Source organism: Acomys russatus, chromosome 27 (assembly GCF_903995435.1).
Source record: "Acomys russatus chromosome 27, mAcoRus1.1, whole genome shotgun sequence".
Classification (NCBI taxonomy): domain Eukaryota; kingdom Metazoa; phylum Chordata; class Mammalia; order Rodentia; family Muridae; genus Acomys; species Acomys russatus.
In genome coordinates, this window is record NC_067163.1 from 29016259 (window position 1) to 29160437 (window position 144179).

The 144179-nt window shown below is 37.3% G+C and overlaps 1 protein-coding gene across 1 annotated transcript; it reads right to left on the bottom strand.

Annotated features, from left to right (window-relative positions):
• Positions 1-9667: 9667 nt before the first annotated feature.
• On the bottom strand, positions 9668-69104 carry Msr1 (macrophage scavenger receptor 1). Its single transcript, XM_051169530.1, has 10 exons — positions 69032-69104; positions 61912-62017; positions 60170-60283; positions 50916-51325; positions 47006-47192; positions 44011-44091; positions 39448-39537; positions 34742-34795; positions 18180-18368; positions 9668-9905 (listed from the first exon to the last, which is right to left on the bottom strand). Exons 1-10 carry the CDS (start codon positions 69041-69043, stop codon positions 9772-9774), a joined length of 1377 nt encoding a protein of 458 aa, XP_051025487.1. The 5' UTR covers positions 69044-69104; the 3' UTR covers positions 9668-9771.
• Positions 69105-144179: the final 75075 nt, after the last annotated feature.

The window sequence follows — 144179 nt, forward strand, 5'->3', positions numbered from 1 at the left end:
AGTCAACTACCCCAGGCTATTATTAAAGCCTTGGATCTTGATGAAAAACCCACAATTGTCGCCCTACTAATAGTATCATCCATAATTACAATCTAAATATCTTCCTTATATCCCCAAACAAGTGTAGTTCTCATTTCTAATCAAGAAAATGTCTCTTGGTGGATGAAATGGAGAGCTTTACAGCAAATCATAACCAGTTAAAATGCATTGCCCAGGGAGTAAGTAAAATAGCCCTGCCCAGGGAAGAGTATAGCAATTGGCAATGCAATACCCCAAAATCAGGCCTGAAAAGATATACATGCATATAACATTATACAGACTGAGCAGGTTGTGTTTATTTATGCATTTAAGGATATGCACACACACACACACACACACACACATACACACACACACACACACACACACACACACACAGATACACAGTGTATGAGTTATAGAGCCTAGTTCCAGCTGATACATCTACAACTCAACTCTTGAGCCAAAGGCTTGTGGACCATTGCAGAATAAGGGTAGAAAGACTCTAAGAGCTACAGTAAGAGGGAGTTTGCTGTGAAGTTTTGTCTTCTGGGGATGTATAAAGCTATATTCACAAAGTCTCATCAACATAACCTAATCTGAACAATGATGACATCAATAGACATGCTAAAGTAGATGGAAGGAAGCTCATGAGGCCTTAACCCTACACTAAAGAATGATGAGAATGAGAGAAATGGTCTTAAAGAGGAAAGCACACACAAAGTGATTATGCCAATACTAAATGGTCAGGACTGAAAACATACATACAAGTCAGGATATACAGACTGAGCAAGGTGTATTCATGCATTTTGGGATATATACACAAAACTGTATTTTAAAAATGAGGTAGAAGCTACAATTTCAAAGCAAGAAAATAAATGTGGATATATAAAAGTCTTTCCATTCTCCTTATTCCCAAAGCATTTAACACAATTCTCAGCCTGTGTCCTTTCCTATTGAAAATTTCCTCTCTCTGTATAACTTCATATAGAGAGCACCACTATTCAAAATCAAGCCATCTTGCTTTTTTCCTCTATTTTCTTTTATGCCTGCACATATGACTGTGCACAGAGACAAGAAAAGAGTGACATATCCCCTGGGACTTGAGTTATAGATGGTTGTGGGGTGACATGATGGTGGTAGATATTAAACTTGCATTCTTGAAAAAGCAGACAGTGCTCTTACCCATTGAGCCATTCTCCTCAGCCTTGCATTATTCTTACTGATTTTTAAAAAACTGTTTGTGTGTGTGTGTGTGTGTGTGTGTGTGTGTGTGTGTGTGTGTATACAGGTGCCACAATTGAGTCTAAAACCAGCCTAGATGATAATGTTAAACCCTGTTTTATAAGAACAAACAAAAATTAAAACTATATTTTGTAGAAGAATTTTCATTCAGAACATGCTGCTCTGGCAAGAGATCACATCCAAAGACATTCTATGTCTGTGTGATCTGCCTGGAATACAAACACACCTTCAATCCAGCAGACAGAGGCAAGCAGATCTGAGTTCAAGGCCAGCCTGGTATAGGGCAAGTTTCAGGTAAAGAAAAGGTTAGGTCCAAATGCAATGGTACGTCCTGTTAATCCCAAACAAGGAGGGTAAAGACAGTGTGTAGAAGGAAACACCCAAGTTTGAAAGTGATGTCTAATTGAGTGGCAGAAAAAGTGACAATTCAGAGAAGTTTTGACAGAATAGGATATGCCTAACTCTCAGAAGAGAGAGGAAAAGGAAGCAACTTACGGGGCAACACAGGAGGAGAGACAAGGCTGTTTTAATGGGAGAATGAGAACAAGACGGACATAGGTGAAGACAGAACAAGCCACAGAACTAGGAGGAGCCAGGAGATTAGATCAGATTGCTTGAGTTAGTATGAAGCCAAGCAGAACAATTCAGAGGCTGAGAGAAAAGCCAAATTGAGTAAGTCAGCTGGGAGGGAGTTTGAGTCAGATCAACTGAGTAGAACCAGCCAGCCCAGAGCTCAGTAAAACCAAGAAAGGGTTACCTTACTAAGCAGTAAGTGGTGGTGCACGCCTTTAATCCCAGCACTGGGGAGGCAGAGGAAGGTGTATCTCTGTGAGTCTGATGCCAGCCTAGTCTACAATGCTAGTCCAGGACAGCCAGAGCTACCGAGAGAAACTCTGTCTCCAAAATCCAACCCAAACCAAACCAACCCAATAACAAACCTCCAAACACAAACAAACAAAAGCAGTAAGTCTCAGAGGCTGAAAAACCTTCTAGGCCTAGTTTAGATTGTATGGAGGCTAGATGCTTCCAGGACTAATCCTGGGTTACCAGAAGGAGGTAGTAAACCTCCAAGACAACAAGAGAAACAGGTGAATAAAAGTTCCCTTACCAATATTTCTTGGAAAGAATATTCAACTTCACAAGCTCATATGAAGGCCGGGCATGTATGATATGTAGAATTTAGAGAACAACTTTCAGGACTAGGTTTCCACTTCTCATTGTGGTTTCTTGTGATCGAATACAGGCTATGAGGCATGGCCAGAAAGTGATAAAATGTTAATTTTACGACCACTGTGTATGCTTGAGAAAATAACGCTTGTGAATTGATGGTTATACAGTTGAAACTAGGGTGCGGTGGGACTATCATGTACCTGAAGTCTGGCTATGGCACTGAAAATGTAGGCCTTTGACAAAATAACTCCCCTAATATTTTCCACACAACCCTGTGCTTTTTATGTGCCAATTAGGCCCTCGCTTATGCTCTTTAAGGAAACAGAAATTAAAGCAGTTTCTGCTACTAACATTGCTGATACCCAGCAATGCCATACATGAATTATAAAACAAAGGGAGATAATTACACCCAAATGACTAATCAGAATTACATAGAAACTCGTTATCAAATATTAAAAATCCACCATGTGCACCTATAATTCTGAGTAAAGAATTAGGCCAAGCTGGATTTACTAAAAAGTAAAACAGTTTCTCTTTGCCTTTCCCTTTATCTTTCTACACAGCAATAATAAAAATAATGAAGCTAATTTAAATATTATGAGACTGTAAGGCGTATACATTTTCACAACACAATCTATTTTCCTGGTATGATATTTTTGAAGTTGCAATGCAGTTACACAGTTTGCCTTTACCCTTCTTTCTTCTTCCAAACCCTCCCATATACCTTTTGTGATCTTCCAATTCATGGTGTCTTTTTTTCCCTTCATGAACTGTGGTTGCAAATTGTACCACCAATGTGATACTGTGTGAGAGAAAACCAAGATATGGCACTAGAAAGGAAGCATCATTGGTTTCTCCCCTTGTCGTGGGTCTGGTTGAGCTTCCATTCCACAGCCACTTCAGTTCTAGTGGCTGTGGAGCATCACTTCAGTTAAAAACAAGCTCAAGTGGGGATGTGCTCCCCAACGCGCCCAACTCCCTGAAGCCAACAGGTAGGCAGCTTCTCTTGCACTTGTAGGGCACCATCCCATAGTTTTTCCCTTCCTGCAGAGTTGCCATGATTTCAAGTTGTCCTTTGACAATTAAAAACTCCTAGGCTCCAGTTTCCACCCATGTACCCATGGCTTTGTTTGTCACCAGTACTCTCTCAGTGCTTTATCTTGTAATACACTGCTTAGAAAAAAATCTTGATGCTGTTGGGCACAGTGACAAGTGTATGTAAGCCCAGGACTCAGGGAGGCAGTTCAAGGCCAGCCTGGCCTACCAAGCAAGTCCAGGACAGCCAAGACCATACAGAGAAACCCTGTCTTGAAAAAACAAAAACCCAAACCAACCAACCAATCAAGCAAACAAAAATCTTGGTGCCAACCATAGCTGTCTCTTTTAGAGAAGTCCAACTTGCATTCTACTTTCTTTCTGTTGCCTACTTCTCTATGGCTTTCCGTCCCTCGCCTGGGACCTTGCATGCCACAGCTTCCTCAGGGCATGCTTTGAGAAAAACCCCTGGCAAGCACTTTATAGGTCCAGAATATTCCTATGATAGTGTTTAAATGAAAAAACTGGATTTTGTGTGGAGAGAAGGGTATATAAGGAAACAGTGAAGACAGAAAAGAAACCAAGGGAAGAGAAAAAGTCAAAGGCATGGCTGCTCTGGAAAACCCAAGAAAAGAGGTTTTCCAGGCTGTTTCTATTGCACACACCACCTTCTTCCTCTACTACCCCTGAGTTTTGTGGTATGAAGGCTCATGATAGCTCCACTTAGGATCAGTCTTTGGAAAAATTTCCTTTCCCCTATTTTATCCTTTTCTTCTCCTGCTTAGGCTAGAGCCAGATCTCTCAGACACTGTCCTTGCCCAGGATCTGATGGCTTGGACATATCTTCCTTGTAGGTTTTTATCTTCCTTAGATTGGAAAATGCTTCTTTCACTGAATTGCAGTGATCTGAGTCCCACATCATTTCCCCTCCCTGAAGATCTGGGTAATTTAAAAGTACCCCCCATCCCCCGACACACAAACACACACAATCAATTTTCTATTTTAATTTATAGAGCACTATCACATTTTTTTTACCTTAATGAAGAAATGACACATAGTAGTCTAATGTTGTGTTAAAATAAGACAGGGTTGAGATTCAGATGGGAGGGGACATGGGAGGACCTGAGAGGATTTGGGAGAGGGAAAACTGTATCAGAATATATTGCATCAAAATAATCTATTTTCAATAAAAATAGATAAAAATAAGAGAACACAGTTTGGAAAACAAAAGCAAGTGGAAAGTAACTTCTTTCTGTTTGCTTTTATTGTCCTTTTATTATAATTTATTTACATTACATCTCAATTGTAATCCTCTTGCTCTTGTCTTCCTGTTCCCACCTTCCATCCCTCTTCCATCCTATTTCCCTCCCCTATGTCTCTGACAGGTGTGGTCCACCTTCCTCACCACAGGTCTCATCTGGGTAGCCTGCATCCCTTTCCTCTGTGTTTCCACAGGGCCTCACCGCCAAATGCAGTGATCAAATCATGGACACCAAAGTTCATATCACAGGCAGTCCCCTGCTTTCCCCTCCTCTTCTCCATGTAAAGATTGAGCTGTCCATTGGCTACATCTGAACAGGGGTCTAGGTTCTCTGCTTGCAAAGTCCTCGGTTGGTGCATCGGTTTGTGTAGCCGCCTGGGTCCAGATTCACTGGCCTTAATGGTCTCCTTGTGGAGCTCCTGACAACACATTCCATCCTTTACTGTAATTTCATGACCATCAAAGGAGGGAAGGATAGGGACAATTAGAAGTGCTTGAAAGCAAGTAGCTTTGGCACTGTCCATAATTCATGTGCACCTTGGCTACTTAATAATCTCATCCTGAATTAAGTAGGTCATATAGAATTGTCTTGTTTTCTATGTTTTAAGGATAAGCAGTATATGCTAAATGTCTGCCATACAACTTGCGGACAGCACCAATATATCCTCATCTGTACATTTTGAGAACCAACCTGGAACCACCTATGCCATGAAATTATCTCTAGGTACCACACATACATGGCACATAATTTTATGAGGAGAGGGAGTAAAGGAGACACCCAACTGTTGACTTCTGGCCTCCATACACATGCATGCACACACACACACACACACACACACACATTTCCCACATTCCACTTTGGAGGATCCCTAGGGCTTGCTGTCTAGATAGTCTAGCTGAGTCATTGAGAGGTCTTAGAAAACACTAAGGTGGCTGGTGAGTGAAGAGGACACTATGAACCTTTGGTTTCCCAACATATACACATACACAAACTCGTTCATATGGACACACGAACATACATACACATGCATGCACACATATGCACGTATTCATACACAAATGTGCAAACACGTACATGCACTGTAGGCTTCGACCTTTTCCAAACCCACTTTATTGGAGGATCTTTGATGCTTGTACCTCCCTTCCAGTCCACGTACCCTAGATAAGAGAGAACAGAGGTTAATGGGAACAGGAGAAGTAGACCTTTTTGGACTCAGTTCCTGGGAGCATTTCCCCTTGTCACAGTCGGCAGGATTTTAGCAGACCAGCAATTCAACCAAAGTTGCTGCTGGAACATGGAACAGCAACCAGACCAGGAGCCCTGAAGCATTTTCTGGAGCAGTTCTCTCTAGGAGAGTCCCAAAGTGGAGCAATGAACAGCCAAACAATACCAAGACCGAGAAAGTACCTCCCTCCGTATATATACTCTAAGATTATATACTAAAATGTGTTTCAGCTGGCAAAAACCAAGCCCCCACACAAGGTGGTTCTGCCTTCTACTAGATAAACATCACCTGTTCTCTCACAAGTCTGTTCCCCATCCCACACTAGGGATCAAAACAAAAACATGTTTACATTCACTACAATGCACATACACAGAAATGCACACACACACACACATATATATACATACATATACTTGCACATACACATAGATGCACTTACACATAAAAATAGAATTGCCTAGAGGGACTTCTCATTCAGCTAAATTATTTCCTCATCCTCCTGCCTATCATATGCTCCTTCAAGGTATCATAAACTGACTTAATTACCTTATAATGCCAAATGTTTAACATGTAACGGAGATGACTAACAAACCCATTATTTCTTGAAGTTCCCTCTATATACTCCCCTCTTTCTCTACTGTTCTTCATTATATTAACTTCTTTATTATTCTATCTTTGATTCTTAACTTTCCCAGATTGCCACTTCTCCCAGCTGAGCACTCCACATATATCATGCCACTTCTCAGAGAAATACTAGACATTTCAAATTGTTCTTTATTCCGAGTAGTAGATGTGCGCTCGCTTCGTTCTGCCATTATATTTTCAGAGTATGATGGTTGTTTTGTTATTTAAGGACAGAAACAAACGATGTTATTTATTTTAGCAGTCTTTTTAGGGAAATGAAGCGTCAAAGACAGTTTGTGAATAATAAAAGAAATATACTCCACAAAGTTTGGTTGAAGTTGTGTGCTCCTAGAAGAGGTTGTTTATGGAAGGTTAACACTGTCTTTCAGTCTCTTGCTTTATTCCCTGAAATTATTCCAGTATTTATTTCTCACATTTTTTTAATTCAGGGAGCCCCATTGAACTCTAAGAGTCATATTCCCTTCTACAGTTTTAAAATGAACACAATAATGTTCCTTGTAATTTTTGGTTTTGACACTTTTGTAGAAAAAGAAACTATATAGCAATAGTTTTATGCCTTATAATACTCATTTGAAATCTGAGAATATATGATTCAATCTCAGCATAGTATTGCCCTCATAAAGAAAAGTTTAGCAGTGAAGTCTTAAACATCATCTTACTTTAAAGGGCAACTTGAAGAGAACCCAACCCAGCACATACATACAGTTCTGCACCAGCCGTTATTCTCATATCATTTGTGCCTAAATTTCAAAATATAGAAAACTTTTCCTGTGTTCCCACTGTACAAGTACTGTGTTCTCCTTCTCTCTGCTCTCTTGTCAGTTTTAGAAGCTTCAATCTTAAAAGTACTCAGCTCAGTGCCTCACTACGTTTTCCCTAAATTTCAATTAAAAGCCCAGAGAAAGTGTGCTTCTTACTACTGTTGTGCAAATCACTGAATTAAAAACAACTTATCACAGGATGGGTTCCCTTTGTCTCATGCTTCAAAACATAGTCCATCACTGCGGGGAAGGCAAAATGGCAGGAGCAGGAGGCAACTGTTCACATCAGGCAACAGAAAGAAATGAACATCTGATCTCCACCTACTTTTCCGTTTATCCAGTGCTGGGTTCCCCAAACAATAAGATGGAGCCACCAAATTCAGATCTTGTGTTCTCAGTTAAATCTCTTTGTAAATGCTCTCAAAGGGATGGCTAAACATCTATCACCTGGCTTATTCTACATCCCCATAATGTCAACCATCACATATCCAGTGTTGTCAAGTTCACATCCAAATACGTCACTTTTAAATTATAACATTTCACCCCTGGCCCCTAAAGTCTCCTATTAATCTCATGATGCAATACACATTTAGTTTGTCTTCAAAGAGTGCCCCCAAAGTCTCAAGAGTTTCAAAAACAGAAGTTCAGATTCCCTTCAGAGCATTATGTAAGCGCTTAACTGTGAGTGCGTAATTTTAAAAAGCACAAGTTACATACTTCCAGTATATAGTCCTATAGAGTGAACTTTTCCAATCCAAAAGGCACAAACTGGAGCACAGTATACTGATATTTCACAGGGTGAAATCAACTCACATAATTCATTGTTGGGCACACAGTTTCTTGCAGAAATTTCCTGATCTCCTACCCGGCGACTCTTTTTCTGCCTACTCAGCATACTTCAGCTTTCTCTTGGACAAGTTCCATGCGATCCATGAGATTTTTCTCAGCGGCTGTCTCTTGGTTCTTGCAACCCCTGATACACACTTCATTGCCTCAGTACTCTCTGGTATCTTAGTGTAAACCTTTGTGAATCCCTCACTCTTTTATTTTATACCATGTGGATGAGGCTCCTAAGTTCTGCTGTTCTCTTGATTATATTTATTATCTGGTTCCTGTCTAGCACAGTTACTAGGGTCTCTGTGTACACTGGCGACTGATTCCTTGACAAAATTCCTCTAGGCAATTGTTTTCTAGCACAGAATCCCTTGAACAGAATCTTCAGTTCAACTTTTGTCTTTTCAAATAAATTTTCATTTTTTTATAAGTTGGAGCCCTACAGTGGTTTTGTCATCAAGGCAACTTATTTTTTTTTCTGCTGCAAAATGTGGAGTTTCTCATTTCTAATCTCTTTAACAATCACATTTTTTTTCCTCTTTAACTTCTTTGTCAGCAACTTTAGACCAGTTTATGCTCCTCGCTTGCTAAAACTGCACACTTTCCATATCTTCCTGCTCTGTTTGTTGATATTTTTCACTGCAGATATGGGTAAGAGCAGAGACTTGTAACAATGCCACAGCATGAAGCTATCACGTCTTGAAGTTCTATCCATTAAAAATACTACTCTGTTGGTTTTTACTTAGTGTTACTTCAAGTCCCTGAATACAAATAGAATAAAGTCAGAGTAGCTGCCAGCATGTAATATGAATGTCCCTTTTCAGCTCTTGATAAAATCCTTATTTCTTTCTGAAAGCTCTGGAAACTGGCCTTCAGTGTTTTCATATTTCCAAATTCCTACCAGAGTAGCCCATTAAGCTCTCTTTGTGGCATTCTAGATCAACTGTAGCCCATGGCCCCAAACTTTTCTCCATTCTTCCAGCAAATTAATTTCACAATTTGACAAACTGTAGGTTAGGTTTATGATTGTTACAACTCCACTTCTGGTTTTAAAAAAAATTTTTTTTTCTATTAGCTTTTTCCCTCATTGCCATAAATGAAGTGTGAGGAAGAATGACTTATTTTGATCCATGGCTTCAGGTCATCCATTCAAGTAGACAGAAACATGATGTAGATCGTCACTTTGTGGTCACGGTCAGGTAGCAGAGACAAATAGATGATGGCACTCCCATCGCTTTCTCCTTTTACACCTGTCTGCATCCCATGGAATAGTGCTGCCAACAGTTCTATGCCAGCCAAACACCTCTGGGTATGTCCTCATATAAATAACCATAGTTTTTGTCTCCCTGGGTATTTGTTAATTATGTCAAGCTGACAATTTAAAGTTAACCATTACAAGAAGTTAGGATGCTTTACATATAGACACAGAGTAAGTCTGATGTGTTTAAGAAGTTCTTCCACTCAGTTCTTTTCTTTTACCAATATTGTGAACCCATTAAAATTATTCTAGTGGAGTAGGGCAACAAAAGTAATTTGACAACATCAGTTTCATAAATGTGAGTAAAAATATGATACACTATTTGGTACAAGTGACTCCAGCATCTTCTGTGTGTGAACAGACGGACACGCCCCATTGCCTGATTTTACAGTTTTCAATAGATGATTCTCTCCCAAAACACATCACTTCATTCAGCCATATTGGACCAGTACCTGCAATAATCAGATACATCTGCATTAGTAAGTGTGGCTATGTGTTAATGATTGCATGAGACAAAGCAATTAAGTCATTCACTAATTAAATTCATAGTATTAATTACTCTTTATGTACAATTACTGAGAATATTAAATTGGCTTTTCTGCCTCAAAAAGCGGTATGTTTTGTAAGCTTGTAAACAATTGCACTGCAGATAATAATAGTTACAAACATCCCTGCAAAGTTCTATGAAAACCCATGTTAAAGGGTAATTGATTGTTTTTCTAGGGGTGCATTGGCTTTCATTGATAATCTAAAAATAAGGAACTCTTGGTAATGGTGGATCTGTGTAATGACATGATGATTGAAGTGTTTCTGGATGTTAGACTTTTGATGCACACCTAGAAATAAAAATATTGACAGGGAAAGAACTGTACAGCAGCAGCTTCATTTTTTTCCCCTATGCTTTTAGCTATTACTGTATTTCACTGAGCATTGTCTAACTTACCAAATATCCTATCTTTTAAAAATAAAACTACCATTATTGATTTATCAAAGAACTTGTAAAAGTAACCTATAAGGAAACTCTGGATTGAAAATAGTGTTGATTTTAGGCACAAGTAAATAAGAAAATGCCCAGGCTAAAACACATTTACTTCCTCTGAAGTCATTCACAGTTCATTATAATGAAGAACACTCAGTCACTGGTGGACTAAATACTAAATATTATTCTAATTAATAAACAGACTAATTAACAGACTAATTGAAGGTGAATTAAATAGACTAGTTAAAGAGTGTATTTTATCAATAAGAAAACAATTGCTTTTGAAAAGGAAGTTGGATTATAAAAATATAACTTAAAAAATAAGTGCTTGGAAATATTTTTCTGATATTTTCTGAAGAATTTTTATGACTGTGAATATTCTCCTTGCTTTTACCATTAATATATTTGAGAAAAGAAGCTTTAGGAAACTTTTAAAGTTGTGCTTACATCATTTTTGGTTGTCTATTGCAAACCTTCAGAAGAATTTTAAAGGTAGATGGTGAATCACTAGGAATGTGGCGTACAGAGTCAAGACGCTACTGGTAATGTTAAAATGAATACTGTGGATAACACTTGCTCTAAAACATAGATAAAGAATTCCTATTATAAACAAAAATACTTATTCCATTTGGCAAAGATAGCCTGGAAATCCTTGATATTTTAGAATCATCTCTGGGCATCTAAAATATAATCAATGTTAATGGCTGTAGGAAGACATACTTAGCAGGTTAAGTTGATTGTTGGACTGTGTTATCAAAACTCTTCAATTATACATCGTAAGCCACTGAAATACACACAACATCAGATCTATATTTTAGGGTTATATGTGAGAGTGGAAATTTAATGGAAAAATTTATAAGGGAGAAAGAAACTCCTTAAGATTTATTAATAGAAATTTTCTTTGAGTATTCATTTTTTATTTGTTCCTAGATGAGAACAGAATTTTTCATATATAACATAAATTGGTGTAGTCATTTAAGATTAAATAATTTTTGTCCCTACTAAAAAATATTGAAGCATTAGACACAATTTGGGTTTGCATTTTCAAGCTAATTATATTGTACTTTTTATGTACCCATAATTAAATTCTCAGAATCCAAAGATTTCCTTTTGCTTTTATTTGTTTGTTTTCTCCTTTTGTTTGATTTGAGGGCCTTGGGGATGTTAAATGCAAGTGACCTACTCTGGAGAAACACCTCTAGTTTTCAATGTTCCTATTACAAAAGAGCAAAGGACTTGGGGAAACACTCAAATATAAAAATAGTAATGATAAGTTGGGTTATTAAAACCTTTGTGAAATGTCTTCAACAGTATTGAGTTTTTGTGACTTAAATATTAAGGCATAAAGAAGTAATGTAAGGATATATAATATCATAGGCAGAAACCTTGACTAATACTTTTTAGTTCTCGAATTATTTATTATTTTGCTATTTCTAAATGTTTGTTTATGTACATTTTCTTTTCAGTACTTCAAATCTTAGAGAAAGTTCTGGAAAGCCCCAAAAGGGACTCAAGAAAAAATGCAGGCAAATAATAGCAATGTTTGTTCATTCTCATGCTATCATGGAATGAAGACAAGCAGAAGAATATTGACCAATCATATGCATTGTATGTAAATATAATTAAGCAGAGGTGAAACTGTAGAGAGGCCACAATCTTGTCATCCTTGTGGAAACAGTAGGATGGAAGGGCTCCTGGCCTCTGTTCCCAGGCTACTGCGATAGGTTTGTTCTGAATTATTTTGTAGCTCTGTCCATTTGGTCCCAATCTTATACTGTTTTTGTCATTCAGGGAAAAAGAATTGAGCATGAGAAGGACTCACTTGTTGTAGCTATTCCAGGAAAAAAAAAAAAAAGAAATTTCCTAGTCAACATGCTGGTATGTGAGCACAAATGGTTTAAGAAGCTGTGGCAGGGCAATTCATGGGAGCTAGCGTACAAGGCTGTTATGATGACAATGAAAACGTAAGCATATTCTTCAATGATTCTTATGTGACAGGACATACTAGTGGTTTGTTTGATTTGGTGCCTCATTGAATCATCCACTAATACTAAAAAATCATTAAATTTCATTTTGGTTCTATTCTTTTACTAACAGAACAGAAAACCATGCAGAAGTGGGAACTTTGCCCAAGTACACATAGAATCCCTATGTTATGTCTGCCTAGGGCTAATCAGTGTTTACTGCTTTCCTCTGTATTCTTAGATTTAATCATACCATGAATTTGTTTTGAGTGAAAAGAATCTAAATCCATACTCTCTTGGAATGACTTGCACCTAGGGGCTAATGTTCTAGGTAGATAAATTATTTGATGCCACCAATGTATTTGCAGAGTATATAGTTGCATCCATAACTTCTGGTTATTGTTCTAGGCCTTATACTGAGCACAGATACAGGTAATATAACTTAAGGCACTTTCAATGACTATATCTTTTGTAAATTGGAAAGGATTCAGTAACTGTGGGAACATTTTGAGTACTTGAAGATGATGTCTAAGGTATTTTCTCTATGGAATTCTACCAGCTCTCAACCTGTGGCTCACATACCGCTTGGGACTTTTGAAGGACCCCTTCACAGAGGTCATTAAAGATCATCTGAAAACAGATACATTTACATTAGGATTCACAACAGTAGCAAAATTACAGTTATGAAGTATCAACAAAAATAATTGTATGGTTCGAAATCACCACAACATGAGGAACTATATTAAAAGGTTGGCAGCATTAGGAAGGCCGAGAACCAGTCCTCTAGCCTTTAAAATACAGGCAATACCTCCATTTCAGAGGTGAATATACCCAGATTCAGAGAACACATTGCTACCTCAAAATAGCAGAGAGCAAAGCCAAACCAGAGCTTAAAAACACCAAAACCCAGTGATATTTACTTGCTACACAGAAGCTAAATAGAGGTAGGAAAATAATTTATAAATATTTGTTTTATTTTTGTATTAACATATTCAGAACTATTGCACCTAAGGGGAAATTTTATTTAATACATATCTTTCAGTTTATTTCAAATTGCTTTCTGCCTTTTAAAAAATTAATGCAAAGGTAGCATAGGATTCATAAAATTTTATCTTTATGCAAACCGAAAAGAATTAAGACGTAAATTTGTTTTTGTTTCTTTAGATAACAAAGTTGTTCAAGGAATTCTGCTGTTGCTGTGGTCACTGCTGGGTTCCTGTCTCTGATCCACTTTGTGTACTCATCAGAAACATATATAAATTTTTTTTGTGGAATTAAGTGCATATGCATTCTGACCAAATTATTACTCAGCTGGCGTAGCTATACTTATCTACCGATTGTCTGTCTATAGATCTGTCACCTACCTACTTCGTTGTCTATTTGTTATCTTCTTACCACACGTAGCTATGTATACATCTATACATTTGTTCCCCTTGTAATTTGAAAGCTTTTAGTGAAAATAAATAGCAGGGTTGTGAGTTTCTAAAAGCAAGTAAGAATGAATGTGTTATCTATGGTTTTTGTAGTTTTATGGTCCTAGCTTATATTGCAGGGGAGCTATATTTCCTCTTAACCTTGAAAGAAGAATGATATTAGGATTTCTTTGAGTGGCTTGGCTACCTTTAATCCTCAGATTAATCCCATTTTTAGAGGGAGGATGGTCGTCAGATTTCATATATTAATTGATGCATCATCTTTCAGCTGCTGAGTAGACGGGCTAGTTAGCCAAAAGATCACTGTTTTCCATGAGTATCTGAATGCATTTTAATTATATCTAGTTGTCCATGGGTAATATAAATCCGTATTACTTTTATACTTGTAGCTTTGAAGTGCATTGTGTAAGGATTTTGCTTTGAGAGAAAACAATGCTGTATTTTACCGAAACTGAACCACTTTTGGTATCAAAACAAAACATAAGATGTTGACCTGTGATTCAGAGTCTTGTTTTATGGTTCTGAAAGGCTACATATTTCCCATAATTTTTTTGTCATATATTGAATCAAAGGGCAGGGCTAACATGATTCTGAGATTCATTTTGGTTTTGGTATTCTATGACATTAAAGTTCTTAATTAAAATGTTATTTAGGGGGAAATTCTCATTAACAAAAACTTTAGAAGGATTCTGCCTCGTAGAAAAAGTCAACTATGGATCCCGGATTAAAACATGGACTTGGCGAAAAATCCTCACCTAGGCATCCTTACACTATGAGAAACTGCTTTTGTCTCTTGTATATATTTTCCAAGGCACCTACCTGTAATCATCCAAGGCAATCATATTGTAAACTAAATGATGGCAAAGTACATGTAGTTCTCTGCTTCTATAACTAAGAGAACAGACAGGGTAGACACCATGACCTCGTTCCTAATCCCCAACTTTAAACATTTATATTTGAAAACTTTTAAAAAATATACTTGTATTTGGGGGATAGTAAGTAGGTTTTTGCATCTTTTGGTGTAGGTATGCGTACATATGAGTGCTTGTGTATGTATATAAGTGTGATTGTATGTGGAGGCCTGAAGTCAACTCAGGTGTCATCCTTGATCATTCTTTATCTTATATTTTGAGACAGAGTCTCTCCTTGAACCTAGAGCTCATTGGTTTGGCAAAACTGAATCGCCAATGAACTCTAGAAATCTGCCGCCACTACTTGGATTCTCATGTAGGCACCGGAATATGAACTCAGGTTTCCATGGTTACTGGGTACGTGCTTACCAACAGCACCATATTGCCAGCCCCTACATTTACAGCTTTTGATGTAGAGGAACAACATTTTAGCGCTTGGGTTACGTTTCATTTATGTTGGGGATTATTTCTATAACTATTCATTAAAAGATAGTTCAAAGGCGCAGAGTTAATTTTTGGTTGCCACTTCTCTCCTTTTGCATTAAAAAAAAGAGTATCACTGGAAAATTAAATATGGAAAGTGGAAGCAGTTAATAATAATAATAAAAAAGACAAGATAGTTGTAGGGACCAAACAAAAGCCATTTTACACCAAGCCTCTGTCTTGCCCCCATAGTGAACTCCCTCCTTCCTCCATGTTCCCCAAGTTCTCGGAAAGCCCACAAAAGTATGCCTGGTAACATCTCCCTTACACCTGGATGCCAATTCATAAGGTGAAAAACCCACAATGTTACAGTAGATTAAAAAATTAAATAAGATTTCCCTTGCAGTTTGGCCCAAACCCCCTACCCTGTCATACCCTATCAGCGTTAAGGCCAACTTCTCTATAACCCCCTTACCCAATCAGGTAATACCAAGGTTCAGAAAGTCCCCCTTGCGGTTTTTGCCTTTGTAAACTCTGGACCCCAAGGAGATGGAGCCGCCACCTTCCTCCAGTTACTGGGGAACTGACTGTCCAAGCTCTGGAGCTTGTTCAATAAAAGACCCTGTGTATCTCGCATCTGACTGGTCTCTGGTGGTCTACAGCGGTCCCACGACTTGGGCATAACATAGTCCTCTGCAAATGATCAAGAGACAGTACTATGAGGAGAATTTTCTTTTTGTTCTAAAGTTTGGAGCTCAGCACCATTCACTTAGGAGAAAGTAAGCATCTATGTTTGTTTCAGCTCTTCCTTTCCTGAAAAGATTGCTGGAGATAACACCATTGTCCGATAAAGTCCATCCTTGTTTGTTACGGAGTGGACACTGAAACCAAGGTGGAAAAGCCTGAATAGGAAACAAGTTCTCTCTCCTACAATGACAAACACCAGAAGACTCTCAGCACTGCCTGAAATTAACTGGGTTTGTCTTCTCCGGGGTGGGAGTGGGGGTGGGGGTAGGGTAACGTGGGGGAGGGAGAACATTTCATTTTATACAAACAGCATTTGCAAATAAAAGAGCCTATTTAAAGGAGCATGAGTTAAGCTTTATTCCAATAAATCATTTTGCTTCCAGCTGCAAAACTAATTGTTCTTAAAGCTAACAAGGATTATCTCTGGTAAGCCAGGTTTGCTATTTTGAAACCAGAAAAAAGAGAATAAAAGATGAGAAAAAAAAAGTATGTGTGTTGGAGGAAACTGTATCCAGAAAACTACACTCTCTCTGAAATGGGGGAACTATACAAAGTGGATGAATTTTAACTTTTCTCTTTTCATTGTAGACAATATAAAATTAACTGGATTCTTGCCATTTTTCAAACAAGTAATAAATAAATAAAACTCACATGCATGTTTGTATTTTGCTCCCTACCTTTGATATATCTAGATTTTCTTTTTTGTTCTGCAGAGTTGTCTTTCCCCCATTGCCTGGGTGGAACTGTAAATTAAATGTGGAGAGGTGTTCTAACTGTACAATAGAACAACGAGTTCAAATATCTTACAAAAATAGTTGTTCGCTGTGACTAGTCCCAGAGCAGCTTACAAAGCAAGCCTGCCTCATATACTATTCCATGATATATAGACTATGACACTCAGATTTTAAAATGTTTCTCTTCAAAGCTAGTCATCTTTTTTATGAGCAATAGTAAGAAATAAGATCATGAGACAACAGATACAAGATATTAGATTATATGAGCTTATTAAGTGAGCATGGGGGAGAGAGAGAGAGAGAGATGAGTAAGGGGGTAAGAGAAGGAGGGGTGAGGTAGGTCTGTCCTTTTATATGCCGGGCAGGGCCATGCTCCTGTTGTAGGTAGGAAATGACGTCACAGGTAGACAATGACGTCACAGGTAGGCAGACTGAAGCAGAATCCTAACAATCTTGGTTCTCTTTGTCTCAGTACCCTAGCTCATCTTGCTTTACTATTTAAATTTTTTTTTCTCACTGTTCTTCAGTGGCTTGGTTGTGAGTTCTGGAGAACTGACGGAAGAATTGGGTGGGCACCAGGCAGTGTTGTCTGAGATCTCTTTCCACACATCTCATAATAAAAAATCACATTTACCTTTCTGACTCATGGTGACCAATGACATCACAGTGTGGTATAATGCCATTCTGACTCTACTCTACTGCCCAGTGAGTGGCAAATGTGCTCCTAGTTATCAAGTGTATACTGCTTATGTCACAGACCTCTGAATATGAGGCAGCACATCATCAGGTCTTTTAGTGGATGTTTTCCACATGCTAGTACTTTCAATGTCCACCCTCTGAAATTTGAAGCTCCTGGTTTTTCTAATTTGCTTCATAAAGCACTCACAAATGTGCAAGGAAAAGCAATGTGTGTGTGTTCATGATATGGATTTACTAGAAGAAGCTTTGAGAGAGTGTTCACAATTACCATACATCATACATGCAGAGTCTCTTCAAGTCAGACCTCTTAGAAAAAAACTCAGTTATGTCACAATAGGACACGCAAGAGATTTGCCATTAAGCAGCTGCATACATTTATCATTTCATTGATAACCCGCTCATCCTTATTGCTCTTTATCTTCCTAGTCAGTGGCACCACTTGCTTTGTCAACTCACCAAGTGAGCTTAAAGAAAATTTAAATTTAGGCTTTCAAGATGCATGCCAACTATTTATAATACTGTTTTTACATCTACTTTCTAGGATAGGTCAATTCAGAACTTTTATGCAGAACCTTTCTCCTTTGTTCTGCATGCTTCTGTACCTACATGATTTCCAAATGGTTATAAACTGCCTATTTTCAGGAATTTGGGGGACAGGTTGGAGGAGACGGAGGAAGGAGGGAGGAGAGACAGTGATGTTCATGCAGTCCTCATGGATGAAATTCATATATATATATATATATATATATATATATATATATATATATATATATATATATATATATATATAATCTCCTACTTTGATTTTTAAAGAAACAACCAGATTTTTAGATTACCTTGTCCAAAGTGAGCTCTCTTGTGCACAGCTAGAACATCTTTATATCCCAGGCTCCGGCAGACTACTTCTCCGGCACGTATATCCCAGTGATCATCACAGACTGTACCCCAGCGGCCTTGGCGGAAGACCTCCACTCTGCCCTCATGAGGTCCACTACCGCCAACCAGTCGAACCGTCTTAAGAGGAGCTGTAAAATAGGTAACCAAGAATGGTTATGTTCATATTGTTTATCATTATTATTATTATTGTTGTTGTTATTGTTATTGTTATTATTACTTGTCGGGGTTGTGGTCAAACCTGGCTACTTTTATTTGTTTTGTTATAAAGTGTTTTGATACATTTCTTCAATAAGTTAAGCTATTGGAATAAATATTAAACTTTTTTCGCCACCTATTGGCAAAGAGTTTAAGTGCAAGCATTTAGATTATCACTCACTGCAAAGATGAATTGACTTTATGCTTAAATATATTAGAACACTTCAAATAATTGTTCCAATGGTGATTTTATAGTTTTTTTTTTCACTTTATTTGGAAAATGTGCCACAGAGCATCATTGCTTTCCTGATTCACTAATGTGCAATTCAATGACAGTTTAGGACATCAAGAACAGATAGGTATCATACACTATAAACAAGACATTAGTTGTCAAATTGCTTATCCTAATCGAAGAATAGCAAGTAGTTATATTTAGAACTAGCAAGGACAGTATTTTCCCCCAAATGTTTACAATTTCTCATCCCTCTGCAGAAAAGGTGTCACTTTCTTCAATGGTGTAACTCTGATATATTGTCCATGTACCAATAAATAACCACCCTCCAACACATATATTTAGGCAACTAATTACAAATAGACTGGAAAGTAAGAGAGTGTCTGACTGGAAAAGTAGATGGTGAGACAAGGTAACAGGGGTGTGAAACACAACCACAACTCATTACATGTATAAACTGTCAAAGAATACAAAAGTTAAATTACTTAAACTAAACAATAACATCATCATCCCTTATAATCATAATAGCCAATGAAGAAGTATATTTAAATATATCCTTTCAATTAAAAGTTCCAGTAATACTAAATTATAAATCAAACCAAAGAGTTCTGGAGAGATGGCTCAGTGGTTAAGAGCACTTGTTTCTCTTCCAGGGGACCAGTGAATGATCCATTCTTAAGATCCACACAATGACTTATATCACGTATCAATGCAATTCCAAGTGATCTGCTGTCTTCGTCTGGCCTCCGTGGGAACAAGGAATACACATGTTGCACAGACATACATGCAGGCAAAACACACAAAATAAAAATAGCAGTTTTCTAGTGTCCAAATACAATTTTATGGTTTTGCTCTTTTGAATTTATTAAACTTAAAAGTATGCAGTGATATTTTCTCTTAGTTATGGTAAACGTGGTTGAAATGGTAATTCAACAACATATCAAGGAAGTTGAAACTTTTCTGTAACGTGACTAACTTAGTGGACTACACAGAGGCATAGCAGCTGGAGGTGGTGTGCCATGTAGATGGAGGTTATTACAATTATGCTCTTGGCTCTACAGAATTAATGGGGCCATGTGAAAACACAAATCTATTCCTCACTCGAGAAAAGATATAAATATTGTGTTCTGACAGGATCCAAACACTTATTTATTGAGAGAAATTCAGAAGTTACTCAATCATTTACAGCAAGCACCTAAGAAAATAAGAAACTATTCTAAGAACGATTGGTTGTGTAAAGTCTTCTGTATTAGAGCCTCATTGTGTTTAGTAGTGTTATGCCTCGGTATTTATTTTTACAAAGTTGAGTATATCCAAACACAATGTAATTTTATCATTCACTCTAGGAACAAATTGAAAATTCAAACATTTGATTATGCAAGATTCATTGCCCCCAACTTTGTGTACATAAGCATTCTCAAAGTCTTTCTACTCCACATATGTCCCTGATGAACCTTGCTTGCCCTGGAGCAGTGCCTCTCAATTTTTGATGAGCAGAAAATTTCCAAATGGTGGCCTTGCATTTAGTAGGGCTTGAGTGAAACCTGATGACCCCTGTGTACAACAGGTCCCAAGGTGTGTTGATGTTGCTGGACAAGCAACCATGTTTTGAGAAACGTGAAGTAGAAGATTATAGAGCATACTTAAGAAAGGATGCCTGTTGTAGTAGAAACAACCCTTCGTGGGACAATTGTATCATCCACTCCAGGTCCAGAGGACATCTCAGGAGACTAGGTGGCAGGGGTGTAAGAGGTGGAGGATGGGAAGGAGTACTGTCTTCTGGATATGATGCAGCCAAGGCAAGTATTAACACAGAATCTGTGACTACCTGCACTATACTGCTACACACACACACACACACACACACACACACACACACACACACAGTTGGAAACAAGAAAAGTTTAGTTAGAAGCAGAAAGGAGTGGTTAGAAATTGGAATGAGAGAAGAAAAGGTAGTGTTAGTATAAAGACTATATCTACACATTGCATACAATTAAGGCACTGTCAAAGATTTCAAGATTAAATTTAGAAGATAAGAAGCTCTCAATCCTTACATAATGTATTGGTTACAAGGAGAAAGATGGCATTGTACCAATGCATGACTATCATTTGGAGTATTTTTCAATTATATCTTATCAGATATAATTAATACCTGACTATCTCTCCTAACCCATCACTATCTTTGAGCTAATACGAGGCTCAGTAGGAACCTGGCATCTCATGTTCATTCAGCTACTCTGAGCCAGGTCCAGGACTACAGAGCTATGATCTCAGCTGCTTGTGAGGATGAAGTAAGAGGACTACAAACTCAACTTTGAGGCTCTGATGAAAAGGTCAAAGGCTGGCCCATCTGCATAGCCAATTGAGCTTGGTCTTCTACAACTGTACTCCCTTTCTCAGTGGGGTTCTCTCTTCATCTGATCTGTGGAACCCCAGATCTTGTAAGACCCATCATATAGCCCTCAGGGAAGATTACAGGCCTGAAGGTTTCCGAATGGAATCTGTTCAGCAAACACGTGCATATTCCTGGAACTACTCTCCCTTATACTAAAGAGATCCTAGCCTTTAGCTAATGACCTTTAATCATACATGGGCATTCTTCCCCCACCCATAGGATAATTAAGTACTGTGTTCTTCTTGTGATAGGACCTGTGCTACTGCATGTAAATGAGGTGCTGTATCACTGCATGCATAGCAAGTTTCCTGGCACTTCTAGCCCCAGTGAATCAGACACATTCCCCCTCAAACCCCTCCCCACTGTCCAAGGTTTATAAATCCCTGATTCATGAAAATAAAGTTTGATTGGCTTACTTGCTCTCTCATGCTCGTGCCGCTTCTCCACCATGACCATTTGAGAGTCCATTTATTCTGGGAAAGGATTGCCACTGGATGCCTGGAGCTTAACTGTGAGTCAAGGCAGTCAAGGCAGCAATGACAGAGATGCCTCGGCAGATGTGAGGTGCACTCCATCACCGCTAGCTCTGTGCTGATTGCAGGCCTACATCTCACCAGGCCTGCCTGCCTGCTGGTCTCACACATCCCCCTGGTTCCTCTACGGTGCTTAGCATAGATGCTTGGCAAAGTGCTGCAGCGTTTTTTGGTACTGTCACTGGCTTGTGGCATTCCTGAGTCTGCACGCCTTCTGATACCAGCAATCTCCTTCTAAAAGAGTTAACTATAACACTCAGTAGAAAACTCTTTCCACAACCTGGCCTGTTCCATGGGCCTTGTTCTTAGAGCTCTAAGCCACCCCTGAGTGAGAAATGTGACCTTTGATGTCGAGGTCCATTTGTTCTTGTCCAGAAGCAAGCAGCACCTGGACCTGCCCACTAGACATGGGACTCAGGCCACCTACGGAGCAATGAATGGCACTCAAGGCCTGCCTTTGCTGTAAGAGTGAGTTCAAGTCAGGTTGAGCAACTTGGTGAGATCCTGTCTTGAAATGAAAAGAACACAATAGAGGCTAAGGATATAGCTTAGTGTTGAGGAATTCATTCTCACACTGGGAACTCCTAGCTTTACTCCCTAGTTAAACTAGCTGCTCTTTTCATTACAGTCCAAAGTTCATAAGCCTCAGCCATGGCATTTCATACCCCCTCTTCTGTAATATTTGTCTGAAAGGCTGAAGAGTAGATTTTCTTCTGAATTTAGCTAATTTCTAGTTATATGAATGAGAACAGTGTGAATGTCCTTGCAGCATGTGCTAACATGTTTAGCAGGGCAGATTTTATCCCTTTGGACTTTTTTGCTACATATTATACATTTTCTCTCTGGATATTATATATATCTAGTGTTTTTTTCTTTAGTGGTAGTGGGTGGCATGCCATCTTGCACCCTCTAGATATGCAGAAGAGCAGAAACAAGAGACAGCACCCACCCCTTCAGTTGAGAGGGAAGAGAGTTCTATGAGGTTTGTGCTTATTCTTCCTCATTAGGAATAGATATTATCACATTCATTCTGTTGGGTGCCTAAGCAGAACGGATGCATACCCTCAAATGTAGAGAGATGTAATCTGATTATAGGGGTGAAGTGTAGGAGAAGGATGAATCCAAAGGTGCCTTTCCAAGGATTGTCATAACAAGTGACCGTGCCTAGGTAGCTTAAAATAGAAATTCACAGGTTGGGAGGCCATAAGACTGAAATCGAGGCACTGCTGGGGACATCTCTTTTTCAAAGCTCTGTGGATTCTGTGTTTTCTTTTTCCTAGCTTCTGGTGTCTCCTCCAATTTTTGGTGGTGTGGGCTGTAGCAATAGGATTTCAGATCTTCTCTGGCTGTGCTCCCATTTTCATGGATGAGCTCACCAAATTAGAGGCCATGTTAATTTACTATGAGCTAATTTTGCTTCAAATATATGTACAAATACTTTTTAAAATCAGGCCACTCTCTGAAATATCCAGTGGGTATGATTGCACTTTTGAAATACCATGAAACAAAGAGATGACCGAAATCTGAGTGAGAAGGGAAAACATTATTTTCAGTATTTTGATCAAAGTATTGTATGCTAGAGGCACTTCTAATTTTAAAATATGATGTTGGTGCTCAATTTTGTTTCAATATTAAAAATCAAATTGGTTAGTATTTGAAATTTAAACAACTGGATAGTAAATGTTTTGTTTATGCTGGAAATAAATCTGTCCTCAAAACCAATCACATTTTCAAACTAAATGCTTTAACTATAAGAATAAATATTGAGAACTTATTGCTTTAAATTTAACTATATTAAACTTAGGTACTATTATAAGTGTAATTTCATGTAATTTACTTCAATATAGAAATCTTTTTAAAGGCTTTTACTGGTATATTTTAATTGCCAATATAGACAATAAGAATCGTTGGGCTTTTAAGATACTCTTGCCAAGAATGTGATAAATACTTACAGTCAAAATACTTAGGTTGTCTAGTCAAAGTAAAATTGAAAATATGAGTGAAAGTGGATTGGCTTGTTTTGTTTGGTTCATAAGAAGAACAGAAAAATACATCCAGTGAATGGTAAATCTCAATAAATGGCCTCTAAGTTAGATGGAAGTGACAAACACCCTATTTTAAAAACACCCCAAGTGTCTGTTCAGGGATAGGTGAGCCCGTGTCTTGAAAGAGGCTACTTCTCCACACTGGAAGCTGATGATCAGCCTCTAGGCCCAACTTGTTACAAACTGGCCTTACATCTGCCGTTTGCATTTTATTTTTATTTTTTTCATTTATTATGACAACTATCTTCTCATGGAACCGTGATGAGGCCTAACTTAAACCACAATGTGTTCCAATGAGCTTTGAGGAGGAAAGGCGGAGTAAGGTTGACTATATTGTTGTCTTTGAGTTGGTAAGTCAAGCCTCAGCGTGCATAGATGAACCACGCATGCACGAGGTATTACAGATGGTTTTGAAGGTTCTGAACACTCATGAGGAAAGTGTAGGGAAAGATTCTTTGGGAGGACCAAGTGAGGGAGAGAGAACATTTCGGATCTCTCCCCAAAAAACTCTGGGATGTGGAAAAGAATGAGTAAAGACTGTAGGAGTCAAGAGGGGATGGAGGACACCAGGGGAACCTAGCCCACTGAATCAACAAAGCATGGTGCACACGGGATCACAGACTGAAGCTGCAAGTATCAGCTCTGTGCTGGGTCCTCTGTGTATATATGGCTGTAATTGGTGCTTTGTGAGACTCCTAACAGTGGGAATGGGTGTATCTCTGAATTCTTTACCTGTTCTTAGGACTTTTCTTCCTATTGGGTTGCCTTGTCCAGCCTTAATAGGAGGGCTTTTGCCTTGTCTTATTGTATCTTGTTTTGTTGTTTGGTTGCTGTCTTTTGGAAGCCTGATCTTTTTCTGGAGGCAAGTGGAGAAGGAGTGTGTCTGAGGAAGAGAAGAATTTGGGGACCTGGGGAAGTGGAGGGAGGAAAAACTGGTTGAAATATTTGTGCATAAGAGAGAAATCTATTCAATTGAAAATGAAGTGCAATTGCGGAGTGCCAGACACAGTGGGAGATTACTTATTACTTTGCTTCTTAAAAATACTGATTCTTGACTTAATGCTTAGAAAATGGTGATGGCAACAGTTATGCGTTATATAATAAAAAAGCATTTAGCCACTTTTCTTTTCCAAATTCCCCAAACAGCTTTTACGAAGCATCTGTCACAACTTTTGACACAACAGGACATCTCTGTGTCATGTCTGTTACATGCATGTAGCAGAATCCGCAGACATTACTCCTGTACATCCCATAGGCTATGGGTAACTTCTATACCAGTGACTAGTAGGATGAAAAGTGGTTACTTGATTATAACTCAGTCTCACTGAGAAAGAATTGAGCGGCTAAAATAGCTGTCCAATAAGCAATCAGCAAGATTGTTCCTAAATGTTATTGACACACACCCTGTGGTGTTCAGTGTCCTGTTGTGTCCTTGTACCCTTGAGATTCTGAAAGGAAATCATGTCTTCCTAATTAGTAGGCATTTAGAGCATTGTTAAGGAATCAGTACACCTATCTCCGAACACTGTAGCCAAAGCATAAGCTCAGTGGCCAAGCAGGCATGAATCAGAGGATGTTTGAAGGGAGGAAAAAAGTGGTAAGATGTAAAGATAATATGGCTCAGCATGACGCGATTGTCAACAAAGGAGGCAAATATGAAATCTAAGAGACATGCAGAGAGATTGAATCCAGATGATTTAGCTTGAACCCTTGTATTATACTTGGTTTTGAGAACAACTTGCCACGAGTTAGAATTGCCTGAGTTTGAGGTTCACCTGAAGAAGGACCATGATTGCTTTGATTGCTATGAGGAGACTCGCCCTGGATGTGGCCAGTACTTTCTAGTAGCGGCATGGATATAAAGGATGTGACATGAGGACAGAAGGAAGTTCATCCTGCCCTGTGCTATCCTGGCTTCCATCATGCTGCAGTTTCTCTGCCTTGCTGCTGCTGCTGCTGCTGCGGCTCCCTTCACAGATAGCAGAACTAGTGTTTCCAAGCTTTTATTGTGGACTAAGGATCACAGAATCCTCCTGGTTTCCAGTGCCAGATTGAGACTATAGAGGTATCAGGCTTTGTAGAATGAGCAAGTACTGGTTGTCTGCCTCCTCCCCAGTAAGGGACATCCAGTGTCAGACTGTTCCAAATGCTGAGGAACTCAGACTCGAGGTCAGAGTAACTACCAGGTTCCCAGCTCATTGATGGAATTTGTGGTGCTGTTATTATTTTTATAACCCCTCCTCTCTCTCCCTTTCTCTCTCTCTCTCTCTCTCTCTCTCTCTCTCTCTCTCTCTCTCTCTCTCTCTCTCTCTCTCTCCCTCTCCCCCCCCTCTCTCCCTCTCTCTCTCCCCCCCTCTCTCCCTCTCTCCTCTCTCTCTCTCTCTCCCCTCTCTCTCCCCTCTCTCTCTCTCTTTCTCTCTCTCTCTCTCTTTCTCCTCTCTCTGGTGTGTGTGTGTGTGTGTGTGTGTGTGTGTGTGTGTGTGTGTGTAAGAAGAATGTATATAATACATGTATGGCATATCCTATATGTATATATGTATATATGTAGTTATGTAGTTATGTAGTTATGTATATATTTATGTATGTATATATGTATATATGTAGTTATCCCATTAGTTTTATTCTTTTAGAGAACCCTAGTTTGTCCTGTATCCCTCCACTCATGAAATAATATTCATCTTGTAGAATTCTTACATGAGTCCAAAGACTTTCTGTCTTTAATGAGCAAGTTTTTGTTACTTTTCACGTTGTCTTTTTGTTTGTTTTGATGTTTATTGCTTTTTGTTCTCAAACAAGGAGACTCACTCCACATCCTAAACTGGCCTCAATCCTGCAATCCTTCTGCCCCAGCCTCCTAAATGTTGAATTTACATTACTGCACATTCTCAGCCATACTTAACGGCCCTCATAAATATATTGGTGGTAATTATTTGAGGAAGAATGTAGTGATGCTCAAGGTCATTGTGCTTGACATTCATCTTTTAAAAATTGATCATTGTGTATTCAGTTGAAACTTCCTGGGTGGTGGTTCTCTTTTCATGAAATGGCATACTATGAGAGTACGTTACTGAAACTTAAAGTTACAAAATCAGTAAAAAGCAAATAGAAGTGAAATTGTTCTTGTTGGTTTTAACACCAATGTTACTTAGGTTTCCTGAGAAAATGAGTTCGAATCTGTAAAACTATGAATAAGACTAATCAGCTTATTTCTACAGTACAAGAACCCCAGCATGTTTTTCTTTCCTTTTTCACTTAGGTTTTGTGTTTCAGTGTCCTTGAATAAGAGAACAAAAAGAAATAATCCAGTGGCCAGAAATTTGAAAGAGCAAGCTTTTCTTTAGTTTTTCAAGGGGAAATAAGGGTAAATTAACCACATGTGCTAGGTTGTGGCTTGATCAAATCAAAAATTTCCAAAAAAAATGATAACTTTTTAGCTGGGACATAGTGAGGAATATCTGTAATCCTAGCACCCAGGAAGCTGAGACAGGTGGATAACAATTTTGAGGCTAGACTGAGCTACCTAGTGAGAATTTATCACATTAATTAATTAACTAATTAATTAATATTTTTATTTAAGGGCTTGAGATGATGGTTAATTCTGTCAATCTGACAGAAACAGATCACTTGAGAGAAAAACCTTTGGAGATGTCTAGAAGGGAGTCTCAGAGTGCATTAAACTAGACCAGAAGACACACTGTAACTGTGGGTAGCATCTACACCTGTCCTGGAGTTCCTGGAAAGAAGACAAACGGGAGCGCGAGATGAGCATCCACATGTGCCTCTCTCTGCTTCCCAACCATGGACAAAACACGGCCAGCTCGCAATCTCATGCTCTAAACTCCAGACCTTCCCCGCCGTGATGTAATGTAAGACACCCTCAAACCGCAAGTCAAAGCAAACCCTTCTATAAGGTGGTTTTGGCAGAGCAATGAGAAAAATAAAAAGTGCTGCAACTCAGTGGCACACCATTTCCTATCTTGCACAAGGCCTTAGACTTGCTGCCATCTGAAAAAAGATGTCTGGTTTTAAATTTTCAAAATATTTATTGAGGATTCATTAGATTTCTTAGCCAACATTAATAATATTATTCAACTGGTTACTTTCAGTGATTGGAACATCCATGATCTTTTGGTGCACAGACTGTATTCCTGTAGGTGATAGTGTGGTCATCAGAAATGGAGGGCTCAGGGACGCTGTGGAAGAAGAGATGCAAAGACAGCAGGAGGACACGGGGCAGATGAGTACAAGGAAGCAGACTCTCCTGGATATAGCAGGGCACCCATGCGTAAGTCACAGTGGTTGTGAGAGCATGCATGGTACTGGCTCATGTTCAAGCCAGACTAAATTACAGTATGCAGAGGGAGGATTGGGAAGGAAGTCCCTTCTCTAGATAAGAAGTTACTGACAATTAATGGCTGCCAGGAAAGACAGACAGACAGAGAGAGAGAGAGAGAGAGAGAGAGAGACAGAGACAGAGACAGAGACAGAGACAGAGACAGAGACAGACAGATAGACAGACAGACAGACACAGACAAACAGAGACAGAGACAGAGAGAGACAGAGAGACAGAGAAAGAGACTGAGAGACAGAGAGAGAGACAGAGAGACAGAGAATCTCCTAGTAAGTTTGTCCATGTTCCAGTAGTCATATCCAAGAATATGTGGGTGAAACAAATTGGTCTTGATTATTTTAAAGACATAACATAGGGTGGGTATGGAAACAGAAGTAGATATCAGGAGAGTTAGGAGAAAGAGGGTAAATACGATCCAAACACATTGTGTGGAATCCTCAAGGAACCTATAAAATATTCTAAATATTAATATTTAGAAAATAAATGCAAATACCACAGGAAGAGTTTCATCAAGATGATAGTTTATACTAGAACATTTGACTATTTTACTAGAGACTAATGAATCATGCTTTACACCATATGGATTTTTATGAAAACACTGGGTGTATAAAACTGGATATTTGTGTTCAGTTACACCTGTCAGTCTTCCAGAGAAGTGAAAATTCAGACTCCCACAAAGTACAACCATTTTGCTACACGGTTCACATTAGAGACACTTAAATTGCTCTGCAAAATCCCTGGAAATCACACATTTTCCTCTGAAGTGTATCATTCAGGGTGTAAGGACTTACAGTAGGAATAAAATGAGTGTGACTTTAGCACCCTGGGCAATGGTCAGGAGCACACAGCTTAAGCCCTTGTGCAGGCGTTCCAGGGACATGCGCTATGCAGTCAAGCTAACTGTTGTTCTTGAGATTCAGTTCCTAATGGGAGCACCCTTCCAGACAATACAGGGTGAGAAAAACAACTAATATGTTGCCAGCCTATACTTATAAGGTGCCTTAATATGAACAAAATAGATCATCTTGTGCTCTTATAAAGCACGGTTTCTCACTGTAGCCCACAAGACAGTGGCTCATAACTAGAGATGGGGTGTGGGAAGATACTTGGTTGCTCGGAGGTTATCAAAGGATATGAAGCAGCACTCTGGGTCTCTTTGCTCTGTCTGAACTCTTTTGCATACTGGATGAATTTCAACTTTGCTAGTGCAAATCCTGGATAGAACTATATTGACTTTCCTCCTTCTAATTGGATCTGATGCAGTTCAGGCCTTGACAGTCATTGGGGTGAAAGACTGCACAGAACAAGCTGACTACATATCCGTTGCTGATTTAAATCTCTGTTTCTGTTTTCAAGACATACCAGTAATGTTACTAAGAATTACATTTATTGTATTAGAAGAATGCTGTATGGTTTTGCTAACAATTTGGGCATCCACAAGAAGCTTTAGACAAAACACAATTATCATAAGAAAATAGCATTTGTCTAATTTACCGAGAGTCATTCCTGCTCAGGTATACTCTACCCTGTTTTGCTGGCTCATAGCTACTGCACTGTGAAAAGCACACTCTGGAATTTGAAAAAAAAGAAAAGAAAAGAAGTGCAAAGAGGCATCAAAGCAGCCTGCAATACTGGAAAATGTGAAAACTGAGTCAGTTACTGAAATAAAGGTAGACTATTAGCAGGGAGCTGTCCCCAAGGCGTGTGTAAGAAACTCACTTGCATTAGTGATAATGGAAGTCCTGAGAACACTTCCAGGAAGATGGTATGTCTGAGTAATAGACTTGAGGGAGAGGATGCAGGCAATATGTGCAGTAGTTACGATGGTGGAAACATAAACAAAGATGACTCAATAGTATACCTTTGGAATTTGACCTAGTCTATACATTTTTTTAAATCTCCTTGGAATCTTCAAAGAATAAGGCTCATTGTGGAAAATAGAACTGCTAATTACAAATCTAGTCTCCCTTTCCCCACTTCCATGTTAATATTTGTAGTATTATTTATATGCATAAAATTTGACTAATGTAGATTTTTGGAAACTGACCAGCATGGCTTTGAACTTGTGCCGCTTTCTGTTATTAGCAGTTAACCTTGGGTTTCAGTTCAGTAAATCGTGATATTAATAGCACTTACCCCAGTAGCTTTCTGAGTATTAGATATGAAAATGCATCCAAGTACCTGTTACACAGCAAGTATACTCTAAATATTCATTATTACAATTACTTAGTGATTAGAGAAGGAGGTTTTGACTTCAATCAACTGAATGTTTTGAGAAAGACAACAAATTTATTTAATATGGAGTTGAGTTCTCAGTACATATAAAGGCAAATACATTTTTCCATATAATTGTATGAGTGTCAATAGAAGATACCAAAAATTCACATCCTATCTCTCTCCTTGATCATGAGCAAAGCATGCTGACACATCACAGATAAACAATAAGCCTCTTCAGGATGGTGCCTCATAGTGTTTACTTATACGGTTCCCTTGCTTGACTAAAACACCCTTTCTACTTAGCAGGGTGACAAAACATACCATCTGTCACTTTTCATTATACATTATAAAAGATGAGATAATTGATGCCTTTGAGCAGGGAGATCAGCATCTATTTTTATCTAAAGAGAAGAACAGAGCCGCCTTTGATGATTTGGGAAGTTCAGATTAGTACTCCACACTTAACCATCTATGTGTAGTGTTGGATGTGAAATGACTTGAGAACTGAATTCTTACAATTTGTCTGCCAGCACATCTGGGACCACGACTATTCTGTATAGAGCCAAGATGGTCCGCAGCAATGCCTTCTGGCACAAGAAAAGGGTCACCCACACTCCATAGCACAGGCCAATTAAGCCACAGACACAAATCCAATTTTCTCTAGATGTTTGCACAGAACAACTAGCCTGTTAATACTGCCGACTATCAGAATCACTGGATAATTCCCCATTTCTTTTTCCTCACCACCAGATTTGATCATAGTATGGTGGCATGAAGGCAAAGACATAACCTAATTCCAGTGACAATGCCAATTGTTTTGCTGTCCTTTTCAGAACTCTCTCAACAGAAATGTCTTGGGCTCAGGTTCTGTCCTACACAGCCCAGACTTTTATTAGTTTGGCGTGAAGTTCTGTCCTTTGTCAACAGCTCTCGCCTCTAGTTTAGCTGCTTCTCCCTTATAACTAATTCTCCTTGGCTCTGAGAAGATAAACTCACTGACTTGCGATCTCGGTTTACTTGCACTGCTCCATATAACACAGAAATCATGTCTTATTCTCTAATATCTCTCTCTTTTTTTTTTTTTTCCCCAAGACAGATATTGAGTCTGGCATTTCTGTTTTGATTCCAGTCCCAATACGATTAGAAATTTAACATGTGTGCTTAAAACAGCAATTAATGGCTGTCTTGACCACAAACACTGCTGTGAATGATTCTTATGACTTTCAAGGTCTGCATGGCTTTACAGAACATCTTCACACATAATTTGGTCCCCACAACAACCCTGTGAGGTAGGAGTTGACATGATCATTTGGCAGAGCAGAAAATGGGAAAAGTTAGATATGCAGAGGCATACACTAGAATTCTGCTGCTATCTTATGCTCTGGATCTTAAGGTTTAGTGTTACAGGATGAAGGACAGGAAAATCCTGAAAAAATATGCTCTGTTAACTCAGAAAGGCAATAACACACGATCTTATACCTTTATTATTACTACATATTTTTCTCCTTCCTTCTCTTGTTTTGCATTTTCTTCCCCATTTTAACTTGTACAAAATATCTCCATTTCTACTACAATATATTCCTATATACATAAAACATAAAATGCAAGTAAATGTAAACAACTTTCTAGAATCAAAATACATTGATTTTTTTCATGATCAAAATGTTTTTGTTTAAATGGATAGACAGTTGTGAAGTAGGGTTTGGTTCTCATTAAATGTGAAATTATCCAAATTTTACTTTATCTCAACTCATTTGTATATATCTATGCACATTTATGTGTGTATATATATACATACATACATATATGCTTTACTTTGGAGAATAAGAAGATAGAAAAGTGAAACAAGCAATAAAAATAAAGCTATTTTTTTTAATATACTGAGATGCTAAGATTATTTCTCTTTTCTCAATATCTATACAGCCCTAATTTTTTCCTTGAATAGTTATCTCTAATTTGTTGATAACTGGTATATTATTATCTTTTAGGAGTAATTAGTTGTATAAAGCTAGAAAAAAACATTTGTAGCTGTAAAGTCTGGCTCCAAATGGTACACAATGAACTTACGCTAAATGAATGAGTGAATGAATAGATGGACAGATTTTTCTTCTATTTCCATCCCTATTTCTATTTTTGAAGAATGACTTGAGCTTAAAGAACCCATATTTACCCAATACCCATTAGAACCTACTGGGATTCTCTAAGATTAGGTGAGTGAACAAGAGAAGGTCAGAAGACAGCAGAAACATCCCACCAGTCAGAACATGGAGGCATCTAGGTGAAGGGTGCCAGGGGATGGGGATGATTGTAGCAGAGCGAATAATGGCGTGCTTATGGTAGTGGAGGCCAAACAGCACCCAGGGTCAGGAGAGGAAGTCACGGAGAAGCCCGGCATGACATTACACAGCCACCAAGGTCATTTTGAGGAGTTGCAAAGGATCCCAGCAGTCACTTGCACTGATGACTTGTCCAGAAGTGAGGGGTCTTTTAAGAAGATGAGAGTAGAGTGCTCTGCCCAGCCCACCTGATCTTAAAAGGGTTCTGCCCCAGGATGACCAGGGAGCTATACTGATCCTGACATGCATGTAAAAGAGGAGATCATGATTAATTTATTACATTTAAATATTGCCAAGAGTATAAAAAGTACATTGAATTAATTCAATACAAAGTTTAAAGATCATAAATAAAATGGAGAGAATTGGACAATGTCATTCAAAATAATCCGTAGAACCATTTTGTAGACACTTGTCAGACTTCATTGTAAAATTCATACAACCTTTTAACTATTGATTCCGCTTCAAGTGAATCCTCTAAGAGTATTCTCAAAATTTGGCATATGGAATATTGACTTTAGTATTGCTTATTAAAGCTAAACTAAAGGTGGCCAAAATTATTGACCACTTAAGAGTAGGGAAATAAACACCTAGTTTGTGGTAATTGTCTTATCTCTGTAATTTAGATTGTTTGTTTATTCACTCAGATAAAAGAGGTCAAAGCATATGTGATTGCATATTAAACACAGAAAACCAGGACTTATCATGTTAAACGTATAGGCATATTATTATTTCTTCTTTTGGAGCATTTTGGAATTGTTTTTATTGTCCTTGAGGAGACATGTAGAAGAATCAGATCTGTATATATACACTCAAACACAAAAATAGCTATTACTGCTTTCTCAAAGAAAGTAATAGTCCAAAACAGCCAACTAAATTTGTAGTATGAATTTCTAGACATAGCTGAGAAACAATTACAAGCATTTGGTAACTGTAAAACAGAAAGTGGCATGGCTTTTTAATATGCAGGCTAAAAGTAGAGAAGTTCTTAAGTGCCAAACTGAACAACAATCAATGATTGGAGGCTCCAAGAAAGCCTTGGGGAAAGGAGATGAGAGCAAGACCATTTAGACTTAAGTATGAGAAAATAAAGTCAGAGACAGAGATACATAGAAACATAAGCACTAGGGGCTGGTAAGAGATCATCTGAACTTAAGTGGAATGAAAAAAGGAGGTTAGCAAGCATCTAAAAGAAAAATTGTCACCAGATAGAAAACTTGAACAAAGAACTGTGTTTATGTTGCCATAATATGTTAAGAGTTATACGGAGGAAAGCACTGAATTACTGAGCATCCACCACTCCTATACGTTGTTCAACTTTGACAGTATCACGGGTCAATTAGACTACAATGGCTCCTCACAATTATAACCTTATGCTGTCTAGTTGTTCTAAGGTATAAAGTTAAAGTAATTATTTTGTGATAACAACGAAATGTGATTCTATAATAAAAAGAAACTGTTAACCATACCAACAAGCCCTGTGGCTATTGTTCACAAAACATGCTTGTAACATGTATTTTACATGTAGACTCTACTGGGAAGATAAGGGAATCAGTCCTTGATTTTTAAGAAACTAAGTGGGGGTCTTTATTCCTCTTCACAATTATTAAATTATAGTATTTCATTCTATACATATAAAAATTACTTATGGCCTAGCAAACAGTTGCCATTTCAGTTGATATTTATTTAATATCGTTTAATATCTGATGCCCAGGTTTTCAGTATTTTAATAAGAAGTATGCATTCCACTAATGGTGTGAAATCTCTTCCTTTGAAGGTTGGAAGTCTTGGATATGGTTGTCCAAATGTCTATATATGAGCTTTTCGTGAGCTCACTTAGTGTGTAGGGGCCTGTGATTGTTTCTATTCATAGGCTTGATATCCCTTCAGTGGATAGAAATTGACTTGAAATTGGACAATTTTCTATGTGATTTTTTTCTTTAGAAAGTAGTGTTCATCAAAACAAAACACAAAAATCATGGAATACAAATAGGGTAATGAGTTTGGAAGAGTCTCATAATCTAGTCTATTTGTTTTACTCTGATTAGCATGTTTTATTGGGAGAAAGCCATGGCTTCTGCATAAGTTCTGCAGATGAATGCTAACTTTCTCAATGTTTCTTTCAACCCTACACCACTAGCATCACAATCTTACTTTATAACAGAAACTGACACAGGAAACAAGAGCTCATACTTACTTGATGAGCCTCCACTCCCTTTTTCTCCCTTTTGGCCTTTAGGTCCAGGAGATCCTTGGGGTGGGGGGGAAACAGCAAAAAAAAGAAAAGAGTTAGTTTCACTCAAAATGCTGCTCTCTCAACTCTTTTTCCATCTCTTTTTATCTCTCTTCATTCATTTTCACTCTGAAGCTGCTGGAGACAGTAACCAAGGACTGTATAGACTAAGCACTTTTTGTACCACTGAGATGTGGCCCCAGACTCCCAAGAACTTGCTTGAAATGGAGATACCACACCACAAAATAAGAAAATGATTCATAACAACTTAGAGTTAGTGAAATATAATAATCATGTCACACTGACAATCATGCTGATCACTTTTGAAATCCATTATGAGTATGGAATTTAACAATCTAAATTTATTTACCAGTATCCCCCAAAGAAAGAAAACTGCAATGTAGTATGATTTTTGCATATTAATCCTCAGTTTTCCTTTTTCTACACTCTTTCTCCACTCTCAAGAGCCCACCCTCTTTCAGTTTATCCTAACTCTTGTACTCTTTCCCATTACAACTTTATTTTCCTGTCTCATTATTAATTCCTTTGTAACAGAATATTCTAGAAGCTGGATCATATAAGTACAGGGGCTTGTGGAATTCTGTTGACTCCTTTTTAAAATGTCCATTGATTCTTCAAACCTCTGGACCAGTCCCATTTGGCTGTGAGGGCCACATGAGCATAAGGCTCAAGTGTTACATGAGGGTCAGTGACTCAAATTTATAAGTAAATGTGGAAATGTTGATCGTTGGTTTTCATGAATGGTTTGCAACTTTGTCCTAGGTTTCAATTTATTTTAGATTTTATTTTATATATTTTTTGGCATACACATTTACATTACTACACATAAATACAAAACTACATAAGGCAAAAAGAACCACAAAACCATCAGGAATTATATAAATGTAACATTCAAGGTGATTTGGCTAATTGTATTTGGCAACCTTGCAGAAAACATCTTTCTTATCTTAGTCTAAAATTCTGAACGAAAATCAATATCTATCATATATCTTATCTTCATTAATTTAAAACATCTATCTAGACCTAAAAAAAAATATCTTAACCCCTAAATAAATAACTAAGCTTAATTGTAAGACTGAACCATCTGGTCTTCAACCTCATCAGAGACTTGAGAAAAAGTAAAACTTAATTACCCAAGTGAAACGGAAGTGTTGGTTAGCACCTCCCAAAATGAAAATATGACAGAGACAGTTTGCTGCCTGAACAGTCACCCAAAATTCTATAATGATGGAGCATCATCTTCAGCCTTCCAATTTAAATGTTGTTGTACATGATATAAATATTTGGCAGGAATAGGAGATTTCTATGGTGACAATTACCTCTTCTATCAGTATGACCAATTTAGCACCAAAACAGGACTGACTCAAGAGCTGTTTGGTTCAAAAAAATCACTTACAATGTTTTGGGTTACCATTTTAACTACATCATCAGGAGATGAAGCTTAAGAATCACAGACTATGGGAAATTATCAATGAATTTAAAACATTATTTTCAGTTTTTCTGCTCTACTACATGCAAAGTTTGGGACAGAGCGTGGCCTTTAAACCTCTTAAAGCTGAGATTTATTCTTCTTCCATGAGCTGAAAATAATTGCTTCTATTACACAGTCCCTTTAAGAGCTACCCATCATATTCATAACACGTTTCTCTTAAGAGATGGAAGCTTCTGCAGTTTCTACTGTTGTTTCAGGTTGTCCTCTCTCACATCTTAGCTAGACTCTGGTGTCTATGGTCTTATACTCAACAAATGCCATGAATGGACTTTTATAACTCAGCTCATTTTCTTGTATAAGACTATTTCTTTGAGAATTTCATGCTATGTATTTTGATTGTACTCAACTCCCTCCCCCAACTCCTCTTTCACCTCCCTACTCAACAAATGTTATGTTCAGTAAAAAGAAACATCAAGTCCCATTTATGGTACCCACTTATTCTTAGCTGTGGGGCTTGCTCTGGACCCTGGTTATTATATAAAGGACATACCTGAAAAGAAAACCCACTATCCTTATCCCAAGATGTATACCAATGGCCAACAGTGACAGAGCTACTGAGGATGAGCTTTTGTGCTCATCTACCCTACTCCATGATGATATTTTCTGCTGTCTTGAGCTTGTATAGATAACCTACTTTAATAGCACAATTGTTTTCAAGTTAATTTTAGGGCTTAATATAAGTTACTCTTTTCACATTGGACTTCTATATTTTGTCTTTATCTCTTATTTAAATATTTTATGTACCTCCTAAAGAAGATTTTTGCCCCTAATTCATCAAACTTAAAAAGAAAGTAATATAATGTATAAAATGGATTGAGACTTGAAGCACTTAAACTATAAAAATTATACCAATATAAGTAATTTAATTTTGGGTTTTATTTTAAATTAATTTAGCATTAACGAAATGCTAAATATTATATTTCAGATGCCAAAGAAGATAACTGCTAATTTTCAAGTTTCTAATATAATATTTTATGTCATTAAATGTGCTTTTTAATTCCGAGTAAATTATTTCAATTGCCATTAAATTGACAAAATAATTAAGTACCACAAAAGTTCCCAACATTTTAATTTTTGGGGGGGGGCGGATATTCTTTTTTTATTTAAGTAATTTATTCAGATTACATCTCAATTGTTATCCCCTCACTTGTATCTTCCCATTCCCCCTCCCTCCCTTTTTCATCTTATTCCCCTCCCGTAGGTTTGTGACAGAATGGGACCTCATCCCCCACTATAAGATCACAGCCTATCGGGTCTCAGTTATGAAGCAGCAACAAAACAATTTATGATTGGGAGTCATACGAGTGTATGCGGGTAATGGACACACACATGTTCACACATGTACACACATGTACATACCTGCACAAAGCTGGTTGTTTTATAGTTCTTATTCTGGCTGGAGTATTTTTTGGTTTCAGAGGCAGACAAGTGTATAAATTTAATGCAAAGCTTCCATTTTGAATGCCATTCTAACTGTATATATGTTTATTAACATTAAAGTCTTTGAGTCTAGTTAAGTTTGGTGTTTCCAAGGTGTTTTTTTTTAAAAAAATACAGTATATCAATACAATCTCTCTAAAGTTTCTCAGCCTTCCTAATGCTGTGACCCTTTAATACAGTTCCAACATTTTAATTTTTAAAGATCACTTTTTAGTGAAGACTATTGCCAAATTTTCAGATTACTGAAAAAGAAGGGTTTAAGGTCTAAAAAATATGAAGGGGGGGGAACGGTTAAAGCCATATATGGTTGATAGATTTTATTCTTCACAGAGAAGGATCCACAATATAAAACTCAATTTCAAAAGTTCTGCTTAAATTCCATGCTTAGGGAGGAAAAAGAGAGGTGCACAACTGCTGGCAGTATTTCTATTAAGTAGTGTGTCCACAGGTGTGTTACACAGAAGAGGATCTGAGCCCTAATGATATGCTGTGATGTGCCTAACCATCTTGGCCTCTCCTCCAGACTCCTACCAACCATGGCTGTATTTCCTGTCTTTATAGCTTTGGCTTTTACAGAAGTACATAGACCTGGAAGTATCCAGCTTATAGTATTTTCAGACCAGCTTCTTTCCATTGGCAATATGCATTTAAGATTTCTACATATTATTTTGTGGCCTGATTGTCTATTTCTATTTGACACTAATTATGATTCTGTTTTGTGCCTTCTTCACAGTTTGTTTATCCATTTACAGACTGAAGCTTGGTGGAGGCTGAGTGGAGAGTTTAGGTGTTTAGGTGGATGACAGTTTATTCCTGGGCCTGAGACATTATTCTTAAATGCTGGTAGAGATATAATATTTACACTTGTCAGACCTCATACAATAGGGAACAGAAAGAGTGACCGCTACTGTACTCAATAGACTTTTGTTAATAATGATGAATTGCTATTGGTTTAATACTTGTGTCAAATATTCCCTCAAGGCTAGGTGTTATATTTTGAGAGAGCTGAGCATATGTGGAGAGGTGAGTAGGAACTGTATGCTTTCTTTGACATATTCCTATAAACCTAGAAGTATCTTAAGAGTAATATCTATTAAAACTCCCTTAACAATAGGGACTGTATTCTCTTGATATGGCTTTCATTTGAAAATGGGGAAAATGAGCTTATTTCCTCCTAACATTGCTGTACAAAGAATAAAATCTAATATCTGTTTATTAATATAATCAGGAGTCACAACAATCGTTCTCTGTGTAAAAGCTAAAATGCTGAGCAATGTTGATTATTATGCACTAAAAAATAAGAGAAAACTCATTTATTTTATTATAAATATTTCTTTCAACTGGGACTTACCAAAATCTGGCCAGTTGTGTTTAAAAGGCTATTTACACTGCTTCTTTTTCTAGGCAGTCTTTCTACTCTGCTTACTGTACGGTAGACAGCATTCTTTCTACTGAGCTACGATTGTGTAAAATGCATAGATCCTGCGCATATGGGTGTGTATTGACATACACGTGTGGAATTATTTTCCTCTCAGGAGCAGGGTTCTTTTCTGGTGGGAAAAATTAAGTTCAAATTATTTTAGGCTATAAAGTTAACCACAGGAGTGCTGTTGTTTATCCTAAGAGAAAGAATTTTGCTACGTAGCTAGTTGAGAATCACGATTGATGATCTAGTGTTTGTTTGCACACTCTACTATAATAACGTGCATCACAATACCTGACCTCCCCGCCTTTCCTGGCTGCCCTGGGTATCCTCGGTTTCCCGACAAGCCAGGTAGTCCCGGATCACCTTTAGGACCTGGAGGACCTGCATGGTTAATAAAGAAAACAACAACAAAAAAACATGAATAACAATTTATTTTTGAACATATTTGGGCACTAAATAAATGAAGTAAGTGAACCTCTGAGGAGAGTATGACTTATCTTTCCCTATAGTTCATACATTTATTTGGAATATAATATTTAAATTACGATGTTAACATATTGCACTGAGTATGTAATAGATAGCCGATAAAACACACACTGTCAGCAAACTAAAAACAAAAATCTTCAACTTTAACCAAAAATCTACTAAGAGCAACCAGAAAATTATAAGTGGCAGATATTTCTATAGTCAGCATGATAAATTTTTGAAGCTTGAACTTTTAATATTCACAGTAGTAAAAGCACACTACAAGTAATAAGACATATCCATGCTGTTTATTTAAACAGCACACCCCTGAGTTACTAATGGGCATGAAATATACATATTTATCGTCATATTTCTAAAATGAAATCTGAAAATTAACATTATTTTACCTCATATCTCTAAAGAATGAGATTTCATATCTCATATGGAATCTCCATATGAAGAAATAACTATTACTATGGAATTAAATATTTATTGCAGAGCTAAGCAATTTAACATAAGATAGCATAGTTTGTGTCCCATTTTACTGTTTCCAGTATTATTATCAGTTTGCCGAGCCTCCGTTAATGCTATGTTCATTTGGATCCACCATGGAAACCCATTATGAGAAATTGATTATACTTCTTTCTTCAATGTCATACTTTAAAATATTGCCTTTGATTTTTAAGACCACAAAGAAGAATTTATATGTATATAATCAACTGAAAAATATCTTCGATAGATTTATAAAAATACCTGAAGCCAGATAAATTGTCTTCCAAGAAATGGTAAGTTTAAGAAATATATGACGACAAATAGTTAAGAACTATTATTCAACAGATTATAAAGATTTAATTCCAAAAGAAATTAAGCATGTAATCTAAGTAGATGGTGTGTTATATAGTAAAGAGGAGCCTCTATAAATCAGCATATTTATTCCATGAATACTCCTTTAAAAAGATTTACATATATATTTATTATAAATGTAATGATCTGCCTGCATGTGTAACTTCCCACCAGAAGAGGGCACAAGATCTCATTATAAATGGTTAAGAGCCACCATGTGGTTGCTGGGAATTGAACTCAAGACTTCTGGAAGAGCAGCCAGTGCTCTTACCCTCTGAGCTATCTCACCAGCCCCCAAACACTACTTTTTTATATATACTATATTATATATACCAAATTTAGCATATATTGTAGTGTTTATTCACTGGGATTTTTAAAGCATGTAACCTAAAATTGCTTAATTTATTCTACCAGGGTAAACTGCTATTCTCACCTTCCTTCATTATGCAGCCAGTAATCTAAACATGCGGTGACTGAGAAATGTGGTTTGCATCTAACAAGCCCCCTTAAAAGGCCCCGATGGGGAAGAGTTGGGGGTGCTATTGAGAGGTAAAGGATTCGCATAGGGCACTGACGTCATCAATGTATTTATCAACGAATACAATCAGAGCTGAAGACTAACAGGACACAGCATCACTTTGTAAGCTCTAAGAAAGCAAACTCTATAGCTGCTTCTTTATTCTCCACACAGCATCAGAAGCAACAAATGCTCAGTATGTTTTTGGTTTGTTAGTTTTGCTTTTGTTTTTAGAGCAAAAGGCAATAGAACATTCTTTCAACATATTTCCAAGGGACTGGTACTATAAAATGAATGTTGTCATATATTCTTAAAAAAAAAAAAAGCACATTTTCATCTCTTATGCACTCAAGAGGATGTGTGATAACTCTAGTGCCCTGACTATTTAGGGCTTCTAGGGTAACTACTACAGTTTATAAGCTATTTCTGTCATGGTGGTGGTGGGAGTAGGTGTTAAGATGAGTTTTGTGGCAATATAAATGGGATTTGTGAATGTGGAATCATCATGGTTGATCTCCATCTAGCCTTTAGTTCCTGATTTTGGTATCACATTTGAAGCAACAAGATAGAACACATGAACAGAATACGGAAGTTAAATAATGATAAATCCTACTTTTTCCCCCTGTAGTTTGGATAATTTTTGATTTTATCATCAAATGAAATAGCAACATTCTACCTGAAAGAGCCATCTACCAGGAACTATAGTTAACTGTTATGTGAGGGAACTGAACAGTATCTATTTATGTAAATGAGCAGACTCATAAGAAACTAACTAAACCTTTGTTTTTGTCATTTATCTAGACTGCCACTTGATTAGATCTGGAATTTTACTAGACTAGAAGTCCCTGTGTGTGTTGGGGGTAGAGAGTTCTGTCTAAGAAAAATTAACTGAGGGGAAACTTTCTCTTAGAATGGGTGGCACCTTCTAGCAACAGCACAGTTATAAAATAGCACCAAGGACTAAACAGTGCTGCATGTTTCGTGACTTTGCTTCTTGCTGTCAAGTGTTTATCTCATTGTTATGGTTACTCCTGATGGTGTTATTGCTGCTGCTGTGGCCAGCACTTTTCACTGACAGCACACTTCAGCTTCTTGAGTTTCCAACATGAACTGAAGAACAGTCACTCTGCAAGAATATCCCAAACGTTTAGTCCCAAATTAGGGCCAGATGAAGCAGTCAGCATTGTAAGCTCAGTAGCCAACAAGTTCTCTGCCTCCCAACATGGAGACAACCATTGTTGCATTACCAGCCCCTATTGTGTAAACCAGCCTGATAACTCTCTTTTTATAATACTCATGCGTCAGTCTGTTTCTCTGGACAACCGTAAATAATTTGGTAGGAGGCACAGTGTATTAGTTTGACATGGTGTCTGTTTATACTAGTAACGAAAACTGAGAGTCTCACATCCTAATCTGTCTCACACGTGCATAGTGCAAAAAGAGTTGGAATAACACTCTCAAGATGATGCTTTGCACAGTAAGTCACGGGCTTCACTGACATTCTGTGTTTGCATTATATGGCTTTCGCAATTATGCTTCATGGTGGGGGGTAATTTCTTACAGATCTTAATGACAGCAGCTTTGACAGCTACAATAATGCTGGTTGCTTCTCCTACTTAAGGTATGAATGTGTTTTTTTTTTTTTTAAAGATCTGTGGGGCTCTCAGCAAGTAGAAGGACCTTGCTGGATAAAAACACTTATCTGCCATTAATGTCAAAAGCACACACTCACTGGTTCATAGAAATATGAAGATAGACTACTCATAGGTTTTATATGATTAATGTTAGATAAATATTTTAACATGTTTTGGATCTTTTAAGTATAAGATACACCACGATGGACTTGTCAGGTAGATGTTATTCATCTTTGGGTATTTTTCCTCATATAATGGCAGTTAGTCAAATTATTTATGAAAAGAAGTATATTTTATTTCATCTAAAAAGGAAAATTGAGATAGAGTCCATGGTGTTTAGGTAAAATTTTGGCCAGTTGGCCTTTCTAATTATATTTAGGCCATTCAGTCGAGATTGCTTTTGAATGGTATGCATGGAATTTGTTTGCAAAGCATGGCATTTGAATAGCACAGCAATCGCTTTATTGTTATTGTTGGTTTTATTTAGTTTCGAGCAAGGATAATGTACGCTCTTTCTCTTTTTTCTCTATCTTCCACTATCTTCTTTCAAAACATTGCCTTCAAGACCAAAACATACTCAGAGGAAAATAATTTGGAACAATTTTCTCTAAGTAAAATACAACACAGAGAGTGCCTGAAAGCCTAGGTAAAAATCACCCACTTTCTCACGTTATTTATTTCTGATTCTGTGAGTCTAAGGAGGAATAGTGCAGTCAAGAGATATGTAAGAATTATATGCTAACTTTTGGAACCTATTAATGTATCTGTATATCATGAAAATTGTATCCCTAAAATTAACCCAATATGAAGGTGATTTTTTTGTTCTCCTTTTCACATGGCCTTATGTGTATTATATATTGTATGTTGTATCTCCCCAAGCCCCATAATCAATCCCATGTAATTACTTTGGCTAAATCACTAAATATTCTACAAAATGAATAATGAATGCTTTCACTAGAGAGGTAATTCAGTAGTTAGGAACACTGACTGCTCTTCCCGAGGGCCCATGTTTGATTCCTGGGACCACTATGGCCTATACAGTTGCTCGTTACTCAAGCTGTTTGGGATAAGACACCTTCTTCAGGTCTCTGAGAATACCAGAAATGCACATGATGCACAGACATAGGTACAGCCAGAAAGTCCATACACATAAAATAACAAAAGAATCCTAAAACAAATTAATGTTTACCATTCACTTTGATGATTTATACACATGTACACATGTATACACGTACACATACACACAAACACACATACACACACATGCAAGCACGCACACATACACGCACACACACACCACAGAAAAGATGAAATAGCAATTCTCCCCTAAATACAAACATGAATACACATCATTCAACTTTATAGTTTATGACTAGATGGCTACTATACCCTTACCTCTTAAACCTGGAAAACCAGGTGGACCAATTTCTCCAGTAAGTCCTCTATCTCCTTTTTCACCTGGGGGTCCAGGAGGCCCTTTAAGAAAATTACAAGTACTGACTATAATTATAAAGCATAGGCAAGGTTTTTTTTATTTATCAAAACAGTTATATGGAAATCCAAAGATTTATATTTGCTGTACATTAACATAAAATGAATGATCTGACCTTCCTAAATGGCTGAGTACTCTGCTGTTGATAACTTTAATAGCTTCATCGAAGAAAGATGTCATCACCTCAAATTAAATCACACAAATAGGTATTAAATATTGTTGTGAGGTTAACACTTTGCTAAGTTCTAAGAACTGGTAGCAGAGAAAGAGATACTGTAATAACACATAATGGCATCAATATTGTGCCCATACCAAAATCTTATGTTTGAGATACTTTGAAAAATGTGTGTGTATGAATGTGTTTGTGTCACAAGAAATTAAGAACATTTTATAATAGACAGATTGTGAGTATTAAAAATATTAAGGACCACCGATATAAATTGGGGTAGAGCATTACATATAGTATGTGTGAGCCCCTAGCTTCAATCCCAGCACCAGTAAATAAATGAATAAGAGAAAAAATGAATCAGCAACGACTAAGTCAAATTTTACTATATAGTTCATAGGTGCTGGCTTTATGTTTTGTTGGTATTAAGATTTGAAGAACCCTACTTGTTTTGGGGAGGTGGTCTTGTTTATGTTTTGTTGTTGGTTTTGAGACAGCCTTGGCTGTCCTGGACTCACTTTGTAGACCAGGCTGGCCTCAAACTCACAGAGACCCACCTGCCTCTGCCTCCCTAAGTGCTGGGGTTACAGGTATGAGCCACTATGCCTGGCTCCCACTTTTTAGTTGTCTTAAACTAGTAAAAGTTGGGAAAAACTTTATGTGGTTACTAATTTCTAATATAATATAATATACTATAATATACTAATGAGGGAATTTTTAGAAATAATGAATTAGCACTTGATAGACATGGGGGATGAAATGAGCTGGTCCAATTTGAAATTAGTTACAGTTAGAGAGAAGGGAGGCAGAACTGTGAAGAATTCATATCAAAAGGGAATTAAATTAGGAACTTTGTTGAATCTTCAAAAAGAATGAAAGAAGGGAGGGAAGGAAGGAAGGAAGGAAAAATGAAAATGAGAGAGAAGGGTTATGGAAATGGGAACTGTTTAGGAACTGATTGTTGTCTTAAATCAAATTCTTGGATTTCATTGGATTAGACAACAAATGTCTAATCCAAAAATTCTCTACCTGAAGTTCTAGTTAGTGAGATCACAGACATAACAGAGAGAAGAATGCAAGTAAGAAAAACCAAAATCCACAGCAAGGATTTCTCCAAAATACACAAAGATCTCTTATTGTCACATTCTACACCTACAGTTTTAAGCAATTTTCCAAAAAAAAAAATATTTAAAAATATAAACAAAACCAGAGGATTAGGTGGAGTTGAGTGGTAGAGTGCCAACCCAGCATGTATAAGGACCAAAGTTTGATCTCTAGCACTGAAGAGGAGAAAATGGCATCTGTGTAATCATGCTTGTTATACTCTTGTCCTCATTCCTTTATTTTTATTTCATTTTATTTTTATTTCATTAGTTATAGTAACTAATTCTTCAGTCAGTCATATAAAGTACACACAATAGAGAGTAAATACTGGACCACTTAATAGGACAGATGGCCATCCATAGGTGTTTGGAACTCAGGAGCCAAATCCTCATCAATTATTATTCTCAAAAAATAACCAAAACAACTGTGGACATAAAAACATGTATCAAGTAAGGGCTCTGGAAAAATTAAGAACAAACAAAGAAAGTGACACCAAGATCAGACCATTGATTTTGGCTAAATGAACTTCTAAATGATTTGTTTCATGCAGAAGAAAGATGATCCAGAAGAGATGAGTGACATAGATTTTTAAAGGAGTTATTGGCTATCTCATGAGCCAGTCTGAAGAAGCTTTTTTAATAAAAAGTAAGAAGAATAATATAGACTAAACTTTGGTTTTTAAAAGTTCATAACATAGAAATGGCCTGCCCCTTCTAATGGAGAGGACCAGGGTGTGTGTAGTGAGGTGAAACGCTTTCAGTTCCACGTAGAGCTCCATTATCTTTTAAGATGACCAGCATTAACATATATTACAACACATTTCAATAGCAATGAAGACAAGAGTAGTTTTTCATAAAGTTTCAAAACGCTCTTTGGTAACTTTGAAGAAGAGATAAATTCAATTAAAAAAAATCCAGATCAACTAAATAAAAGACAGAACAAGAAAATGAGAAATATAAACCAAGCTAGAATAAGAGGGGAAAAAACTGACAACAAAAACTTAAGTAGTAGAACTAGATACAGAAAAAGAAGTTGTCAGGTTGTATTTTTAAAAGCAAGCATTTTTTCCAGGAGATAAACTTTGAAAATGAAGACCGGAAAGTCAAAACTGTAGGAAAAGATCCACACAGTGAAAAGTACTAACCTCTAATATATTGATATACATGACTTGTTCTTGTTTTAAAAAATCGGTAAGGCTTATTGGAACTATAGAAACACTTGATACATCTAAGATTATTTTGAAACATTCAGGAGGTGTTTCTAATTAAAAGAACAGACAGGTAAGAAATAGAGTTATAGCATGCTAATATGGTCCTGTATGTTCTGTTTGTTTTGTTTTCTGAGACAAGCTCTCACTATGAGGCCTCATCTGGCCTCAAACTTGTGGTGACCCCCACCTCAGATGCCGAGTGCTGAGTTACCACATCTGGCTTTGCATTTCTCTTTAAGGAATTCTAGGGTATGATTGAATTTACCAAGTTGCTGGACTTCATATTAAAGTTTCTTCTGTGAATCTGTAGTAACTGAAGCCTCAAAAATATTTACTTTAAATAATAGAACTTCAAATACCAAATGTCTGCATAAAAAGGCAAACTTTAACGTTTCATTTTCAGGACAAGAGGTTTTACCTTGAATTATGGTGATATTTTTCAGTGTCTGTGAGTGTTCCCAGTCCTTTAGTCTCAGGTCGTTAGTGATGTTATTCAGTACTTTCACTTCCTGTTTTACTTCCTGTTCCACATGCTCTTGTTCTTCTTTCACAGACTGGATTTCTGCTGATACTTTGTATACACGTTCCTCTAATTTACTGATGTTCTACAAAATACAGTACACATCACAATCGTTACACACAATTAGGAAGTATGTAAGTGTACAGAATTTTTGAAATGTGGATGTTTTAAACAAATATAGCATTAAGGGAGAGTTATAGGATAACACTAAGAAAATGAGTATTCAAAAATTGTATTTTCTTTGGCTGTAAAGCATTCATTAAAATCCCTAGTTAAACAAAACAAAATTATTTGGCTAAAGATTTAAGAATGCTTCTATTTCCAAATACACAAATGTCAAATGTTTAAAACTTAAAAAACTTCATAGGGGCTTTATCTATTGTGACATTTCTTTACAGTGTATTTGGGGAAAACATTTGTATTTTGTGAAAGTGTTTTAAAGTGACAGCTAAAGTTTAATGTCGTTCTCAGTGGTAATGGTGCTAAGGAGAGTTTCAAGTTCAGTAAGATATCCAAGTTGTATTTTTTATAATATTTTATTCTTAGATTTTATTGCCTATAATTTTGATGTGTTCTTATTTTATCAGTTATAAACACACTGTATATAGATATATGCACACACACAGTGTGTACAGCTTTTTTCTTTTTTCATATCTCTTTGGGATAGAATTGTTTGTGCTTTTTGGCCATAAGTCTGCTATTTAGTTAAGAGTGATCTTCACATCCTGCTTTTCTTTCCAGTGTTGAGATTGTAGGCATGTCCTACCATTCATTTTTCATATAGAAAATATGTGAACAGAAGAAGACTTATTTTTGTTTTACAATTGGATCCATTTAAACAGACTTTTAAAAAATTGTATGTATGATATGTGTATATGTGTGTATATGTATACTCATGTGCTCTTGTGTGAGGGTGTACACTGGCCACATCTCATATGTGGAGGACAGAGGACAAGCTTTGGTCTCAATGTTTGCCTTCCAGCTTGTTCGATAGCTCTTAAAGACAGCTGATTTGTGATTTTCAGGAGACGGTCGTGGCATTGTTTCCCATCACACCAATAGGTTTGTTGGGATAACAGATGCATCCCTTTCTGACTTTGTATGGGTACTGGAAATACATACATTCTCCAGTCCTCACACTTCTCCATCAGTGTTGATTCCCTGATCCTTATCTCAACATTTAAAAGACAACGCCCATTGTGGAAACTTGGCTAACGACTCAGTGCTATTGAAGTCATGGTTATTGGAGGAAGATCTACAACCACTAATTTGATAAATAAGCATAAACATTCACAACAATCTATAAAGTCCTTATACGGTCGTCTATAAGGTCCTTATAAGCACTGATAATTGTAGTCTTCGCTTGTCATCAAGGAAATTTCTCTTTGAATGATGGAGGCCACTACAGATAACCACAAATAATCAAAATGCAGGATTGTGAAGTACAATTTGAAATGATACATCTGTGAAACACTCATGTACCTAAAGATTAAGGAACACCTTGGAAGAGAGGGCAGAAAGATAGAGCAAGAGGGTCGAGGAGTTTGCTGTGAGATTATGTCTCTGAGCAATATCAGAAGCTATGACTATAAAGTCTCACCAACAGGATGGCTCAAATGTGGGATGAACAAGGATGGCCCCCGTGAACATGCCCAACTAGGCAGAGAAAAGTGCAGGAGGCGTCAACCTTACACAAAGAACTACAGATAAGGATAGTGGAAAGCAGAAGAGGTGGCCTTCCCCAACTGGCTGCCCTGTGCCAAATGGTCAGTTTGAAAACACACGAGCAGGTAGCTTTATGAAGACTGAACAGGTTATATTTAGGAACCTATATGTATATGCATGGAGTAACAATTAGTGAAAAATGGGCCATGGATTAGTGAAAAATGGGGCCACAGATCTGAATATGATGGTGGTAAAGATACAGATGGCTTGGAGGCAGGAAAATAAGGGAGAAAAGTTGTAATTAAACTCTATCATAATGTTCTGTTTGCTTGCTTGCTTCCTGGTTTCGTGTTACTGGACTGAACCCCGGATTGATGCTAGGCTCTATGTCTGCTATGTTAGCCCCCTACCACTGAGCTACATCTTTAGACAAACAGTAACTTATCTGGAAAACAACTTCATTAAGAGTGAATTTTGTTGATCTCTTATTATTGAGGATGTAATTTAATTTCAATGTTGTCCCCTTCTCTTTCCTCCATACAAACCCCCTTCTCTCCTTCAAATCACAACAATTAACAATAAAAGAGGCCACCTATGAATTCCAAGAATGATATTTTATAAGGAATATTTACTTCAATGATGCTGGTATTGTTTAAACATTGATGGTAATAGTGTTTACATATAAAGATCTCAAGTCTTAGATATTTTAAGACAAATACATTTTTTAATATAGGTAGTGAAATTTTATCCAAATACATAGTTCTTATGAAAAGAAACAAGGGGAGTTACTCAATAAAAATAGAATCATCAAACATAAAAAATCATAACATTAAAATTTTTAACTTTTAACTTTCCTTTTGTTCTTTTTCTTAAATAATATATTTTATTAATTTATTCATATTACATCTCAATTGTTATCCCATCCCTTGTATCTTCCTATTCCTCCCTCCCATTTTCCCCTTACTCCCCTCCCCTATGACTGTGACTGAGGGGGACCTCCTCCCCCTGTATATGCTCATAGGGTATCAAGTCTCTTCTTGGTAGCCTGCTATCCTTCCTCTGAGTGCCACCAGGTCACCCCATCAAGGGGACATGGTCAAATATGGGGCACCAGAGTTGGTGTGAAAGTCAGACCCCACCACTCTCCACTCAACTATGGAGAATGAATTGTCCACTGGCTAGAATTTCTTTTTCAGGAGAAAAAAAAAAACCAATCTTGATATTATCAAGGAGTAGCTATAAAATAATCTAGAACCAGGTTATAAAATATAGTACATGGGCCACGTTTAATTCACAAACCAGTTTGTAAATAGATATCACAGTCTTTGCTCATATGTTTGCATGCTGCAGGTGGTAGTTTCTGTACTTCATCATTTCACAGACCATAGAGACCCTGAAGTCTAAAGTTTTCCAATCTGACGTACAAGGCAGCTTCACTAACAACTTCTCTGAAGTATGTTTCTCCTGACCATCACAAAGGGGATGGATGGGTGATCATTCTATAATCTGAATGAACTACTGCCTTTTGTGTTACTAGGTTTTTTTTATGGTTAATGCAAGCTTTAACAGAGGTAGAAGCTGTAATGCATATTCAATAGTATGATGTTTATATACTGTTATTCCATTAAGAATTCATGACCAAAATATGTTTATATTATTCAAATTTTATTTTAATTACCAATGCAACAAAATTTATATATGTCTTCTAGAAATGGCAAAATAAATTATCCCAAAATTCTATTTTGTAATGTATTCATGTAAATAAAGTTTATATTGCTTTAATGGTGAAGGAATATTAAATTATTGATAGAATTCACACATACTGGGATTCAACTCTCCAGATATGCTCAGGTAATCTAAATTTCACAATTAGTTTAGTCTAACAAGGCAACACATGGTATTTATAATATTAACCCACCTTAATGCTCTAGATCCATGGGAAATAGTCTTCTTTCTCTACAAGTCCTGAAAAGGTTCCAGTTAAAACTATCAAAGCCTTTTATTACTCAGAGGAGCAGGGGTAAGCAGATGAGGTAGAAAAAGGGCTTTGCATATTCTGCTTCAATGAACTGCTTAAGGTAATAGAATCTGGATGAACTTAGTTCCGGAATACAACCATGCGTTTGTGTTCTGAAATGCTTACCTCCTGTTGCTTGGCTGTGAGCTCACGGACATTGTGATCCAGTGTTTCTGTACGCATCTGGACATAAAGCTGTGTGGTATTCAGATGCTGCAAGGACTTGGTGATTTCATCTAGCAAGTTTCCATGTTCCTGGACTGACGAAATCAAGGAACTTAACTTCAGAAGAACATCACTTAGACTCTGGTCGGTTGTCACACTGAAGTTCTGGAAGCGTTCTGCATCTATGACGTTGGCTTCTGAGTCTGCAAGGCTTTGGACTCTCTTCTCCATCTCCTTCATGTGTTCCATGACAACTGTGAGTCTCATTTCAGCTTTACTGGCATTTTCTTTGCCAATCAGGCTTTGGGATGTATCACTTGTGTTAGGTGAACCAACTAAGCAGCTCTTCCTTTCCCAATTCATTATGTGAGCTGAATATTTAAACAAAGATTGATCAAGTCATAGCCTATATCTTTCTGTACATATCACTCATTTCTATGTCCCTACATTCCATTCTACCTAGGTATGTTTATTGCCAGCCTAACTCAAGAATTGGCTTTACATTGATCAGACTCAGTACATTACTACAAATCACACAGTCTCCTTAACCCTTTCTATGTTAGAATTTATTCTAGTATAGACCAATTTTTTTTTAATTTGGTGCTTGTTAATCTTCTTGGTCATTGTGTTTTTTCTGATAATTATAGGAAATTCTTACAGAAATGTACTATACCCCACTCCATGCACTGATTTTATTAAAAAATGAGGTCATGTTAAGCAGTTCTTCTGGAATTAGCCTGTGGGACATATTTACATTAGGGTGACAATTACACAAACAATACATAGAATAAGCTGAAGACTAATGCCACCCATGGTATTGGTAAACTGTTGGTTCATCACTGATCCTACCAGAAAAATGCTTACCTAAGTTAATCAGGTTAATTTTTCTAACAGAAATTTAGGAAAATATATTTTTCTTTAAAAATGCATTGTTCTCATTAGTATGTTTTTGTCTACTATAAAATATTTCATCATAGCATAAAATATGAAAAAAATAATTAACAATATATATTATAAGTCTGGATGAAACTTGGTTTCATATTTATCAAATAGTGTTTGTTTCCAGTAACACTGTTATTTTGCTAATTGGTTTGTGAGACAAGGCTTCACTGTATATCTCAGTGTGGTTGTGAAATTGTTATATATCCCAGGCTAACCTCAAACTCGTGACCCTCCTGATGTAGTTGCCTCTTCAGTCTTGGAATCACAGAATCTGAAACTGCCTTTTAATTAATTCAGTGTCATGTTATAAACATTTTCTATTTTTAAAATAATTTTCTACAATACAATAAGGTAAATCCAATCTATCCTATAATGTATCTGCCAGATTTGTTTAGAAAATTCACGAATTTCTTCACATCCTTGCCAGCATGAGCTGTAACCTAAGTTTTTGAACTTTGCCATTCAGATATGTGTAAGATGGAATCTCAGATCATAATTCTTCTTGCTATAGGTGGTTTATTATATATATGTGTGTAATAATATAAATGAATATGTAAAAAATTAAAATGTTTAATTAATAAAAAATATAGTTTGCAAATTAAGTTTGCTTTTATTTTTGGTAGCACATTCAATATTTTGAAAATCAGTTAACCCAATTAAGAAACGGGGCTCAGAACTAAACAGAATTCTCAACAGAGGAATATCAAATGGCTGAGAAACACTTAAAGAAATGCTCAACGTCGTTAGTCATCAGAGAAATGCAAATCAAAACAACACTGAGCTTCCATCTTACATCCACCAGAATGGCTAAAATCAAAAATTCAAGTGACACCACATGCTGGCAAGGATGTGGAGAGAGTGGAACACTCCTTCATTGCAGGTGAGAATGCAAATTGGTACAACCACTTTGGAAGTCTATCTGGCATTTTCGTAGAAAAATGGGAATAGGGCTTCCTGAAGACCCAGCTATTCCACTCCTTGGAATATACCCAGAAGATGCTCCACCACACAACAGGGACATATGCTTAACCATGTTCATAGCGGCCTTATTCATAATAGCCAGAACATAGAAACAGCCTAAGTGTGCCTCAGTAGAAGAATGGATAAAGAAACTGTGGTTGTACATTTACACTATGGAATACTATTCAGCTATTAAAAACAAGGAATTCCCGAAATTTGTGGACAAATGGATTGAACTAGAAATGATCATAATGAGTGAGTTCACTCAGAAGCAGAAAGACTCAAATGATATATTTTCTCACTTATATCTAGACACTAGCTCAAGGGACATGTCCCATGTAAGTCTTCACTTACCAGGATACTGGGACAGAGAGGAGGACATCCTATTGGCACTTTAGGTGAGAGTAGCATGGGAAAATGAGGAAATAGAAGGATCTGGAGGGTCTTAGAAACTTACAAGAAGAACATTATGATGGGCAGATCTGGGCCCACGGGTCCTGCTCAAACTATGGTACCAGCCAAGGATAATACAGGCAGTAAACTTCAAATCCCTACCCTGATCTAGCCAATGGACGGGGAATTCTCCACTATTGAGTGGAGAGTGAGGACTGACTTTCACATGAACTCTGGTGCCCCATATTTGACCACGTCCCCTGGATGGGGAGGCCTGGTGGCACTCAGAGGAAAGATAGCAGGCTACCAAGAAGAGACTTGATACCCTAAGAGCATATACAAGGGGACGAGGTCCCCCTCAGTCACAGACATAGGGGAGGGGAGTAGGGAGAAAGCGGGAGGGAGGGAGGAATGGGAGGATACAAGGGATGGGATGACAATTGAGATGTAATATGAATAAATTAATAAAATATTAAAAAAGAAAATGAAAATAATTATCTCAGTAGTATAAAACAAACTAAAGTCACAAAAAAGTTACCATTTGTAATATAGCCATACTCCTGTTAATAAAAGAAGCAAAGCAAAACAAAACAAAAAAAAAAAAGAAAGAAAGAAAGAAATTCAGGCTTGTGATGAATATCTTCAAGAATAGCTATTTTACTCAATGGAATTTGAGGACTATAATGAGCTGCTAAAACGTCTTTCCAAATGGGCATATATTCTCTAAATTAACCAATTATAGAATGATATATGGTAAAATTTATGAAATAAATAAAGATGAAAGGTAATAAAACATTGATTTTAAATATTAAAAATTCGATATATTGTAAATATAGAAATATTAAAATATTTACTACTAATCTCTAATGATATGATATTTGAGGAAAGCCAACAAATTATAATTCTGTATATATTTTACTTGCATTCTCCTTTTACATTCTTAATAGTTTGGTATGTAACATTTTCCACATATGACTTTATTGAGCAGGAAAAGTATATCTTCACATAACTAAAATATCTAAATATATGACAAATTCATATGTAACATGAACCTGTTGAATTTCTTAGTTTCAGCAGGTATTATAGAGTTTTTATTAAGTAAGATGAAAGAGAAATCCAGCTAGTATTATCACTAAATTTGTGTTTATACTGGACCAAACTGATCCTGGAAGCCAGGTCCATGCCTCACTTGCCAGTTTGATTGTTCTAGGAAGTTACATATCCTGTCCTTGTGTAGCTTTCTTCAACCACGTAAAAGTGACTGTGACTGAGTGGAATAAATATTTAGACCTCATCACAGGCAGATGGCATTGTTGAAACTTCTACTAATTACAATGTGAATTTTACTTGAAGCATATATCTTAAGAGAATCCTTGAAGCTCACCCTCAAGGAAAGAAATGTCTGGTAACTAATAATTATGTACATTAACAATGAGTGTTATAATTTTTAATGAAAAGTATGTTATATTTCAATGCTTATTCTGATACTAGATTATTGAATTGAGTCATGTATCCATGGCAACATTTTGATGTGGTCTGCAACAGGGACCACAATTATTGTAGGTCAATAATTCTGTATTTCTTAATCCATCAATAAATTGGGCATATAAGTATATATACTTGCCATGGATCATCGATTTACTAATTTCAGAATGAGAAGCAAGTCTCTATGTAGTCATCAATTTAATGTTTTATTTATTGACCACCTATGGTGTGAAATATCACTTGGATAGCTAGGAAGAGAAACTCATTCCTCATCAAGGAAACTTCTCTTTGGAATAGAGAGAGACCACTACAGAAAAACACAGTCAGCTAAAATTCCTAAGTAGAGAGCCCCAGTCCAAATGGATGCATCTACAAAACACTTTCCCACTTAAAAGCTCAGGGAACATTGCATAATAGGAAGTGTAAAAGTTATAGGAGCTGGAAGACTAGGAACTTTTGTCCAATTAACTCTCCTACTAACATCAGATGGTGCACCTGTAAAGTCTCACCCACAAGACTTCCCAAACACAAACTGAACAAGGGTGAAACTGAGTAAGTAAATAAGAAAATGACATAAATAAAATTTAAAAGGAAAGATTGCTTTCTGAAAATATAGCTAGATAAAGAACGTCACAAGGACAAAACCAAAAAAACATACCAAACTGCACAGGAGAAATCCCACAAGGCCTCAAGCATACACAAAAATCTACAGTCAACTGAGGAAAGAGTTTATATTTTCAAAGGTCATTATTTTTTTTTCTGGTGAGATGGCATACTTTAATGTCTCTATTTTATACTGAAAGAAAGCAAACTTTTCTGACATATGCAAATATCTAGGGAACTGGTGATATGTGAGTCTATGCATCATCTTTACTCTTTCATGTAGTAATATCTTTTACTATCCAACATTTATATTATTTTGAGAAAATATTTTTTATATTTCAGTATCAATTTATGCACATCAGTTCTATAACATATCCTCTTGTCTTGGTCCAGTCTTACAATCCTATTTTCTGTCAGTAATACTTCACATTCTTTAAGAAAGGCATAAAAACAAAGCATGTCGAAAAATAATAAAACAACTTTTCACATACTAGCTACTTTAGATTTGAAAAGCTTTATGCTCATTTACTTCAGTTATCAACTCAGATGCTGTGCCTTAACTTCCAGCATTCTACACTGGGAATCTTTTGACATCATATCTTTATACTCAATGCATTTTAGCTCTTCTTTGAAAGACATTGTAATCTGGTGCTAAGAGTGATAAATACATTAACAATTACCTGTTACAAGTACATGACAGTGACAGTAAGTTCTACTTAAAATTCTGGTTAATTGGGACCTAGTTTGAATTTATAAGAGTATAACATTCTATTTCCTATCTGTCTTAATAGGTGCCTACTATAATTTTAAGACACGGAAAACCACAGATCAATTTGGTCAATCACAGAGCAAGTGTATGACTTGTAATATTTCCTAATAGTCCAAGATCTTTGAACTTGAATACAAGCCCGGAGATTTTTCAGGTTTTTGTCTCCCTTGATCACGGCCTACTGAGGCCACTGTGCTTGAGGTAAGTTCTGTAGACAGTGTTTTACATAAAAGGGATAAAATGTACCCAAATTCTAACATATATATATTTGATGACCCCAAGAAAGACATACCATTCACACTGCATTTCACAGTGCAGATTAACACATACACAATGAGTAGATAGATAACCTTGCTCATGAAGAATCTGCATCATTAGTAACATCTGTTCCCTTTATTTAATAGCTGTCATTTGTTCCATATCTGCTTTGGTTTTTATGTTAAGGTTTTGTTTTCACTGAGCTTTTAATGGCTAAAACAGGAATTTTAAAAAAAGAATAAAAAGAAATATACTCTTGGCTAACCCTATAACAATTCTATTTATTATAATAAACAAATTACACTAGGAGAGAGTAGATGAGAGAGTTTACAATACAAAAGTCATAGATGGAAACACATGCTCTATTACCAAGGAGTTTCAGTTTTCTGGTGTGGATAATAAAGATAATTATAGTATCTGCTGAAATTGTAATTGTAAAGATGTATTAAGTTAATATGCTGAAAGTATATAGCCCAGTGCTTGAGCATAGTAAATGATGTAAAATGATAAAACAATACCTACTTTTACAATGCTGTTAATTTTCTTAGCTTTTCTTTCTGACTACAATTTGGAAACTGTGTTGATATACTCTTTCCAATTCTCCTTTACAAAGAACCTTTCATTTTGCATTTAGGAACATTTTCTTAGGTAGCTTCGCATGCACATCCAAATGAAGTTTTTCTAACCCATTCCCTTGATGGAACATATAGCAAATATATTGGGGGGGGGGGGAACCAGAGGGAAAAGGAGAATGACAAGACCAAGACCAATGAATATGAATATCAATTAAAATCTAACACATCTGTTCTGGGCAGATAGCCCAGTTGGTAAAGTGCTTTCCTAGCACACGAGTTGCCCTGAGTTCAATTCCAGCAGCACATAAATTAAATGTGTTGATACCCTAGAGAGAGAGACAGAGAGAGAGAGAGAGAGAGAGAGAGAGAGAGAGAGAGAGAGAGAGAGAGAGAGAGAGGAGAGAGGAGAGATCACATGAGATATTCAAGGTCACTATTAACTGCAATAAAATTAGAGCCAGCCTGTGGAAAGGCTACCATATATCCAGGAAAAAATCATATGAAACAGCTATCCCAAATTCAAGCAGACTTTTTAGAGAAGTATTTTCCTGGAGAGCATCACATAGCACCAAAGTAACATTATATATTTTTTAAAATCCCAAAAGATGTTCCTGTGTTATAACTAAAATATATTTAAATTATAGCAAGTGAAACCTATTAACTGGATATAATCATGATTTTAAAATGTGCTATTACTACCTGCTTTCTTCACTTAGGATGTAAAGCTTTCTGAAAAACAAGAATGCTTTCCTGGTATAGACATGGTAGTGTGAATGACATAATTGTTTTCACATTGACAAGTACTTCAAAAACAACTTATTAAATTTGGTCCACATACCTTAGAAGGCAGTGGAGACACACTAAAAATCATAGTTATCTTTATTCTTCACTAGGGGCCATTTCTTATTATGTAATAACTGGAATTTTAGGAGAGCTTTGTCCATCAATAGAAGTGTACATAACTTTGGAGTATAACATACTTTTGAAATAGTCTGAACTTTGCCAGCACTTTCTTCTTATATTTTAAAGAGATAACAGAAAATATAATATAAAATTTAATTACATTTACATGTAGCAGCAATGAGCAAGTGCAGTATAAAATTCAAATGCATTAGCATTTACAAAAGGAAGAAGAGACTCTAATCTCAACCATGTCTAACTTTACATGTACAAGATTATGTAAAACTTTGAAAGATGTAAATAATAATCTAAATAAATGAAGATGCATCCCACAAATTACTTTATGTTTTCTTAAAATTACAGGCATGCATACATACAGTTGAAATAAAAATTTGCCTTTTGAGGGGATAATATTCCCTCTAGCTCATCATTCCTAGTACTGTAATCCTAGACCAGGCAACTTACTACTGTCATTTCCTACAAGAAAATGTTTAACTGCATTCAAAATACTAGTCTATGTCATTCTCATTCTTCATCTGTGATTTTTCTCCATGTGGATTGAGACTATTACAGAAATCCGCAACTAACCAAAATGTAGAGAGCAACTGGCCATAGTACACCTATGCCAAACTGATACACTGACAACACAATTTGTAACTCTAATGATCAGTGAGCATTACAGTAGAGGGGACAGAAAGACTCTAAGAGTCAGAGGACCAGGATATCTACTGAAAGATTGTTTTCTCTACTCATGGCTTGGACTTGCACCAATGAAATGTCAACAATGTGATCACCTACACGAGACCTGAGAAATGAAAACACCAAGTAACATTTCAATAGAGATGGAGTAAAGCTCAAAACGCTCTACGCTTGGACTCTGGTGAAGAATCAATCATCTTAATGATGAGTTCCTAGATGTGTTATGCGATCTCCAGAGGGCAGCCCTAAATACATATGCATTTGAGCAACACTAAATGAACCCAACAGCTACCTATCTATCTGTCATCTAGTCTATCCATCTAATCTATTTATAGATGTATCTAAACAATAATCTATATAACAATAATGAATAATATAACAGATTTTAGAAGAAGCAGAGGGAAGGGAGGAACTGGAAGGAGGAGAAAGAGAGGGAACAGATGTTAATCTAGCTCATTTTCTTCATGTCAACATTTTTGTTTTGCTCTTTTATATTCTATTTGAAAAATTAATGGTAGAAGTGGTGGGGAAGGTAACAGGGATAAGGATAAAGTGTCACAGGAGACCAGGATAGAGAACATAAATATTTGGGGGGGACATCTTTGGGACAGGGGAGGCTCCCAGGAATCTATGGTGGTGACCCTATCTGAGACTCTTAGAAGTATGGCATATGGAGCCTGAAGTCACTACCTGCTATAGCCAGGTGGGATTTCCAGTGGAGGAAGGGGGCACCAGCCCACTCAAAAAACCTTTGACCCCAAATTTGTCCTTCCAACAAGAATTATAGGGATCAAGATGGAGCAGAGATGAAGGAATGGCAAACCAATGACTTGAGATGCACCCCATGGGAGAGAGCCAACCCCTGAGAGTATTAATGATACCCTATTATGCTTGCGGACAGGAGCCTAGCATAATTCTCTCCTGAGAGGCTTCTTCTACCAGCTGATGGAAACAGGCCCAGAGACCCACAGCCAAACAATAGGCCAAGCTTGGGGTGTTTTGTGGAATAATGGGAGGAAGGATAGAGGGAGTTGAAGGTTCAAAGACACTACCAAAAGATCTACAGAGTAAGCTAACTGGGGCCCATGGGGGCTCACAGAGACTGATCCACTAACAAAATAGCATGCATAGGCTGGACCTGGACCTCCACACACATCTATAGCAGATGTGCAGTTTTGTCATCATGTGGGCCCCCCATCATGTGGGAGAGTAGGGCCTGTCTTTGACTCTGTCACCTGTCTTTGGATCCCTTTCCCCTAGCTGGGCTGCCTTGACTGGCTTCAGTGGGAGATGATACGCTTAGTCAACTTGAGGTGCCAAGGTAGGTTGATACCCCTTGGGTTCCTCCCCTTCTCTGAGAAGGTGAGGAGGGAATGGGTGTAGGGGAAAGTGAGGGTGGGGTGGGGCAGGGAGAAAAGGACAGAAGGTGCTGGGACAGACTTTAAAGTGATTAAATAAATAAATAAATTGTTTCTACTTAATGTTACAGAATCTGTTTTAATCGAATTTGTTGAAATTGAGGAAAGTTTTGCATATGACTTTTCCCTATTACTCTACTATATGAAAGCTGCTATAGTTCTGCTTTTACAATAGGCAGACAAACAAAGTTTCAAAATTCTGGGATACAGTACCTGTCACTATCCCGAGGACAGGTATGATGACAGCAAACACAAGAAGGTAGAGGGCGAGTAGAGCGGCTTTGAAGGACTTCAATTTCTCCTGAAGGGAAGAGCCATTTTTAGGATCTAAAACAGAACAAAATCCCAGCCTGTTATTAAAAACCTTGATTTATCTTTGTAATTGCTGCTGGGGATACGAGTCAGAATGTAAAGTTCTTGCTGAACAAGCAAGAGAATATGATTATATATGACTTTACATTTGTATATCTCACAGTATATGAATGTATCATATAATTATTTTAATGGGACAAATATGATTTACATTTTGACAAAACTTTTGAATGCATCAGTGAAACTCATCCTTTGGATATATCAGGTTGTGATGACTATACTTATCACTTTGACATGCATTTACATAGAACAGGAATTTCTACAATGAGATGTTACTGCAGTTGGACAATGCTTATACTGAGGGAAAATGGTAGATTATGCATTTACTGTGTGGCAAGTGTATGTGTCTATGTGTGTGTTTTTGTGTGTGTGTGCCTCTGTGTGTGTGTAAGTGTGTCTGTGTGTATTGGTATGTCTCTCTCTGTGTGTAGTGTGTGAGTGTGTTTGTGCACATGTGGGGTTCTGTGGAGGCTCATGTTGGTGCCTGGATGCCTTCTTTTGCTGCTCTTCACTCTTCACTTGTGAGGCATGGTCTCTCATGGAAAATTAAAACAACCTACAATACAAACAAGTTAAAATTGTCTGTATTTAAGCCTGAATAAATATGAAGAACCCTGTTTGGGCACCATTCATGTGTCTGGGGCATGCAAATGTCCAGGTCAGGTCATTTGGAACTGGAGTCACAGTTGATTGTGAGTTGACATGTGCATTCTAGGAACCAAACCCAGGTCCTCTGAAAGAGCAAGTTTTTTCAGACACTGATAAATTATTTTGTCTCTCCTACTTCATTTTTGAGACAAGGTGTCTCACTGGACCAAGAAAACAAAGAGACTATTATACAGTCTGTCTACTGAGCCCTGTCTCTGGTTCCCCAACACTGGAATTAACAGGTGTGAATTGTCACATCCCAGTTTATCTACGGAACTCATGTGTGTAAACTCGTACATGGTCCTTGAAGGGTTTACATGTTGTTTCCTCTATGTGAGATGTCCCTAAGTTTTCTCTCTCCATCCACCTCCTCCCATCTGGGCATCGATGGTTAGTAGACTGATAAGGAATTCCGTACTATCACCTTAAGCCTGTCCATACGCTACTGAACAGTGTTCTCTTGTGTTCTTGTCACAATCTGATGCATCTGTTGCAAGTGGGATTTTATCTCCTGAGAAGATATGAAGAGGTGCTAGCTGTAGGTAGCTATGAAAGTGATTTTAATTGGAACTGGGGCCATGGCAGATGTAGCCAAGTATAAATGATGCATTGTGGTGTAAGGTTGATTCTGATGTAATGGTTGCATCTCTACAAGAAGAGAAAAGAATACAAAATTACAGAGGTAAATAAACAATCCTCTCATTAAAGGAGGAAGCATAGGCGTCAGTGAGGCAGGTAAATGCCATGACCACCAAGCATTGTCAGAAACCACTAGAACCTGGGGAGAGACATGACCTTTAAATAGCCTATGTCCCTCCAGATACCTTGATTTAAGACTTTTGGGATAGGGAACTGTGAGGAAACAAACAAACAAATCTCTACTGATTTAAGACACCCAGCCCATCACCTGTGTCACTCTGTCACTTTCTACTTACTGGGAGGAAGTGATGCTGTCATTGAGCGTGCATCGAATTTCACGGACTCTGAGTAGCAGTCAGCATCCTCTGGTTCATCAGGGCAGAGCTGCAGTTTCTCTATTATCTATCAACACATGTGGAATCCATGTGTTGGGTATGAAATTGCTGAGGTTAGTTTTCATGGTGTTGCAAGTTAACATTTATATCAAGATTCGGTTCAAGCAAAGTGTTTAATTAAATATATACATCATATAGACCACTATATTATTCTTTCTCATGACTCTCAATTTAAACATAAGAAGTCAGATTTATGGGGCTGGGCAGAAAGCTGCTAATGCCTGGTATTCAAGCACTAATACCTGGATTTGGATGGCAAGCACTAACTGAAAAGCTACAAGTGGTATAGTTCTGGTGCTTTAAGCTGGAGACAGAGGAATTTCTAGCACTGTGCTGGCCAGTCAATGCAGCAAAGTGGTAAATCTTGAGCACAGTGAGAGATCCTGTCTCCAAATATAGGGTGAAAAAAACCAGAAGACAATATGTAGCATTGATTTCTGGTCTCCACATACAACTACACATATGTCCAGTCGTACATCCTCCAGCTACGCACTCACATGAACACAAACATGCACTCAGATTATGCTACAAATAGAATTCAAAGGCCATATTTTTGAGGTCTCATTGCTGTGTTGCTCTCTGTAGAAAGGCACCTGTGTTTAGAGATATCTGGCCTTTGAGTGTGAGGAGGAGCAGCCTTACTTTTATAACTAAAAACAAAATAATACAATATAAAACAAACCAGAAAGCAAAAAGCAAACACCCAAGTGACAGAAGATAACTAGCCTGGAAAAAAGCAAATGATTTCCCTTAGAACAAATAGTTATACATCTTTGGAACAAATGTTTCCTGTGACTTTCTGGACTGAATTTAGTAAAACATCGCTGAGTGAGTCAGACTTCCTTGCCAAGGCATCTGTTTATCAGTTTAAGAGATAGAGTCAAGTCGCTAGATTTAAATGCACAGGAAAAAGTATAATTTCTTTTTTCTTTCTATTTTAGGGTGTTTTAAATTAATTGCCTAATTACTTTTTCTCCCATGTATTACATCCTGACATCAGTTTCCCCTCCCTCCTCTCCTCTCACAACCCTCTACCCCACATACACCTCCCCTCTCACCCAGACCAATTCCTTTTTGTTCAGAAAAGAGCAGTCTACTCAGTAAAATCATCCAAACACTGCATAACAGAAAGACTAGGCACAAACCCTCTTATCAAGGCCAGATGAAGGAACCCAGTAGGAGGAAAGAGTCTTCCTTCCATCCCATTCTCTCCCTCCTTCCCTCCCCTCCTCCTTTTCTTTCCCTTTTGCTCTTCTCTCCCCCCAACTTTTTCTATTTCTTTAGACTTTTGTATCACACAACATCAATCTGTTCTCTTGTCATTTAAATTCAGTCAATATTTTACTGAGCAATCTCTGCCTGGCCTGGTATTGCACAGTCAGGTGACTACACATGACCCCAGTGCATTACACATTCAAAAGACAGCAAAAAGAACCTTGGGGCATATCAAACATTGTTTTAATATGATACAATGTATATGACACATCAAAATATCGCGAAGCACTCACTAGTGCATATACGTTCAATGGTTAAACACTTATCAAGCATGTGCTAGGTCTCATGCTTAGTTTGAATTATGCAAAAATAAATAAATCTAATCAAATTAAAATTTGTCCATTAAAATAAGTTCATTTAATTAAAATACAAATTTTCCTTTCTTTTTTTTGTTTTATTTCCTTTGTGATACTAGGCATTAAAATCAAGATCTCACCCAAACTTTCATGCTATAGGTTTATTATCATTAACCTAAATTCTAGGCTCCTGAAATTCTACTAAAAAATAAATGCAATAGGATAAAATAACCTAATAAACTACTTTGAGAGCCTAATAAATTTTCAAGCAACAGTGCTGACTGTGGTCAAATGATCTACACTGTAAGAATATTGTCCTGGAAGATAAACAGTGCAATTGTTTTGTTGATCACAGTTTAGGTAGGTTGACTAATTTAGCAAGAATCCAACATCATCTAATGTTTCTTTATTCCCTCCAATGCTGAGCATATGTATAGCACTGTAGTTTTAACTGAGTTCAGAGCAACATCATGAAACTAAACTCAAGCCTGGCCTGGGAATGGAGGACCATCTCTCTCTCTCTTCTAATGGTACTTGCTGCTTTGGAAGATTCATAGACTAGTGGAGATGTGATTAAACCCCTGTCAATATTCTTCTAAAAACGTGGTCAAGGAGATTATTTTTTTTGGCTTCCCACATGTTGGTCATTTCTGAGAACTGGTTTGCACAAATCTGGTGGTGTTCAGTGTGAGGGTGGTGGTCTTTACAGGACCTGGCCACTGGGGCAAAGGTTATCATCTAGTTTCAACAGCCTGAGCTCCTAACAAAATCAAGCTGCATGTTTTCCAGCGTTTGCCCCAGACTTTCCAGAATAAAACACTAATATTAGGAAGAAGGAGCCAGAGTAGAATGATTTGGCTGAATCTTTGAGTTCATTTCCCACTTCCTGTGCATTTTCTATTGTAAGCTGAGCCAGGCTTACCTCTTAGGGCTTGGGCACCCTTTTCATTTCGTCTGTCAAATGGCCCCTGGCTTTGACCACATCATACTGGCATTTTCAGGGACACGTTAACTGTTAACTAGATTTTGGCTAGGATGATTTAAGGGGTATTGTATATTTTGTAAGAAGTTTATATAACCTAGTTTTTAATCTTTAAATTTCAGTAATAAGCCTTAAATCACAGAATTGCTGGTTTTCCTATAGTGATATTCCCAGCTGCTGAGATTTCTTCTGGGGCATACAGGAGGAGTTCTTGTTCCCCCTTTTTAGATCCTAATGATAAACCAAAGTATGATTCCAGTTCAGCACAGTTCACCCTGGTAAATAATAGTGTGCTGTATTACTTAAGGAGCATGGCTGAGGGGTTACTGATAGAAATATGGCTGACCTTTATGCAGGGCCCCCTGTAAAGTCTTCATCCAGCCTGGATAATGGGTCCCCAAATTTGCCCAGATAAAGCCTAATTTCCCTAATAGTTCCTAGCTTATAAGCCTGAATTCCAAGACCCTCACCCTCCAGAGTTCATGAGGTCACTAGCAATTAGGACACAGCAACATACAAATCTCTGGAAGGAGTGGCCAGAGACTTTGGTAAGTAAGTGTTTAGGGACTCCTCCCCCGGGGCCCTGCTCCCTCACTCACACTTTGGAAAGAGAATGTCAATAGTCCACAGGCTCAGTCAAACATGATAGAGTCTCACAAGTAGACACAGTTGGTCACATGAAGTTGGCAGCAGAGAGGACGGGAGCACAGCTCCTTATAACGCTTCCAAACCTCATCCTTGTGTGTTTCTGAACACAGTGTTCTCATCGAGAGGCACTGCGCTATGTAAATGGTGAGTATGGGTGCTGAATGGAGGGAGACGTGGGGTTTTAATCACTGTGGGCAAAATCTGCTCTCAGCCATATGATTTCTGGGATGCCTTTAATAAACATTCAAATTCATGACAAAAGAACATCTTCATGTGCTTCGGCAGCAACAAAGATTCACCATGTATTGGGAGATTTCTCTCAGTTTATCCCTGATAGTTTTAGCCGTGCGTGTGTGTGTGTGTGTGTGAGAGAGAGAGAGAGAGAGAGAGAGAGAGAGAGAGAGAGAGAGAGAGAGAGAGAGAGAGAGAGGAGAGAGAGAGAGAGAGGAGAGAGAGAGAGAGAGAGAGAGAGAGAGAGAGAGAGAGAGAGACATGTAGAGAATATTTTACCAAGAAAACCAACCTGAGAAACATCAAGTTGAGAACAAGCTTGGGTGAGTCAAGGAGAACAATGCATCACTTCCTGGCACAGGCCTACCTGTGGTTATTTCCTGTTTGATTTTTGTTTTGTAACAATGTGTCACGAGGTGAACCAGGGTGGCCTTGGCATGCCCATCTTCCTCTGTCAGACTCCCAAGTGCTGGGATCACAAGCATGCTACAGTGTCCTCCCTAAATCTTGAGAATGAGTGAGCCAAGGCCCACACCTTGTTCTTTGGTCTCTCTCTTAGTCCCCTGATGATCTCAGTGCTTATGTATTTGGTGCAAGGCTCTGGCCTTGATCCCCAGGGCCATAAAATAAAGACAGAACGAAACAGTTAAAATAAAAAAGTTACACAGATGGAAAAGACAAAGTATTTTTTCAAGCTGACTGTGTTTCATAGATCTGCTTGTCCCTCAAGGAAAGTTCATATTTCACACATCTAGAATTTACAGTTCTTTTGTTATACACTAGAAAATGTTTCTCTCTGACTTTCATGAAGTTAGTTAATTGACATAAATGATGTCATTCGTCTATCCCACTTCACCTCAAAGAAATTTATTATTAAATTTATCAGATTGTTTCAGTTTTCATCTGATTATTGTCATCAAAATTTTGGAAATGTAAGTATACATACGCAGGGTGAGTCCTTGCTAGCAGTCTGTGAACAGTTTTACAGCATTTTCATGTGACTGTAAATGTAATTTCCAAGTTAAGAGCCAAACAATTTCACATAAAGTGACTTTTCCCACAACACACCAATGCACTGATAAAGGATTGTGAAATCCTTCGAGCCTGTATAATCTATTAACAGTGTGTTCTCATGAGAAGCAAAACACATCTCTGCCATATCAGCTTTTTATAAGGGGTCAAACGTTCATGGAAGCAGCAACAGGAAAGCCATATGAAAGAACTTGGAGGTTAACACTAACCACAGTCTTCATTCTCAGCCATTTTATCATTAAAACAATGTAGTGAGACGGAAGCTGAGGTAATTCAACTTCTACCATCCTGTCACACTAATATGATAAAATGCCATCATCAATCACAAGACAATTTAGTGTTTGTGTATAGGTTTGGGTTTACACAGTGGGTGTTGCAATGTGCATATTGATTGGTGTAACACATTTCTCTTAATAAGAAAATGTTTTTTTCTCCTTCTTTGAATTTTTTCATATGATATTTAATCAAGCACGAGTAACTTATTTCTATAACCATTTTTTACACCATTCCTTTTCTTGAGCTCACATTGTACTTATATAAATAATGATGCCATAGCTACCGTGGTCAGTTAACCTTATTCTTTTGCTATGCTTTTGTTTTACTTTGCCCTAGTGTTGAACTACTAGACTAAATAAATACTACTTTGAAGTTCCTGATATCAAATGTTGTTTAGAAAAATGGTATAATACACACACACACACACACACACACACTCAGACACACACACACACATGTAATATGAGTGTGGAAATTTTAAACCAAAGGTTCTACAAGAAAATTAACCACCCCCCAGCATTCTCTTACCTTTATTTTGAGACAAGATCTTAAATTGCTCAGGCTGGCCTTGAACTCACTCTGTATAGCTCAGGAATGCCTTAAGCTTGTTGTCTGCCTGACTACCTTGGCATTCCAAGCAGCTGGATAGCAGGCCTGTGAGATTGTGTCTGGCCATTTGTCTTTTCATGTTTACTATATATCATTTCTTCTAAGATAAGTCTCTACTTATATTTTCTATGACCTTCTTACAGTCAATTTCCTGTTAATAGTGGCATAAATTATTCCAATGTAATTGTCCTTATTCTATTAAAATAAAGTCCTTGTTTTTATATAGGTAGATGAAGTTGTATATCATTTTTAAATTTAGTATATTTGTGCAAGCAATGTCTCCATGAAGAAAATGAGCGCATAAGGATCCCTTTTAGAGACGGAACCATATTGTGCCTGAAGATACTGACAGTGATCCTTGGTAGTAAAATAGAAAGGGCATCAATGTCTCAATCTAAACCCCAAAGTGACTGAAAAGAATTTGATCAAGGTAAATTCTGTAAATGTATCAATAATAAAAACAGAAAAATAAATTATAAAAAGATGGCAAATTGGTCCTAAATAGAAAGATGAACTTGTAGATATATGATTTTTAAGAAAGCAGGAGTTCTTTTAAGTGTTTTGAATAATTTTTGTATTTGTAAAATATTAATATGCTATCAATGTAATGGGATACTCTGAAGACTAAGAGAAATTGTAAGCTTTCAGAATACACAGAAAACTGCCAATATACAAATCAGCATTGTTTTACAGTTCTGTATTGTTTTGTGAGCTTTATTTATTTTAGCTTCAACACAAGTCTGTGAGAGATATAGTCACATTTGCTCTATCTTGCATTTAGGAAGCTAAGACATAAATGATTTAAGTATTTTCTCAATGCTGTATAGCTGGAGGTGAGGAATGTGGAGTTTGAAAGCAAGCAGACAGTGTGCTCATACGATGTCAGCCTCTTGCTACTGCTCAAAACATTCATCATTTCGGCTCTGTGACTACTCTGCCACAGTTCCACATGGTCAGTGATAACAGCAGTCTAATTTTATGCTGGGTAAGTCTCAGTCATCCATCCAGATCACCCTAAATTGTAACATCCCCATGAAGATACTTTTATAGCTCTGTCTCCCTTTAAAGTAATACCCACTCCTTTTCACACAGAAGTTACCTATTGCAGTCTTATTCTATGTAGGATGCCCAAACTACATTCACTCTGATCGGGCATTTGCTTTATCTTGAGAACCTCTTACAAAATTCTACATATTTTTTCTTTATATCCTTCTCATATATGTAATTCAAAATGTTGCAGCAGAAGAGTCTCAGCCAATATTCCCTCTCTGCACAAGGAAAGATTAAAGCCCAAAATGCCACGAGATGAGAAAGGTGAGGAAACAAACTAATCTATTGAACAGACTCTGAATGGAGCCAATAACATTTTAACAAAGCACAGATAATTATGTGGTAAAGCTGCTTGGCAATCTTACCATAAAGTAGTTTATTTTGTTCATATTTATTATATTTTCATTAACAAAAACCTTGGCAGGAATTTTTAGTACCTTTTTACCCGTTAAACAACAAAACCAAACAAAGAGTTCTACTAGAAAGTACAGATCAGACACTACACCGCTTTCACCCCCTGCCCATCTCTCTTCTCAACCCCCACACATTCTCCCTGTATACAGCACAGACCCACACCATCAATTCAAATAATTTTAGAAAAAGAAAATAAATTAAAATATACCTCTTTGGACATTGTTGGTTGAAAAGCAGCACCGATTTATACACTTCCCTCTCTTTAGAATTGAAACCCAAAAATCTTTATCACGTCGTATTTCAGCATCTGGCCCACAAGGAAAGGAAATGACACAGTTGTGTGTTGAAAACCGTTCTATGAAATGTGTTTCAATAGCCTTCACATTAACGCACAAGTTTGCAAAATCTAAATTTGTCAGATAAGTCATTCCCCTTTCCTTACAGGACATTGTAAAAAGAAAAGAAGAAGTTAAAAAAAAAAAAAAAAAAAAAAAAAAAAAAAAAAAAAAAAAAAGCAAGAATTTAGACCAGAGTGTAAGCTAACCTCCCACTAGGCATCCCTGGCTAATAAGTTATGTGTGACTTCTACAGCGTTCAGTATTCCCATTCTGTCTTCTTGCAGTCACTCAGCACTGAGAAAAGACATGAAGTTTTGTGTTCTGCTATTCTCCCCTCCTATATTTATAGGAAAGAGTGAAAAAAGGACTAAAGTGCAAAACATAAGGAATATGGAATCTAACAAAGGGATGCAGCAATCCTGATGCCTCCTCAGCTGCCTCCTGCTTCCTGCATCTCCTAGAATCATGTTTGACTAAGGAGGCTGAAGCACCAGCTCAAAGGAGAGGGGAACCCTTTACCTTCTGGCACGTGGCCAGGGGTCTGCACATTTTGTTTTATCCATTCACTTATGTTCCTCAAGTTCAAGTATAACACACTTAAAATTTTTAACATTGCAGTATTAAGATTTTACAAGGAATGCTTCTGAACAAGATATATAGATTATGTCCCACAGGCAATTCTTGGTGCTCTAAACAGAAGGAGTCACGATATTAGTAGTAGCAGTAGCATCATTGTTATTATTATTATCCTCATCATTGTTATATTAGTATTATTAATTACTACTACTACTACTATTCTCTCACACAGCACATCTCAATAGCAGTTTCCCCTCCCTACACTCTTCTCAGTTCCCCTTATACACACATCTCCCTTCCGCAGGATCCACTCCTCCCTTTCCCTTCAAAAAAAGAACCAGGCTTCCTAGGGATATCACCAAACCCAGCATAATGATAAGACTAGGCACAAGCTGTCATCACATGGCTGAAGAATCAACCCATCAGAAGGAAAATGGTCCTTAGAGCAGGCAAAAGAGTCTGAGACACTCCACTCCCACTGTTAGGAGTCCCACAAAAACACCAAGCCACACAACCATAACATATATGCAAAGGACTTAGCACAGACCCAGGCAGTCTCTATTATTGACACTTCAGTCTCTGTAAGCTCCTATGAGGCCTGCTTAGTTGACTCAGCGGGCCATATTTTCCTGGTGTCCTCGAGCATAATTTTGCTATACTCATAGACCAGTGCCTAGCCCAATCATCATCAGAAAAGCTTCCATTGGCAGCAGATGGGAGGAGATGCAGAGACCCACAGCCAAATATTAGGCAGAGAGAGAGAGGGGGTGGGGAGGAGCCTAAATTAGAGATCTCCATTAGGTATCTCCCCTCAGAGTTTGGGGAACCCTTATGGAAGAGAAAGAAGGACAATTGTAGGAATCATGTTTCTTAATAGATGGCAGTTAAAATCAGTAAGCCCAAAGGTATGAACAAGCGATATGGCAATAGTAATGCTGTTTCCAATAGCACCATGGCAAGCCCACTCCTAAGGTTATTAGTAAAAAGCTATGAGTGGGCAAGGGTACAGCTCAGTGACAGAGCACTTGTGTAGCATTAGCTAAGGGCCCCTGGTTCAATCCCTAGGATGACATTTTATTTTTTAATTAAAAGAAAAATAGTAAAAGAAGCATTTAAAGGGAGCATATCATGTCTAGCCATCTCTAAGCCCACCCATGCTACATTAGCACAAAGGCCAGCGTGGGTATTATTTCATAGCCACATGGCTGCAGTTTCTCGTTAGAGTATAGAGGAAGAGAAACTGGAACTGGAGATGCAGAGACGCACAGACAAACAGTAGTCAAAGATGGGGGTGGGGCATGGAGAAAGAGAGAGAGGGCGGGAGACCCCAAATTAGAGATCTGCTTTGGGTTCCTTCCCTTGGAATTTGGGGAACCCCTATGGATGAAGGGGAGGCACAATTGTAGGAATCAAAGAGATTTCAAATAGTTTCCCCTTCATTACTATTTGTTAATAACTCTGAATATAGGACATGGGGCCTATGATATCTGGAGTAGAAGAATCACATCTATCTACCCAGGCATGACAGTGCTGGCTTGTGAACCTAGCACTCAGGAGACTGGGGAAGGAAGATGCGGAGTTTGAGGTCCACTAGACAGCCCATGAGATCTTGTTTTAGAAAAAAAAAAAAAAAAAGGACAATTATATTGTTAAAGGTAGATAACCTGTTAATACTACAATATTGTAAAAAGTTACACTTAAGAAGTTGCAAATTATGACAGTTACTTTCCAACCTTCTGGTTTTATGAAGGTTTTCTAGATTAGGTTCAGCTTCATTTTTTATCTATCTGCAACGTTGTTTTAGATGTATAATCTGTACTTCTCAGTGCTAACTTCCCTTCTTCATTATTTCTTCATTCTCCGGTTAACCTAATTGTTCATGGAAAAAAAAATCTCTTCTATGTAAAAAAATAGTCATTATCCACACATTTCATTTTTATATAATTATATTTATCTATACATTTAATAATATAGTATAGCATTATTAATAATATAGCATAGATATTTTATAATATTGTAAATAAAAACTCCTTACCTAGCTGGGGGAAAAAGACTGAACTCCAACCAAAGGTTAATTGCAACCAAGAAGGAATGAGGAATGTCTAAAGAGTAGGACTCTATTTGTTTCATTTACTTCTGGACACTCTATCACTCTTTGTCAAAAAAGTGCGGTGAGCTGAGGAGATGGCTCCGAGGATAAGGAAGCTTACCACCATACTTGACAGCCTAAATTTGATTCCCATGATCTACATGGTGGGAGGAGAGAACTGACTCCTTCAAGCTGTCCTCTGACCTCCACATGCATCCTGTAGAATGGCATTGCACCCATCTCCTCAAAAGGGGTGTGTGTGTGTGTGTGTGTGTGTGTGTGTGTGTGTGTCTGTGTGTGTGTGTGTGTGTGTGTAATGGGAACAGGAGAAGTATACCTGTTTGGACTCAGTTCCTGGGAGCAATTCCCACTGGCATAATCATCAGGATTTTAGCAGACCAGCAATTCAACCAAAGTTGCTGGAACCTGGAACAGCTGCTGGAACCCAGAGCCCCAAAGTGTTCTCTGGAGCGGTTCTCTCTCAGAGATTCTCAGAGCAGAGCAATGAGCAGCCAAGCAATACCAACACCCAAAAAGGCCCGCCTCCTGTTTTGGGCTCATATATATTGCCTCTCAGAGTCTGTAATTAAATTCTTTCAGCTGGCAAAAACCAAGCCCCCACATGAGGTAGTTCTTCTAGTAGATAAACATCACCTGTTCTCTCACAAGTCTGTTCCCTATCCAGCACTTGGGATCAAAACAAAAACATGTTTACATCCACTGCAGCCTTTAAACATGTACCCACAGTGAATGTTGCATAAGATTTTCCTAGTATCCAGTAAAGGTTCATAATCCCTTAGAGAAATGCATTGGAAAACTGAGTAGGGTTCATTATAGGAGATGATCCTCAGCTTAACAGAAGACCTAATATTTTATACTGCATGTCTGAAATTGCAACTGGTCCTTAGTCATAAAAGGAAAGATATGACATACAGGTTCTGGAGAGATGGCTCATTATCTTTGAGTATATACTGCTTTTCTAGAGGATCCAAACTTGATGTCCAGCACCCATTTCAAATGGCACACAACCATGTGAAATGGCACACAACCATGTGAAATGCCAGCACCTGGGATCTGATACTTTCTTCTGGCTTCCAAAAGACACTGCATTCACACTCACAAACCCATATACATATACCCAAATACATATAACAAAAATAATAAAATATTTTAAATTATGGCATAAGTCTGTGATATTTTTATTTTGTTTGTGTCTTCTGAAATAAAACAAATGAGTTCTGATTTAAATACAGAGTTTGAGAATGCTGAAATGTGCATATACTTCCAAGTGAATACAATAACTGTATAGAATTATCAAAACAATGCAAAACATAGACAAACACAGAGAACCAGAGCAGAGATTGTTTTACTTCAGGCAGATACCACCAGAGTCTCAAATATGTGGGGATATAACAGAAACAGAAATAGAAACAACAACAACAACAAAAACAACAACAACAACTTCTTCTTCTTCTCCTTCTTCTTCTTCTTCTTCTTCTTCTTCTTCTTCTTCTTCTTCTTCTTCTTCTTCTTCTTCTTCTTCTTCTTCTTTCTTCTTCTTCTTCTTCTTCTTCTTTCTTCTTCTTCTTCTTCTTCTTCTTTTCTCCCAAATCCCACATTTTTCATTTTTCTCCTTTGTCAAATATGGTCCTTACTCCTTAATCTTAATTTTCTTATGTTTAATCCTAAAGCTAATATTGGTTCTCCAATGAAAACTGTGAGATCACTGGATCCTTCTGTATTTCCCTATTGGGCCTCATTGGATGCATCTCTTCTCTGATTTAGACTACTATATTCCTTGTCTTTTCAGTTGGCAGATTAATAGGATAGTGGATATAATCTTCCCTATAAACCTACAAAACAGCTCAGAGAGGTCTAACAGAGAAGAGGAGAGACATCCTGACTGTGGGCAGCTGAGCCGTCAAGTGATGATCTGGGCTTCTGGTCTGAGGCAAAAGGAGGATGTCCATAGCAGTGATCCTGCCTTGGATACTGACTTAGGTCTCATTGTGTTCGGATGGGTCATGTTCCTGTTGCCACGCCTTCCTCCCCAAAGTGGACATATTCTTCTAAAATCGCAGCACAAACAAATCCTCCCTTGCTTTTGGTCAGCTATTTTGTCACATAAATAAGAAACATCACCAGAACAAAGTGTGGCTCATTTGGGGTCTCTGGTGAATCTTAGCCAGCTGAGGTTGCTGGACTCAGTCTTTTTACTATAAAAAGGATACCCAAATATTAATGTTGACAAACACCAGAAATCTAAGACAAGCAAAATAATATATTATTGGACCAAAAGTTCTCCATAGATCCTAAACAATCCTGATATTACCATAAAAAACCTCATGAATGTGTGGGTAGAGGGTTCTCATGACAGCTCAGTGGCTACAAGCACAGGCTAAATCTTTCAGAGGAGCAAAGGTTCAATTCTCAGCACCCATACACCAGCTTATAACCCTCTGAAGTTTCAGTTCCAGTGATCTAACACCCTCTTCTGGCCTCTGCTGAATCAGAATTGCAAACGGTTAACAGATATAACACAGGCAAAATAACTATATATTTAAAAAATAAAAATAATTCCATTGAGTTGTTCAGACTGCTGAGGCATAAAATACCACCTAAAATATCTGACAATGGAGAGTGGAGAATATCTCCTTATCATATGTTCAGATAGTCTCCACAGCCAAGACACACCCTTCACTGAGGAGATCTTAGCATGGCCTCATTATACCCATGTGAATAAGGGGCCACTGCTTGATTCCAGTTCAATTTAATATAGGGAAAATATTCATCTATGAAATATGCATGAAGCCCCCTGTCCAAAGACAAAAAGTCAGGCAAAGGACATAATAGTAAATTATAAAATGTTTCTTCTACCCTATACCTTACCATTCAACCAACAAAGCTGCAGGAGAAGACCAGAGGATCACAGCAGAAAGATGCTATGTCATTTTTGTTATTTGTTTTGGAGATTGTATTTTAATAACAATTTCCTCTTCCCTTTCTTCTCACCAAGACATCCCATACACTTGTCCTTCTCCTCCAAAGTCATGACCTACTTATTCATTAATTTTTATTGTATGCATACATGTGTTTGTATGAACATATATCTATAACTGTAACCTACAAAGTCCATACAATATTACTTGTATGTGTGCTTAAGAAATAATTATTTAAAAGGAAGTATGTATGGAAAACCAAAGTAAATAGAGAAGATAAAATAAAGGTATACTAGAAGGAGTTTTAACTTCTAAAGGCTGTATCTACATAAAACATGTTTTAAAAACCCAACACCTCACTAAAGTAATATAAAACCTCATGTAAGTGTTTCATAAATGCCATGGATCACATAGTTCTTAGACAATTAGGGAAGTAAAATAAGCAATTACAATATGATGGTGACTAATTTCCTTGCAATGTCAGCTATCTACAGCAACCAACATCCACAGTTCACCAATTCCTTATGACTGTGTCTTACTAAAAAGAACCAGAAAATGTAAGAAAGAAAGTGAATATGAATCCATTGGGGTGCTATTTTAGAAACATAAATATATATTGTACTGAATTTAGGCAAACATGGGCTCAGAATCCTAATGAAGGCAAGATGTAGTTTGAGTTTCAAAGTCCTAGAAATGTCAATTAAGCAGAATAAACAAACAGCTCCAAGGGGAATGCTTACCCAGAATCTCTGAAATCATGGGCTGTCCATCTAAAGAGTTCACAACGAGAATCAGGGCCTGTGGAAATGTCTCTGTTCATGAAGGACATAACTTTGTGTTTCATACAGAACACACACTTAAAATCCGATCACAGGAGCGAGGGCCTATAAGTAAGTGTTAAACAGCCAGAGACACACGAATCCCTTGAGCTTACCAGACAGCTAGTCCAGCCAGCTTGGGATGAACTGGTGAGATGTCCTGTCTTCAAACAAGCCCAGAAGAAAAGAACATGGAGAATGATTAAAGATGATACTGGTGCTGACTTCCAGCTTCCATGCAGACGCGCAGTCATACATGTGCACACATGTGAACACAGATACCCAGCCACACGTAGACACAAAACAGAGAGAAAGACAGAGAGAGATAGACAGAGACAGTGAGAGACTAGACGGTCTAGACCTTGGCCTAGTAGATTGTAGTGAAGTGGATATCATTTATTTTATAAACATTTCATGCCTTCCATTTTATTTGTCTCCATTTTGAAATTAGCAAATGTAACAGCAAGTTCATATATTCTGTAGAGTCATATATCACACTGTATATTCTTTTAAGTTTTTCCCACTGAATCACCAGGGTCACCTAGACCGTCTGTAACCACTCAGTGGCATATCCTATGCATCTTCCCCTGACCTTAATTATTCCAAAAGTTAATGCTCATTATTATCTATAGTGTCTCTAAAGGTACATTCCTTCTTTTGTGCTTTAATAAAGGTTAGCTTTTTATGTTCCCCAGATCTCTTAGCATGAGTCTCAGGCAATTCTAAAGAGGAAGCATGTGCAGACAGTAATGAGAATCACAGAACCTTTTGCTTGACTCCCAGGCTCCTGAAGTAAGAATATCAAACCTTTGTCTGGTCCCAGCTGACTAAGGCCTTGCTCCCGGGTAAACCTTGTACTCTTTTGAGTTTTCTTACTAGAAAATAAAAGCTGTCCTGCAGATTTAGGTGTTTTTTTTTTCCTTAGCTCACACCTGACCATAGGCATTGATATTCCTCTCTTTTGTCTTTTATCTATAGTTATTCCCTACCAGAGATTTAAAATGTTGAATCTCTTATCTGTACCTTTTTTTGTATATTCGTAAAGCAGTCTAGAAAGCATTGAGAAATACCTAACTGTTAAATAATTAAATGGGATTAAAATCAATTAAAGAATGGATACATATTATACAAAATATTATGTTCATAGGTTATAGGATAAGTACCAGAGTTCAGTTTTACAATTTCAGTTAATATTATTTGATAAAGAATACATTAAAGATCGGACAGATTTTTTTTTTCAGACAAAATTTTAAAAGCACTTTCTGAAGTATTTGAATGGCATTTCATTCAAGAGTTGTATTCAGGAAGGATGTTGCTTCATGTACTCAGTGAAAATAGAACTTTTCTCCATTTTTTTATGCCACTATGTCCCAGCCTTCTGCTTCTCCAGCAGGCTGACACATTAGTCAGAGTCAAGTGGCTGCCTGACCTCTGGCCGCTGATCACACTGGGTCATAGGGAAGTTAAGCTGATTTCTGGAAGGGAGAAAAGTTAATCTCTGTACGAACGAACGTCCACTTAAAGTATCAAAACTGAGTCACATGACTATAGTCGTAGAATGCTTACAGTGTTTTAAGGAATTACTTGACTCTCTATAAGCAATCAAACAAGCAAACAAACAAAATTGATAGGTCTGTTGGGTAAACTTTTGATGACAATATTTCATATTTGCACAGTGCTTAACACCTGCCACTATTGTAAGGATTCAAACATTTTAGTTGTACTATGTCTGGAGGGGTGGAATATTTGAGGAAAATTCCATGAAGTTGGTATAAGGAGCTATGGGAAGCATAAAACCTATGTCAGAATAATTTCCTCATTTTGAAGATGTCCACATCCTAATTCTCAAAAAAGAAGTGCCTTGTTTCAGAGGAAAGGGAAACCACACTTGTCTGTGGAAATAATGATATTTACATTGAACTCACTCAGGTGACAGCACAAGAAGGAAGTTATGATGAAATGCCTGGGTTGTTCCGGCGGAATCAAAGTCATAAGTAAAAACTGAATAGAGAGAAGGAATGGGAGAGACGGAGGAAATCGATTCTGAGAAAAAGATGGAGAGATGTAAGGCTGTTGGCTCTGAAGATGAAGAATGAAAGCCAATTGCTAAAAAAAATGAGTGTACCTAAAATGAGTGTACCTAAAATGGGAACCGGTAAGGGCCCATTCTTTCTCTCTCTCAAGCATCCAGAAGCATCCAGAAAGCAACGATACCCCATTATCGGCTTGATTTTTATCTCAGAGAGATCTGTTTTAAACATCTAATCTATAAATGAACTCTTGGTTTTTAAAAGCGCTGTTTGTGTAGATGTGGCACAGAAGCAGGAGAAAAACAACCTTTCCCTGACTGTAACAACAACATACAAGCCTGGATGAATTCAAAACGAAAGTTTGCCCTTCACAGGTCTAGACACTAAGGCAGATCAGATCTGATTGGTTGGCTCCCTCATACCTTTCCCCTCAGGCTTCAGGCATCTTTGTGGCAGAGACTACAGAAAAACTGTATGAGCCAGAAGATGTAGATGACTTCTTTGGGAAAAGAAGAGCATTTTTCAGGCATGTCAAGGCACATATGAAGTTACGGAGACTATAGCAGTATGCATAAGGCCTGCAGAGGTTCAAGCCTGAGAAATAAAAGTGGTCACAGAGTCTCCTCATAAACCAAGAAGTTATTGGCAATTGATAGCTACCTGAAGATCGAATAATAGGTTTTTTTATGGATTGACACTTAACATATCAACTACAGTCAAAGGCAGACACAACATTGAAATGTAGTCAGACCACATAAATTGGACCCCTCGGCTTTTGTTGTGGCATTTTGTTTTGTTTTACATTTGTTGTTGTTTTATTTTTAGAGAGATAAACACGAGGAACATAAAGATGAAAGGGACAGAAGATGAGGGTAGATTGGGGGAGAGTTTTTGGGGGTTGTTGAGAAAAATATGTTGTATGAAATCAGCAAATAATACATAAATATATTTTAAAGACTAGCAATGGCGTTAGAATCTCAGAATCAGTGTGTGTGTGTGTGTGTGTGTGTGTGTACTAAGTTTTGACCCATAGCTACATCTATGGGAACCTTAGACCTATCTGGGGTTTGTATTCCCTAAGGAGAGGCTTTTCATTTGTTTATTTTGTTTTGCTTTTCAAGGCAAGATTTCTCTGTGTAGTCTTGGCTGTCCTGGACTCACTTTGTAGACCTTTGTAGACGAGGCTGGCCTCCAACTCACAGCAATCTGCATGCAGCATTTGCTTCCCTGAGTGCTGGGATTACAGTGTGCTACCATGCCTGGCTAAAAAGAACTTTTTTTTTTTTTTTTTTTTTTTTTAGTTGGCAGAATCCAGGCTTCTGGTTGTAAAGCCTAGTGGAAGCCACTGGAACTCCTCTAAAGAGTAGATTTCAGGACAGAAGACAGTAAGTGCTCCCTGCTGCTTCTACAGAAAGGTAAGTGATATAAGGTACAGGATGAAGCATTTCTTTTTCTGAGACTGTTAACTGGGTGGTTGGGGTGCAATGAGTGCCCTCTAGTGGACATGTATATTTTATGCTATTGCCCATTTAGAGTTTCATAATCAAAGCATTCTATCAAACTCACAGCATCAGAATAAAAAAATACTTGATTGTGTATCCTATGCTACTTTCATCCTGGGAATGAACCTCTTCAGCCATCGTACACACGGAGCAGACGTTCAGCAGAGAGAGAAGTGATTCATGGCTGGCGGAGAAAGTTGAACATTATCCCCCAAAAGAGAACTGATCTGATCTGGTCCCTTGATGAGTTTCTAATACATCAACAATAGACCATACACTTGCGTTTCCTGATATGGCCTCACCCTTCATATAGAGGATACACTGATTACATCTGACTTCTTCTCAGGAGGAATGATGGACTCTTATTGGACAAGAAAACAAGACCCAACACTTGAAGATGTCAGCTTGATTTTCTAGTTTTCAGAGCTTCACATGGTGCCACTAAAATAGAAACAAGCATTCACCTATGCAACTAGGATGCACACTATTACTGTTCTGGTAAGGAGTCTAAGTTTCAGAATTCATTTTTCCATTTTTATTTTAAGTAATTATAATTGATTAAAATGAATTCATGGGCTTATCGTTACATATTACTTTCTTTTAGAAGTCAATTTTATAAAAATTGAGGAAGGTAATAGGAAAGAAGCAGGAGAAGAATAGGCCATTAATTTTTTGTCTCTTAACTTTCTTGTTTTTTATATTATTTCTTTGCCCAAGCTTTCAAACAGGATGAAAACTAAGGACATACATATTCCTAATATATTTTAAATTTAAAAGTAGGTAGTAAAGCCTCATATTTATATATTCCTTAGCACATAACTCATCATTTTTGCCATGTTTTTTATACACAGTACACTCCTAAATATTTAGTTCTTTGTGTGCTCTGGAAAAATACCTCAAGGCCTCCTGCTTGCGACCCCATGTGCTATGCCACTACCAAGAGTGGATAATGAAAACTGGTACATTTACACAATGCAATATTATTAAATTTTAAAGAAAAATAAAATCTGAAGGCAAATGAATGAAGGTAGAAATAATCATCCTGAGTGAGATGACTCAGAGGTAAAAGACAAATGTAGCATGTTTTGTCCTAAATATAGATGTTAGATTTTAGGTTTTACAGGCGTGCGTTTCAATCTGAATAATCACTGAGCCTTGATAGTTAGTATAGTTAGTAAAGACCAGGGAGGCAGAAGGAATTTTCCAAGGGAGGAGAAATAGAGTGAAGTGTTATAAGGACATAAAGGAGAAACTGGAATCAGAGAATTCAAAGAGGGTGAGAATGGGAAGGCAGGGTATAAGTGGAGTCACCATGTGATAGGGAAGACAGTGCCCCAACTAGACCTGTCATGCCGAGTAGAAGCTCCAATGCCAGGCATGAGTTACAACTTACTGAGTTGTTGGCCTAAAGGGTCCCATAGACTGTGCCTAAACATCACAGGCCACTGCCAAGGCTATTGGTTACTATACATAACCTGATGGTTATGTCCTATTGTTGAAGACATAACCTACTTATCAGTGAACATAGAGAAACTGAGCTAATTCCAAATTTTGCTCATAATGATGAAAGGTCCTTTTCCACATTACCAGAGGAGAAAAACAATCATCAATATCACTCAGCTACTAACTCTGGAATCCATAGCAAGGACCGGCCTGCTACATATACTGGTGTAATAGTGGCACTATGTTATGGAGTAATCGCAGCCCCAAATGTCAATGAAAAATAATGTTAAAATATATGATTCTTGTTCTGTTTTCTATTTTAACTTTTTCCTTCTCATTCTTATAGGTTCTGTGAGGTTTTGCTATCCTCCCACTCAATTATTCCTTGCCTAATTGATCAGAATTCTCACTACTATAATGCAAAGATACTTGACATAAATATAAAACAGCTGGTGCTATGTGAAAACACTAATTATACTTTCTTGGCTCCTATCCAAACCTCTCCTCTCCATGTTTCTGTCTCTCCCTCTCTTTCTGCTCTGCCTTATCATTTCTTTTTTCCTCTAGCTTTCCTAACTCTCTATTCCAGTTCAGTTCAGTTTTTATAGCAGAAAGTTTAATAGCTTAAACTGTTTAAATTACACTTATAAGTGGCCTGGGGTCTCTACCAAATCCTGGAAGGTATAACCACACTGATCCTTTCAAGAAAAAAAAAAGTCATATCTGTTCCTCTTCCAAAACATGTTATCCTTTGTTATACTTGGATATTACCCATTTTAAAGTATTCCTTCAACCTTAGACATCTAGATATAAACATCCTCATTGGCTAGATCTGTGATCAAAAGCCTAGTTAGAGCTTCATTATATTGGCTTTGGTGATATGATGTAGGCCTACAGCTCTCTTCAGGACAAGATTTTTCAAAAATCTGTCTGCTAAGAACAGTGGTGAAGATTAAAGAAAAGAGCCACGTTGGGTCATTAGCCAAAGTGTAGAAGACTTCACAAAGGACAAAAAGGCAGCTGCATGCTTTGAATAATACTTTGAAGAAGAGAAAAATTTCTAAAGTGGAAAAAATGAAACTATAATAAGTTGCTCAAGATTACATTTTTGGTAATACGAATGATCATGAGCTTTCTATTATTTAGATATGAATACAAATTATCTTAAGAATATTCCTTTACTTTGCAAAAGCTTTTTGAAAATGCAAATGAGTTCACCTCCATCTGTTATAATGCTTACAACAAATTTACACAGCACTTCACGTGGCATTATCATAACCCAAGGGAGAAGTTTCTATGGCTGTTTCTTCATTATGTGGAAAAGATTTTTGTTTGTGTGTCTTATTTTGGTTTACTGAGGTAGAGACTGGCATATAAAATAGCTCATATTAAAACTTAGAACATAGGAACTCTACTTCTTATATTTAAGTATATCTACTAGACAAAGGAAGATTAAAGTGAATTGCTTGAAAATTGGTGCTAATATTACTATATTATATTTTGAAATAAAGTTGTATTCAAGTCATTTCCTTCATTCATACATTATGGATAAAGGAGTAATGTAGGGTATGTAATGACAGAGTATAAATCAGCTAGTAAAACTCTGTTGCAAGAAAGAAACAGAGCAGTATTACTTAAGAAACACATTATAATGTCTTTAGTGTTGCCCAGAACCTGAGCATTTTTATCTTTTGTGATAATTTATTTATCCTTAAGATTATTATTTTCTTCTGAAACAGGATTTCACCACGCAGTACAGGATAGCCTGGAAGTGACCAAGTAGCCCAGCTTGTAGTCTTCCTGGCTCAGTTACTTGAGTACACAAGATTCTTACTTTAATAGTATGAAAGACACTAGGAGCCATCTCGTACCCAGGTATTACAAGGCTGCTTAGTCTTTTAATCCAAATTCTGGGGCAAGCTGTGCATTAGTCAGATAATTAAAATGAAATATTATTTAAATTCCTTTTAGATGGTAACTAAAACTATGAAAACCTCATAGCTTTCAAAACCATATAAGGGTGTCTGACATCTTTTGCACCTCCAGTTATGTGCTGTCAAATACCAAACTATAAATTAAATATTAAAATTTAAAAACGAAACATTAGAGGCGGTCCATGGTGGTTTTCAGTTCAGGTCTAGCATGGTGAGCCTGAAGCAAAAGGTCTAGGGTGATTGCTGTGCCCTGAGCATGGCCTGCACAGGAGGGTGCTGCCTCAAAGTATCAGAGAAACGAACAGATGAAAAACAACAAGTAGAACATTATGAAAGGCAGATTTGGGCCCAGGGGTCCCGCTCAAACTAAGGCACCAGCCAAGGACAATACAGACGGTAAACTTTAAACCCCTACCCAGATCTAGCCAATGGTCAGAATATTCTCCACAGTTGAGTGGAGAGTGGGATATGACTTTCTCACGTACTCTGGTGCCTCACATTTGACCATGTCCCCTGGAGGGGGAGACCTGGTGGCACTCAGAGGAAGGACAGCAGGTAGCCAAGAAGAGACTTGATACCCTATGAGAATATATAGGGGGAGGTAATCCCCCTCAGGAACAGTCATAGGGGAGGGCAATAATGGGAAAATGGGGGGGGGGGAGGAATGGGAGGATACAAGGGATAGGATAAACTTTTAGATGTAACAAGAATAAATTAATAAAAAAAAAGAAAAAAAAACAATGCAAAACAAAGATTCTATAGATATATAAGGCAAAACAGTCCTACTTCCTCTTATCTATTCTAAATATAGCATAGTAAGGTACGCTTAGACATATGTCCTATAATTTTCATGTCCGATGAAGTATTTACCTTTATACCTTTCACTAGTGATAGACTCCAAAGGTGGAGAGGAGGGCGAAGAATTCAAAAAAGGCACACTACCTTCCCATATTTGGTTTTCTGATAAGAAACAACTTGAAAGTTCAGAAGACTAGTAATTTGTAAATAAGCTGAGGCAAAAATTGACATATGCTGTGAGGCTGATATGAAGGTGCTTCACTGGACTAATGAGGAAACTGGTGAGCCATCAGGCTTTGTTCAACTACACCATCAGTGTGATTTTCCTCTTCAGTTACACACATGGAACTTCTGACTTCACTCTACACTATCGGCAAGAACCTTGATGAGAATGTAATCCGTAGTACTGTAAAGGAAAAGAGACATATAATTAAGCATTGGTAACAGGGCAGTCGTTATCTATGTTAATTTTGAATTCAAACTATGTGTTAAAATAAAAGATAATAGAAAATCACTTTGAGTTTAAAACATGTGTTAAATTCTTTTTTAAATTCACTCTTGGTATTAAATTTTGGAAGATTGGGGCTTGAGATAGTTCCATGGTTATGTGCAGTACAATTGCCTGTTATTCCAGCCACTAGGACACCCAGTGGTATCCATAGGCACTTGTACACTCATGCACATAATCCTACATAGCCATAATATAAAATAGCAATAGTAACTTGAAAACAAATTTTATTTGAGAGAATAACAGTGATACATTTTGTTACTTTTAAGAACTTTGAGATGAGACAAACCTGGCATCTAATTCAAGCCTACCCAGCTTTTTATACCAGAGTAACATAGACATTGTACTATGATTGTTTTCTATTTTTATGCAAACTTGAAGAGTTTATGTGCTACTTTTACATTTATTCCTGAAATGTTTTGAGAATCAATGGCATAAATGGTTTGTAAAATAGTTTCCTGGCATGAGAAAGCATTTCACTAACTACTAAATATCTTTAAAAGTTACAGAGCCTTTCATATTTGTGTGTGTGTGTGTGTGTGTGTGTGTGTGTGTGTTTTCTAAAATGACTATTGTGTCATTCACAAACAAAATGTTTATTTTTTCTAGGTTTGGTAGAGAGGCCTTGTGGGAACACAGGAAGGGGATGCAGGCTCTCCAGATAAGACCTGATAGGCGATGGTCAGATGGTGAGGGAGGAGGACCCCGCCTATCAGAAGTCTAGGAGAGGGACATAGGGTAGAAGAGTGAGAGAGGATGGGGACAGGAAGATAAGAGTGAGGGGACTATAAGCAGGATGTAATCTAAGCCTACCTAGGGTCTTGTATCAGAGTAACAGTGACATCTTAGTGTAATTGCTACCTATATATTTTGCTTTCATTTACTCTATAGGTCTTTTGTGTATATGTATATTATGGTTTTCAATTTAGTGTTTCTTTTTGTTTGTTTTTCAATTTAGTGTTTCTATGGGATTTCTAACTATACAAATGTTTGGATCCCAGTAGCAGTATCTGTTTTTTGTACCCTTTCTTGGGTTCTTTTCCTTCTGTTTGTTTGTTTTGTCCTATTTTGATGTTTCAGTTTTTGTTCTATGTAGAAAAATTTTAATTCAGCAACATGACTGCTCTGGCAAGGGATCACATCCAAAGACCTATGTCTGTGTGATGCAGCTGGAATGCAGACACGCCCTGAGTTAGCACCTTTAATCCCTCTGGCTGGAATATAGTACACACCTTTAATATCAGACAGTGAAGTTTAATTGAGGGGCAGAGAACGTGTTCTCATAAGAACAGGTAGGAATTAGAAGCCACTTAAGAGCAATGCAGAGAGAGAGGGGGAGAGAGAGGGAGACAGTTTGGGAGTACATTTCTGTACAGTTCAGAGGAGTTCATTTAAGTACAGTCAGTTTATGGAGTTCAGAAGCAGTTTTTTCCAAGCAGAGAAATCCAATGAGAGGTAGATAGAAACCAGTTTGAATCAATCAGATCGGAGAGGAGTTTTGAGCCAGAACCTGAGTTGAGCCAGTTAGCCAGAGTTCAGAATGAACTAGAAAGGGTGAATTCATTCAGTACTAAGTCTCAGAGGCAAAACACATTCTAGGCCTAGGTTAGCAGGAGGAGGCTGGAAGGTGAAACCATTTGGAAAGGCTTGTGGAAGATTAGAATTATATATATATATATGTGTGTGTGTGTGTGTGTGTGTGTGTGTGTGTGTGTGTGTGTGTGTGTGTTCACTGAATGTTTGATGACTCACAACCAAATTTAATCTGACTAAATGCTATGATCTTAGTTCAGCATTTGGGTTTTGCTTGATTGGGTTTTGTTTTGTTTTGTTCTGTTATTTTGCTTTTTGTTGTTATTGTTTGTTTTTTGTTTTGTTTTGTTTTGTTTTGTTTGGGGGGTTCTTTTGGTTTTTAGAGACAAGGTTTCTCTGAGTCACTCTGGCTGTCCTGAAATCACTCTGTAGACCAAGCTGGCCTCAAGCTCACGGAGATCCAACTGCCTCTGCCTCCCGAATGGTGGCGTTAAAGGCATGTGCTACCATGCTCGGCTATTTGCTTTGATTTTAGTTGGGCTTAAATTGTTTAGGATTTAGGAAAACGTTTTAAAGTCTAGAAAGATGTTTCTAAGTTGATAAATACAAGAGATGACAATGATTTAGATACAGAACTTTAGACTCACTTAGATAGTGTGGATAATATTTCCTTCAAGGTTGCCAAAGAGAGATGAGCTACTTTGAATGTAACTTTTACATATGGCTTTCCTGATTGTTTCATAATTGTTCTTACTATATGCAGTTTATTATAAATAAATAAAGTCCATATGTAAGAAAGAAGATTATCTTGTATTGATGCTAGAATCTTCTAGGCCTAGGCCTAGGGATGTTTAGATAGAAACTCTCTGAGCTCAGACCAAACCATGTGTTTGCAGAGCTTGACCATGCCTCTCATCCCATGGCCTCTACTGAGGATATGAAATCAACATTTACATCTCTATTTTATTTTATTATTATCCCTTAGAACCTTGTTTGCTTTCTAATAAGAGACAGAGAAAAGGAGTCTCCAGATTGGAAGGGAAGTGGAAAATGTAACCAAGTTATAGTATAAGATGAAAAAAATTTTTTCAATAAAAGGAAATGCTGTCTTTGAGGTATGTAGGCAGGTAAGAGGGTTTTCCATAGCACCTGTAATATGCCTCAGATAAAACTTTTTACTTTATATTATTTTCCTATAGTTTTCTTATCTTTATCACCACCACTTTCAGGGCCAGGATTTTGGGGAAGTGTTTGTTTTTGTCTAAAATACATGAAGCCTAGGATTAAATTCTGTTTAAATGACTCCTACAAGATCGTGGTTGTTGTTTCTCCACCTTTGCATCAAATACAAACTATTCTCTGAATGCTTATCCTGTGCCTCTTTTGACCCATAAGTTAGGAGAAGGCATGCATACTCTAATGGACACATTTACGAATTTTAATCATTTATCCTGAGGTTTATTTACTTATGCTGTTATCAGGGAAAATGATGATTTCAATACTTCCAGATTTATTAAAAGTATTTTATGGATCCAAGTATAATCTATCTTCATGTATTATTTGTATGCTTTTAAAAATTATTTATATGTTATTCTTATCTTCTTCTCCATTCCTATCCCCTCTTTTTGTCTCTGTCTCCCTATCTCCCTGTCTCTCTGTCTGTCTGGCTATCTGTCTCTCTGTCTCTGTCTGTCTCTCTGTCTGTCTGTCTCTCTGTCTGTCTGTCTGTCTGTCTCTCTGTCTGTCTGTCTGTCTGTCTCTCTGTCTCTCGTGTGTGTGTGTGTGTGTGTGTGTGTGTGTGTATGAAAGAGAAAGAGAGAGAGAGAGAGAGAGAGAGAGAGAGAGAGAGAGAGAGAGAGAGAGAGAGAGAGAGAGATGACATGATGTGTATTTGAGGGGGCTGTGTCATGTCATGTACCCAAAGTCAGTCAATTCTCAGGCTATGGGGCTTAAGCTGCAACTGTCAAGCTTATATGACAAGCAGTTTATGTACCTAATCATCTTTCTGGCTTCTGCATGCTTTTTTTTTTAATAGTTCAAAGTAGTATTTTTACTGTGTTTAACTGAATAAATATTTAAAGGAGGCAAGTGATTAGACAACAGATTAATTTTCTCTTATTATTTCATGGAGATGCCTTCTCAATTCCAAAAAAAATGGCAAGGGGCTCTTGAAATAATGTGTGTCTTCTGCTGTCCCCATTAAGTGGCATATTCAGTAGGAAAGTAACACAGATAACCCTTGATAGAGCAGTCAAATTACTTCCCTATTTTTTTATAGTAAAACCTTCAAACATATGTATATTTTCCTATATATTTTTCAATGATAAAGGTTTTTTCATGTACTTTATATGTCTGCTTTTAGATTTTATAGTCTTTATGTCATGATTCATCATGATCACATAATGAAGAAGCTGACATATCTCAGTATTTTTTGACATTTTCACTTTCCTGATTTTAATATAGGTACTGTGAGTCGGGGGAGCTAATAGAGAAAATTCTTTTTACCTATTAGTGGTTTTATATAGGACAATTGCCTAATTGTCCATATGAATTTTTCTGATCAAAATTACTAAATATTATCACTTCATCAGTAGTGTGGTCTAGCTTGCAGTCAGTCACCAGAAGATGGTTTCATTATAACTACCTTGAAAACATTTAACTTCTCCAGTGCCATAGATGGCTACAATGAACATCAGATGTGAGTCTCACTTGGTTGGGCCGGTTTTGTTTTTGTTTTGAGATAAGACATTTCACAGTCTAAGTTGGTCATATCTTGTGGTCCCCCTGCTTCAGTCAACTGGGATTATGCCTGACTCAGCGATGGACATCCTTCAGTGTTCCATTGATGGATCATTGCAGGCTCTCTAATTTCATGGGCAGAGAAAAACGGGTACAGTTATGTTTTACCTTTTTGTTGCTACTGTTGTTGTTCAGTAAAACTTCACATGACAGCTTTAAAAGAAATAAATATAAAAAGAGGGAATGCTGAGAAAAATGAAAGTTCAGTGAAGAAACAAAAACCAATCGTCCTAGAAGTGAATTAGAAATTGAATACAAAGTTACACAAGGGATAATTAAATCGGGGACATTGAAGCGGCTGCTGTCTGGGAGTGTTTATACACAGCAACAGGAATGGAACAAAGACAAATCTTATAAACATTACCAAAGTTGCCATGAAAATAATTTTAGAGGAATTGAAGCTATAAATGATTTCACGTCAAAGAAACATTGGAGACTATTGTATCACTTGACAGCTAAAGAATTAAATGTTTAAGGAAAACATAGAATTGACTCTATGTTGTGAACTGTTACAAAACTTGATGCTGCCTCTCTACAGTTGAGAAAAGGCATGCCTGAAGTTATATTCATAAGAAAATAAATTACTTAAATCTTTAATGTTTTTAATATTTTATATTATACTATATTGTAAAATATTTTTCTTTTCTTTTTTGGCCATGACTGTAAAAAAAAATTTTTTTTTTAGATTAGGCGATCATAGGCGGCTGAGGCAGTCACGGGTTACCACGCAGTCATGGCCAAGTCCAAGAACCACATTACGCACAACTAGTCCCACCAATGGCACAGAAATGGCATCAAAAGACCCCGGTCACAGAGATATAGATCACTTAAGGAGGTTGACCCCTAGTTCCTGAGGAACATGGCGCTTTGCCAAGAAGCACAAAGAGAAGGCCTAAAGGCAATGAGTGCCCTTGCAGAGGCCATTAAGGCCCTTGTGAATCCTAAGGCCGTTAAGCCCAAGATGCCAAAAGGCCCAGCCGAAAACTCAGTCGGCTTGCTTTCATCGCTCATCCCAAGCTTGGGAAGAGGATTCGAAGCTACATGGCTAAGGGGTCGTAGGCTCTGCCAACCAAAGCCCAAGGTGCAAACCAAGGCAGAGGCCACAGCTCCAGCTAAGGTCCTGGCTTCAGCCCCAGCTCAGGCTCCCAAAGGTGCCCAGGCCCCTGGGAAGGCCCTGTGGAAAGGCTTCTGCCTATGTGAAGACAGATGGACGACTAGTGGGGTACATCTAAGTACACACTATTTACAGGTGACCAGTGTCCTACGATGTTTTTACAAATAAACCAGAGGTAGGATCTGTTTTTAAAAAATTAGTACTGAACATTTAAAAGTTAATGGGATGATTGCAGTTTAGTGCATACACTTTGCTTCTTTATCGTCATTTTCCATGGCCTGTTGTGTTGCACGGTCCCTTACTACTTTATCTGGAGCGTAGTGCCTATTTTGAAAATGTGGGTTTCATAAGACAGTGCACATCCTTCTCCAAAAATCCTACTGGGAGCCTGAACAGTTGGTAAAATCACAGCAGCAACGGCCTTATGACAATGACAGTCTACTTGAGTAAAAAATGTTTCCTTTTAAGTCATTGCAGAGATTGGTAGAGAGAAAGTTCTAATTAAGCACAGTTCTCTGACTTATTGGACATTGTCAGCAAGATGGTATCAGTGAACAAGTTATGATGTGAGCACACTTGAGAAACTGAAACAGCACGTCCTTTTCATATCAGACAAATTATGATTAAATGAAAGTGACTCGGATTTAATGGTGCACTTAGTGAAACGTATGCTGAATAGAGCCGCTCTCAAGGACCACTGCAATCAGAATTCTTGGACGCAGCCCAGTTGGTTTTCAATTTGTAAGTTCCATCCATCTGAAAGCACTACCAATATTGACAGTTTCCCATGGCACCGCTATAGCATTTGCTCAACATTTTGCAGATGTATACACATGGACTAAAAGACAAAAGCTGGATGTTAATCTACTGGCTTCTGTCCTTACTTTGCCCCCAGCCCGTCCTCTGGGTGTTCTGTTGAGATATTAATGGTTTCCAGGTTTTTCCTTTTTTCATCGGAGGATCGTTTATACCTATATTTCTTCCTTAAACAAAATAAGATTTATATTTTGTACGAGTTCACTGTGGACTCAAAGTTCACATATTAACAATTTATAATTTCATTTCATTGCTTCAATTACATTATTTTACATTTATTTATTGTATATATGTATACACACACACACACACATCATAGTGTGTATGTGGAATGGTAAGAGGGCTGCTACATGGTCCTCTGGGTTCTACCTCAGGTTCTGAGGCTCTATAGCAAGCTGCTTTACCCAGTCAACCATTTACACAGCCCCCATCGCTGTTTATAAAGGGTGGGTATAAGTGTAAATAAAAAGGGAAGGATGTTTTTGCAACACTGTCCTTAGTCCACTCAAGCTGTTATAACAGAAGCTTGTACTATCTTAGATGATAATCTATAAACTGTAGAAATATAATGCACATTATTTGAATCATAGAAAGTACTGGATCAAGGCTCCAAGAATTTAATGTTTGTCTCTTTACATACAAGATGAAAATTTCTATGTGTGCCTTAATGCTTTCAGGGTACACATGGGGTAATGAATGCTTTCAGGCTTCCTAAGTCCATAACCAAATCACCTTTCCAAAGGCCGAAGGTGCTAATCCTATTTCCGTGGTCTGATTGTCAGATTTTGATTTGTAAATTATGAGAGGGCCTCAACTTGTAAAGCACAGTACATTGACAATCTCTGCAGGTTTGGAGGTTCTTAAGTGATGAGAGGCAAATAATTTGGTTACAGAAAGGGGTGAAAGAACAGAAAGAAATCATAACAGTTTTCCCTCAGTTTACTTTATTCCCCTTCCTTAATCTGAAATATTTACCTTATTTTTTCTTATTGTAGTTGTTGTCATTAATGTTTAAATTAAGATAGGACTTAATTGCTCTAGAACAATCTTCAAATTTTAGTTTCATTCTTGTACTCTTATAAAGGAAAAAGATAGCAGCATTATTTACCCATTTAGCATTAGATTTTTCTAATGTATAGTAAAATCTAAAAACAAGCTACATTGTTAAAAGGTAAACTAAGTAAATATATTTAGTGATTTCTATTTTATTTTATCCATATCTCCATATGATTTATATTTCATATAGTATTGCATCTTGTATTGCATTTATATTTCATATAGTATTTGCATTTTGTATTTTACTTCTTACTTCTACCTTTTGTGTTGATAAAAACTCACATTGTACATGTTGTAGTAACATTTTAGTTTTGTTTAGTTGGAAATACTAAGCTTCTTGTCACATTTTAACTCAGTGTACATGGGAAATTTTAATTAGTATGTTCTAGCTTTGAATACAGCTAATAATAGACAATTCTTTTTTTGACAATTCTGATAATATTAAGTACAATTAAAGACCAATCTTATGTGTCTTTTGTAGTGTTTTATTTTCTTTTATTTTCTCGATGGTTTCTAGATTATGCACATTATTTGCATAGTATATGCATGCTAATTTTTGTTTATTCTTCAATAATTACATCAAGTTCTGCTAGGAATTAATGTTTTCCCTCTAGATAGATCTAAAGTTAATTCTCCACATACAATTTTCTATTACTGGAATTATTTAGGGCTACAAATTCTTCACTGCATATTACAGACTATTTCTTATATATAACTTATCTTCTTAAATAATTATGAAATGAATAAGGAAATTACTAATTATTTTTAATTTTCAACAAAGTCCTTATTATTTTTATTTGGTTCTTATTCCCTTTTATGAAAAAATTTGAACATATTTATTTTAAATTTATTAGGCATTATAGCTTAAATATTTTCACATTTTGAATAGATTGGCTCTTTATTATTGATTTTGTTTGCTCCTTGATGCTGATTTTTTCCATATGATTTGAAAATCATATGTAGATTATCAATGCTACTTTTGATTTTAAAAAAACCCACAATTCTCCTTTTTTTGCTTTTCATTTTGGTAAGAAATCCAACAATGGGGTCAAGTCTAAAATCAGATCCATTACTTATAGTCATGATTTCCAAAAGGCAGTGAAAAAGAGTTCCCAGATAAATATTGACTCAGCTACTGTCTGATGTACATCTTTTGTCTTCTCCATCACCTGCATCTGGCCATCCTCACAAATTACAGAAGACAGGCAGGAAGGAAGAGACCTTCCTAGCCTTCCATCCATGTGGTGGAGAGGCCTGGTTCTCTTATCCACTATGCTCGTGAACCTCTGTCACTGCTGCTTATTATCAAGTTCAACCTATGTCTGATAGCAAACCTTACAGACTTCTAAGTTCTACATTAGATTTATTTGTATATAAATATATGTACACGTGTTATTATATATTTATAATATTTTCTTCCCGTGTTAGTTCAGGTTCTTAAAAAGAACACACTGAGGGGCTGGAGAGATGGAGCAGCAAATAAGAGCATTTCCTGCTCTTGAGAGAAACCCAGCATGATTTCCAGCACACACATATTGAAGACCCTGAAATTGCCTATCACTCTCGATTAAGGAATTTCAACTTTGTCTTTTCAGGCCTCTGAGATTATCCTAACAAGCATGGCATATATTCATGGTAACACACAAACGTACACAAACACACACACACACACACACACAGTCATAAAATATTTTTTTTAAGTAGCAGCCACCAAGACAAGTTATCCAAAAACAAATCAGAGAAATGTTTGTGAGAAAAGACAAGAGTGGAACCAGAAGGGTCTTAGTCACTGATGGGAGAAGCTTTACCTAAGGAATTGCCTAGACAGCATTGGCCAGTGGGAATGGCTGTGGGGGAGTGTCATGACTATTAATTGATCTATGAGGGCCCAGGAAACTGTGTGTGACACCACCCTAAGCAGAGGGTCCTAGGCTGATTAAGAAAATTAGCTTGGCATTAACCAGAAGAGGACATTGGATGCCCTAGAGCTACAATTATAGGTAGTTATAAGCTACATGATGTACGTAACTGGCTAAAATAAATTTTTAAAAATTAATTAATTTAGCCAAGCACGTGGTACATATACATACATATAAACATGCATAGATACATACATATATACATGCAAGAAACCATACATAACAAATAAAAATAAACAGTACTATTTATATCTATATGTAATGCATGTGTATGTACTCACATGTACATATACACGTACAGACTTCTGGAGGCCAGAAGAAGACATTGGATGCCCTAGAACTAGAATTATAGGCAGTTATAAGCTACATGATATGGGTGACTGGGAACTATACTCTGGTACTGTTCAAGACCAGCAAGCAATTTTTAATTTCAGGCCATCTCTACAGCCCCTAGACACTTGTTTTTATGTAGAAACATCAGCGACAACTTAGTATCATTATTTTATTTCCTTGTCCTTTTTGCAAATGAAATAATTCACTTTTTTGGAAACAAATAAGTGTTTGACAAATTGTGTTTCTCTTTTATCACATTCCTACTTTAATTGATATGTTTATAACACTTTTAGATAAATCATTTTCTTAAAACATTTCTTTCATGATTACATGTAGTAAAAAAAAAAAAAAAATTTATACAAGCATGCCCCAGTGCTCTTACTCAGTAGCACTTTTTCTTGGCTATAACCAGAGAAAACGTCTAGTTGTTTGTTTCTAGGGAATGCTGTTTTCAATAACACCCTCAAATTGCAAGGACCTCAATTTCCATCTATGCTCTTCTTCCAAATGCCATAATCAGCGTACACAATATACATTGTGCCACAATCAATACAAATATGGAGTCTGCATAAATGTTGAAATTGATGTATTTACACATAATATTTCCAACAAAAAAATGAGACAATTTTTTCATAGAAGTATTTAGAGAGCTGATATAAATTTTAAAGCCTTTAGAACTACAATACCTTAGATTCGGTATTTTTACTGGTCCACATAAAACAGAAAGAAATCAGCTGGGTCACACTTCCCTTTAAAGCTATTTTTAAAATAGTGTCTACCAATTCTGCCTCATTATTAGGACAGATGCTGTAAATGTCTACTCAGGTCATAAAGAAAAACAAAATTAATAAGGAACAGATGCTAAAATGTGGTAGAATTTAAGCTCAGTGATTTGTATTGTTCATCTCAGCTATCCATGTTTTCCTTGGCCTTATACTGAAGTTTGCTGATGATATTCTTATGATATAATTAAAATCTCTACAGAAATGTTTTTATGAATCACTTGAATATCCTTAATTATAAAGAAGCATCCAATGATAGGAATGTTTGAACTTGCTTATTCCTTATCAAAATCTCAGTTTTATGGAAGGAATTTAGTAATTGTTAGACTGAAAATTATTTCAGAACTCTGACTTCTAAGGCCATTTCTTGTAAAAATATATTTATCATATTTTATGAATAGAATCATACCATTTATGTTGGACTTTCATTCCTTTAGTACAATGCCAGGTCTTAGAATGAAAGCCTTTTGTTGTAGCTCACTCACTTCAATTGTTGGAATTCCATGAATGTTGTAAATTTGTTTATCCATTTTACTACTAGTGGATATTAAAAGGCTTGTGTTTGATGCTAATTTAAAATATATAGTTGATGAATATTGCTGGAATTCTGTTTGGTGTATCCTATTATATAAACTACCTACCAAAGAGCACGTTTTAGGTAAGTAGAACATACATTATGGGTAAAGAATTTGTGGATAATAGGGGGTATAATTTGTTCAGACTTAACAGGTAGGATCTTTCAAAGATTTCTGTAGTAATTCACACTAGAGTGGGAAACTGATATTTCAGATATTCTTTGCTACTACAATTCTGGAATTTTCTTTTTATTTTAGTTTTAGTCATTCTGTGGGGTATAAGACTTTCAGTTACATGATAACTAATTAACATATTAACATTTGATACATCTATTTGTTTTTATGTATCTGAGGCATAAATATATGAACTTATATTATATATGAGTTGGGTCACTAATCGAATGTCTGCCCTTGGGTCTGCCTTTGTGCTCTGTCATAGTCATCTTTTAATTGTGCTGGAAAAACAATCTCACTTATTATGGCTCCAACATATTTTTAGCTGGTGTCACAAACACAGAACCACTTATAATGTCATGTGTTTATTCTCAGTCATAAATGTAAATTTATACCTCATAATGTTCAAGAATTTAAATTTATTTTCAACTCTCACATTTAATTTTTTAATGTTAATTTTGTCTTAGTGTGGCTGATGAACAAGTTACACTCTTCTTAACCTGAAAGCTAAACAATTTTCCTTTTATTCTCTTGGTTTAATTATCTGAACATAATTTAACAAGTGGTTTGCTTTGTAAAATTGTAGAACACTTAACTGTTCAGAGTAGTTAAAGTGAACTCCTGATTTGATCCATTAAAGGAAGAAGGTTACTTTTATTATACGGAAGGAAATTATGCCATTGCCAACCACCTGTATTAAAAACTAGAATCTTTATCTTAAGATATGATTCCTGATGCAACACACACTGCAAGATTTCAAACACAATACAAATGAGAAATGAATTTAAATTTTCCTTCTGTTTATTTTTCCTGTTTACAAAGAAAAACTAAAGTAAACACATCTTCTGCTTCTAGTTCTGTCTACCAAGAAGTGAATAAGCTCTGCTACTGGCCCTTACCCCCAGCAATGTAGTTGCTGCAACTACATGGCATTTCTTATCATTAAAGATTTATGAGAATTGGCTTGTATGTATGTATGTATGTATGTATGTATGTATGTATGTATTTATGTATGTGCATCATGTGCATGCCTGGTGCCTGCAAAAGCCAAGAGACAGTGTTGGATTACGTGGAAATTAAGTTTCAGATGGTTGTACTCTAGGAGGTGCGGTTCTGGCTTCTTCAAGAGCAGCTCTGCTCTGGACTATCGACCCACCTCTTAGCCTCAAGCTTTGTTGTTTCTCTCTGCTTTTAGCAAATGTAAAGTGAGAATTCCAAGAAAACTTATAGACGAGAGACATTCAAAGTGAGTCAGAAAAGATACATGAGTCTTTTCAGTCATGACCATGGCAGACAAGGCAACTGGATCAAGAGATAACTCTAACTACTGAAGAGATCAGCACCATTTTAGAGAAAGCACACCCTTTCACTAAGCCAGTGGGATTGGAGCACTGAGCTGAAGACTGCACAAATGCAAGGTTCCCAGGTCTAAAAATAGCCATGATTTGAATTATTAAATGAATGTAACTATGAAAATATAAAGTAAAATGACTGCAAAAAAATCTAGAAAAGAAAATGTTTAAAATGAAAAATAGAGTACGAAATTAAGAGTTGGCAAAGGCAAAAGTATAAATGAAAATAAAGGATGGAGAAAGGTTAAGAACAACGTAGTCATGTCATTCTAGTTTATTTCTGTTCCTGAAATGAAAGAGTCTGACTAAAAATAAAACAAAATAAACAAACAAACAAAAAAAAAAAAACCCCACAAAGGATGAAATGGTATATTTGACTTACAGGCTCAAGTCATAATCCATCATTGAGAAGAAGTCAAGGGAAGAACTATGCTACTCACATCACATCCACAGTTGTGAGCAAAACTGTTATGAATGCACCCAGATGGTGCCTACATCTAGGTCTATTCTCTCCTATATTGATCAGGAGGCCCTGACTAGGGAATGGCGCTGCTCACAAAGGGCTGCATCTTTGTGCATGAGCTAACAGTTAAGACAGGTTACCCAGAGACATGACCATACAGCAACGCATTTTAAAATAATTTCTCAATCCATACTCTCCTCACAGATAATTCTAGGTTGTAGCAAATCTACAAATAAGTCAAAATATTACAATTTTCTTTTTAAATAGGTAACAAAAGAGTAAAAAGCAAAAGGTTTAAAAATCTTGAGATTTATTAACATCAAGATCTTATAAAACAATGGAAATTATCAAATAAAATTAGGTTAAACATTAGAGGATTAAATATAGCATAAAAGAACTCTTTAAAGTAAAATAATATGATGAAAATAGAGTAAGGAAGGAAGCTAAGAAAAAATATTAAACAGTTTGAAAAAAATAGGGAAATATCTTTCTTGTCCTATAATATTGGAAAAGGCAGATGTGTGCAGAGGCATTTAGTGAATTGTGGCTGTAGTCTCATGAAATGCCTCCCGTTCAAGCTGGTATTAACACACTTCATCAGTATAATAATTGTTTATAAATACCTATCAGGGTGATAACAATAGGGAAAAAAGCAAGCATTAGTAAATTCAATATATTTTGCTATCACAGGAAATGTGAGTTAATTTTATCCTATTTCTAGACTGGAAAGATGGCTCCCAAAACTTTTTTTATTGGACTCATGACAAGAATCTTGTACATCAGGCTCTATGAGAGCCAGAGCTCCTTGGCCCTGTGGTGAATCTCAGTAGTCCTAGGTGCTTTTCACAGACAGTGGCTCAGCTTGGAGAACAGGAAGCTTGGCTCCAGAAATATCTTGCAAATCTCTTACTTATGAACTGCTGTGGGAACTTTCATAGGCTTCCTTTGCACTCACATCCTGTTCAGGAAATGCAATGAAAGATTAAAGTTCCCTTCGTGCAGTGTCAAGCAGAGCTGGCAATGTCAAGGAGAAAGGCATTTGAGATATTAAATTCAAGTCTCAGCTGGTCAGAACCTCTACGAGAGTCGAGCTAATGTCAGTTGCTTCAGGCTCACAGTTTCAGAAATTCCTTGAGGGGCACTTAAAAGTGATAGAGAAGCCAAATTGTCCTGTTAGTGTTCTCATTCCAATGCCAAGAAAAGACGGAGTCTAAGAAAATAATATGTCACTACTGTGCGGGGCAAGGGGGCACAGAAAGAGGAAGGATAATGACAACGAATGAAAGATAAAGAATCTGCCTTACTACCTGTGCAGGTCCAGCCATGGACACAACCACATTGCACTGATGGTGGTGAGAACAACCTGCGTGTAGTACAGAGCCGAAGACTCAGGACCACTGGCTTAAAGAGGAAGAACGCAAGGTTAGAGGTAAGTACAGGTGAGGACAGTGATTTCCTGAAATTTAGAAATGACCCAGAAGTTGAGATAAGAATAAAATCATTTGGGATGATCTGAGTTGAGGAGTGGGCATGATAGAGGATAGAACCTGCAGGCATACGTTCAGCTGTGGCATGGACTCTTGTATATCTGGACGGAAACCGCCTCAGTGATATGTCTCATATTTATGGAAGTTCATTATCGTGGCTGAATCTCTTTTTCACGATGTAACATCAGATCTTGATGTACCTTGAAAAGCTATGAATGTCCAAAGAACCCTTCAATTCATCCCTCATCAACGTGGGAGTGAACACTGAGACTTGGGGGAAAAGAAATTATAAGAAGGAAGAACAAATAAAAATGGAATTAATGAATCTGTTCCCCTGACTTTATATTTTTCTCACTGGCCCAATTGTGGGTAGTAATAGCATAATGTAAATGGCTCTTCCTGGGCGTAATTATATTGATTTTATTTTCTCTATTATTGGTTTCATTTGAGTATGAGGAAACTACTATTTTGTCCTATCTATAAGAGAACTACTTCTAATGGGGATTATGGAATGTTAAACATCCTATCGTTTTCAACGAATGAAGACAACATAATCTAATATGTCTTTGGTCTATTGACTTTTAATTAAGCATAGAATTTCTTTAACTTTTGTGGGTTCAGCACAAACTTACCTGTAACCCATTAATGCAAGAATATTCCACACCAGAACATCTTGCTAAACCTAATTAAATTTAATATAATTGTTCTTTTGAATGTCTTAATGGATCACATGTTGCATATTTCTTGGAAAGAAACAAAAGGTATATATGTCAGCCATGCCTAGTGTCTGGTTATTTGTTGTGGCCGACCAGGAACTTAAGGTAGGCAATATTAAGATATGCATCAGATTTGGGGATTTACATTTTCCACCACTTATCAGGCATAAATTATTTCCATAGGTGAAAATTCCAAAAATTTTTGATTTTTAAAAATATGATATTTTAAGCTAGGTGTGGTGGTGCACACCTTTACTCCCAGCACTCAGGAGGCAGAGGCAGGCAGATTGCTGTGAGTTCAAGGCCAGCCTGTTCTACAAAGCGAGTCCAGGACAGTCAAGGCTACACAGAGAAACCCTGTCTCAGAAAGAAAAAAAAATATTTTAGAATTTAAAATCCAGGATAACAGTGGCACCGTGAGTTAAAAGTGGGGAAAAATGCTAGGGATTTTATAGGCATAATATTATTTTGTAATTAAAATGCTGATTTCTATAGCCCACATATCTCGTTGCAATGCTTGTTCTGAGAGTCTCCTGCCTCAATGTTATGTGAACACTGCTCCCCAATTTTCTGATATGACAATAAAGCAGCTTACAGCTAGTTGCTGAACAGGGGTGAGAATAGGGCTGGATGTTCAGCCAGCCAGGTGACGAGTAGTTATAGAGGAAGTATGGCATTGAGCCATGGGCAGAGATCCAGGAGACATCAGGGGATTGAGCTGAAGCAGGGAAAGACACAAAATACAAGTATCTGTGATGTATGCAGGGAGTAAACCAGATTGGCTTAGAGTGTTAAGAACAGAGTTAATAACTGCTCAGTTCTTGTGCTGTGAATCTTATTAAACAAATATAATAGAGTCTCAATTAGTTGAATGCTAGCCAAGGTAAGAGAGAAGCTAAGAAGCAAACTGTTTTATAAATATAACTTTAACATTATGTGTCTCAGTTGATAGAGTTTTCCTAGCATGCACAGGCTCTGGGTTTGATGCTCAGCATTACATAGCCTAGATATGGAATACAAGACTGTAATCTCAACACTTGAAGGTTGAGACACAAGTACTGAGAGTTCAAAGTCATCTTTGGATACTTAGGGAGTGTGAGGTTAGACTGAGACCCTCTTTCATAATAGTGGTGATGATAATGGTGATGGTGATGATGGTGATGAGGAGGAGGAGGAGGAGGAAGAGCATAACAGAGAAAAATAAACCCATGTTTAGAATAAGTTAAGTGGACAAACAACATAAGTCTTTGAAAAGCATTTATTTTTATTTACTTTTTACACTTCCTCTCTTCATGATAATACCTCAGTTTTCTGTTGATGAAGAACTCCTTTCCTATTCCCAACAATATTGGGTGGATTCTTCATTTAAGTTGCTCATCCTTTATCCCTGGCTAAGAAATTCCTCAGCATACATGAGTGCGAATCTCCCTTCACTCCTTAGAGTCTTGACATTGAGCAGTATAAGAATAAAACACTTTTTAGAGCTGATTCATCATGATAGTAGAGTTCGTTAGAAGAGATTTTCAAAAAGCATTTATTATAATTGACCAAAATATAAAGGCCACTCTTTAGAAATGAATTAATATGCTTGATTGAATAGCAAGACATGGGTTATACACAGCTAGCTCCTTACAAATGAAAAAGAATGTTTTGAGGAAAAAAACCCACAGCATTCCTTAAGGTGATGATTAGAAACATAAAGAAAAAAGAGAACATAACCAAGGGCAATGATCCAAAATGGAGCATCCTCCTGAGGAGATCAGAATTGCTTTTACAATCATAGAAGATACACACATCTCAGTAGTCCCATCGCCGCCTCTCAGGATATATCTCCTTAATAAACCATAACAGAAACACTTAACATATAGGGAGGATTGTCAGCGTGCTGCACTGAATTTTTAGGTAATGAGATTTTAAACATATATTGAGTTTCAGAGTATATTTTAAAAATCATTTTACACATGTATATGTGTGTATCTTCAAATAATAACAGATCATTTAAATCTCAAGCCAAGAGAACCAAAACATCAAAAAATAAAATAAAATAACTAGGAACTAAAAGGGCTTTAAAGGTATTCAAGTTCAAATAAAGTAAATAGAAAATTTGAGCTGAAATCACTTAAGTATGCAGTGTGGTTTTTTTTTTTTTTTTTTTGTTTTGGAAATAATAGGCGTATAGTCATATCATATTTTTAATGAAAATCAGCCTTAATCTCATTTCAATGTTTTAATTTCACCTTAAAAATTATTTAATAGCAAGTAAACACAATTTCAGCCTTCACACTCCTCTGTCACACACTTCCTTATCTGGAATGAGAAATAAAACAGAGACATCACCCACATACAGGCCTTTAAAAATAAGGGAGAATATCTCACATTAATGATGGTTTGTACAGAACATAAAACACAGTACCAAGTGAAAGAGAGAGCAAAGATTTACAGGGAGAAACAATATTTTGCTTGGCTGGTTTTTTTTATGTTTTATTCTGTTTTTCAAGACAGGATTCCTTTGTGTAGCTTGACTATCCTGGAGTCATTTTGTATACCAGGCTGGCCTTGAACTCATAATGATCTGCCTTCCTGAGTGCTGGGATTACAGGCACCAAGCAGGAGAACAAATTTTAAAGGTATACCCAAATCAATGTCTGCAAGATGATGCTTTTAGAGTTGAGACCTGGCAGCTTGGGAAGAATATCCAGGGACATCAACTTTACCTAACACAAGGTGAGGAGGAGCAAGGAAATGTAACCAGGGCAAGGAAAACTGGTACTTAAAGTAGAAGGCAACAAGAATGTATGCTGCAGAGTTTACAAAGGACCATAAACCAGGATGGGATCCTAATCCAAGAGCCTGGGCTTAAACAGGGGAACAGCGTCTCTTGATTTCTGTCTTTTAAATGGTGTGTTAGAAGCATGGGCCATTGTGGGGAAACAGTAATGGTGAGAAAGTATAGAGCAAGCACTCACTTCCTTTCTGCCATATGTTCAGAACTCAGCATACAGTACTGCTCGCTAGGATAAATGAAATCCTGGGTTTCAAGTAGTCTGTGTTAACGGGCTGGAGAATTCTGTGTTTATGAACTAATAGCATTTTAAAGACATATGCGCCTTATGTATCTCTGTGGCCTCCGTAAATAAAAGAATATCTTTGGAACTATGAGATGGCAATTTGAACAATGACAATTTATGTTCATAATAATAAGATATCAAAAGGAAAAGAGACCAAAACACACCACTAACTTACAAGGGTTATGAAGCAGAGATATCAGCATGTGAAATTTTAATTGACTCTGATATTTCTCTGAATTTATACATTTTCTGTGGATGTGTCCCCATGGATAACAGAATTTCTCCAGTAATGATGATTAACATAGAAAACATATTTCATATCATTAACATTCATTTAGTAACCAGTCAGCCTCTGCTTCCTCTGTGACTATAAAAAGATAAATAAAATCCAGTGCCATTAGGGAGCTGGGAACAGTGGCTCCTGCAGACCTGGAAAGGTCCAACTTCAGGGACCTCACTATTCAGACAGTTTGACAGTATTTGTATGCAAAACATTAAAAGATCTTCTGGGATTTTCTTTTTCCCCTCACCCTCCCCCATTTCCATCCTACACAGTTCTTCCCTCTTTTCTTTTCTCTGCCCTCATTTCTTTTTAAATAGAATCTTTTGAGAAAGTTGTATGTCTGATGAGCTATTCATTAAACTGAGCAGTGTACCTCTGAAAATAAAAGGATGAGGGACTAGGTAAGAAAAATAAGACTCTGTGGTGCAACCAGTTACCTCAAAAAAACAAAACAAAACAAAACAAAACAAAAACAAAAACAAACATGATCACACCTTTCTTTACTGCAGTTCCTCTCTGATTACCTCACGCAGGGTATATCAGCCATCAGAAGATCATCCACTTCCCACCTCCCCTACTTCTTAGATGAGGGTATTTTGGGAAGATACTTAGAATTATATGGATGGTTTACATTAAAGGGGGTCTTTAAGGAATGAAAATCTTCAGCCCTCTGACACTATCACAGTTTGGGAAAATTTCAGAGCCCAAGTCAATCTTTTGCTGCCCCTGGCCCCTATCCCTGTGGCTAATAAGTATTACACAAGTCAAACACTGTAGGGCTGGAGGGAGGCTAAGGCCAGGGTCAATGCTACTCTGTGAGTCATCTTTAACCATGGTCCAAAAAGAATGTTGCCAGCTGATCTACCTTCAGGGCCCTGGGTTGAATCTAGGCCAGATGACGGAGATTTGTCAAACTTTGTGCTCAAAAGACCCAAAGAAAGGGATCCACATATCTTGAAAAGTAACCATAGTAATATTGACAGCGTGGAGTTGCTTGATGAAAACCAGTGAGTCTCCACCCTGTGCTTAACACCCTGCGTGCTCACAGACTTCTGAGGCACAGGGCCATTAGCCTTGTGACAGATTCAGCATCAGATTCCCACACTGTTGGCGTCACCACCTGCATAGACACCCCGCACCACAGCTTCCGGCATATTCTGCTGTTCTTCTAATGTGTGTGTCAGCTGCAGGCAACAGAGATATGTTGCCATGAGATTGAAAGGCACAGAGGTCTTCAGAGAATACAGGGCATTCTAAATAATCACCAAAAATTTAGAAGAAAAAAATTTGGAAAAACAGCCATATTCATGACTTGAATTTTAAGTTAGAAAATGACCACAATTGTGTGTGTGTGTGTGTGTGTGTGTGTGTGTGTGAGAGAGAGAGAGAGAGAGAGAGAGAGAGAGAGAGAGAGAGAGAGAAAGAGACGAGAGAGAGAGAGAGAGAGAGAGAGAGAGAGAGAGAGAGAGATTCTCACTCTGTATTTGTTTCATGGCCTGGAACTCACAGAACTTCACTAGCCTCTCCTCCTGAGGAATGAGATTAGAAAAGTGAACTACCATGTTTGACTTGAAATGGCATTTCTATAACAAATTGAATTTTCACTTGTGGGAAATTAGATGATACTGAATTAGGGATGGGGAAAAGATATTCCTAAATAGACTAGAATGGTCTGGAAGACTGTATATTCCTCCTTCAGTATCTTGATTTCTGGAATTACAGAGGTTTCTGCCATCTCTGGCTTGTTGGGCTTGCGTTTTATAAAACAAGTGGTACAAATGTCCAAACTGGAATACTCTTTATGAAATATAATTCCCATCTCAGATGAATTCTCCCAAATGATTATCATTTAGCATTAATAATTATACTAGAATAAAGCTAAGTGAAAGATGTAAAGGTCACCTCCCAAGAAAAAACACAATGGTGCTGGTGGGTTAAAATGGGACTAGAATATTCTATTCAAGTAAAATCAAAGCTTTATTTGTGTGTCCTATAGTGAGTGTCATATTTACATTTCCTCTCTTATTTATCATTATTTTCAGAGTTTAGTTCCATATAACTTTTGTCTTCAGCCCTATATCAACAAATTTAATATTTTAGAGTCTTCTCAAGAACAGCAATAAAATATTCATCACTCAGAAGGAAAGCGATGTTCATGTAGCCACAACAGATATGTAAATGGAACATTAGGGCAATATCTAAAATTGCCAAGAGCAAATGAAGAGCTGGCTCCTGGAGATCTTCACTTGGACCGTGTTTCTGGGACTTTTAAATGCTCTAGATGTTAGTGCCATTATCGCATTGTGTTTCACTGATCTGGTAATTGTAAGCTGATTTAAGCTTTGCTTTTCCTTCTCATATTCCATGTTATTCCATTCTAACAGAAGCCTTTGTTACAGTGGATAGAATGAGAGAGAGAGAGTGAGAGACAGAGACACAGAGAGACAGAGACATAGAGAGACAGAAATAGAAAGAGACAAAGACAGAGAAATAGAGGGAGAAAGAGCAGAGACAGACAGAGAGATGCAAGATCTCAGGACTTCAGTGCTTAACTCCTGCAACTCAACATCTTTGAATAATTTATTGTCTACTATATAAGACCCTCTTGCATGCTTCCTAAGCACCAATGCCAAACATAAAAAATGAATAACAAAACCCAAGTCATTTTATCACCATTTTATTGTTCCCGTGTGACACATTTTCTGGGCATTTTATTGTTTTTCCACTTTTGTCCAACCTAATAAAAGACTCAGATACTTCGTTCCTATCTAAACAATTCAGTAGCAACTATGGGGACAATAAAAAGATGATTTATAATCCATTTGGATAATTTCTTCCAGCAGGCTGTGAATGGTCTCATAAGTCTCATCTTAATGTGAAATAATATAATTCACAATGCCTAGCCCTAGTGGAATTAAAAGAAGGACCCATGCAAAGCCCTGTTTTTTATCCAGGTGAAGAGATGCCTAAAAAGCTCTAATGAAAATCACTCTCCTTTTCAGGATACATTTGTGTGTAGTGTTTTAAGAAATATTTTAGAAAGTTTTGCAAGTGCATAAATACCAGCAAAACTAGAAAATTGATTATCCAACAAGAAAAATTATTTTGGGAGCAACATGCAAAATGTCAGTAAAAGGAAACAAAGCATGCTTGTCCTATGAGTAGTCGGGAAACAAACAGAGACAGAAGTGAAATATTTTGTCCCAGCATACCACTAATAAACTGACTTCTCCATTCTGGTGAGTGTAAGTTGTTAAGGGTTTCACACTCTTCCAATGGTGACACAGGCTCTTGAGAAGCTTTTTAATACACCGGCCTTTGACGGATATTTGAGAATTAAAATATACCAGCATCCAGTTGCAAGTGAAATGCGCATCTATGTCTTACTATGCCTATAAACCTATTTGAGCCAGTCCCCTTGTTTCTTCCTTGCTCAGACCGTTCCTCTCAAGACATGCATGGGTATTGACTATATGCTCAGGATTTCTACACCACTTCTACACTTCTTCCTAGCCTTCAACACTTTTCATGTCTTAACTCCCTTTCAAAATAATGATCTTCTTTTTATGTAATTATTATGTCTCTCCTTCTTTTTCTTGTGCGTGTGTGTGTGTGTGTGTGTAACCTGCTAAGTTTTTATATTACTTTAGGTCTGACTACATGGAATTCGTGTCCTCACGAGTGTCCCCTACTAAAGGCAGCAGGGACTGTCTTTGACAAGTGCCCCGGCCCGCCGGGGTTCGACTAACACTTGGGAGGAAATTTTTCCTGTATAGAGACAGAACACTAGACATGAAGAAGGGGGCAAGTCTGCATTCTGATCAAACCCCGTTTATTGAGAATTTTTACAGAGTTTATATAGGCACAGAGGCATGGGTATTTGCGTAAGCAAGGGTTGCAATGGATACCTAACTCTGGAATGCTCCAGCAGGTAGGTATCTACCTTTATAGCTGCTAATTGCAGGAGAGAAATTCCAAGAAAGTTGTGAAGGATCTGGTTAGTCAGGAAAAAGCTCCCAGAACTGCTTCTTGCAGGCAGCTGGCCTTTAATCTGATCTTATCAGTAGTCCCACCAGAAAAGGAGTAGTTCGGGGGTCTGAAATGACCAGCCCCCACAATAAACCACAACAGGTATCTAACTGCTGACCTACGGCAAGGTCAGCTAGTTTCTGGTGAATGGAAGACTTCTGGAGAAATAGGAACCTAGGTTCTGACAAGATGGCTGAACATTGGCCATGTAGCCCCGTCCCCAGCAGACATGGACTCTGTTGCCAGTTTTTTGATCCATGTCCCTGGCAGGGCTACCTCGCCAGACCATAGTGTAAGAGAAGGCATTTAGTCCTTGATGTGCTATGGTGGGTTGAGGGAGGTCCCCTTTTCTGAGAAATAGGGAATGGGAGCTAGGTGGAAGAGAGAAGGAGGCTGGGACCTGTAGGAAAGAAGAGAGGGGCTACAATTGGGATGTAAAGTAAATAAATAATAGATAAATAAGTAAATAAATATTACCTGTAGCCCTTCTTTTATGAGCCTTATAAGGTTTTTATTTATTCAAGTTTGCACATCAACTGGTATTATCATTAAGGTAGTCTTCTTTTCTATTTTTTCTTTTAATGAAAATAGATTACATTAAAGTGAATAAATTGAAAATAAATAAATTTAAATTAAAAGGGGAAATAGATTTTGTTCTTATATAGTATATGCTGGTTACAGTTTCCCATCCCCCTACTGCCCCTAGTTCCTCCACATTGTCCCTCTTTCTCCCGATCCACTTACTCCCTTTCTATCTCTCATTAGAAAAGGTTTCTAAAAGATAACAAACAAGACAAAATAAAATTTAATAAAGTGAAGCAAAAATTATCATATCAAAGTTGGACACAACCACCCAATAGGAGAAAAAAAAATCCCAAGAGCAGGCACAAGAATCAGCGACTCACTTATTCTAATGATCAAGTGTCCCATACAAATACTAAGCTAATAGCTACAGTTTATACATAGAGGACCTGGTGCAGGCCTATGTAGACTTTGTGCTTTCTGCTTCAGTCTCTGTAAACTCATACATGCCTTGCTTAGTTGATTTAGAGTGCCTGCCTTTCTCCTGGTGTCCTCCATTCTCTCTAACTCTGACACTCTTTGCATCTCCTTCAGCAGGATTCTTTGAGTTCTGCGAGAAGAGATTTGAGGAAACCTCCAATTTAGACTCTCTCAGCACAGTGTCTGGCTCTGTGTCCCTGCCTATGTTCCCATCTGCTGTCAGAGGAAGCCTCTCTGATGCTGACTGGGTAAGCACTGACACATGAGTATAGCCAAATATCATTAGGGATCATTTTATTTATATTTTTTTAGACCAATAGTGTTTGTTTGTTTGTTTGTTTTTTCCTTGGTCTCTGGTCTATCTAGTCTCTGAGTTTTGACTACGTAACTAGTGTTGGACCTGGAGTAGTCCATGGGTTATAAGACATTGGTTGACTACTCCCACGAGTTCTGTACCACTGTTGTCCTAGAATATTTTTCAGGCAGGACAAATTGTCGGTCAGTGGTTGGTGTCCACATTTCTCTTTTCGTAGCCTACAAAGGACCCTTCTAACACCAAAGAGACTAGAATGTAGGGGTGAGGGCTCCATGTAGGCAGCAGCTTGACTTCTTCATGTTCAATGAGATGTATGTGTGTGTGTGTGTGTGTGTGTGTGTGTGTGTGTGTGTGTGTGTGTACTGGTTTTCAGCAATGGAGTCCAGCTGTCAGTTTGTAGAGAGAAGCCTTTTGTCTCAGAAATACCTTGTGCTGCTTGGGATTTTCCTTAGAACCCTCTGGGCCAACAATACTATTGAATGTATCCTACCAGCAGAAGCCTCATCTGGCTACAAGAGATGGCCAGCAAGACACCGAAATGCTCCATTACTCACAGTCACTGTTAGGATCACCTGCATAGATTCCAAGAAGTTTTCAATGCCCAGGTTCCCACATCACCTCCCCAAAATGCTCCCCAATTCTAGCAGTCTTTCCCTTTACTATCTTCCTCCACTCACCCCCCATACCTAATCACCATCCTCACTCAGGGTGTACACCTTGACACAGACCCACCATGGTGCCCCACTGCCCCATTATACAACACCTGAATTTTTCCTTTCTGGAATTTCCTCAGTTTGGTTTGTTGTTGTTGTTGTTTTGGTTTATTCTAGTTCCAATTTCAGATCTTGAACAGTTTTACTTCCTTGCACTGTTTATTTGTGTTTTCTTGGGTTACTTTAAAGAATTCATTCATTTCTTCTTTAAGAATTTCTATCATATTCATAAGGCTCTTTTAAGGTCTTTTATTTGTGCATCAGCAATGTTGTAAAATACAGGGCCTGCTGTGGTGGGATAGCTGTGCTCTAGTGAAGACATATTTCTCTGGCTGTTGTTGATTGTGTTTTTACGCTGGCATCTTAGTATCTGGTTTGGGGATGATTAACGGCCTAGGTGCTAATTTCTGGATTTGTCTGTGATGGATGGGTGCTTTTGCTCACTGGCTTCCTCTCTGGAATTTTGAAGAGTGTGATGGCGGTGGACTAACTGTTTTCCTGGCCTGTTCAGGTGGCTCAGGAGGGAGTTCCTGCTGGTATTGGAGGATGAGTAACTGGGATGAGTTAGAGGAAGGAAGGTTGGAGACTTTTGTGATCCTTTAGGGGTGGGGTCAGAGAGGAAAGGAAGACCCAGAAGGCTTCCAGATGCAAAGCTTGGAAAGAGACTAAGGGATGGGACCTCAGGACCAGTAGGAGAGATGTGGGTCGGCCTTTAGCCTATTTGCTGTACTGGGAAAAGTGGCCTCTGTGTTAGCAGGGATGTTTGCTGGAGTTGAGTTCTGGTACAAAGAGACAAGTTGAGGGAGGGGGAGGTCAGGACAGAATGGTCTGTGGGATCCACAGGAGATGGGAGCAGAAGTGAGAAAGGGCCACAGCACTAGAGAGGAGACTAGGGGATTGGTTCTGGAGGAACAAAGAGAGAGAAGGTTTCCTCATAGCCTACCAGGTTTTCTGGAAGGTATGGCTTGTGGTTGAGCAGAGTGCGCCTGCTGAAGTTGGAGACTGGGATACAGTGGTGAGTGGAGTCAGAGAGCTTAGGAGGGGATGGTTTGTGGGATGAACAGGAGATGTGGGTAGGGGTGAGGGAAGCCCGCAAACTGGTGTTGTGTTGCAGTACTTGAGACAAGATTAGAGTATTGCTCCTTGGAGAACAGAGAATGTAGAAGATCTGCTATGGTAGGCTTCTTCCGACGACCATATTGTTGAGATACCTAACCATGAAATTAAAAGAAATCTTCCTGCTCTTAAGTTTTTTAAAGTTCACTGATCTCTTCTCCTACTGCACTAAATAAACTTTTCACCTTAATTCAATTGTTTAGGTTTAAATTTCTTCTTCATAAGTGCAGTGCAGTGTATGGTTACCTACAAAATCGTAGGCCTAGGGCAAGCTGATTACTTCACACAGAACTGCTGAACAAACGAGTGTGTGGCCGTATAATACAGTGTTTTGCTCAGCAAGATCTGATAAACTACACACATTGCAACCTGAAATACCATGTGGACCTAGGATAATGATGAAAATACAAAAAATATGGCAAATATTGTAATATCTGAGCCCTAAAACCCAATACAGAGCCACAAACTGTGAGAAATTATAAGATGTATGTATTACGCAGTGTTTTCACTCCTTCATTTATATACACATGAGAATAATGATATTCATTACAATCCTACTGAGATGCCAGCTAGACATTTGTTACACAAGAAGGTTTGTAAAATGTACTATGTAATGAAGAAGTGGGAATAAAATATTTGTGTAGCTTAATATAAAATCACAAGTCTTATAAATGTGCCTAACAGGATCTGCAACGATAACTAGGATTCAGAGCACAAGCTGTGTTTGCAGAGGACATGAGTGTGATTCCTTCTGTTCACATGGTAGCTCACCAACACCTGGAAGTGCAGTTCCACTAGGCTCTCTGTGGACACTAGGCATGCACATGGTAGTGCACAAATACACATGTAGGAACACACACATACATCTGAAATAAAAATAATCCTGAAAGAATGGTTAATCTGAGAATGATGAGCTATGTGAAGATGACATACTATATTAAACTTACCTATGCATGAATTAAATTAACTATGATTAATGACACTTATGAGATTTCTATATAATTGTTTCTACTTTATGAAATAGCAGATGGACACATTAGTATTTTCATATTTGAGGTGTCTGTATGTACTGTGTGTGTGTATACATGCATGTGTGCATGTATATGCATGCATGTGTGCATATATATACTCCTGTACATATATGCAGAGCCCAGAAGAGAGTTTAAGTTTTTGTGATTTTTGTCAATCTGACACAAACTAATGTCAACTGGGAAGAGGGCATGTCAGCTGAGGAAATGCCTCCATTAGATTGGCTGTGGGCTCCTCTGTGGGTATTATTATTATTATTATTATTATTATTATTATTATTATTATTATTAATTATTTGTGTGGAAGGCTTTTCCCACTGTGGAAATTGTCAACCCTTAACAGGTAGTCATAGGTTGTACAAGCAAGCTAATAGAGTAAGCCATTTACTAAGCCATGGAGAGTAAGGCAGTAAGATGCATTCATTCAGTTTTCTGCCTTGAGATTCTGCCTTGATTTCACCATGTCAAGGACTATGATTGATTTGTAAGGCAAATAAGCCCTTCACTGACGCAAGTCGGTTTTGATCAGTATTTTACCATAGCAACAAAAAGCAAAGCCGAGCAGGTGTTCTCATCCCTCACACTGTTCCTTCTCCAAGAGAGGGTCAAGGTCTTCATTCTATGTAAGTCAGGACTTCTGTTTGTTTTTTTGTCTTGTTTTCCTTTTATTCTAGTCTGGCTTCTGGGATCTGTTGCAAACTTCTTGTCTCTGTTTCTTCAACCCAGTGATAGGTACACAGGCATGCCGTGGAGAATGATACACTTCTTTTGTAAGAGTTGGAATCTGAAATTCAGTTCTCAGTCTTGTGCAATAGGTATTCTTAATGGCTGAGCCATTTCTCCAGCTGATGGTGATTTTTGAAATATTATTTGGTCATTTTATTTGAAAATTTCATGCATGTATGTAATAGATCTTGATCATGTCCATGTCCCATGCTCCCATTCAACTCAGGTTTCCCTCAACATATCTCCTGAACAACTCCATCTTCTCTTCTTCTTCTCTTCTCTTCTCTTCTCTTCTCTTCTCTTCTCTTCTCTTCTCTTCTTCTTCTCTTCTCTTCTCTCCCCTCTTTCCTTTTTAAATTTAGAACCTAGAGTCAAATTAGTGCTGCTCAAATGCACAAGGATTTTGTGCCCTCCACTGGGCACAACCTACCAAAGGCCACACTTTAGCCAAAGAAAAGTGATGGTTCCTCCCACATCAACTAAAAATAGTTTCTCAGCTAAGAATGGTGTCCCAATACCATGTGTGATAGAATGGTTGGCTAGATTAAATTTGTGCATTTCTTATACAGGTAACCACTTCTGCTGTGAGTTCCTGTAAACAGGAGTCATATCATGTCCAGAAAACAGCAATTAACAGAATTCGCTCTTACCTACCTGTTTTTCATTTTTTGCCCTTCTCGCTTTCAGTGTACTCAAAACCACTGAGCTTGTAAGAAAGGTTAACATTTTTAATTTATGTGGAATGCATATAAGGTTCAGAGTTAATAGGTATATGCATTGCCTTTATTCAGGTTCAGACATAGAATTTATCAATATCTTTTAAGCTTTTTATATATACCACCTTGTCCAAATAACCTCTCTTTTGTACTGATAGAATAAAACCTTGTTTGTAACTTAATTGTTTTTGCAATATTGTACAATAGTTATTTTTAGTTTAAATTCAACATTATTTCATTGAGATTATAATATCTAAGTCAAAGCTTTTTCTGTGCATTCTCTCTCTCTCTCTCTCTCTCTCTCTCTCTCTCTGTGTGTGTGTGTGTGTGTGTGTGTGTGTGTGCATTTTGTTTTATATTATTGAGAGAGAGAGAGAGAGAGAGAGAGAGAGAGAGAGAGAGAGAGAGAGAGAACATAATGTTGCTTGGAAATATTTGTTGAAGGAAGGGAGGATACATGCAGAATTGCATGGGAGAGGAATAACATAGTCATAATATTGTGTATATATAAATTATGATTACAAACATACAGATACGCACACACACACACACACAAAGAAACAAACAAAAAACCCACTTTCACACAGAAACATTTTCTTTTCTTTTTTCTTTTTTACTTTTGTATGTTTTATTTTTTTAATTTATTCATATTACATCTAAATTGTTAGCCCATCCCTAGTATTCTCCCAATCCTCCATCCCTCCTGCTTTCCCTCTACTCCCCTCCCCTATGTCTGTGACTGAGGGGGACCTCGTCCCCCTGTATATGTTCATAGGGTATCGAGTCTCTTCTTCGTGACCTGTTATCCTTCCTCTGAGTGCCACCAGACCTTCCCATCCAGGGGAAGTGGTCAGAATTGGGACACCAGAGTTTGTATGAAAGTCAGACCTCACTCTCCACTCAATGGTGGAGAATGTCCTGTCCATCAGCTAGGTCTGGGTAGGGGTTCAAAGTTTACTGCCTTTATTTTCCTTTGCTGGTGCCATAGTTTGAGCACCAGGACCCAGATCCACCCATCATAATGTTCTTCTTGTAGGGTTCCAGGACCCTCTGGATCCTTCTATTTTCCCATTCTCCCATCCTCTGGGAGAATGGTCCTCCTCTCTTACCCACTTTTCTGGTAAGTGAAGACTTTCATGGGACATGCCCCTTGGGCTAGTGTCCAAATATAAGTGAGTATATACCATTTGTCTCTTTTTGCTTCTGGGTGAACTCACTCATTATGATAATTTCTAGTTCAATCTATTTGTACACAAATTTTGGGAATTCATTGTTTTTAATAGCTGAATAGTATTCCATAGTGTAAATATACCACAGTTTCTTTATCCATTCTTCTACTGAGGGACACTTAGGCTGTAATATAAATTTCCAGTTCACATTATTCTTAATTAATTTTTTGTTCTATTTACCATATTAGCAACTACCAAATTATATATAAATATAAAATATATTTTACATATAAATATTTTATATTTATATACTAAATATATTATTTATTTTTCACTTAGTCTCTGTTATGATTGCAAATATCATTTTAGAACATGGCACAGAACATACAACATACCCCTCCTGATTTTTCCGTAGCCTTAGTAGTTTCAGTCAGCCTCACAATTCTAGCCTATATTTCTTAAAATCCTTAAACAATTCCTCTTTTAGTTTCAGATCCTTTAAGTTTCTATATTTTATGATTTTCTCATTCTAAAAACAGTGTGCACAATCTATCATCACCTATTTCAGGAACTCTTAATTTTATCTCCATGATATAATGTATCATAAACTCCAGAGATAACAAAATGCTATTGGGCTAGGTTTCCAGGGGAAGCTTTCACGTCATTCTCATGTAATGGTCACTCTTACGCTGCTATATCCTCTGCAAAGGAAAGAATTGTTAACCTCACCTTGAGTATCAGGTTTTTAGAGGAAAATGTTAATTTTCTAAATTGTGCGTCACAGAGTCACAGAAATGTGTGATGAATTAAAAGGCTGTATGAAAAGATGAAAAGATGAATTTACATCTACAAAGGCATCCCAGAACAATTTCAATAATGAAAAGATACTAAAGAAAGAGGCTCCGTGGCTCATATACTATTGCTCTATCATGGGTGGGACTTTTAACATGAACAAGTATTTATTTAAAGAACATTTTACATCTTACTCAACATGATGTTCCAAATAAATGTAAAATATGTATTTTTTTCACTTCCCTTGCTGAGAGTGATTGCATTGCTTATTTTACTCTCAGATACACCTAACTTGCTTTTTCTTTACAACTATCCCTTAGAGAAGGAGATAATATATTTTTATTAAACTGTTTCTTTTAACAAGATGTTATGTGTATTGGAAAACTAATGTCTTTAAAACTTTGGAAAATTAAGAAGAGGATGGATGATTTGAAAAGCTCCACAGAGTCCTATAAATAGTTGTTTTCCTCTTAGATAATCTGTGAAATGCAGCCTTTTCATTTTATTGCCTTAAAAGGAAAACATACAAAGAAATAAAACCAGGGTGTATATCATTGGACATAAAAATCAATGGCATTAATACTAAATTTAAGTTAAAGTTTCTCAAATGAGTGAATCGTAGAAATTATTCCACATTCTGGACTCCCATATACTATTACTTCTTGTACCCTGACTTAAACAAAGTTCAAGAACCTCATCACTTTTTGGGTAGATTATGTGATTGTTGTGAATTGTAAGATGATATTGTGGTATTCTGTCCAATGTTAGCACACACAGTTCTGTCAAACCACCGTTTGTCTGGAAGCTTCCAGGGAAAGATGCTCCAGAAAAAAGTAAAATATAAATGTTGATTTTCTGTGGTCATTATAATAATCAGTTTCTGTTAGCCCTTAGTTTATTGTTAAGACACCAACAACACAAGTAGATGAGTATCATAGTTTTAATATTGCTTCGTTGAAACATTCTGACCAAAAGCAACTTGGGAAGGAAAGGATTTCTTAAGGTTATACTTCCATGTTACTATTCAGCATCTAAGGATGTCAGGACAGGAAACAGCTGATGCAGAGACCATTGAGGGGTGCTGCTCACTATTGTTTCTTATGACTTTCTCAGCCTACTTTCCCCTATAGCCCAAGACCACCCTTCTAGAAGTGTCACCACTCACATGGGCTGGGCCGCCAACAACGTCAATCCCTTATTAAGAAGATGCCCTACAAGCTTTCTGATAGTCTAATCTTAGGAAAGCATGTATCTCAAATGAGGTTTTCTATGCTCAGATGACTGACTGTAGCTTGTGTTAAGTCGCTATTAAAACTAACCATCATGTGGTAGACTTACTTGTAGCTTTTTGACAATTTTCCATGCTCATTTTCATAGTGATTAAACAAGTCTGAATCCCCACCAACAGGGAATGAAGGCTCCTTTTCCCAAAAAGTCCACAACCCAGTTGTCAATTGTTTTTATTGATATTTGCCATTCAGACTAGGGTATAATCAAATCTCAAAGTTTCTTTGATTTGCATGTCCATTAAGGGATGGTGAGCATTATGACTGATGTGTAGCACTTTTGGCATATGCCCAAATAATTCAAGAGATACCTGATGAACCATACTCATTACTTCATTATTTACTGTAGATACGAAGTGGAAACAGCATACATGTCATTCAGCTGATGACTGAATAATGAAAATGTGGTGCCTGTACACTGGAATTTTATTTAACTAAAAGGAAAATGTGAAATAATGAACTTTGCAAGTAAAGGGATGAAATTAGAAAAGATCTTTCTGGGTGAAGTAACCAAGAGAAACAAATGTTGCATGTTCTTTCCCAATGCATGAGCCTAGCTCCAAATCCTTAGATGTGAGTACATATCCTGATATAACTGAAGAAACCAAAGAAGTGAAAGAGGAACATTATCAGGGTGGGGGACGTGGGGGACCAATCGGGAGTGAAATAAGAAAGTACAAAAAATATGATCTGGGGAAAAAAGGTGGGGGCCATTAGGAGGAGGATAGGGATATAAATACAGAAGAATGGCGACAAAATAATAGCAAATATGTCTGAAAATTATAAGGAATCATAGTATTAACTCTCTACCTAAAATTAGAAAAAAACCCTAACATACATGTAAGTTCATGTATGAAGATATATACTACCTAATGAAAACCTAAGCACCAGGCTTCAAAAGCCTTCTATTGAGCTGTTGGTCAGAGTTGCCCAAGAGAATTCAAAAACATTACAGACTATTGCCATTGGCCTTGGTTGTCCTCCAGAAGGTAAGTCTCTGTTGGTAAAGACACTATGAATTCCACCGTGGGACCTTTACCTGGAACTGACCTGAATGACTCCTCCCTGAGGACTAGCTTTGATTGTACTAGAAGTTGTTACCATTAAACCTTTCAAAGAAAGGAAGCAACCAACTGTCCTATCCAGCTATATGAGCCACAACTACTAGCGTGGCATAATATCCCTAAGGGTTCAGTAGTAACATGTATGACTTGAAGGTAACCAACAGATCTCTAAGTAGACTATGACCTGCTCAACCAAATGGATCCCACCCATGGTACTGGAAACCTCGCTAACTACTCAGTACTAATAACGCCATGGATCTTGGACAAGAACCTTCAACCACCACTTTACTAAACCAATCTATTTCCTAAGTATATTCGAAGTATTTCTCTTTATACTTACAGATATACCCTTCATCTAGGACATTTTTCGTTGCGATAGATGGAGAGACCCCTACAGAAAATTATAAGTAATTACACCACAGGATTGGGTTACCTAGTGGCAGTGGATACATCTACAAAATATTCCTCCTGAACCTAAGGCTCTGAGAACAGTGAAGAAAAGAGAGCAGAGTGCCTGTAAGAACCAGATGAACAGGAAGACTAAAGTGAGATTGTGTCTTTAAATATCCCAGAAACTACACCCATAAGGTCTCATGGACATAACTTCCTAAACTTGAGCTGAGTAAGAACAACAGTTAGACATGCTAAAAATGGACAGGGGAGAGCCCAGGATGCTTCAAGCCTTCACAATGAAGTGGGCAACTAAGAAAAGCAGAGCGCTTTAGACTTGGTAGGTTATATTTAGGGACATATATCTATATGCGTGTACATACATATGTAAGAGCAGTTAATGAAAAAGAGACCATGAATTTGAAAAAGACCAAGAATGGGTATATGGGAGGTGTGAATGAGGAAAGGGAAGAGGAATTATGGTGTAATTATTATAACCTAAAAAAAAGAAAAGAAAAGAAAAAAGAAAAGAAAATAGCTTGCACAATGTGGCAAATAGACAGGGAAAATAAGGCAAAGAGAGGCATTAGGAGATCAGTTTTATAAACTTGCTCTATCTAAACAGTCCGGCACTTGGGGCCACTGGTTCACACAGACCTTGATTGTTTGTATCAATATACTGAGGGCTATTGCTTTTCCCAACAAATGAAGCATAGAGTAACCTTCGTTTAGTCTCTACCATACAGTCAGAAACATCTGCACAGACCTTAAACTTCTCTCCTCCATAATATAAACCATACATACATACACACACACACACACACACACACACACACACACACACACACATATATACACACATGCACGCATGCACGCATGCACGCACAAATGGGAAACAACACTGCACTCGGTCATAGTAAAAAATAAAGGCAGAAAACAGTCAGATACTAAACTATATGTATAATGCTTAGAGTCAAATACTGGCAAGTGTCCTATTTGAGCACTAGATCTGAACTTTCACATTGTCCTATGATTCCTCAGGGAGGGCAACTTGCTGACATTTTCCTTTTTCAGTGTTTCAAGTTGAAGTATCCAGACACTTAGTAAAGTGGATAGATAGCACCTGCAGGAGAGTACACTCAAAGTTTCTCATTAGCACATAGACTGGGAATCAGCGAGTGTGAGTATGCATGTGTTCTTAAAAACGCCGGACAGCAAGACACAAGAGACAATAGCTACACAAGTAATGAATTGGGGAGGACACACCAACATTGACAAAGAAACTGTCAGAGGACACGGAGTTTCTGAATAGATGTGAGTTAGCACATAGAGATTATGAAAAAAGAGTAAACATCTTAAAATAACACAGGTGTAGTCGAACTTCCAGAAATAAAAGGGTGGAGGGTGAAGTTAAAATGGAGCCTGGTCAGGTGGTTTAAACATAATATGTACAACTAAGTAGAAAATTGTTTTAAAATAATTTTAAATTGTTTCACACAATATATTTTACCAGTTTTCCTTATCACCATTCCTCTTTCTTAAAGCAAACAAACACAATATATAATTACTAAAATGAGAAATCTCTGTGAAAAAAAAGTAGAAGGTAGTACATAAAAAAGAAAGCAACCATATTAAAGATATTAGAAATGACCCAATTAATCTTTATCTTATTGGGGTTTGGGATGGGAATTTTTTTTTTTAAAAACATGGCTTTAAACCCCTTGAAATGTTTATTACATTATTCTCTTAATTTAATTTCAACAGAAATATAAACCTACTCTGTAAAATAGAAAATATACAACTTATTCTTCTATCTAAAGATGACATTTTTGTTAACTCACTTACTCAAAATATGAAAACTGATGCATATGTATTTGAAAAATAAGTGAGTTAACAAAAAAGTAGCATGACTACTTTCAGAAATGTTATTTATTTTTAAGGAAGGCCATGTAACAATTCACTCTTACTGCTCTGAAGGAAAGGTCATATCACAATGCCATCATTAGGATGATTCCTCTGCCCATTGGAGAGTGTTTGAAATGAGTTTGTGATTCATGCCTCTTTTTGTAATCATATCTTTTCTTCCACATAAATATCCACACTCCGTTCACTGTGAGTTAGGAAAGTGTTGGATGCTGTCAGTAGCCCTGGGACTTATACACAAATTTGGAAACTTCCTCATATCCTGGTACTTCTTAGAATCATGCCTTTATGCTCACTGAAATATGCTTCGATTATGTTTCCAGAAAAAGAAATCAGATTATTATAAGGTCAGTTAATTTTAGCTTAGTGTTCTTTCCTTATTTATTTTTATTACTCTTTTATTCTTTCAATTTTATGCTGGAGATGAAGCTTATACATATTGAGCCTTGTTGTTCCACTGAGATAAACCACCCAAGTCTACTGGGTGATTTTTCAGGACAATGATGCATCCTAAATAATTTTATTCAAATCATGATGATGCCTTTTATGATCATGCAAAGTTTTTAACCACCCTATCACTTTTTAATAAAAAGATAATTATTGTAGATAGTGTTACATGTATTTAATGGACATAACGAAGACTGTACTCAGTTTGTAGGTACATCTGAGTTAATTATAATGAAAATGGGACTGAACATAAAGAGACATATATAATAAATATGTGAATGAATAAAACATTTGTACCTAAATCTTAATTACTTACTATGGCCATTCAAAAATGCTTATTTAATGCATGGTTGATATATAACAACCCCTAATGTTTATTATTTAAAACAAGTCATGGCTAGTATTAACCTTTCTAAGCAACTCTATTCCTATAGCTCTAAGCTAAAAATTAAACCAGCAAAATACTCTTTATTTTATAACTGACAATGCAGATTTTATGCTTGTATAAAGTGTATTAACTTATTTAAATCTTCAAGAAGTCAACACAAAAGGTATTACTACTATAAATATTTTAGAGAAAAATTAAAATATACTGAAGTAAAATATTTGGTTTCATTACAGCTTTCATCTTAATCTCTTTTGACTCCAAAAGTTCACTTTGTAATCCTCACATTATTTTGTCTCACCTATTTTTACAACTTTGGGAAGAGGCATGAGCTAATTTCATAATTTCTCATCATATGTCTTTCAACTCTTATATGTATATTGATGCAGAATAATGTTCATGTAAACTATGAAAAAACTTAACTCGTTACAGTGAGTAGGACTGCAGCTGTGATGTGGACACTAAGGAAAAAATAACATAAGTGTTTTGTAAGCATAAAACAAGACTGTAATAATTTAACATGTAGGTAGATTATCTACAAATGCATTCCTGGAATTGGGCCTTTCTGATAGCAGGAAATCAATTATTTTAAATATCCTTGAAATACAGAAGTTTTGCTAATGTGTGGAGGATAAATGACTAAAAGATACAGAGCAGCTGCTGCACTGCAGGTAAAAGGAAATTACTTTAGACAGGGTGGGCAAAAGGAGCCCCAGAAGGCTACGAGATAAGAAATATTGTCAGATTTCATAAGATCCTAAAGGCAATGAATGCAACGAAGCTGAGGCACAACAGTAGGCAGGCAGAAGAGTGCAGCCTGTAACCATCAGGTGGTCAAGTTTTCCAGAGGTAGGTATTTTGGAGAAAGGAAAAGAAAGACTAAGTATGTTTAGGAAGAAAGAAAAGTCAGTTTGCATTTGTTTAGAGTTGGACATCATTGCCTGTCTTCTATTTTTGGAATTTAAACCCTCTCAGTATATGCCTAAAGTGACACTGCTATCAAGTCTATGTTTTATTTCTCTGACTTCTTCCTCTAAATATTTCCATAGTATATAATACTACTATATTATATGATGTAATGAGAAAGACAACATGCTACAAACACTGAGGCAGATGTTCTAGTAAAGCAAAGAGTGGTTACTGGAACAAGACAATCACAAAGGCTTAAAGGATGATATAAAATTCTGTTTCTGGACCTGAATACTGGCCATGCACATGTTTATAACTGTTGAGTCATACCTGTTCTTTGTGGGAATAAATTTTCTGGGAAATGCTATTATAAGCTTCCCTTTACAAATTGGTCTTTCTCGCGATTTCCCCAGGCTGGAAGCTCTAATGTCACTTAGAAGAAAAAGTGGTGAATGGCCTGGAACATATGGCACAGGAGACAACTTCCTGAACAGAACACCAACGGCCCAGCCTTAATGTCAACCATTAATAAATGGGACCTCATGAGGCTGAGAAGCTTCTGTAAGGCAGGAGACACTGTCAAGAGAACAAAGCGACAGCTTACAGACTGGGAAAAGATCTTCACCAACCCTACATCTGACAAAGGTCTAATATCCAAAATATATAAAGAACCCAAGAAATTAACCACCACCAAACCAAATAACCCAATTGAGAAATGGGACTTGGAACTAAACAGAGAATTCTCAACAGAGGAATATCAAATGGCTGAGAAACACTTAAAGAAATGCTCAACCTCCTTAGTCATCTGGGAAATGCAAATCAAAACAACTCTGAGATTCTATCTTACACTCATCAGAATGGCTAAGATCAAAAATTCAAGGGACACCACATGCTGGCAAGGATGTGGGGAGAGAGGAACACTCCTTCATTGCTGGTGGGAATGCAAACTAGTACAGCCACTTTGGATCTATCTGGTGCTATCTCAGAAAACTGGGAATAGGGCTTCCTCAAGACCCAGCTATTCCACTCCTTGGAATATACCCAGAAGATGCTCCAGCACACAACAAGAAAATTTGCTCAACCATGTTCATAGCAGCCTTATTCATAATAGCCAGAACATGGAAACAGCCTAAGTGTCCCTCAGTAGAAGAATGGATAAAGAAACTGTGGTACATATACACTATGGAATACTACTCAGCTATTAAAAACAAGGAATCCCTGAAATTTGTAGATAAATTATTTGAGCTAGAAACGATCATAATGAATGAGATAACCCAGAAGCAGAAAGAATCAAATGGTATATACTCACTTATATCTGCATACTAGCCCAAGATGTCTGCAAATCTTCCTTCATGCCATATTAAAAATGGCCTCTAGTAATAACTCACAGGAAATCTGTGGCCAACATGGAGCCTCACTGTGCATACACATTCATATCTCTGCCAGTCTCAGAACTATTCCCCTGTAGTAGGATTAGCAATATATGTTACCTGCTTGTTCTGTACTTTGAATTATTTACATCCCAATTGCCAACCCCTCCCTCAATGCCTCCTGATCCCACACCTACCACATCATCTCTTCATCTCATTCCCTCCCTCTTCCCTTTTCCCTGTCTCTCCTAGTCCTTAGAAAAGGCAGCCCTCCTCCCCTAACATCTGCCCTCAGTTTATCTAGCATCCCCTGTATAACATATAATTTCTTCCTCTGTGGCCTAGCAAGACCACCCTGCACTGTCATTACTCTGCCCAGTATCCAACTTCGAGTCTCGGTAACTGTCCCTATCCCCTGCTGGGTGGAGTCTCTCAGAGGATGTCTATGTTGGGCCAAAATCCACATAAAAGTGAGTGTATACTATGCGTAACTATTTGGGTGTGGGTTATCTCACTTAGGAGGATCATTTCTAGTTCCATCCATTTGCCTGCAAAATTCAAGATTTCCTTGTTTTTAATGGCTGAATAGTATTCCATTGTGTAGATGTACTGCAGTTTCTTTATCCATTCTTAAGTTGAGGGATATCTAGGCTGTTTCCAGATCTGGCTATTACAAATAAAGCTGCTATGAACATAGTTGAGCAAATGTCTTTGTTGGATGGTGGAGCATTTTTGGGTATATTCCCAGGAATGAGTAGAATTATTTCCAATTTCCTAAGAAAGCACCAGATTGATTTCCAAAGTGGTTGTACAAGTTGACACTCCCCCCAGCAACAGAAGAGTGTTCCTCTTTCTCTACATCCTCACCAGCATGTGCAGTCACCTGAGGTTTTTTTTTCTTTTTATCTTAGCCATTTGAATAGGTGTAATATGGAATCTCAGACTGTTAGAACTGTATAATTCTTACAAGAAATTATGTTTTCAGAACAAAAGAACCAGACGCTTACACTAGATCAGACTTGACAGGATTCATTCCTTTCAGTATACTGGACACTGACATCCTGCAATCTCCATGTTCCAGCCCCAGACGCCTATGTTGCTGCTACCCATCAGAAATGGACACCTTCCCAGACAGTGTTGTAGAAAGCTTCTGATCCCAATTGGTCCCGTACTTCAATCTGTCCCACACAGGACTCCTATTAAGGATGGAATCTCTCAACATTTAGAAACTAGCCACAAATGCAACCCTTGGCTTGCTTAACCATTTTCCTCAATTTTTAGGGGGGCCCCTTCTAAGGTATTATGTGCCCTAATTCAGCCTGAAGAAACATTAAAAGAATGACGTCTCATTCCCTCTAAGGAGGGTTGGATAGGGTTCTGTTTGCTCTCTTGGTGTATAAATGCTTATTTTCATCAGGAATTTGTTACAAGTTATTATTGGTCTTGTACAGAGAGAAAACTAGGCTGAACTCAGGGATGTTCCTCTTTTCCTTTATCTTTAATCTATAGGTAAGGAAATAGGAGCTGAAAAGAAAAAAAGGGGGGATATAGAAATATAGAGGGAGCATAGAACAAAAGGTAGATGATTGAACCTATTACTTAACTCAAGGCTTTAACGTTACTCACAAAGAAGGTTATCTATAAGTCATTGGTATAGAATTTTATATATTGATGCAAATCATGGTCATGTCAAATACTAGTCTGATTTAGCACAAGAATATATATCCTAAGTCTAACAGATAGATATGGTTCTATTGATATATAAGGTAAAATAGTTAAATAAGGTGTTCAAAAGCCTCAGAGACCCACAGAATATGGCATTTAAAGATGTTTTTATTATTCTAAAGATTAACAAGACAAGTTAACCCTGACAATACCCAGCTGACCTCAAAGAAGATGATGAGCATCAAAGAACCTCCTTATGGAGTTGGCTTCAAATGTGGCAAACAAGCCACTGGGAAAAATGTCCTAGTTTCTGCCACAGACAGAATTCTGCCTAAAAATGGGCAAGCTTAGATGCAAGCAGATTCGAAGGCTGAACTCTGCCAAGACAGGGTAAGCAAGTCCCCAATAGTCCCTGCCTCCCAAATAAACATGGAAGAGATATTGTGCTAGAAGGCAGAAGATGAGGCTCCAACATTATTGAGAGTATTGGGTGACTGTTCAGGAATAAACTCTCTCTATCATTTTTCATTTGGAAGCTGCTAACTTGCACTACTGGTTCACTTAGGCATTTAAGTTTCATTCCTTCTCAAGTCTCTGAGTGGGGTTGAAGACCAGAGAGTTTAGTTTTACAATCAAATTTAGGTGGTTAGGGGATAAGATCTTTTAAAGCAAGAAAAAAGGATTTATGTTAATAAAGATGAGATATGATAGATATTGAATTTCATTCAGAAATTTTGACTCAACAAGACAGGAAAGATGTTTATTTCAAGTTTGTCAAATACAAATAGCCAAATCATTATGAATGTAACATTTGTATAACTCCTGACTGTGTCATGGTTCTCCCTGCTGTATGTAGTTTGTTTTATTCATGTGTAATAAAATAAAATAACATGTTTTAAAAATAATAAGAAAAAATGAAAAAGTGATATAAGTACTTTAGAGACTAATATTTTAAAAAAAAATGAAAACACTTGATGTAATGTCTTCATCCAGTAGAAAAATGAAGACCAATGTCATGTGGTTGTATTGGAAATAAACCCTTTCTGCCTACATGAGAACCGAATTTCATGCCAGGCAAAGGCTGGTTAAGGTAGAACACAAGTTGCATACTAAAGAAGGTGGCTACATTCCTGTGGCACCTCAGTTCAATAAAAGTTTTTGTTGTGCCCCTGGAACCTGTCAGCACCATTCTGCTTTTGTAACAGTGCAGAACTTTTCACTCCTTGTCCTAAGGCTACCTAAAACACAGGGAAGTCTAAAGCACATATGAGTGTGACTGAGGAAAGGAAACAGAAGATGGTAGAAATTTTAAGGCATCACAAGGAAAGATAAGTCCTGTTCTGGAAGACTCACTAACCGTGTAGTAATACAGTGATGCACACCACTCAATGCCATCTACTTGTTCTATGACAGATTTTACAAAAGAGGAAAAACAAATTACATGACCTGGGTAATGTGATTATAATGCCTATTCATTTTCCAAGACTTTTTCTTTTGATAGAAAATGTCTTCATTTATGTGATAAAGAACGCCGGTTCTTTGCTCTAAATGCAGCATTTGCCAATTCTCTGCTCAAGTGCTTTTAACTCCTGATTAATTGGCAATTGGACAAAAATTATACTTTCAATTGCTCTCTAGGCTGTCTATATCAATTTAGAATGAGCTGTCTTCATAAACAAACAAAACATTAGTTGAAAGAAACACCAAAGTGCTTTATGTGATATGAGGTCTTTCTCTTTGTAAAGGTCACAATAAAAAAGGTAGCACATAGGTACTAACAGTTTGTCTTGAGGCAGAAGCCTGGAGGGAGAAAGCCTTTTCTGAAACAACCCTTCAAGGGTTCAGCCTTTTAGCTGGGAGCTTTCCCAGTGAGGCAGCAACTCAGACTGATGTTTGATATTTGGTGAAAGAGCTTGTGAGCTTTATTCAGGGTGAACAAGGCCTATGTGAAACTTGGGGCGTGGGAAGGGATTTTGAGGGTGGGTTCATATCATTGGTTGGGGCCTAGATGCTGATAATCTTTATTTACATGGGGAGGAATTCCAGGTGCCAGGCCACATGAGAACTGCAGAGGAGGGAGGTTGAATGAAACGACCTGAACAAGGGCATGCAGGCACAGAACAGGGAGGTAGTAATCCTTACTCCTACTGATCTCGAGATTGATATTTCTGGGATTTGGACATCTCCATCTAACTCCATGCTCGTTTCCCTGGTGCCAAGGCCACGTGCCCCATAGTAAGGTGTCTGTGGTCCTGTTCATACCAGCTCTCCTTCATACTTCCCTAAATGAAACTGACACTCATTCGAGCATCCTAGGAAAAAAGACATGAAAGTAAAAGCAGGGTGAGAGAGGAAGAAGAAGATTAGCAGGGAAAAGAGGTGAACATGGTAATTATGGGGTGGAGAGTATATGATACAGATACATTAGGCATAAGTGTAATATGCCATTGAACTCATTATTACATATAAATAAAATATGCTAATAAAACAAAAAGTTGCAAAAAGTGTCAGAATGAGTTATCCTAGAGAATCACATGTCATGACCAACTTTAATAAGCTGGTCATAAACACATATGTCTATGCTACAGCCATATCCTAAATATTATATTTTCAGTGTTATAATATTGTTATTCTCTAATACTAAGAAGCACATTTAATATTAGATAGGCTCTGACACTCTCATGTGGACCTAGCAAACAAAGAATGCAGCTTCTCCTATGCTGCCCTTTATTGAGGTTGATCTGTGTTGCAGTTAAATTACCAGTACGGCCTATGTAGTGTTTATTATTAGGCCTATAATTATTATTACAGTGGTATTTTATAACCCACTGGACAATCAATCAAGACACAGGCACCTGTTATATTTTAAAATAACCTTAGTTAATCTGGGGCAGGACAGATATTAATCCTCTAAACTACTTCCCATCGAGGGGCAGGTATGGGATACCTGCCACAATCCCATGCCATCTGCTTCTAATAATTTCTGTCAAGCTACCTCCCATCCATTATCCCAAATACTTGCCAATGTTCTTCATCTGAGTCAAGTCTCTGTCCACGTTGGCCATGTGGCTCTCCACCTAATCGATGATGGTGCAACCTTCTTCTCCTCCCTTCTACCCTGTCTTTCTTTCTCCCCAGATTCTCTGTCTCCCCCAGCCCTGGAACCTTAGCCACACCTATTACACTTGCCCTGCCCAGGTGTAATTACCTTTTATTGGTCAAATAAGTTAGACTGTTAGGCAAGATAGAGGTAGGGCATGGACAATAAAAAGTAACTAGCATCAAAATCCACCAGACCAACCTCCAACAGATCAGGAATTACTATGTGTTCAAGTGTTGTTTGCTTGCCACACAGGATCCTTGTTTGTTCTTTCTTCTTTCCTTTTTTTTTTTTTTTTTTTTTTTTTTTTTTTCTTTTGCTTTTTTTCAAGACAGAGTTTCTCTGTGTAGTTTTGGCTGCACTGGATTTGCTTTGTAGACCAGCTGGCCCCAAACTCACAGTGATCTGCCTGCCTGTGCCTTGCCACATCAAGCTATTTGCTGTTGTTCCATGGGCAGATTCTCACATATTCAGGATGTGAACCTTGCCTCCAAAATTGTCCCCAGTTGGGTAATGAAAGTTGCTGAAAGCCTGTAGTTGGGTATAGAGATAAGTGGAAGTGGGACTACCTGGGAGACAGATAGGAACCCTTGGAAGAAGAAAAGGAAAGGCTGTTTGCTAGATGAGATGAGACAGACTTGACTATGGACCTGGAAAGTATAGCCATACATATGGCTGCATGGGGTGGTCTTAGGTGGTCAGGTTAACTTAGATGAGCTAGTTGAGAGTCTGTCCAGCTAAGGCCTAAGATTTGAAGTATTAAAAGGTCTTAGTGCCTTTATTTTTATCCATAAAATGCCATTAGGTTCATTTGGGGTTATACAACAGCCCTTCCCCACAGAATGTATGGAGAACATTGCTACAAATTCCCAAAGTAACAGTAGAAGACCAGGTGCAAATAAATATGCATTGCAGTAGTAAGTATAGTATATTTTAAAATTCATGGCAATTTTACTTTGAATTCTGCCAGCAAGGTGCAATGATTAAGGAAAAATAATGGGTGCTGAATATTCAGAAGTATATGTACTTGAGCCACAGAAACAACACAGGAATGATCAAATAATCTTAGCAATAAAATTAAGGTATTTATGAATCATGTAATGAGGCTATGTCTGGTATTGAAATTACAGAGGGTATGATTAACTTTGTATATAGCCTATCCTGCTGGCTATACCACTTCCATGGTAATCTTAAAGTCAGGGGTAGGATCCTATTTGAGGTCCTATAAATGGATATGGAGTCATGAAGACATTAAAAGGTTCCTGAGTGTACAATATACATAAAATAATACTGAATAAAACACGAATGAATCTGAGGCATGTGTGATCAGTGAATTTTACAGTTTCTGACTTCGCTGAAGCCTTGGTTCTGAACACAAAGCATGCAAACTTGGTGGTGTTCATGATGATGCAGCACACAAAGCAAGTGAATACACTCTCGAACAAGTCAGTTAAAAACGTAGGGTACCACATGTTAAGAATTGGAGTGTGGTTACTGTGCATGTAAAGTTTTCTTCTCTTTGTAGAATCGATCCATTATAAAAAAAAAAATAAAGACATTAATATTTCTCATTGTTATTCCTTAATATGTAAGTATCACGTTATTGTCCTGTGTTTGATTTAAAAGAGATTGCCTGAGTTGCAAAGTTGTGTTTCATAAAAAAAAAAAAAAAAGTCTTGGCTTGGAATTAGGCTGGATTTTTAAAGAAGTTCAGAAAATACCTTAAGCATATTTCTGACATTTTGCACCATGAGTTTGTACAAAGTGGTGTTCACAGCATTGATTATTATAGCTCTAATGTTTGTACTTTCTTGAAAAAATTTAAGATACTATAGTCTGGTATCAAATATTCTGCCAAAATTTAACTATTTTTGTAAAAGCAAACAAGTCTAGTCTGTTGTTTTTAAAAGACAAAATCCCAAATGTTTGATTTTGCTAAAAAAGACTCAGGAGTCAGATATTGGAGTGAAAGCCTATTAACTCTGAGAGGTAGGGAAAGCATCCAGCTGACCCTCCTACTCAGCTGACATCTCAGAAGGAAAAAGCTCCTTTTCCTCCTCCACATTTTTAAAAATATCCTTCAACTCAATGTCCCTCTTTCCCATGTTTTCTCATGTTATATGGTTGCTTGCTCTGTCCTTTGACCTATGGTTGTCTGTATTTAGATCTTGTTTTCAGAAAGCTCTTGGGTTAAAGGTGTGTGCTAGGACTCAACCATACCCCAACATGAAGCAGATTTTTCCAGTTCACTGCTCAGAGTTCACAATGGGATCAAATATCCTGCAACTGGACCCATCTTAATAGTGTGCAAATTTTCTTTCATCTTTAATAAATGGCAAAATCGCATGCATTCCAAAGACTTGTTGAAAGTAAATTTTCTTAAATATTGTTAACAGAAAGTCTTTGATTTGAATACCTAGTTTATGTCACCATATACACAAAGTTGTATAAATGTTCTCAAAAAAAATGTTTGAGTGAAAAAAATTTAAGAAAGCACAAGCTAGAAATGGGATTCAATTTTGTGCCTTTTGTTTTTACTAGCTCTGTCTGAACTGCCTCACCTAAATGGGTGCCAATAGCAAATTTGATAAGATACTGGTATACAGAACATATGCTGTTTGTGCTGTCATGGTCTTTTCCATCCCTGTGACAACTGGATTTCTTATTTTAAATTTAAAAATATTTTTTATTGAGTAAAAATGTCCACATTGTTTATTGCAAATCGTATCACTGGGTAGAGACTTACTTTCTCCTCCAGAAAGTTATTACCAATCTTACATGAAGGCATTTCAGACACAGTGTTTCCAAAATGTTTTATACTACAAGGTAGAAGCAAGCTTTGACAGTGGAGGCTTTTTAAATGAGTAATGCTTTATCCCTTGAGCAATAGACTGTTATCTGTAGTATTCAGGCATGAGCCACCATCAATTTTAACTGAATAACATACTAAAGCATCATAATTTCCTTAATAAGAGTTATATTGGAGTAAGTAAGTGTTGCAGCTAAGAGGGGAAAGGTATCCTGGTAGTCAGGAGCCAAGGGATATTACAAAGTCACGCTACACAATAAGCCTCACACAAGAGATTTGTTGGGAGGGACAGATACAAACATGCCCGCCCTCAAACTGTGCACATCTTATATAGGGTTTCTTGGAGGGGGCAGAGATTTCCAGGGTGGCCACGGGGATTAAATAGCCTGATTTTGGGAAAGGACAGGGATTGGTGGGATTTTGTGGCCTAATCATGGGCTTTTTTTTTTTCCCTGTAGGGCAGAGCCTTGCCACGCTCAAGTCGCGAGGGGCTGGAAATGGCAGTGATAGCCAACAGAGAAGTCTTGGGAATGGGGTGCCTACTGGCTGGCACCTCAGGGAACTTACAGTGCACATTTAGGATTCTCTGCATGCCACTATGAGGATACATGCAATAATCCAATTGGTATCACCCTTTCAGTATTTAGACGTAGATTTCTTCTTCAGCTGCATTTGTGCAATAGCTGATCTAATGAATACAAGCAAGAAGAAGAAACATTCTTGTTTGGTTTCAATTACAGCAGAAATCTTTCCATATTTCATTAGTAAACATGATGTGTATTGGTGACAGTTTTGCTTGTCTGCTTTGTTGATTGTATTTTATTTGTGACTTGCTGAATTTAAAAAACAAATCACATTTAACCAAATGTTTAGTCTATATGTTTGAAATTATGTTTTCTTGATTATTTTAATATGATAGCTTATTTTCATTGACTTAACATCACAGTTTTCTTCCTCCTCCTCCTTTTCCTCCTCCTCCTCCCCCTCCTCCTCCTCTTTTTCTTTTGAAATTCAAAGACAGTACATACTTTTAGTACCCACTACTGGCATGTTCCCATGTAACGTATTGTGGAATTTTATTTGTTAATGATTTGCATGGGAAAATTTCCCCATCAATGATGAGATAAATTTCTGATTTTCCTGATTTAGCAACTTTAATTAGTTTTGCCTTTCTCACAATTAGCTTGTGGAATGTTTTCTCAATTTCTAAAACTTTAAGTTTGGACTGACACTAGAAACCCTGTAGCAAGTGAGGGAAAAATTGTATACAATAATTAATTTGTAGAAAGTGAAGAGGATTGTTTTAAATACAGTTATAATTGCAATTATCAGTATGATTCTATTCACTTATACATATTTATCATTTGTTATTTTTAATAAACTGAGATTTATAAAAATGGGTTTATTATAATTTTGTGGGGGTGACTACATGAAGCAAATATCAGAATGGATGTGAGACTCTGAGAATATCCATACATTGAGAATGGCCAACTTAACTTGGTAAAATCATTTCAGAACACAGATATTTTCATATTTTTCACACAGTTGGATGTATGTATCCTATTTGCTTAGAAACTCCACTTTTTGGGTTATACTATTCAGAGAGTATTAAAATATGAACTTGGAGGTGCAAGTCAGACATTTAGAATATTATCATTTGTTACAGCTCCAGTCAATCTTTATTATATTTTATTATATTTTTATTATATTTCCTTTTTACATATGCATTTATATTATCACACATAAATAAAATAAACTACATACAGCAGGAAGAACCACAAAACAAACAGGAATTCTATAAATGTTACATTCACAGTGTTTTGGCTATGTGTTTTTGACGCCTTGAAGAAAACATCTTTCCTGTCTTGGTAAGTCTAAAATTCTTAATGTAAATAAATATCTATCATATCTCATCTCTATCAACTTAAAACATCTATCTACACCTAAAAACATCTTAACCTGTAAACAGCTAAGCTTAATTGTAAAACTGAACTATCTGGTCTTCAACCCCATCAGAGACTTAAGAAGGAAGAAAACTAATTACCTGAGTAAACAGGAAGTGTAGGTTAGCAGCTGCCAAAAGGAAAAAAACGACAGAAACAGTTTGCTGCCCAAACAGTCATACAAAACTCTCTATAATGTTGGAGCATCATATTCAGCCTTTGGGTCAAGTAAATCTGACAGACATATTTGTGAGGCAGGAACTATTCAGTACTTGGATACCTTGTTTTGGCAGAGTTTGGCCTTTGACTCTGCCTACATCCAAACTTGCCCATATTTCGCCAGAATTCTGTCTGTAGCCAAAATGAGGACATTTGCCCAGTAACTGGTTTACTACATTTGAAGGCATCTCCATAAGGAGGTTCTTTGATGCTCATCATCTTATTTGATATAGGCTAGGTGTTGCCAGGAGTTAACCTCCTTCTTGTCAATGAGTCATTAAAGTAATAAAAACATCTTTAAATGCCATATTCTGGAGGTCTCTGAGGTTTTTGAAGACCTTATCTAACTATTTTACTTTATCTAACTATAAGATAACTGTATAATCATATACACTATAAGGTAACTATAAAATCCTATCTACCTGTTAAATCTAGGATGTATATTCTTGTAACATAAATGTACTAGTAATTGACAAGACCATGATTTAATCTACTAACAATTAACTTATAAAACTTACTTATCCCAAATAGCCTGCAATATCAAAGTATTGGAAGTAAACTTTGTATTCTACTTGAGTTGTCTGGGTACAATACTCATATTAGAGTAGAAAAAAAATGTAGTGTGTATGTGTGTAAGAATCTGCCACCTGCACAAAACTCAAATCCAAGTGGATTAAAGACCTCAACATAAAACCAGAGACACTAAGTCACTTAGAAGAAAAAGTGGGGAAGAGCCTGGAACATATTGGCACAGGAGACAACTTCCTGAACAGAACACCAACGGCCCAGGCCTTAATGTCAACCATTAATAAATGGGACCTCATGAGGCTGAGAAGCTTCTGTAAGGCAGGAGACACTGTCAAGAGAACAAAGCGACAGCCTACAGACTGGGAAAAGATCTTCACCAACCCTACATCTGACAAAGGTCTAATATCCAAAATATATAAAGAACTCAAGAAATTAAACACCACCAAACCAAATAACCCAATTGGGAAATGGGGCTTGGAACTAAACAGAGAATTCTCAACAGAGGAATATCAAATGGCTGAGAAACAGTTAAAGAAATGTTCAACCTCTTTAGTCATCAGGGAAATGCAAATCAAAACAACTCTGAGATTCCATCTTACACCCATCAGAATGGCTAAGATCAAAAATTCAAGGGACACCACATGCTGGCGAGGATGTGGGGAGAGAGGAACACTCCTTCATTGCTGGTGGGAATGCAAACTAGTACAGCCACTTTGGAAATCAATTTGGTGCTATCTCAGAAAACTGGGAATAGGGCCTCCTCAAGACCCAGCTATTCCACTCCTTGGAATATACTCAGAAGATGCTCCAGCACACAACAAGAAAATTTGCTCAACCATGTTCATAGCAGCCTTATTATAGCCAGAACATGGAAACAGCCTAAGTGTCCCTCAGTAGAAGAATGGATGAAAAAAAACTGTAGTACATACTACTCAGCTATTAAAACCAAGGAATTCCTGAAATTTGTGGACAAATGGATTGAGCTAGAAATGATCATAATGAGTGAGTTAACCCAGAAGCAGAAAGACTCAAATGGTATATACTCACTTATATCTGCATACTAGCCCAAGGGGCATGTCCCACAAAAGCCTTCACTTACCAGGAAACTGGGACAGAGGGGAGGACATCCTACTGGGACTCTAAATGAGAGATGCATGGGAGAATAGCAAAATAGAAGGATCCAGAGGGTCCTAGAAACCTCCAAGTAGAGCATTATGATAGGCAGATTTGGGCCCAGGGGTCCCGCTCAAACTAAGGCACCAGCCAAGGACAATACAGGCGGTAAACTTTAAACCCCTACCCAGATCTAGGCAATGGTCAGAACATTCTCCACAGTTGAGTGGAGAGTGGGATATGACTTTCTCACGTACTCTGGTGCCTCACATTTGACCATGTCCCCTGGAGGGCGGGGGGGATCTGGTGGCACTCAGAGGAAGGACAGCAGGTTACCAAGAAGAGACTTGATACCCTATGAGCATATACAGGGGGAGGTAATTCCCCTCAGGAGCAGTCATAGGGTAGGGGAATAATGGGAATATGGGAGGGAGGGGAGAATGGGAGGATACAAAGGATGGGGTAAACATTGAGATGTAACAAGGATAAATTAATAATAAAAAAAAAAGAACAATCTTAAATTTGAATTCTATATCAGTGTATAAAAACTAAACTCATTTTGGATAAATATACAAAATCATATACCAATGAATTAAAAATAACCTTGTGAGTAACAATTAAGGCCTTAAGTTGAGGAGTAGATTCAAGAAACAGAAAGGGTGTGGATCATCTCTGTCTATCCTAAAAAGGTTGAAGGAGAGGTGAGGAGAAATTGCAAGGAATAACCAAGGGAGCCATAATCAGTGTATATTGTATAAAATTACTATTTTCAATAATAAAAAAGTGAATATTATATATATATATATATATATATTTGTTCATACACTGATGACTGAGACTATGTGAAATGTACTTTCTGGTAACACAGTTATTTTGAAAGAAAGAAAATATGAAATTTTTATATAGTAAAGAGTGTGATTATAGAACTTTAGGTATGTTAATGAAAATTATAAAGAAAATCTCCTGAATTTTTGAAAGAATGGTAGTTTTATATCTTCTTTTATGGACAGATGCATATTGAAGTGGCTATATGCTAGTGCTCTATCCACATTGACACATTTAGAAGTAATATACGATGATACAGGAATGTCTCATTAATTGATAAGTACATGCATTCTGCAATTTTTTTATCTTTTATTTATTTTTTATCTTTTATTTTTATTAATTTATTCTTGTTACATCTCAATGGTTATCCCATCCCTTGTGTCCTCCCATTCTTCCCTCCTTCCCCTTTTCCCCTTATTCCCCTCCCCTATGACTGTTCCTGAGGGGGATTACCTCCCCCTGTATATGCTCATAGGGTATCAAGTCTCTTCTTGGTAACCTGCTGTCCTTCCTCTGAGTGACACCAGATCCCCCCCGCCCTCCAGGGGACATGGTCAAATGTGAGGCACCAGAGTACGTGAGAAAGTCATATCCCACTCTCCATTCAACTGTGGAGAATGTTCTGACCATTGCCTAGATCTGGGTAGGGGTTTAAAGTTTACCGCCTGTATTGTCCTTGGCTGGTGCCTTAGTCTGAGCGGGAGCCCTGCGCCCAAATCTGCCTATCATAATGTTCTACTTGTAGGTTTCTAGGACCATCTGGATCCTTCTACTTTGCTATTCTCCCATGCATCTCTCATCTAGAGTCCCAATAGGATGTCCTCCCCTCTGTCCCAGTTTCCTGGTAAGTGAAGGCTTTCGTGGGACATGCCCCTTGGGCTAGTATGCAGATATAAGTGAGTATATACCATTTGATTCTTTCTGCTTCTGGGTTATCTCACTCATTATGATCATTTCTAGCTCTATCCATTTGTCCACAAATTTCGGGAATTCCTTGTTTTTAATAGCTGAGTAGTATTCCATAGTGTATATGTACCACAGTTTCTTTATCCATTCTTCTACTGATGGACACTTAGGCTGTTTTCATGTTCTGGCTATTATGAATAAGGCTGCTATGAACATGGTTGAGCAAATTTTCCTGTTGTGTGCTGGAGCATCTTCTGGGTATATTCCAAGGAGTGGAATAGCATTCTGCAATTTTTGCATATGTGCACTGGTCTTCACAATTCTCTTTGGAAGTATATCGTGAAGGGTATTCAGTGTCATGGTTCTAATTGTGACTTTTTAAATCTTTACATCATTTATATATTTTATTATAAAAGAAAAATGTAGAAAACTTAAAAATTAACAGGCATATATAGACAAATATTTTATAAACATTGTATATTACAATGTAAGATTTATTATATAAAACATTGCACACTTATCTATTACTTTTTTATGTATATTTGTGTGTACATTACATTTTGTCAACTATGTTAATATAGTAAACATTTGATAAAATAATTTATTTATATGAATAAATAATATAGAGCAGAAATCATTATTAACAGAATAGGTCTAGCATGTATACATTGTTTATGTGTGTATATGTGTATATATACCACAATCTTCAACTCAAAAAGGACGATGCAAAGACAAATTCTACTACATAAAAGTGAAAAGGACTATATTGTTTAAACTTTTAATAGGACGAGCCCACATTATGCATTGTGGTCAGAATTTTACAAATGAATATAAAACATCTGAAATATATGGACTTAGGTATTGATATTCTCAGTCAAGGTAAGTAAAGAGATTGTTATTTTCTCCATTTTTGAAAATATTTCTGCAAAGGTATTATATTGAAACAATTTTAACCATAATTGTAAAGGGTTATTATTTGTATCTTTGATTCAAATTATGAGAACTTTACTTAGCCTTGCCTTGAAAGATTTGGTAGAATATTCACAAGTAGTACTGATGGGCAATTTTTCTTAAGTGGACTGGTTTGGAAATAACTTGCAAGTACCCTTGATTAATGCTTTCCTCATATTAATGAAAACGTGATTAAAATGAAAAGCAAGAGCTCTGTAGTTTTTCAGAGTCTGAATTGAAATATAGGCCTAAGTTCATTCATGTAGACAGAAGTCTGCACCACTGACATGATTGCCCTTCACAAGGAACAACAAGAAGTTATCTGGAGCTTTCACACAGTCTTGTGGTCTGAAGAAAAAGAATCTTGCCCTAAGACAAACAAGTAGCATAGAATGCAAGTATCTTTAAATGAAATTTTTCTTTTGCATAAATATTTGCCGTTTGTTAAAAGCATAAGACAACTAAAAGAAAAAGTATCATTTCCCTATTTCTGACATATAGTTGGCATACCACTCTCTAGTCTTTCTCTAAGTATATGCACACATTTGAAAACTTTGGTTTCTAACAAATTCTGAAAAATGCCAAACAAATTCTCCTTTAGATTTGTCAGCTTAAGAGTTATAGTCAACAGAGCAAATATGTAATGTTATCCTTATTGCTTTGTTTTGTAGTTAATTAATCATCCCATGATAGATTAACACACTTGGTTTTTAAGACTTCTTGCCCCCACATGTTCCTATTTACTACCACCATCATTGTGATAAACATCTGCACATTTTCTCAGAGCAAAAATTTCACAGTGAATGTGGCATTGTGATAAGACTGTCTCTTACACTCTAAAATGCTTGAACTTTTACTGGGACTCACAGAAAGAGTTATTAATACACCTGAAGCCACTTCAGACTTATCAGTACTATCTACTAGGTACCCAGTCTATTTTGTTTTAAACAGCTTTTAAGACAGCAATGAAACAATCAACCTTATTTGCCTTGGAATTTCCATGATATCAACTTTTATAACCTAAACTAATGCATAGCTGTAATCTTAAGATATTTACTCTTCCATTCCCCTGACCCAGGGTAATGTATATTTGTACAACTAATCATTTGCTGAAAGCAACAAATACAGAAGTTCAAAGCAGTCATCATAAAGTAATATGCTCTATAAACATGTTCAACATTAATGGAAAATGTTGAACATGTTTTGATATTGTTTCATAAGCAATGTTTGTAACACTCTTCGTTATCTGGCTCAGTGGAGATCAGTTGGAACCAGTGACTCAATGCCTTAGAAAACTCTACGAAAGTTTTTTGTAACCTGTTTCTCATTCCTTCCTCACATGATATTTTCTGTGCTGTTCAATAAAGAACTAGATCCATGAAGAACAGTCACAACACAGACATACAAACAGACACATGGGAACAAATTCACAACAGAACTTTCAGGCAGGCATAGATTCAGACTAAAACAACAGATAGGGAATGGAAGAAACAGGGAGCATTAGGCAGAGAATTAAAATCTAGGCCCACTCAAGTTCCGTGGCACCAAGGGGAATTGCTTTTATTTCTTTCTCTATATGGCACCAACATACTGTCAGCAACTAGGAACATATTAATGCCTTTAAATTAACAAGTTTATACGCTGGCAAAGACAGACATGAACAACAAATGCCTTAAAGATACTTTTAGCATTTTAAACAGAAGAATTGAGGGAAATCAGCTCACTGTGGGTAGGGATAGTTTAGAAAAGATCATGTCACTGTCACCTGCTATTTGCTCACAAAAGTGCAAGATGGAGAAGCTGAACAATAACTATAGTTATAAAGGTCAAGAAATATGTCATTTGAGGAATGAATATGAAGACATGTTCATCATGGAAGTGTATAGCAGAGCCGCTTACTATAACGGGAAATCCAGAAACAACTCTCACCTGAGATGGAACTTGGTGCAGTTACAGAACTGCACTTGCACTTGATGTGGATAAAATGGATCCAGAGATATCAAATAGGATCGAGCTTGATCAAATTTATCCCAAAGGAAATTTGTCTGAAATCATTAATAATTAAAAACTCTTGACTTATGATCATTTGTTTTTGCATCAAGTTTCTTCTTATAGTAATCATTTTTGTCTTGCATATTTTTGCTAGACATGGATGCCAATTTTCATAATTACATTGCATCCATGAGACTATGACTTAAAAAAAACTACTATCACTAATCTTCACTATAGCAATATAATCTTCCTTGGAGGATATGAAACCACTGTTATATCATGGCTATTACAGAAAAGTCTTTTCTTGAGAGCTTTTAATTTGTTTTGAGAGAAAATTATTTGCTTGTAGGAAAGAGGGGTCTCTCTGTCTTCCATTTAGTCACAAATCCTTTATCTCATGTGTTGTTGTCCAAGATTCATTAATTCTATTGTTTTCCTTGTGGTGAGTGCTTCTTACTTTGCTCTTTTGAAATCAGAGCAGGTTAGATAGGTTGAAAACTTTTTAAAAATGTGTGTCCTGGAAATAAACAGCCTGCAAGATAAAGCTGAGCACAGAGTGCGTGATGTATTGCATCTCACTGACATCTGACAAGCCTTACTCCCCAGTGATGCAATTTTTTTCTAATAATTTAGTCTCAGTCTATTAAAAGACAACTGCAGATAATGTACAGAGGCAAGTAGTGAAGGATAGCTGGGGAAGCTTCTGTACAGGGTTATCAAATTCCCAAATTTGCAAAACAGTACTTTAGACCATTTACAAATATTACAGAATAGTTATTATCATTTTGAAGAATTAAATGTAACAGAGAATAAAAAGGATTTTGCATTTGCTATGCTGTATAAAGTTCTTAAAACAAAAATTTAAGTGGAAAATTATCTGTTATTTTCCATTTTATTGTGACTAAATGGATTTTTTTCTTTATGAGGTCCATTTTATTTTTTAATTTTTTAAAAAAAATTATTATGTTTCTTTTTTAATGTATACATTTATATTATTACACATGAATTAAATAAAGTACATACAGCAGGAAGAATCATGAGACAATCAGGAATTATATATGTGTTACATTCAAGGTGTTTTGGCTATTTATATTTGGCAAACTTGAAGTAAACATCTTTCCTATCTTGTTGGGTCTAAATTTCTGAATGAAAATCAATATCTACCACATCTCATCTCTATTAACTTAAAACATCTATCTTGATCTAAAAACTTCTTAACCCCTAACCAACTTAGCTTAGTTGTGAGATTAAGTTATCTGGCCCTCAACTCCATCAGAGGCTTGAGAAGGAATAAAACTTAAATACCTGAGTGAGCCGAAAGTACAAGTTAGCAGCTTCCAAAATGAATATATATATATATATATATATATATATATATATATATATATATATATATATATATATATATATATATATATATATAACTGAGACAGTTTACTCCCTGAACAGTCACACAATACCCAACAGTCTCTATGACATTGGAACGTCATCTATGGCCTTCTAGCCCAGTATCTCTGCCAGACATATTTGCAAAGCAGAAAACACTGAAGACTTATTTATCCTGTCTTGGCAGAATGGAAGACTCTGCCTGCATCTGAGCTTGCCTATTTTTAGGCAAAATTCTGTCTGTGGCAGAAATGAGGACATTTTGCACAGTGCCTGGTTTGCCACTTTTGCAGTCCACTCCAGAAGGAGGTTCTTTGATGTTCATCATCTTCTTTGAGGCAGGCTGGGTATTGTCAGGAGTTAATTTGTCTCGTTGTCAAAGAATATTTAGAATAATAAAATATCTTTAAATTCCATATTCTGGCGCTCTCTGAAGCTTTTGAAGACCTTATTTAACTATTTTACCTTATATATCTATAGAATCATATCTATCTATTAGACCTAAGATACATATTCTTGTTAGAAAATTAGAGTAGTATTTGACATGACCATGATTTATCATCAATATACAAAATTCAATACCAGTGAATTAAGAATAAACTTATTTGTGAGTATCAATTAAGGCCTTAAGTTGAGGAGTAGAGTCAATAATCTACCTTTTGGTCTATCCTCCCTCTATGTTTCTATATCCCCTTTCTTTATTTTCAGCTCCTATCTCCTTACCTACAAAAGAAAGATAAAGGAAAAGATAGATGTCCCTGAGTACAACCTATTTTTCTGTGTAAGACCAATAACTTATAATGAATTCCCCTTGAAAGTAAGCCTCTGTAGACCAAGAGAGCAAACAGAAACCTATCCAAACCCCCTTTGAGGAAACGGGACATCATTCTCTTAATGTTTCTTCTGGCTGATTTAGGGCAAATAATACCTTTGAAGGTGCCAAAAATGTTGGGGAAAATGGTTAAGCAAGCCAGGTATAGCATTCCTGGTCCAGTTTCTAAATGTTGCAAAATTCCAGGCTTACTAGGAGTCCTGTGTAGGACAGTCTGAATTGCTGGACCAATTGGGATCAGAAGCTTTCTACAACACTGTCCTTGGAAGCTGTCCTCTTCTGATGTGTAACAGCAACTGAGGGACCTGGGGTGGACAATGGAGGATGCAGGATGTCAGCATCCAGCATGCTGAGAAAAATAAATCCTGTCAGGTCTGATCCAGTGTCAGTGTCTGGTTCTTTTTTTCTGAAAACATAATTTCTCACAAGCATGCTACAGTTCTAAGATTATGATTGTACGAGGTGTGCAGGATGCACAGAGCAATTGAGGCTGGTTCTCTGCTCATTGTATGAGCAGAAGTTTGACATCTGCAAATCTTCCTTCATGCCATACTAAGAAAGGCCTCTAATTATAAGTCACAGAGACTCTGTGACCAACGTGAAGCATTGTCTATGCACAGACCTTCGTATCTCAGCCAGTCTCAGAGCTATCCCCATGTAGTGAGATTAGCAAGATAAATTACTGGCTTGTTCTGCAGTTTGAATTCTTTACATCCAGATTGCAGAGCCCTCCCTCATCACCTCCTGATCCCACCTCCTTCCTCATCACCTCCCAATCCCATCCCCTCCCTTATCCCCTTTCCCTTCCTCCCCTAGTCCTTAGAAAAAGGAGCCCTTCTCCCCTAACATCTAACCTCAATTTATCCAGTGTCCTCTGTACTACCTGTAACCTCTTCCTCTGTGGCCTGGCAAGGCCACCCTGCCTGGGGGGAAGTGAACAACATCAGGCAGCCCGAGTCCATGTCAGAAGTAGTCCCTATTGCCCATATTTTGGGACCCACAGGAGACTGTCCTGCCTATCTACTACATCTGAGGAGAAGAATTAGAACCACATCCTACATGGACTTGGTTGGCACATCAGTCTCCGTATTGTAATGTGGTTAACCTGAATTAAGTGGCTAACATCCGCTTATGGGTGAGAATATGCTACGTGTGTCTTTCCGGGTTTGAGTTACGTCACTCAGGATGATTATCTCTAGTTCCATCCATTTGTCTGCAAATTTCAAACTTTGTTTTTGATAGCTGAATAATATTCCGTTGTAGAAATGAACCACAATTTCTTTATCTTCACTGGAGGGACATCTAGATTGTTTGCAGATTCTAGCTATATGAACAAGGTTGCTATGAACATAGTTGAGCAAGCGTCCTTATTGTATGGTGGACTGTCTTTAGGATATTATGCCTGTAAGTGGTATGGCTGGGTCTTGAGTTAGACTTATTTCCAATTTCCTGAGATAGTGACAAATTGGTTTCCAAAGTGGTTGTAAAAGTTTGTACTCCCACCAGCAATGGAGGAGTGTTCTTTCTCCACACCCTCACCAGCAGGTGAGATCACTTGAATTCTTGATCTAAGCCATTCAGATAGGTATAAGATAAAAATCTCAGAGCCATTTTGATCTGCATTTCCCTGGTGACTAGGAATGTTGAGCGTTTTTATCTATCTATCTATCTATCTATCTATCTATCTATCTATCTATCTAATCTATTTATATTAATTTATTCAGATTACATCTTAATTGTTATCCCCTTACTTGTCTCCTCCCATTCCTCCCTCCCTCCTCTTTCACCCTATTTCCCTCCCTTAGGTCTGTGACAGAAAGGGACCTCCTCCCCCACCATATGGTCACAACCAATCAAGTCTCATCTTCGTAGCCTGCCTATTCTTTCTCTGTGTGCCACCAGGCCTCCCCACAAGGGGAAGTGGTCAACTATGGGGCACCAGAGTTCATGTCAGAGTCAGTCCCCACTCTCCACACAACTGTGGATAATGTCCTGTCCATTGGCTAGATCTGAGTAGGGGTTCAATGTTTACTACAGGTACTGTCCTTGTTTGATGCAGTAGTTTGAGCAGACCCCCCTGGGTCCAGATCCGCCCATCATGATGTTCTTCTTGTAGGTTTCTAGGACCCTCTGGATCCTTCAATTTCCCCATTCTCCCATACTTCTCTCATCCAGAGTCCCAATAGGAGGACCTCACATTTATCCCAATCTCCTGGTAAGAAGAATTGCATGAGACATCCCTTTTGGGCTAGTGTTCAATTATAAGCGAGTATATACCATGTGAGTCTTTCTGGGTCTGGGTTAATTCACTCAGTGTGATCATTTCTAGTTCCATCAATTTGCCCACAAATTTCAGGCTTTCCTTGTATTTAATAGCAGAGTAGTATTCCATAATGTAAGTGTACCACAGTTTCTTTATCCATTCTTTGACTGAGGGACATTTAGGTTGTTTCCATGTTCTGGCTATTATGAATAAGGCTGCTATGAACATAGTTGAGTGTATTTCCTTGTTGTGTGGTGGAGCATCTTTTGGGTATAATCCAAGGAGTGGTATAGCTGGGTCTTGAGGAATCCCTATTCCTAGTTTTCTGAGAAAGCACCAGATAGATTTCCAAAGTGGTTGTACAAGTTTGCAGTCCCAATAGCAATGAAGGAGTGTTCCCCTTTCTTCACATCCTCACCAGCATGTGGTGTCGCTTGAATTTTTTATCTTGGCCATTCTGATGGGTGTAAGATAGAATCTGAGAGTTGTTTTGATTTGCATTTCAACTATAAAGTTCTTGTTCCTGTGGTAATCAGGGCAACATTAGAGAGATCAAGTACATTTGGCCACCAATGGCCATTCCTAGAAGTAGTTATGGACACATACATACCACCTGTGGACATTCCCTTTCAGTTCTGTTACAATATTACATTTGACCTCATTAGTGAGATTTCTCCCCTGTTAGGGAATCCAGTTTCTATCTCTATGCTACCTTCAGATGTTTCTCAACTTTACTGAGACCTATCTCATTGGCCCTGTGAAACTAAGCAGTGGATGTTACAGTAAGGTCCGTGTGTAAGGCTTGGACTCCAGTCTGTGGTGCAATTAGAATGTGCCAAAATCTCTCAGAGTTAAATCTGAGGGCATGACGTTCCAGTTATTGAAGGTCTGTCTTTAGTGTAAAATGTATGTCTCAGGCCATTCTATCTTTAGGACATATCTCATTTATATTTTGCCTCCCTCCCCCAAGACCCTTAAAGCAATAAGGTGAGCCAATCATAAATTGACACTCCTATTTAAATGTGGATCAAATGAAAAATTGCTCTTTATCAAATAATTATGCCAGGTGTGTGGTGAAAAAAAAAAAAACCATGGATAGCATGTGTGATGAATATGTTCTATCTTCTACAATGATTAGATTGATTCACTAGTAACTAGTTATGTTTTAATCTATGTGAACATAAAGTCAGCATCTTACGGACCTCATCCTTTTCCTACAACCTGAAAACAGACTGCTGGAATAATCTTGGGTAGATTCCCACATTTTTTGATTCTGGAGTAAGTTCAGAAAAATTATAAAGTTCATTCTAAATTACTGGACATTAGTTTTGGAGTTTAGCCAATCTGGAAGCAAATTTGACAGAACTGAATAGACTGTCCCCATGCAATTCCTAGAAGCTGTGACATCATTATGTACAAACTTGATAAGAATCAGATGACATGGTCTCTTAAAACCTCCACATTTCTCTAAACATTGCCTTTGCACATTAATATAAAGTAAAGATACCCAAGTACATTTTTATTTGTGATGGTGGGACCTTAGTTTCTTTGTAGTAAGGCTGAGACTATCTGAGTCTTGCTAATTTAGCATAAATTTATCAATCACATCTATAGGACATATAAGTATGTAAAGAAGGTAACAGTAGTCTTTATGTCTGGTAGAGAAGGTGAGTTCACTGTTCAGCCACGTGTGACAGTCCCTCTATTACATGTAATGTTTCTTTCATTCCATTTCCTTTTGGATAAGAGGTAGTGACACTGTCAATCTCTCTGGCCTCAGTGACTAAAGACAATGACTCAGCTCTGGGAGAAATCATCAATGTCAATAGCCTAATAGGAGCTGAAGACTGAGAACAGGAACCTGCCCAGCTGCCTCAGGGCTGCTCCAGAGATCGCAACTGACTCCCCTCTTTGGTACTTAAAAACTTTATGCTTTACATGACACTAAAACTTTCTCAGTTCTTCTCCACTCTACCCTTCCTTCCACATGTTACAATG

Bases quoted from the DNA above. Each gene is read 5' to 3' on its own strand.
- Msr1 (XM_051169530.1), bottom strand. The intron at 44,092-47,005 runs GTAAAACCTCTT...ATTTTCTTAAAG, and splicing joins AAATATCACCATAATTCAAG to GGCCTCCTGGACCCCCAGGT. The intron at 9,906-18,179 runs GTAATCTAAAAA...TGATTATTGCAG, and splicing joins GAGAGCTCACTTTGGACAAG to GTACTGGTCCAATATGGCTG.